Source organism: Pongo abelii, chromosome 13 (assembly GCF_028885655.2).
Source record: "Pongo abelii isolate AG06213 chromosome 13, NHGRI_mPonAbe1-v2.0_pri, whole genome shotgun sequence".
In the NCBI taxonomy this organism is placed as follows: domain Eukaryota; kingdom Metazoa; phylum Chordata; class Mammalia; order Primates; family Hominidae; genus Pongo; species Pongo abelii.
Genome location: NC_071998.2, coordinates 44,670,471 through 44,814,649, shown reverse-complemented (window position 1 = coordinate 44,814,649; position 144,179 = coordinate 44,670,471). Strand labels below are relative to the sequence as shown.

At 38.0% G+C, this 144,179-nt stretch overlaps 1 long non-coding RNA gene across 4 annotated transcripts; it reads left to right on the top strand.

The window, feature by feature from the left end:
* Positions 1-29,471: 29,471 nt before the first annotated feature.
* On the top strand, positions 29,472-76,530 carry LOC129047840 (uncharacterized). Of its 4 annotated transcripts, none has more exons than XR_008509635.1 (5): positions 29,472-29,587; positions 29,798-29,898; positions 31,907-32,055; positions 35,091-35,215; positions 76,229-76,530. It is a non-coding gene; the product is annotated as an uncharacterized LOC129047840 (long non-coding RNA). The 4 variants fall into 4 exon arrangements; XR_008509634.1 differs by having other exon boundaries at positions 29,484-29,615; XR_008509632.1 differs by lacking the exon at positions 31,907-32,055.
* The last annotated feature ends 67,649 nt before the right edge of the window (positions 76,531-144,179 follow it).

The following is a 144,179-nucleotide window of genomic DNA, read 5'->3' as shown; positions in this document are numbered from 1 at the left end:
ATATATTGCTTTAAATATAATTGTATGTAATAGCCTAATTTTCTAGGCAACTTTTTGAGCTCTTCTACATTTTAGGACTAGAAAAATAGTGCCAGCTTCTGATAAATATGAAAAAAACATGTTTACTATGGATTTTAACATATTTTGTTTCCTTTAAATAACATTTATCCTGAAAAGTATTTATTAGTGCCATGTATATTTTCCATAAGAAAAAAATAAAAATACCCCTATTCTGATTGCTAAGGTACAACCACTGATAACATTTTAGTTATTTCCTTCTAAGCATTTTTCTGCACATTTAGTTACATATCAATAATCCCATAATTAGAGAATACTGCACAATTTGCTTCATCCTTTTTCACTTATGTGATAATAGCTATTTCCCTATATCCTATTTGATGTTAAAATAATGAATCTCTTTGAGGAGAAAAGAAGTTAGTTTTTGAGAGGCACCATTAAGTAGTTGCCTCATTATTAATTCTTTTTAAATGAATGAGAATTATTTATACTTATAGTTTGTGCACTTTTTGTTCTGTATATTACACTTCAATAAAAAGCTTATTAAATACAAAATCTCAAATTAATTAAAACATGATTCACCATGACTGCGTAACATTCCATCATACATCTTAACTATGATTAATTAGGCCATTCTCCCATCCTTAGACATTTAGTTTGTTTTCAGTGTCTAATACAAATAACACTGCTTTAAATACATTGGTATTAAATATTCCTCTGTATCACATTCACTTAGGGTAGAGTTCTAGCATTTTTTGCCTCTTTCTTGAGAAGAAATGCATTATAATGAGGGAGAACGATTAATGTAATACATTTTCTGCAATGTATTTATTGATAGGGTACACTGGTAGAACTCTTAAATTCCTGTAGTTATAGTCCGAAAGAGAAGGTGGGACTGCAAAATCCTGAGCTGGGCCCCACACGTGAACCAAGTTTCACCTATATGTGAAACTTGTACACGTAGGGGAGATATTCTTCATCCCAGTAAAATGAACAATTGTCTGTTAAATTCAATTGAGTAAACCATTTTTGAGCACCAAGTACATGGCAGGACTCTCCTAGACACTAGATACAGAGATGCAAAAGGTACAGCTCTGTACTTGTTTAGGAATAAGAGTTGACCCCTGAGGAAAAGTCTCAAACTACTGTGGACATGAATGTTCCTCCTCATTTCACAATCCTTTTATCTGTACATTGGGATAATAATACTTAACCTCAGTGGCTTGTGGTGAGAATTAAGTCAAACAGTGTTTACAGAGCACTAGCCAAGGGTGCTATTCAAAATATTTAACAATCCATATAAACTGGCACCAATCAATCAGAAGAAATGCTGGTTTGGACAAAATGGAGGCAGTCGGTAAATAACTGTTCTCCGACCTGATGCCTTCTGGCCAAGTACTTTGTGCCCTTGTGTAATATAGGTACTGACGATCATTAGTTTTTCTTTCTTTATTCCTTTTGATTTCCTCAGGTAAAATAAAATATCCTCCAACTCATATTTGCTTTTGAATGAAATTATTTTGCATTCACAATATTTGGAGAAAGCAACCTCAGAGATATCGTTTGTGATCAAACACTCTTCCTTTCATTTTTACCCAATAGGAGTCATTGGGCCTCTTCAACTGTTCTTCCATTTATTTCCTTTGTGTCCAACTCCTATTTTTTTTCTCCTGCCAACAGTCACGGCAGCTTGTTAGGAGAAAAATTACATCATATATTTACTCCTAAAAATTGGCAGTGAATATAGGAACCATGTGGGAGGTGGGGATGGGACACGGGCCTAGTCATATAAATATAGTAAATGAAAAATAAAAAAACCCAAAACCCTATTTTCTGGTAGCAAGCTTTAGGTTTTTGATTACCATTTAAACTGTTAAATTTTACCTAATTTACTAAAGTAAAAATAAATAAAAAGGATTATTACAGAAGTTGAATAACAACTACAAGTATAAAAAACACTCATCGATTACTGTAGATTTTTTTTAGGTGATTATGGTTAAGTAACTACAGTTCAATAACAACAACTTGGAAATTTGTTAACATTTGCTCTTCAAATTGAGAAGATAAATACTTTACACTACAGGAATGAACCATCTGAGCTGCTCAAATCTCATATCGCCTTTGAGTTCCAGTAAGAGTCCTGCATCTTGCTGCCATCTGAAAAATTTCTTTTTGGAAACATAGGAAATGTGGAGTCAGGAATGGGAATATTAGCTGGTGCAATAAGGAATGAGAGTTTTCTGTAAGTTCATGTCAAAGAATGCCATTCAAATGCCCACTGCATAATATGGCTTTTATTGTACTCAACAGGCTGCTTTGCCTCTGGTAAGTGCTTAATACACATTGAGGGAATGAGCAGGGACAGAATGAATGCTTCATAGACACCAGAGGTAAAGTGATATCTTTGGAAAGAATATTTACTCTGGAACCTGAATGTCCATCAAAGGTGCACTTGTTGGCTAATGTTGAGGATACCAGTGTCAGCATCTACTGGGCATGATGAAACCAAGTCTCAGAGAAGCTAAGCAATATGCACAAGCTTATAGTCCTTACTAGATAAATGTAGGGCAGGACCCTTTGCCTTGCTGCCTTCTGTTCTCATAAGCCAACATTTTTAACAAAATGATTCTCTTGGGTTTGGTTTTTAAAAAAATTTTACTAGATTTTCATCATTAGAGTCAGTCATGAGTTCCTGGTTGCTGAGCTAGAAGATAATCAGAATGACAGGTATGTGGTGTCTATGAAGCATTCATTCAATACAGGTTGAAGGTCTCCAATTCCATCAGTTACTATCTAAGTGAATATGGGAAAATAATTTAAACTTTGATCCTCAGAATCCTTATATGTAGCATGAAAAAAATAACATATTTGTAGAATTGGTATAAAGTTTAGAGACAGTGTGTATGTAGTGACTGGTCAGAGTCATAAGTAATAATAACTATCATATTTATTTGCTGTTTATAAATAATATAAAAGTCTAGGAACTACGAAATTGTGGGACTTTAAAAACAGCAACAACAACAACAACAAACAAACCTCTCCTTATGGTATCCTCAACATAAATGTAAATGAGCACATTCAACAGTTGTGACATGAGAGGTAAAATTAGGAAAATATCTCCAAATAAACATTTTTTAAATGAAGGCTTTACTTCTCTTTGAAGTTTTTGTCGAGCAATGTTGATTTCCACAGTATTTCAATTTTTAGTATAAATAGCAATGCTTTGATCTTGGTAGGAGGCGTCCTCTGTGAGTTCTTGTACAATATGCAGGTAAATACCAGTCTAAATATTTCACATTTCATCTACCTTCTCATGAAGCTTTACTGGATCAAACACTGTAGGAAAGCTCCTTTTTAAAAAACTCTGATCCAGCCAAATTAAAAACTCTGATCCAGCCAAATTCTCTGGAGGCAAAAGAATGCTTTAGTTTGTCAATATAACATCTAAGGTGGAAGTAAGGTGGAGTAGAAAAATAATTACCTTCTTTCAGGAGGGCTTTAGTTATAGCCTCCTTTTTTTCTGCCACTATTAGATAAACTCTATGCAAGAATGTTCTCCAAGGTTTCTCTCTGTTCTTACCCTTCAGCTTCCAGGGCCAGAGGTCTTGCATTGGCTCTGCTTTGCTCTCTGTTCTCCTGGCCGTCCTCAGACCCAGAGCCACAGGTAAAGTAGGCTGCTTCTCAGCCTTTGTCTTTTCTCCAGCAGACTCGGGGCCCAAATTGGGACCTTTGTGAGAGAAAATAAAAACCACCTTCAGAAAGGTGGGGAATCAGCAGGATTGGGAGAAATGGAATAAAAGAAGAAAAGTTACATGACCATTGCAGTCTACGCACTGAGGTGGGTGCACCGAGGAAACATGCGTGTGTTTGCTGCCATACCCTTCTCCCCCAACACCAATCAAATGCAGCTCCAGATGTCTTTAATTTCTGTAATTATTTCTGTAATTGTTTATTGTGGTCAGGTCAAATTGTTTATAGCATACTTTCTTTGGCCACCAGCATCAGTTAAATAATATTACTAATAGTCAATTTGTTCACTATGTGCCTGAATATATGCTAAATACATTAATCACTGAAGTTACTCCTCTCACTGACTCTTCAAAGTGGGTATTATCAACATCTTACAGAAAAGAGGAGCGTATGCCCAGATTTCAATCCAGATAGTTTGACAAGAGAGCCATAGCTCTAAGTCATTCTACTGTATTCCTCCTTAGTTATGTCCCAGCCAGTCTGTATTAAAAAGAATGAGGTGCCAGGTGTGGTGGCTCATGCCTTAATCCCAGCACTTTGGGAGGCCGAGGTGGGTGGATCATGAAGTCAGGAGTTCGAGACCAACCTGGCCAGCATGGTGAAACCCCATCTCTACTAAAAATACAAAAATTAGCCGGGCATGGTGGTGCAGACCTGTAGTCCCAGCTACTTGAGAGGCTGAGGCAGGAGAATTGCTTGAACCTGGGAGGCGGAGGTTGCAGTGAGCCAAGATCGTACCACTGCACTCCAGCTTAGGCGATGGAGTGAGACTCTCCATCTCGAAAAAAAAAAAAAGAAAAAAGGAATGAGGTATAGTGACTAATGAGATGCACGCATCATACATGGTAAGTCTGAGCTGTACTTGGTGCCTGCCCTCAGCAAAATTTCCTTTGCACAAAAATTGGGACACAGGAAAACAATCAGACCTTCCTGGCTGATCTTCTTGCTTCTATTCTCAATACTCATTCTAGCTCATTCTGAATATGGCTACTGATTGATCGTGTTACATCTTGTTTTAAAAACTCCTTGGAAAAAAATGCAAAACAAATCAAAATCAAAAACCTCCTACATCATTAAATTCTTCTGTAAGGTCCCTTTGTATTGGAATTGTTTTGATTGTCTTGAGCGAATCTAAGGTCTACATTGTAAATGTGTGCTTGTCAACTTAAAGTCAGGGAGGCCAATGACATGTTTCCTCACATACATTGAGTGCAGAAAGAGCACTGTGCTCCATATAGTATAGTTCCCAATTCTGGGAAGTTAAAGATAAAACTGAATATTTTATTTTATATAAAAATCAGAAAATTCAATTACCAGTGTGTTGAATTTCCTTGTTTATTTCAGCTGATTAACAGAGCTGACAGTATCACTCAGATTCAATTTATTGAATATTGGCTTCTGTAAATCTACAGTCTACATGCAATATTAACTGCATCTGAGCATCTTTTACAATTGTTTCAAATGTGTACACGTTATTTCCCCCAAGACAATATTACAGACAGTGAATTTGTATAAACTGGCATGGAAACATTATATTTTTGCACCATGTTTTAAGTGTTTATGGCACAATATATGTGTATTATTAATACTTTATGAAGTAAGCCATAGGTAAATTTACTAAGTTCTTGATGCCTGATGTTGCAGCATTTGAGAGAGGACCTTTTCTTCATTCCTAATAAACTAAAAACAGTACATATTTTTGGTCTAATTGGCATAGATCAAGGTAAATTACATGGCATATATTACCAATTGAGTATATACTGTAAGCATAGTTATTAAAAAATAAACTTTTTAAAGCAATCACTAAAATACTTTTTCTTCTTCAACTTTTCCCTTCTCCTGCAAACCTGTACCAGTTTAGCATCAAAGTTTAATACTGCCATTTAGGATTATTGGTAATCAGTTTCTATCTATCCTGCCAGTCCCTTTCTCTGGCACTCCCATCTATAAATCCTGCCCTCCAACCAAACTGGATACTTCATTTTTCTCCAGGATGGTCATTGTATTTCCTTCTCTGTATGTATCTGTTGATGTTTTGCCTTTTTCTCTCACCCAGATGGATCCTTTCTTTTCTTCAAGATTCCATTCAAATCCCATTTTCTCCCCTGAACTGATCAAGACTTTATTCCCTTCCATTTAATATAGACAAAATCAAATACATCCACAGTGTAGCTTAGACTTATTGTTTATATAATTTATCAAATACTTAAATTTATATTGTCTCACAGAAGACAATGAGGAATAAGCCAAAAAGTCGAATACCTGAAAGGGAGGTCTTCCTTACCCCTCCATAGTCCCTGAAGACATTAATAACCAACTTCTCCCATACTCTTTGCTCAGCCAAGACACCATGCAGACTTCTCAATGTGGCCTTCCACTACCAATCAGAGTGGGTGCAGATGATGGAGTGGTCAAATCAGAATCTGGAAGCATCTGTTCTGCTTCTGGCTGCATCTCTTAAGAGCTGTGTGAATGGAAGCTTCTATTTCTTTATTTGAAATGGGATAATGCATATGAAAGCATATGAAACATTTTTTGAACTTAGATATTATAAATAGGCCATGTAATATGGTCTTAAACTATTATTTCAGTCTTCTATTGAGATAGAGCCAGTGGTGTGCCCATTTAACAACCAGGTCCCCACGAAAAAATAGCTCTGATTATAGCATTTGCTGACTTCCTTGGTGCAAATACCACATGGCAGATTTTAAACTACCAATGAGACATCATTGAATACAGACTTAGAATTCACAGCAATACACTGTTATACAGTGTTTTCTTTGTGCAGATACAGTATAGATGTCAATCTTCTCAAGAGCAGAGGTAATAGTAGAAGGTAGTAAAATAATTCAGAAGTGATGATGTTTGAGTATTGCCTTTTGTTTTAGATCTACTTTTAATTTAATATTTAGTATTTAACAATGGCTATTTTTAGCAAGTGGCCTGAAAATTTCTGACAATTTAACAATTGGCTTTCATTAGTGGGCGTGACTCAGCTCTGGCACACTTCTGGTAGCATCCACATTTTCTTCTCCAAATGTACTAGAGCAAGGCCGGGCATGGTGGCTCATGCCTGTAATCCCAGCACTTTGGCAGGGCAAGGCGGGCGGATCACCTGGGTCAGGAGTTTGAGACCAGCCTGGTCAACATGGTGAAACCCCATTTCTACTAAAAAGACAGAAAAAAAAAGTTAGCTGGGTGTGGTGGTGGGCCCCTGTAATCCTAGGTACTCGGGAGGCTGAGGCAGGAGAATCACTTGAACCTGGGAGGCAGAGGTTGCCGTGAGCTGAGATTGCGTCATTGCACTCCAGTCTGGGCAACAAGAGCAAAACTCCGTCTCAAAAAAAAAAAAAAAAATGTGTTAGTGCAAGAGCAGTGTTTGACTGAGTAGTATACTCCAGTGTTTGCACATAATAAGAACTTAATTTCTATTTTTTAAATGAATTGTGGTGTACTTAAAAAAAAGACTGATTCCTCAACATATTTAACATATGTATTTATTCAAAAATTTCGTTGAGTGCACATAATTTGCCACCTACTCTGTTAAGCTAAGATAGGAGGAAAAACATCATATGAGTTAATATTTAATCACCAAATCTTCAAAAGCAACTGCTCAAAAAAGTCTGATCAATTATTTGTGAGTTCCTTATAGGTCCTCTGCCCATCCTTGCAACTAATAAAGGCAGTAGCCAGGAAACTCTGTTTTACCTTCACTCTTTCATTTTGTTCAACTTCACCAAAGGTGACAAAACAGCAAGTACTGGTTTACAGTTACATTCCCATTTTCTTCAACTCCTTACTTTTTCTGATGTCCTCCATTTTCTGATTCCCTCACACCATTGCTCAGCACAGGGGACCTTAACCCCAGCAGCCCCCTCCATGGCAAACTTTCAGATATACCAATAGGCCTGGAGTGGGAACGGCCACTGCTACTGAAACTGTCCATGGCTGGGAGATCTGCTCATCTACCATGCCAATGCCCACAAACTCCCTCAGAAGCAGGTCCTGCTATTATTCATGCTCTGTGAGTAATGAAACTGAGGTTCCAAGAGATTACTTATCTTGCTCAGAATCATTTCACTAGTATGGATTACAGCTGGCAAAACTCTTATTTTTCCCCATCATAAGACTGATTTTTCCTCCTTCATATAACAGAACAATGTCTTGCTCCAATTTTTGAAGTATGGCAGTCAGGAGAACCTTTCAAAAGTGAAAGAGAAGAGGTAGATGATATATTGAAATCTGACTTTCAAATAAAATTGCCTTAACAGTTTGTATTTGACTTTCTCCTCATTTAAACATAATAGAAGGCTGAATAGTGATGTTTTGATGTTTGAAGGCAAGTAGCCACAGGATTTGAATTTCTCTTAAAGAGGTGGGTTACAACCTGCAGTTGAGCATGTAAACTATGAACCAAGTGGAAAGTCAACTCTAACGAGATTTTCTCCTCCTTCTCCTTCTTCTTTTCCTTTTAATTTTATGTAAACATTTATATTACTGAGGTAAACCATAATTATTGTTTACTTCATGGTGCAGGAATAGCACACATGCAGCACGAAGTATAAGAAAAATGTTACTCCTGGGATTTCAAGCTCAGGTTAAAAAATAAGACAACAGTCTCATTATTATAGGGGGGAAGGGACAGATGCTGCTGAAAGTTATGACTCCAGAAAGCCAGATTCATTTTTCAAGAGCCTTCTAAAGCTAAACACAAGATATTTAAGAACAAAAGATGCAGTAAAAGAAGACTTTTTAGGAGTCTATCATTTGGAAATACGGGGCTGGTGGAACCATAGCCACTGTGATATGAACTCAATTGAAATAAAGCACAGGAAAATTAAATAAACAAAGCAATCAAACCCAAATAATATCATGTTGGCTCAGATTTGCATTCTGATAACACTAGGAGAATTTTCTACTTCCTGAGGGATATATCCCCAAAAAATCTGTAAGAGAACAAAAATAATGTGACAAGTAAATTTTCAGAAAAAAGAGAGAACAGAAACTGCAGCTAAAATACCAGTTGGGATATGATTCTCTGACCAGAGATTTCTATGAGAAGGAGGGCAGAAACCAATAGAAATGGCTAAGTTCACCCTTTACTAGATTTTTATGTAAAGTGGCTATTTACACGGTAGGCCAATACACAGGTGCCAAGAGAATGTAGACCAAGAAAGTAACAATGGAGTAGAGAGCTAGGTCCCAACACATCCATGCCAAAAGCCTACTGAAGGTCTTCTGCTTTCTGGGTAAGACATTCTGCTGCTAGGCACAGGCCGTAGTCAGAGAAGACACCAAGCCTCCATTTAAGGGAGCAACTATGGCTCTGTTTTGCCCACTCTGTATTCTAAGGAGAATGAGGCTTTGTGTTATGGAGCCAAGAAAAGGAAAAGTCCAAATGACTAAAAACACAGAAGCAATTTTAAGTTTCAAATAGAATTCAATGCTGGAGAAAAAAGTCAAGCATCATCAGAGATGTCTAATTAATAACAGGTCAATTCCCTTTCTCTATACGTTTTTCCCTTCTGTGGAACAAAAATGATATGTTAATTTTATTCCAGAACAGAGAGAACCCCTGTGAATTTCGTAGACATTTCTACGCATTTAAAAGGGTAAAGTAAATAATTTCCTGTGATTTTTCGTTCCGGATAAATGTATAGTTGTTTAGTTAGGCCAATCTAGGTAATAATAAGAATAAAATATAGGGATGTACAAAGTGTTCTAGCATTTAATTCTCATCACTACCCTACACAATGGTGGAGAAAATATTGCTATTATAATTTACAATAAGGAAACGGAGGCTCCCAGAGATCAATTTACTTGCTCAGAGTCACATGGTAGTAAGTAGTGACTGTGGTTAGGATCCAGACCTTTTGTGTCCATGTCCAGCTAGATCACATTGTCTTTCTTAGACCGGTGAGAAAACTCATTGAAATGATACAGGAAGGTTCATTCTTGGCCTTTTGGTGTTTTGTTAATACATTTTGGTACCATGGGATGAATTAATTTAACAGAGTTGTCTATTTTTTCAAACATTATTAAAAAATGGATCTGAAGGATGATTATGAAAACCTTTTCCTTACAGGGCCTGAATCACAAATGTTACATTTGAGAGATTATAGAATTATCTCCTTACGATAATAAATAATTTGCATATTGAAAATTATAATGTGCATAATCCTCATTTGTGGTAAATTGAACCTGAAGAAAAATTATACAGTAAGGATTGAGAATCATTTGAAAGTCAAAGGGGATGGTTCAATGAGGAGAAAAAAATGCGATATGTAGTCACTACTAAAAGCTTGTATCCAAAGAATGTTTATACCATTAAAGTGCCAAAAATATAATGCTAATGGGAAAAAACTACATATACAGCATGATCCCAATTTTGTTTAAATAAATACCTCATAGCTCTGTGTATGCATGTTTGTGCATATGTAAGTTGTGTGTGTGTGTGTGAATATACAATTGGAAGGAAATATTGGAACCCACAATATCTTAATAGTGTGTGCTTTTGCTCTATGATTGGAGATAGTTGATTTATTAATGATTTGGGGAACTATGCTGGCATAGTAGTTATGCTGTGGAGTGAACGACTGACTTTGACTCTGAAGTCCATCACTTATTGAGTTCCCTTACATACACTTTGCCTTCATTGTTTCATGTGAAATGGGACTAATATTAGGATCTACCTCCTGGACTGCTGCCAAAATTAAAGAGGATAAATATTAAAATATATCAAACAGTATGGTCATTGCACATAGTAATTCTTCAAATATGGCAGCTGTTAATTGAATTTTCTTCTTTTATACTTTTCTGAACTGTTCAAATTTTCTAAAAAATATTGTTAATATTTTGTAATCAGAAAATAGAAATAAATCCACAAAAGTATTTAAAAGCGAGAGAATTAATTTAGCTAAATTTTTAAGCAGTGAGTTGGTAAGAGGAAGTGTGGTAAGGCAAACTTTTTAGTTTGCCACATTTTAGTCTTTTTAATTTAGCTTAATTTAATTTTTATTTATTTATTTAATTTTTTGAGACAGGGTCTCACTCTGTCAATCATACTGCAGTGCAGTGGTGCACTCTTGGCTCACTACAGCCTCAACCTCCTGGGCTCAAGCTATCCTCCCACCTCAGCCTCCTAAGTAGCCAACATGCCTGGCTGATTTTTGTATTTTTTGTGGAGGAGAGGTTTTAACCACGTTGCCCAGACTAGTCTGGAACCCCTGAGCACAAAGGACCCTCTTGCCCCGGCCTCCCAAAATGTTGGGATTACAGGCATGAGCCACCATGCCAAGCCTTAGTCTATTTTAATTCTAACAATAATTTGGTAAGATAAGGTATGTTCCCTGTCTGCTTTTATAAATGAGGCTTCGATCCTGGACCAGGCTCTCACTGGTAGTTAAGGGTTAAGAAATGAAATTCCAATTGGGTCTTGCTGTTTCCAAATCTAAACATGTATCAATGGTCTCCACTTTTCTTACCTACCCCTCCTCGAAGGCATGATCCCTATTCCCTGTGTCCCTACCTTTCCAAGTAGTTGAGTGAGAAAAATAAACCTCTGAAATCACTAGCAAAAGAAGCAGCAAAAAGGCATGATAGGAATTCAGAAAAATGGTCCGAGTATCCCGGGGTAGTCAGAACAGGGAGGAAGCAGAAATTGTGTTGGGCCCTGAGGGATCAATATTAATAACACAGGTTAAAGGGATAAGTCCGTAAAGGCATGCGACTAAAAGGCCAATAAAGTGGCAACAGTTCCTGCTCTTCATCTAGGGTTTTCTTTTTTTCTAATGCGTGGGGAAAAAAATGAAATGTTCTTTAGGTTTGCCACTACACTTTCTTTCTTGTGCTGCCACACTTCCAGTGACGTTTATTATGGCATTAAAATATTTCCCAGGCATTATTGCCACTTCCATCCACTGACAGAATTTTAAAGGAGGTATATAGTGGAGTAATGCAAATAGAGAACTAAGGAATCTATGCATAGAGAACTAAGGAATATCTGAGTTCTAGGAATTCCTACCCCCAGAAAGATGCATAGCCTCTCACAGTATACAAAGACTTGCACAGAAATCCCAACAGGATTCTTTTCACAAAGTAAATAATTTCCAGTCCTATCACTGCATAAAATCCCATGTTGGAGTGCACAGTTCAGAGTTACTGTCATCACATTTGTAGCTCTTTGCAGCTGAGAGATTGTTTTAATTATAAAAAGGAGTTCAATTCAGGCGAACCAAGAGAAATGAGGATGCCATTGGATAATAGGCCTAGATTTTAATAGGCACTCATTGATTTTGAGGTCTTGATTTTCTGCTCACTGATCTTAAGAACGAACATGTGAACCTACTGGAGACATTTTTGAAGTAAAAGTGGTTTGGAGTAACTTCTAGAAGATGTCTAACATCCCTGTGATACTAAGATTTTACAGTAATTACTACCATTTTCCAAATACCTATTATGCACTGGATTTCCATGTATTCATTTAACAGATAATTATTAGGTATCTACTCTTTGCCAGGCATTGAGGATACAATGCTGAACAGAACAGACACGCTTTGCCCTTAGGTGTCTCATAGTCTAGCAGAGAAATGGTCAATCAAATAAATGGTCAATCAAATAAAATTAAATCTAAGTGCCACAGTGCAGGAGAAGTGTATGGTGGTGATAAGGGAGCGGGGCAAGGAAGTGCTGGGTAGAGAAGGGCGGGTCCCTGGGTAGGGCTCCACCCCGGTGCCTGTGCCCACCAACATAAGTGAGGACTGGCATTTCTGTTTTCCTGCTCAAATGTTGCGTTTCCCAAGATCTCCGTGGCCTGTCACGCCCCCATCCTGTGCCTATAAAAACCTGCAGACCCTAGAGGGCATGCACGCAAGCGACCGGACCTTGAGAGGAACACATCGGTTGAAGAAGACTCGAGCAGCTGGACTTTGAGAGGAATGCACCGGCATGTAAGAGCACACCGACAGAAGTCCGCAGGCTGACAGGCCAACGACCCGCAGAACAACATAGAGTTTGGCCGGGGCGGTCGAAGGACAGTCTGGCTGCTGAGCAGCCCAATTCCAGGGGAAAACCAACTTCCCACTCCATCTCCCTTTTGGCTCCCCCATCTGCTGAGAGCTACTTCCACTAAATAAAACCTTGCACTCACTCTCCAAGCCCACTTGTGATCCGACGCTTCCGGTACAACAAGGCAAGAACCCCGGGATACAGAAAGCACTCTGTCCTTGTGATAAGGCAGGAGTCTAACTGAGCTGATAAACACAAGCCACCTGTGGGCAGCTGAACTAAAAGAGGACAAGGTAATACACTCCCAATGGGGCCTCAGGAGCTGTAAACATTCACTCCTAGACACTGCCGTGGGGTCAGAGCCCCACAACCTGCCCGTGTTTCTGCTTCCATTAGGGGTTTTGAGCAGTGGGGCGCTGAAGAAGTGAACCACACCCCCATCACATGCCCTGAGATGGGGACAAGGGAACTTTTTCTGTTTCAGTAGTTGAAGAGCACACAGAAGGGATCTACTTAGCAAGATCAAGGAAGGTTTCCACAAGGAAGTACGGACCGAGCTAAGATATGATGAAGGAACAGGAATTAAATACATAACAGAGTGTGAGGGAAGGAGGCAAGCATAAAGGTCAGGCTTCCAAAAAGGTCAGTCTGATTACAGCAGACAGAGCAAGAATCAGGGTTAAAGCAGAAGAGACTTCAAGGAAGGAAGGAGCCAGATCATGCAGATCTTTTACAAAAATCCGTGGTCACAAATTTTCACCCAGCTCTGTGAGTTAGACAATATTCTCACTTTGTAGAATAGCAAGATGAAGCTCAAAAGTGAGAAACTGGCCTATGGTCACAGAGCCGGTAGGTGCTGGAGGTGGGGTTGGAATAAGATCTATCTACACACTTTAGGGCCTGGATTTTGAAACAATTGAATCTTCCAGTGTTTCACAATCTGACATTGATGCATTGTCCAATAGATGTTCCCTGTGTGTGACCCATTAGGGACAACTTTATTCCCTGGGCTAACTCTTTGCTCCCCTGTAAACAGTGTACCAAAGGGAGGATACCCTGCTGTGCTCTGCCAGATAAAAATTATGTCTGCTTCGCCTATCAAAGTTGAATCCTTCCTTCCTTCCTTTCTTTTTTTTTTTAAATTTTTAAAAAAATTTTATTATTATTATACTTTAAGTTTTAGGTGCAGGTTTGTTACATATGTATACATGTGCCATGTTGGTGTGCTGCACCCATTACCTCGTTATTTAGCATTTCCTTCCTTCCTTCCTTCCTTCCTTCCTTCCTTCCTTCCTTCCTTCCTTCCTTTCTCTTTCTTTCTTTCTTTCTTTCTTTCTTTCTTTCTTTCTTTCTTTCTTTCTTTCTTTCTTTCTTTCTTTCTTTCTTTTCTTTTCTTTTCTTTTCTTTTCTTTCTTTTTTCTTCTTTTTTTTTTAAGACAGAATCTCATTCTGTCACCCAGGCTGGAGTGCAGTGGTACCATCTTGGGACTGCAACCTCTGCCTCCCAGGTTCAAGGCTGTTGTGCCTCAGCCTCCTGAGTAGCTAGGACTGCAGGTGTGCACCACCTTGCCTGGATTTTCTTTTTGTATTTTTAGTAGAGATGGGGTTTTGCCATGTTGGCCAGGCTGGTTGTGAACTCCTGGCCTCAAGTGATCTGCCCACCTCGACCTCCCAAACTTCTGGGATTACAGGCACGAGCCACTGCACCCAGTCTTGAATCCATATTTCAAACATTGTCTACTTTTCAGTTTTCTGATCAAAGTCATCAGTATTCAGAGCTTCGCTGGATTACTGTGGTGCATATTTTTCCCCAGGAAATAAACTAATCAGTTACATTGTTCCATTCCCAGAAGACCTTCTCTTGTTTATTGAGCAGGAATAGCAACGTTGAAGGTTTATTATGTACCAGGCATTCTGCTAAGGCATGTTATATATATATATTATCTCAAGACACCCTCAACCACCCAATGAGGTAGAGTTGTCCCATTATTCCCTTTTTACAAATGAGGAAATTGAGCATCACTGAGTTTAAGTGGTTTGCCTTAGTCACTCAGTTTATAAATGGCAGAGGTAAGGTTTGAATCCAGAAGACCTGACTCCAAAGCTAAAGTTTTAACTTAATGTTTGAAAAATTCAACTTTGAAAAGAGAATTCGTATTTTAAAAGAATTCGTGAAATAAGAACATTCCTAAAAATGTTGCATGCCAGGATATACTGTAATTCAACAATAATTACATTGTTAAACAAGGAAGAACTCATCACAAAAAGATTCTCTGTGGCTATGACACCAATTATGGATGCTTTAAGAAATCAGTAATTTCCTAAATTAAGATACAAAGTTTAAGATGCAGGGATAGTTCTTTAAACAAAAATGGTTCACTTCTCAAAGAGGAAGGATACATATATTTTGAGGCAGTGTATGGGGGGCTGGGGTGAGGAGACAGAAAGGGAAAGAGAGGAGTGAAATATTCTATCTAGGTAATCTTTAACAAAATTGCAAGTTTGTTTTCAAAGTTTATATGGTAAGAGGGTATGGTGGAAGAAAGACCTCATCGTTAAGGCGGAGAACATCCATAGAGCAAGATCTTGTCTCTGTAGGGCTATATTTCTTCCTTTCTAAAAAAAAGAAAGGTTTTCCTTCACAGTGCATTTACGTCAAAATTCTAAAACCTCTCACATGAGCCTGTCATATCAACCTTGTCAAGTCTCACTTGTTGAAATGAGTGGGATTTGAAAACTTCTGAGTGTGCTATTACATTTTCCATTTATGTTCAGGGAATATGGCTGTGTGAAAAGGAGGCCAAGAGTTGTGGGGATGGCGGATTTAAGGGACAGACAACTCTAAATGAGTGAAACCAAGTAGATTGATTGTTTCAGGTGGTGGAGGGTAGTCTCCATGAAGGACTGGGCAAGGACTTTGAGAAGAAAATGCGTTTTACTTTTTACATTTTTAACATTTATTGCCCTCACTAAACTACATGTTACATCAAATATCAGAGTTTAAATAAAAGAATCCAATGTTTCTTTGCTTCAAAACTGTAAACAATTTACAACTGATCTATTTATTCTCGATGAAATAACAATAGATACTTCTTTTTATTTTCTTCTTATCTTTTTTAGAGCTCAAGAGACAAGGAAGCATCGTGTAGAAATTTGATATTTCCATTAAGATTTCTCAGCTTCTGGAAAACAAATTTGATATTTGTGTCAGGTTGGAGAAAATGCAACCCTAAACCTAACCTTAATTACATTTTAACCCTAACCCAAATTCTGTGTAATAGAGGGTACTAGGCAAGGGAATGACCAGATGTTTTTTAGTGAGGGCAGAAGTTGTTTACTGATGTTAGAAAATTCATGTAACGGGCAGGAGAGGTGGCTCACGCCTGTAATCCCAGCACTTTGGGAGGCTGAGGCTGGCGGATCACCTGAAGCCAAGAGTTCGAGAAAATTCATGTAACTATCCACTTCTAAAATTCTTAGCATTTTTATTGCTATCATTATAAGTGAACATCTTTCAGGTTTACCAAAAAGCTTAGCCATTTTTTAATCAAAATTTAATTTGGCAAAGATGTTTTTTAAATAAGTAAACAAATTTCTGATTGATAGAGATCAAATGTTCTCCCCTAGTAGCCAGTAGAGGGAGCTGTTGGCATTTGATTTGGCATTATAACTCGACCTGGAAGTTCCCTTAATTAATTCAATGTTTGAAATCAAACCACAGTTTAAATGTAATGATATTAATATGCAAGAATAGATGTGTAAACGTGGATATTTTCCATTCCCATTAATCTTTCTACACAACCACAGATTTCTGGTTCTTCAGTGGGCCCCTTTTAGAGAGCTTATGTTATAGAAATGTTGGCTGCTGTAAATTAAAGCTGCTCAGAATTGAGTTCATGTACCTAGGCAATGATTCAACATTTCTAAGACTGATTGCAAGTCAAGAAGGAAAGCAGCTTCTTCCTCCAGCTCATAAAAAAAGAAAGCAAAAAAAGATGTTTGACCTAGAATTATACTTGAAGTTTTCAAAAGAAAAATTGTATGTATTAGGTTGATAATAAATTTGAGTATCTCTAATCCAGGAGGAAGAATCCTCTGTAGTTAATGTTCTGGGTATATTTGATGCCATCCTTGTGGTGAAATATAGCATATTGATTTTTCTTATATTCCCTTCACCCCAAGTTCATTTCCACAGCTGTAGTTTAAAAATCAGTTATTCACAGCCTAGTGTTTAAAATATACTTCTCCTTATTGTAATAGATTTAAGCTAAAATGTATTATAAGTAATAATTTCCAAGCACTTCACCAAGTATTATCTTTATCTCAATAAACCTTAATATATAATGTACACATAAACTGCAGTTGTAACTATCTGCAGATAACCTAGCAGAGAGCTGGGGAAAGGATTACTCTGATAGTAGTACTTCTCAACCGGCCTCGGAATTCAGTTGTAAACCCCCTAGGTAAGAGAAAGTTCGAAGAGAGAGTTGGAAATAATCATTCTTATTCACTTAAATTTTTCCCCTCCCTAATGTAAACATAAAAATAAACTATTGCATATTTAAATATATGATATTAAAGACATGAAATCTTACCAAACTTGAAATAGAAAATTACTCGAAAAGATAAAGAAAGCAGTGTTCTGTTTTGATACGGATTAACAGATGAACATTAAGCACTCTACCCGATCGTTACCAATAGATTTAAGAAGATTACTCCTTAAGGCTACACTGAAAGCATACTAGAAATAATAGGGTTAATTGTGTTCTGAGTACATAAACAAGTGCCACTTTCTGGGGACAGTATGCCACATTGCAATTTGCAAACTAAATGCTAAACCAAAATCACTTCCCCTGTTCACAAAACATGTGGAGCTTCTTGGAAAGAAAAAAAAGGTGTTTTTTAACTGAGTGGGGACAGTGTTCTGTGCTATTTCCAGGAAGTGTGTATTTTCTCAACTCACTGATGCTTTTTAATGTGTTGGACCTGGTCTATGTTTTGTGTTGATTTCCGGGCCCTCCAATCAAAATTAATTTTGCTATTCTTTCTGAGAGAACTTTTTAGAATGAAAAATGAACCTCTCATACAGTTGAAAGACAAGGACCAAAAGTGCTGTATTATACTTCTTGGATGGTTGAAATCTAGTTGAAACAAAAACCCCCAGCACTATTAAAAACATAATTTTAGGTGAAATTTCATTCCATGTGAAGCATTAATTTTAATAGAGACTTATATATAAGCTCTCATTTGAATAATAATGTAAAATTAAATTTAAATTGTAAATAACGTCCAGATACTAGTTGTTTCCTGGCTCAAATTCTTTAGCACATATGGTGCTAGCATAAGCTTGTGCCTGTCTGCCTACTCTGGGTAATTTTGCATGCAAATAGTTTTAGTGCCTATGTTGAGGTGCTAAAACGTGTTTAGTACACTTGAAAATATTTGCATTGCAAAAGGAGAGCGAATCTCCTGAGGAAAATCAAATTGATATTTTGTATTAAGAGACCACTTTGGACACTGCGTGGTATTCTTCTATGGAGAATTCTGTTTACAGTGCAACTAGCATTTTTAATTGACCTTTAGAAAAGAAGGTCTGGCTTCAGCTTTGCCAGGTTTATAAACCGTTGGACCATCTTCTGGCAGCATTCACCACATTAATCAGTCGAGAGAGAAAGAGAAGGAAAGAATCTCCTTGCCTTGGTTGGACTGTAGTGTTTCATGCCTCAATTTGGTGGACTGGTAGAATAAATATGTTAATTATAATTAAAAGTTTCAGCTGGAATGTGCCTAACTAATTAGCTAACTAACTAACCAACTAACTAAGGAAAGGCTTTAGTACAGTGGAGCGGTGGTGGGTGCTGGGTGTGAGGCCCCACACACTCTTCCATTTGCCTCACTCCCATCTGCTGCATTTATGGGAACCAGTTCGTTAAGAGTCTGAACTGAATCCAAATAAAATGCATTTCTGATGCAAGCCCGATGACTGGTGCCATTCTCCGCTGCATTATGTCAAATTAGAGTTTGTTTGGAAAAGAGGTTACAGGGATCCTACGTAAATGTCGCTTGCATAGAACATCGATCAAATAAGAGTTATGCACAAATTTGCCATCTAATTCCTATAAACAAATCAAGCACCCCCCTCCTTGATTTTGCTCCTATTCACCATGAGTGATTAAAAAATTAGCACTCCTAATAATAAATAAAATTCAAGAGGCAAGCTAGTAAGAGGTTTGTGGAACTTTTCTTATAACAGTTATTTCAATGTTTTTAGATAATTTTATTACAAGAACCAGTTCAGGCGTAGTATATCCCTATAAAATGAAAGTAAGTTCAAGGTCCATAAGAGAAACAGATGATACTAGGTCTACAAGAGGAATTCAAATGTGAGACCCCTCTGTCAGCGACTCCCTGCTCTGTCGAGAAATGATGCCAGATGGAATCCTGATAACTCCCATTGTTAAAGCAGCTCTATCGCTTTCAGCCCAAGCACCATGCAAGAGTTACTACTATAGATGCTTCTATTGGCTAAAACCTGCTGCAGGATCCAGATTTTTCTGCATATTTTACTCCTTCGTGCTTAGTATTTTATTCTTTCATCCCTGCCACTTCTCACATGTGCAAGGTGCAGTATTTTGTGTCAATGAATAGCCAGAGACAGGTAGCAGGCAAGAGCCAAAAGGAACTCATTATGAGTACAAACCAGTAAGGAGGAGCTGACTTACTGTGTTACTGAAACTTTGCTTGCAATCTAGTTCCTTTAAAACAATCTTAAAAAAAAAAAAAACCTCCGTTGTCTGTGGGATCCTAGCACATCAATCAATCCATTAAGTAAGTAAATAAGGCAATAACTAAACAATAAATCATTTTGAATTTCACGCATGCACAAATCTTTTGATACATAAATGACAAGGTTTAGTTAGGTTCAGAGGCTACCACCTCTGTTCCAGTAGTTATCATACAAGATAAAGAGTTGTTTTTAAACTGTGGTGCATTTCTCATTCTGGTCCCCACATGATGGGGCGTCTTTCACCCCTGGGTGGTGGTATGTGTATGATACAAGGCCTGGGAGTTGTCTGTGTGTGTGTGTGGTGTGTAGGGGGGGCCATGCTGTTAGGGGGAAGCCTACCACACATTTCTGCTATCGCAGACGGTGGGCAAACAGCTGTCTCCACAGCTGAGACCACTGGAGCTGCTTGCGCTGCTCCAGTAACTCGAGAGCACACGGCTGGTCCCTGGATGGCACAGAGCACTGTGCCTGCAGCAAAGTGCCTGAGCTTTCCTGGGGCTGAGCGGGCGGGGTCTTTGCCACCAGACACAATAAGCATGTGAAATGGGGTTCATGAATTATGCATCCTTGGTGTCCTATGAAACAAAGAAATGATATGTTTGCTGGTAGATAACTGTGTTGTGGCATTTGTAAATCTTTCTGAATTTGGAGTTGATCATGTTTCTTGTGTTGGTGGGGAAATGTGTGTGTGTGTGTGTGTGTCTGCATGCGTGTGTGTTTTTTCCCTAAAACAAAAATTTGGGAGTTCAACACAATAATCTTACAGCAAAGGTCTTCCATGAAATATTGAATGGATTATACTATTTTGGCTCATGATTTACAAATTTTAAAAATCTCATTCAGTGAAAAGGGATGTTAAAATGGTTTCACTGCAATAAACTACAGCGGGATACCAGGTTCTCAAGGAGATTATTTCTTTCCTTAGTAGGCATCCAGACCACTTTCGCTAATGCAAGTTTCATTACTGTGGACTAGAGAACAGTGGTGCCTTCAGCATGACACTACAGCATCGGGAGGAATGATTCTTCACTTTCACTAAAGTATTAGTAAAAATGATACTTTGGCGAATTGAGCCCTAAATTGTTTTAGTGACAGTTAAATACCCACTAATTTAACACCAGTTAAACTGGCAATAAAATGACCCCCAACTGAGTTAAGCCACCATCCTATTCCTGCACAATAGCTCCAGCCCTAATGCCAGTGATCTATAAAGCCACTGGGTAGAGTTTATGCATTTGCATAACAAATATTTCTGGGGTGTTGTATAAAGTAGCTAGCTACTCAAACTTATCATAATTGTTATTTGTAATTAGCATCTGCATTTTCCTTTCATTTATTCTTTAATATCTCAAAGAAAAGAAAATGATTTAATAGTTCTTCATTATCTTTGAAACACAACCTGGTGAAACAAATCATGGTAATGTTCACTGTCATCTCTTCAATAATTATCTCAGGTCTGTCTTCCAGTAGTCACTCATGCTTTCTCCATCCCACTTTTTTTTTTGCAGTATCTCCTCACAGTCTCCCTACCTTTCAGGTTGCCCGTGAAGTATTGTGTATCCATAAACCTCCCACAATCTGATATGTTTGGCAGAGAAAATCAGGGAAAAGGCACGTTGATTGTGCTGAAAGAAAAAAAACAAGCAAAAACAAAATATGGATCTGCCAATTATATGCTGGAGTGAAAATACAATTCTTTCTTGCTTTCAGGTGAGGGAGTTGGCAGTTGGGGTGTGAATTGGTAGGTAGTAGGACTTTCAGTAAAAAGAAGTGTAGCAAATACTGTATGATGGGTGTTTTTTGGATTTTTTGTTGTTATTTGTTTCCTTAAGCCCCAATAATGTACCAGATAGTAAACTCAAGATACACACACACACACACACACACGTAATGATTACCTTTGTTTACCTTGGACATGTAGGATTAATTAAGATTACAAATAAAATTATAAGAGGACATAAATTGCTTCTTACCTTTTGGAAAGAAAATAGATATCCAGTGGAGATAAATGGTAACAATGTCCTGGAACCAATGAGATAATCATTAGGCATAGAGGTGACAACCTTAAGAGGAACAAAACAGAGACAGAGCCCTAAAGGACTTAGGCAGAGGTTAATGGAAATTTTCCTGATTTCTCATTCACTGCTTGCATCACCTCTACTTCCTCCTTGTGTACTTTGTTTTAGTGTGAGACAGCAGAAGTTGCTAATAATATTTCCTCCCCTCAGCCAGGATGCTTTTTCAGCTTCAGTTGGTCATTGAAAGAGCCCATATTGTTATGATTTTCGGGAATATTATCACTTGGTCTTCCAACATTTTGTTTTTAGTATATAGAAAAAAATCCTTTATGGGAATAACAGGCAAATTCATGTTTCTAATTACGTATATTATTCCATTTATATATCTGAGAACTAGGGCTGGGCACGGTGGCTCACGCCTGCAATCTCAGCACTTTGGGAGGCTGAGGTGGGTGGATCACTTGGGTCAGGAGTTCGAGACCAGCCTGGGCAATATGGTGAAACCCCGTCTCTACTAAAAATACAAAAATCAGCTGGGTGTGATGGCGGGTGCCTGTAATCCCAGCTACTTGGGAGGCTGAGGCATGAGAATCACTTGAACCCAGGAGGCAGAGGTTACAGTGAGCTGAGATCACGGCACTGCACTCCAGCCTGGGAGACAGAGTGAGACTCCATCTCAAAATAAATAAATAAATAAGTAAAATAAAATAAAATAAATATGTGAGAACTATAAGGACATTTAAGTAAAAGGTATTTAAGGATATATGCTATAATAGCAATCAAAGAGAAGAATCAGCAGGAAATTAATCAACAATTTATAAAATTGATAGTCTATGTAAAGTTAAGAAAACCCAGGATCTTTGGATCACAGACACTTGGATTTGAATGCTGTCTGTGCTACATTTGTGCTACAATGACATTTAACCTTCCTAAATATATGTCCTTATCTGTACAATGGGGACAGAAATACATAGAATATTTGTTAAAAATCAGAACTAGTGATCTAATATTTGTGAAGCATGCATGGTAATCTGTAACCCTCTAAAGACATTAAAGTCACCTGGAGAGCTTTGAAAATCTGTTGGTGCCCTGTTACCATCTCCGACCAATTACATTCAAGTCTCTGGGGAATGGACCTGGCATATAGTTTTTAAAACGTCCCCAGGTGATTCTAGTGTGCAACCAAGGATTTCAACAACTGGTGGAAAAGTCAAAAACTGAATGAACACTCAGTAAATATTTTCCAGCTTTCCTTGTCTATGTGGTATGAACATTAGCCTAATTAGGATGCAGATTTTTATTACTCAAAAAAATTCTCAAGGTCAATTCAAATCTTCATGCTTTGAAGGTAAAGAAGATGAAACCAGGAGGTTAGTGGACTCTGGTCATATTGTTAATGGTGGCAATAAGACTGGGATCCCAGTATTCCTTTTAGAATTTCAGAGTTGTCCTTCCTGACACACCTTTTAACAGGGAAAGAGTTCTCAGATGAGGCTAAGCTGATCTTTCCTTTTCAGCAGTATTTTATGGCAATGAGGATAAAACTAATGTCAGAAGCGAAGGATTAAATCTTTATCATCTTCATCTTGGCCTAGTAGCAGTCATTCATAGAAATTTTTGAGCAGAAAAAACAAATCTCAGCCCTGCTTCCACATGGAGGGCAATGCATATGTAGTGTGGCTTCTGAAATTTGATGTCTTAAGGCTTCTCCATCTCACTGAGCATTTCCTGTGCGATTGATATGGAAAATCTGAGTGATTTACCACAACACAGTTATGAGCCATCATACAGGTGCATTTAATTTTTAATTACTCTTAAAAATGTTTTTAATAATTAGTAGCAATAACCACTAATTGGCATATAAGCCATTCTTGCACCAGCAGGCAAACTGTAGGTTTACTTCAGCACACCCACACCCAATCAACTGAAAATTGCTTGAATGCTTATCTTATAATTACTGTGCTTAATGCTGTTTGCATTGTTTGGAAGCTTTTGTGATTAATTGATTTTTTTTTTTTTTTTTTTTTTTACCTCTGAACCTGTAAATGAATGGCAAAGATTAGTCTTTCGCTCAGTGACATCTTATTTACATTGAGTTGTTAGACACATTAAAGGGGAAAAATAATGAATTTTGTTTTTACATGCCAAGTGTATTTCCTCTGTTTGTGCTATGGTTATATAGACCCCATATAGAAGTTGAAACTGCTCTTACTACCTGCATGTGTTGTGCCAACACTATGCAGAATGGCACAATTACATTTTTAGGCCAACTATTAACCTCTACGCACCTTTATACCTTCCACTTATTTTTCTGGGTAAAGGGCAATAATTTGAGAATGCCTCTATTTAAATAGAGGCCAACATAATTAAAGTTGTTTAGTTTATTCCTTGAGCATCAATAATTGATATATATGCATGCTAGTAATTGTGCTTTTGATCTGAGAGTGGCAGTCACAATTAAGCTCAGAAACAATCATAAAATAAACGAGATTATTGGTATGCTAAGGCAATGTTAGAAATAGATGATAGATCTGCCAATGTTTTCATAGTACTAAATGGCAAATAAAATTTTATGACAGAGGCAAAGGATAAAAATGTGAGTTTATAATTGTAGGCCATTTTATATTGGTGATGAACTAATGAAGACATGGACGTGGATATTTCTTACTCTGTTTATTCACTCACTGTAAAGTTATTGGGAATATGACGTGCCAAGGAATGTGCTAGACAATGAGGATATGAAAAAAATAAGTCATTGTGGGAAAATATGGTCTTGGGAATTAGAAAAACTCAGTCAGAAAATCTTGGTCCCATAACTAGTAACTGTGTCTAAGACATTAAGAAAATTAACTGATGTCTCAGAATATAATTTTTGTCATCTGAAAAGGGAGAGTATTACCTACCTTGAAAGCTCATTGTGAAAATTAAATGAAATACTGTACATGAAGTATTTTGTACTTGGTTGGTGTGCAGTATTTAATGCATGCCTGCTATAATTTTAATTAGACCAAAGAATCACAGTTCAGTGAGAGAATGCGATACACCTATCACTTGCAGGGTTCTTTGATTGTAGGCAGCAGAAACTCAGAGGATCAACTAGAACACTGGAGAATCAGGCTTGAAAACAGAGGAAGAACTAGGCATATATCTAAGGATTTGGGTACCAGGAAACTTCTCAACAGTTTTGGAGGGCACTGCTGGTGTACAAATGCATTCAAAATTCCTTCCTCGTTTTTGTATTTTTGTTCTCAAGATTGAAAGTCAGAGAGTGAGGAGAGGAGAAAGAGAGACAGAGAAAGGGGGAACTATGGATGCCACTATAAGATAAGGGGTGATGAGTGATAAATAACCCAAAGTCCACACAAAATATTATGTAACACAGAAACTGATTACAGTGCCACGAGTAGGGTTGCCTCCATGGACATGTCATTTTGCAATTACAAAGGGCCCTATGCCTAGCAGGCCCCTCACTTTGTTTAATGTTCTGTGTCACCATTTTGAAATTCTTAATAATTTATGAACAAGGGGCTCCTCATTTTCATTTTGCTTTGGCTTCACAAATTTCATAGCTGGTCCTGGTCCCATGTTCTAGAGTGGGGGTCTAGCGCTGTAGAAGCACAGAGAAGGGAGAACATCCAGGTAGGGATTCATACAAAGACGAAGGAAGGGTTCAAGGAATGAGAGATAAAGTTTCAGGCAGAGGTGGCCACATGGAGAAATGGGAGAGGGCATTTAGATGATGAAAACCTAGAAACAGAAGCCATCAGCAGTTCTTATTATGAAAGATATTAAGCACAGTTCTGGCATAATTTTCACTGAGTCATTCTCTTTAAGAGCCGTAAAGCAACTAAATTATGATTATAGATTGGAGAAAACTCCCTCTGTCTAGAAGTCTGCAAAACAACAGAGGAGGCCTGCAAGAACTATAGGCAGAATCCCACCAGAGCTAAAAATAAAAACTGGTGTGTTTTTAGGCCAATAGAAACTTATGACTTAACTGTCATCTAGGTCTTCCTTCTACCCAGCCTCCTCCTGAAGTCATTGGAGTATGAGCTGTCCCCACTATAGAATCCTGTCTTCTTGGCACCGAGCTCATGTATTTATGGTAGTGCTTTCGAGTGGGACTGTGGGGTGAAGAAGCAGAGCAGTTTAGTTGCTTTCCATGTATTACTTTAGAATTTATGCAACTCTGCTTCTCAGTGTTCCCATAGACCATGACTTCTCCCATTCTTTTATCAAACGTTTTTATAGAATCTCAGGATTCTAGCTCAGCTCTTTTTCAAGGCATGCAAATCCTTAATGTGCTCCTCCAGTTCATTTCAGTCTTGCTTTTTTTTTTTTTTTTTTTTTTTTTGACGGAGTCTTGCTCTGTCACCAAGGCTGGGTGAAGTGGCACAATCTCGGCTCACTGCAGCCTCCACCTCCTGGGCTCAAGCGATTCTCCTCCCTCAGCCTCCCACGTAGCCGGGACCACGGGTGCGTGCCATCACGTCTGGGTAATTTTTGTATTTTCAGTAGAGACGGAGTTTTGCCATGTTGGCCAGGCTGGTCTCGAACTCCTGACCTCAAGTGATCCACCTGTCTCGATCTCCCAAAGTGCTGAGATTACAGGCGTAAGCCACTGTGCCAGGCCTGGGTAGGTTTAATTGTTAAAAAGTTCTTTCTATTGAGCTGAATTTGCCCTCTCTGTAACATTCACTAAGACGTGTTTCGGAGCCACCCAGATTAAGCCTGACTCCTCTTCCTTATGTAAATTCAAAACATCTTCTCTAATTACAGTGAAAATGTTATTTACCCTGCCCCATTCCAGTGAGAAAACATGTATAAGATTTCCTTTAAAGAAAGCTTCTTAGAGTAGTTTGAGAATCTCCTATTAGCTGAATAGGATATGGTATGGTATATTTCCAGGATAGCACAGACCTGGAAGTTTCCCCTACAGATTCACTTTGTCTTCTAAACTTCATACTCTCTATGGGAAACAACTTCTCCATTCCCTCGGTCATATGTAATGCACCAGGCACATATCCAGCTGAAGCCATTGCATGAGAGACAGAGCCAGTCACAAACACACTTGTGTCAGGAAGGAGAGCCCAGACATTTGCCATCTGCGTCTCAGCTTTCTCCTGCTCTCTTCTTAGGTTGCTTGTCTAGGGACACACCCACACACTATTTCCCACCCACCCTGACAACGGGAAAATTGGCACATTGCACAGTTTTTGAGAGAGGCCTATTGTACAAGATTTCCCCTGAATTTTAGTGAGTTTTTTCAAGGATATGCTGGATTATCATGCATTCAGATGGGTGAGTTGAAGTTAATCTACTCAATAATAAAAACAAAATCATCTTCAGGATGACTTTTGTTTGTTTGTTTTGTAGGGAAATCAAGTCAATGCTTACAGGCTTTTTTCATGAGCATAAACATTTGTTGCTTAAAAGGGAATTAGAATTGTACACATTTGTATATTTTCCAGAGAGTCATATTCAACAAGGTCTCTTCTACAACCAAGAACTGAATACCATGTCTCCTTTTCTTGAGTTGCATGGCAATATGCTGCCTCTTAATGCTGAAACCAAAACCATGGCATTGTGCTCCCCTAGCCCTTGAATATCAGTTTCAGGAATACAATAAGAGATCGCCCAATTTTCTTCCCTTGATCATCTCTTTCTCACTTCTTATGCTCTAATTTTCTTTGTACATTTTTTTTGCACTTGATTATTTGATCCCTAGCCAAGGAAGAACTGTTTAATCAGGAAGGACTTAACTGGAATTGAGATGATATCAGCAACAGATACAGAAATTCAGAGAATGTAAGGTAGAACCAATTATTAAAATAGAAGCTAGACTATTTATAGAGCACCTACCCTGAGCCATGCTCTCTGATGGGAATGAAGCATACATTTTCTTTAATCCTGCCTTGCAACTTGCAGGCAGAAATTATACATTTTAAATATAAGTAAAAAGTAAACTGAGGCCCCAAACATTTACATAATTATCCTCAATTCAGCTTGCTTTTAAATGGTGGAGGTAGGATTCAAAGACATTTGACCTAACTTCTAAAGTTAATGTTTCAAGTGAAGAAATGAATAAAAAATTCTGGTCTTGAAATACTTGGACTTGGCTGCATGTGATTTATACTATCTTATGATGCTACAAGATGCAGTGTGCATGCATATATCACATTATTTCTGGTGTAATCTGGAATTCCTTTGGCTAAATATTGAACTTCTAAGATTTTATAATGGTGATCAAGATTTTGGTAACAAATGTCTTGCTTTAAACCATTCCAGATTGGATGATAAGGACATTTATATGTGGAGCTATAGTTGATTTTGCAACAGAGAACCATAATTTTTGTTAATTCTGCTTAATGCTGTTGGCATTGTCATTTTCTTGTAGTGAAGATTAAAAAAATTAAAATATATATTAAAATATATTTTGGATGTACACATTTATATCTGTTTATTTTTGTTGAAGAAAATATAGAGCTGTATTCAGAGGTAATCTTTAGCTTCAACTCCATTTACTATTTCAAAAGTCATTCACAGTGTCAAATCACGATGTGCTTCCCTTTTCTTTTTTTGGCCTAAGCATTCTGTGTTTCCCTGTTCTTTTTTGCCTGTCTTAAAATAGAATGTCAGTCCTCTAAGGCTGGTAATGCAGAGAGAATTAAAATATAGGTAGGATGGCCAGACTGGGCAACTATAACGTAGGTCCAGCAGGGCTGTCCCCTCTGTGAAGGAATTACTCATTTCTTGGCCACATTCGAGGGGGCTAGATTTGCTTTTATTAATTGAACTAGCAGGTAACAGCAGTAGAGTAATACAGACTTATCTAATACAACGCAAATAGAGGCTCAGAGATCCATCCCAGGGGGAGATTCTCTGTTACCAAATTTGGAGGATCCGGGCTTAGTATTCTTAGAGGAGCCAGTGGATTTTCTTGCTAGTATTACAGCTGGCTAGTATGTAAGTATTAGAAGGTTAGTTTCCTTAGAAATGATCTAAAATAGGAATTATAGGCAAGAGAAGGAAAGGCTAACAAGGCTAACATGCACTTTTTAAAAACCCAGGTTTTTCCTATTTCCCAAGGTCATTGGGAAATTCAAATCAGAACAAGATGTGAAATCACAATTCAGATAGTAAAGGATTAAACTAGCTGGTGACAAATAGATGTATATTATAGTCTGATTTAATAGTCATAAATCCTAATATCTCGTTGGGAAGCTTTTTTAGCTTTGCTTGTAAAATGTGTTGTTTGTGTTTATTGCTGGAGTTAGGTCATGGTGTGGCTGCTAGGGCTCTGGGTTCTCAAGTTAGAGGAAGCTTACGTTCTTCACAAGCTTCCTAACAATGTGACCTTAAATGCTTTATCATGTTTGCTATCTGATATGTGATAAAAATGCCCATATAGGGTTTGGTAAAGAGCACATGAATTAATATACGGAAAGCACTTAGAAAGTAGCTTGGCTCAGGCTAAGTGCTCAGAATTGTTCTGTGTTATTTATCATTAAGCAGATAGAATATTAAATATTTTCAACACTCATCCATAAAAGTCTTTGGTGCTAAAGAACCTTTGTAGTGCCTGGGTATTTTACTTCCACAAAGACTTCAGCTGAGAAGCACTTTGTTCTGAATGGTGTTGATATTGAGGACAGCAGGCTGGGGAAAGGCATAACTTCAGCTCCCAAGAGAAAACTCCATGCACTTCTGTGCCTTGGTTAAAAAAAAAAATGATTAATTTAATTCTATGGAAGGGATTAAAATACTCTGGAGAGCCAAGAAGGTTGATTGTCCACAGAAAGGAAGCCATATATCCCTGAACACACATCTGTGGTCTGTCACAAACCAGGGTTGGAACTGCAGAACTCTTAGTCACCGTTGTTCTGAGAGAGCGATGAATTGTAACTAGGGATTGTGAACACAGCCTTAGAACATAGTTACACTCAGCTGTATGGTGGTCCCAGTATTTCATGCTGTGGCACCTTGACTGGACATAGTGGCATTACATGTAGGAGGCAAATTCTTTCCAACATGAGGTGTTGAAACAACTTTCACGCTTCTCAGTTCTTCTGCCCTGGTCTTCAGTTCCTCTGTGTCGCTTTTTTCTCTGTAGTATCAATAGACATCTTCAGGGAAGTTTTGAATTACTTTTAAAGATTTATGTTATAATAGATAACCAGACTTGTAAATGATCTCTCAACTTTCCCTAATTTTATAGGTAAAGAAAGCAGGAAACTGACTAAATGAAGATCACAGAGCCAGTTGATCAGTGGGGAAGCTGCATCTGAAATCCAGGACTTCTAGATCCTGGGTCAACTGGTAAGCAGAAAGATCTACTAGTAACATACTGGATTTATTAGATAATAATATGATGTTGATTAATATGGCAGTAAATATTTTTGAGTACTTATCATATACCAGCCATTGTTTTAAGTGCTTTTTATTTGCTAATTCATATAGTTCTTTTCATAAGACTGTGAGGGAGGTATTATCATTATTCCCATTTTACAGATGGATAATCTGACATATGGTGAGACTGAGTAACTTGCCCAAGCTCACACAGCTATTAAGTGGCATAACTAGGATTTGATTTCATATAATCCAACTACTGAGTCCATCCTTTTAAGTACAGATATGTTACATGTTATTTAATTCTGCCCACACATAGAATAACTTATTCCTATTAATCTGCTTTACTTTTAAAAAAGTCTACATCTTTGGATCATTGATTAGAAACCAAAAATTCATCAAAAACCACACATGCCCATTTTATACCTTTTATATAGTTAGCTATGTACACAGGAAACTTTTTAAAAAAATTAATCCGTTTCTGTGTATACTTTAAGGTCTACCACATAGAGGGCATTTCTCTGGGAAGGAGTGAGCGATACTCAGATTGTTAACATATTCTGGCCAATTAAGTTAACAAAACAGTCATGCATAGAGTATCCACTTTTGAAAAAATATTGAAAGTTGAAATAAACTTGACACTCAACTGTACTCATCATAATTCAACTTAATTTTAATTCTGATTTTGAGGGCATGGCGAGTTTTGTAACGTCCTCCAGTCTTCCCTATAATGTAATTTTACATTCCTAAGAAGGATGGATACAGAAGGGGTTGGCAATTAAACTGTCTCTAAACGATACTTCAGGAACTTGTGTATAAGTTATTTCATATGACTATATCCTGGGGGTCCACTTTTTCTATCTGTCACTTCCTCACATTAAAAATGCAAAAGGTGAAACAAATTTCAGTTATTTAAGCCTAGTGATCTGTTGGCGACCCTGAAATGAGAATTTACCTACACCTTTATTCTATACATACGCCACAGTGGGATTCACAAAAAGGGGAGAATAGTAGGAGATATTGTCTCAGTGATAAAAACATCAAACTTCATAAATCATAGGATTTGCACATGAGAACTAAAAATTCTGAATAACAGCCAATATCTATCATCCACAAATTAGCAAGATAATATTTATGCTCCATATCCCAATACAAAATATTTTATATGTGGAAATTTGATTTTCCTTCCCCAGACAGTATCCAGAGGTTATTATTTCTTTATTATTGTTGTAATTGTAATATTTTTACTCCCATTCCAAATACAAAACTCTCATTCAGCTCATCGTAATAAAAAAAAGTCTATGCAAAAATCCCAGCTAAAGAGTTCTTTAGAAATTTGAATAAGATGCATACTCTAATTTTGCTATAGAATTGGTTTTTTAAAAAATGAAATACTGAACATGATCAAAAATAATTATTTTCTTTGCAGGAGTAGTAATGCTAAAAAATTGCTGTATTCTTGCAGATCTCAAACTTCGACTCTATTCTTTATTTGGAATTTACCCTATAGCAAACTAAAAAATAACAATAGGGAACACACACACGGCACACATACACAAAGAGACAACTTGCATTGAGGATCCAGTCATCCATTCCCTGAAGAGATGTAATCTATGTGTAACAATACTTAAATCAGCACGACATTTACAACACATATTAAGTGGTTTGTTATTTATTTCGAGACTTTAATTGGCACAATATATTAACAGCATTGTTGTAAGGGTTCCACTTAAGGCTTTATTTTTTTTTTCCTAAAAAGAGAAAGAACAGGGAGAAAAGCAATCAACCAGTATTACACTGTTACCGCTGTTTTGTTATTCCTTTAGCCTGAATGAACTGTTAAAGTTGAAGGAAAAAAAAAAAAACTAGCTTCAGAAACCATATTTTAGATTCAATTCAATTTTATTAAACCCAGACCGGTGTTTTTTTCTGCCATTCTAATAGAACCTATTATGAGATTTTTTTTTTTTTTTCCCAGGGACAGAAACAACACCAACTTTCCCTCCCTAAGAGCTTCTTATTGTTCATTTTCGTTGCTATTTGGAGAAAAAGCTCATTAAAATATTATGAAGCGCATAGCATAATTACGTGCCAGCCTTTGCCAATGAGGAACATCTGTAGCACAGTGTATGTATATTTATATTACAGTAAACTTGAGTGCAGACTCTCTCTTTCACCCCCTTCTTTACTTTGCCTCTGTTCTACAATTCTTTGTCCTGACTACAGAACCCGGCAAATGTGTGAAGCGCACAGGCTACAGTGAGCGCATTGTCAGCCTCTCGGGGCTCCAGCGCCAAATGTTATTATTCTATCATTAGCCTGTAGCTCACGCCAGGGTAAACTGTGCTCTGCTAAATGCCTCCAAACCTTTTTTGCTCTTTTTATTTCCCCAGTTATTTTTAAAATGTATCTTTTCCTTCGTTCGCTCTCTGGCACAGAAAGCTTTGCAAAGTGCATCCAACACACACCCAGTTCCCAAATTCGTGCTTCTCTTCCTTCTTTACATTATTCCACTTGCTTTAAAACCAAAGAACCTTGGGCATAATAAAAACATTGAGAGCTTGCCTATACCACAAATATTTGTGGAAAGCACATGGTGCCATTTTGCCAGACTACTCTTATTTGTTAAACTGAGTTAAGTGTAACGTGATTCCAAAAACTGCCTTTAGAATGAAAGAAAAGGCTTCTAAAGCCAGGGAGATAATTACCGCAATCTGGGTTACAGAAAATGCAAAACAAAGGAGCACAATCCCATTTTGTGTGTGTGTTGTGTGTGCGTCTTTTTGTTTTGTTTTGTTTTGTTTTTTTCTTTGTTGATGTACCCAAACATGTAAATATTCCATGGCGTGTGTTGTACGAAGATGGAAATCAACCCGAATCCTTCACAGACATAACAAAACATACTCTGTAGTGGACAGTGGCATGTTTGTGGTGGGAATATCTTTTCAGGAGGGAGGGCTTTCTGTCTGTCTTTTTCTCTCCCAATCTAGCAAACACACACCCAAGAGTTGCAGTTATCACTAGTTGCCAAGACTCTGACACCCACGTACCCTTCACTTGAAAATGTCAATCTATTTTTGCACACATAAATAAACGTCGAATTGCAAAGAATTAGGGTTCTAAAATATTTCATATGAATCCATAAACATGCTAAAGAATCTTCTAATTCCCCTCCCCCACTTTATTTTTAGGGCGATTATTATGCTATCAGTCTCCCTATTGTTGGGAAGGTTGTCCTCTGGGATAGTTTTGTAGACCGGACCGTTCTCAGTTTTCCTTTCTTTGTCTGCCAATTGTTTCTAGATTGAAACCACTTTCTGAGAGACAATTATTACCATACGTGTATGTGTATGTAAATATTAATAATCATTGCATGTGTGTATATTTATGTATACAAAAATAAACACTATCCCCAAACATATTTCTCATTTTTTAAGTACTAGTTCTTACTTCCATAAAACGATTTGTGTTCCCCAGTTTCTACTTTATAAAGTGTACTTTATTAAAGAGAAAGAAAGCAAATCTTGTACATTTCCTTGTTTGATGTTTAGAGTAAGTGAACCTTGCAGGTCTGAGCTAAGCTTTTTGGTATGTTTTAGCTGAATCCAGATTATGGGCTGTAGGTTTTGAAACTAACATCATCCAGTTTTCTCAAAAACCGTCGCGGCAGTTCTCTCTTTAAATTTCATCTGGACTGTCTCTAAAAGCCCCAGCTGACCCCATCATGTCCTTCTTTTATTACCAAACATGCTTCTTTCCACATGTACAACGATGTGATATTTTTCAGGGCAAAAGGCAAAAATATATTAGGGGTTTCTTTCCTTCCAGATGTAGACATTTTGTCACCCGAAGAGCAACCAGAGGACGTAGAAAATGAACCTGATCTCAGATGAGACAAAATAGAGCATGTCACTAAGGTGCATGTAAGGATAAATCTATGCAGCTCTAGAAGCAGGATTTGGCAATAGAACTGTCCCATTGAGCCAAAAAGCCAGCCAGGGCATGGAAGCTTGTTATTATGGCTTGCTCTGCGAGTAAGACCCGCAGGGAGGATGTGAAGGCTGCTTAGTGGGAAGCCTGTTTAGAATATGGGGAAGTATAAAATGAGATGGGTATTGAAGGATTCCGAGTCTAATCAGGCTGCGGATGTTCCTAACCTTCTTAAAATCTAAAAAAAAAAAAAAAAAAAAAAAAAAAGATAAAATAGCAATTATTTTTAATCCCCAAAGAATATCATAGATCCCATCTTGAAATTCTGTTACATTAAAGACAGGTAGTTCTAAACACAGAAATTTTTAAACTACCCATCAGAAACTGGGTGAGAAGCAGTGCATTGGAGTGAAAGTACAGTCAAGTGCTCATGATTAGAAATTAGCACCAGGCAGGACATGAGGGATCTCAGGTGAACCACAGTCACAGTTTTGGTTAAGAAAGCCTAAAATGCTAACTATCACTATCTGAATGATGTTTAGCATTGTTGGCTCTTTTCTTCTGTATCTTTCATTTTTGTTTCTAAACATAATCGAATTCTTTTTCTCTTCACTTAATATTAGATTGAACTGTGTGACATTTACAGTTTGACATTTTTGACTTACAAAAATATAATTTATATAGTTTGGCCTAACAATTCTGATAATCTAATTTCTTGTGATTGTTACAGTCCGGTATTATTTTTGTTTGTTTTGTTTCTTTTCCTCTGCTTTCACATTTAGTCATCCTTCATATTTTAATGCCTGTTGACATTTTGGAAAAGTGAGTATTTGGTTAAATGAAAAGAAACCATTTAAAACCTGTGTTTAATGTGGGCTCTAAATGAGATCGTTTTCCCTTCAATTCTGTTCAGAGGGCCTCTGTATAGAGCTCAGTTTTCCAGATCATTTGGCTACTGCACATATTAGGGCCAGGATATCATTTTGATGGCCTCAAGGCCTCTACTTCTCTTCAAGTTTTGAAAAAAGAGCAACTTGATTTTAAAAATAATCCATGTAAAAGAATTAGGGTCAGAGAGACAAATGTGTTCATAAGCTTTATTACAGAAAGTGATCCTTTCATAAACTCAATTCTCCCGAGGGTGGGGAAGGGAGTTTCCATGAAGTATTGTCCATATGCTTCCTAACGTGTGGGAAAGGGAAAGAATGGCTCTTTCCTCCCCTGTTCTCTAGGAGGGGTCATGCATTCTGGAAAAAGATGCAGAGTGGTACAGGCTGAAAGCGGAGCGGAGAGGACACTGTTTCAAGATTCCTGCACCAGCTCCTTCGTTGTTATAGAAGTTGGACTAAATAAAAGGGTAAGGACTATCTGAATGAGAATCTAAAATAGCCAATGCTATGAGAGTTTATTCTAGTGAGAGATTTTCTGCGTGTTCTCCAGATTTTAGGGGAAGAAGACATGAATGGAGAAATTAAAGACCAGATGTATTTTAACTCCTCTGTTGCAATTGGACAGTAGAAAAAGCGGAGCCCAACACACATCATCAGTTTAGGAATAGCAATCAAAAGGAGTTTAAAAATTTTTATATAACATGGCACAAGTAATGTGTTCATAAAAATCCCAGTTCTATTTTACTTCCCTGGCATATAACAGCTTTAATTTATATTAGTTTAAAAAGTCATGTTGGCATAACTCCTGAATATGAGTTTTGCTTAAAAAATTTCCATAGCATCACTAGGAACTAAAAATATTAATGTTCATATATCTCAAAATAATAATAATGCATCTTTATACTATTCTTTGTAATTACTAAAACTAGAAAAAAATATTTATTTTGAAACCAATAGGTGGTGCTATAAATTTCCATATTTTAATTCAAAGCAATATGTTCATTTTACTTTCCATTCCTCAGTGGCATTAGAAATATTCCTAATTATCACAGTATGATTTTTTATGGCAAAAAAAAAAATCCTGCAGTTAGCCACTGTGATCTTTTTTCCAACAGAAAACTGACTATAACTCAGAGTGAAAGATAAAGGGAATCTATATAATTTTTGACAGAAAATTGTATTTATGGAAACAGATCCATATATCATTCTTTGTGGTCTCTGTTTTTTCCCATAGTTCTTCAGCTAATAGGAATGCTATGGAAGAATATAATTTAAATGTTCAATTTAATATTTCATTGTATGAACTCTCCCTAGGTGCTAGATTTATATAAAAAGCCATAACCACAGTAGTGATAGATCACGATTCTGTATTATGGACTCCCAGAATCATGGAACACAGCTTAGAGAACCTTAGAGATCAGGCAGCTGCAGATGAGACAACTGACAAAATAAAAGCCGAAAGTGCTAGAAATAGGCACTTGATATTTGTCATCATGGGAACCAACATGTTTCTGGTATAAGAGAAGTTCTGAACATTTGAAGACACTGACAGATGAAAATCCAAATTCTATTGCATCTTTCAAGTGTAAATAGCATTTTCACACTGACATGTTTCCTTAATGTATATACCCTGAAGATACACATCTAAATCCTTTCCTTCTGTTAGAAAAGCTATGGAAATCTTTCACAACTTCTCTCTCTCTTTCTCTGTGTGTGTGTGTGTGTGTGCATGTGTGTGCACACATGTTATAAAACTGGTATGTTGAAGAAACATAAGAAGTTCAATGAGATCTTGTAAAATTGCCAAAAAGGGCTATGGCAGCTGCAACTAGCTGCAATATCAACCCTATCATTCCTCAAACATCTGGGTGATTTCCACCTCTCTTCTTCCAGATGTTTTGGTATCTTGTGGAGATAGCCTTAAACACTTGTCAGTATTGAATGAGCAGCCTCGTTTCTTATTGGAAGATATGTTTGTAGAAGACATCATAATTTGCAAACGATTACACTGTGTGCAGCAGTTTCCTCCTTCCCACCGGGAGACCTTTCTGCGCTGGCTAGTTATTTCCTGCTTCCCCAAGGCTTGCTTTTCTCTGCCCTTCAGGGATCAGCTGCCTCCTCCTGGCTTAGCTGGTAGAGATTGGACTGAAGCAACTGTTAAATAGTCATTTTTATATTCAAAAAATATTTTATAATATTTAAGATATAAAAAAGAGGAAAGCATGACTTAAGAGTAGAAGTAAGAGTCTCTTAGGAGACATTCGTAGAAATGTGGGAAAAGGAGTTGAGATCTTGTTCTATGCTATGCTGCACAAAATTCAACTGGAGCATTATGTTCAAGACTGAGCACCGCATTTCAAAATGGGTTTTGACAAATTAGGGCACAACTGAATGGAAGTAGCACGAATGATGAAGAGACATGATAAGCCATACGAAAAATGGTTTAAGGAACTGCAGACTTTTAGTTTGAATAAGAGAATATTGGTGAGGTATAGTAGGGTTGGATATGATAACAGTCTCCCAGTAATTGACAAGCTGTCATATGGAAAAGGCACTAAAGATATTTGATGTAATTTTAGCATACTTATCAAGGATTGATAGAAAGAAGTTGGCATTTGGCATCTGATTTCACTGTCAAGATATTAGCATGAGATGTAAATAGCTTTCTTTCACTATTCTAAAGTGAAATACAACACAAAATGAATCCAGCTATAAATTGAAGTGAAATAGACTTAAATAAGCATGGTGTGTTTGGGCACAATAGCAAAAATAAACTTCTTAAAAATTGATCTATTCAGTAAATATTTATTGTACACCTATTATGTACCAGGTATTTTTCTAGGCAGAGGAAATAAAGCAATGGACAAAATAAAGTTTTTGCTCTTACAGAGCTTTCGCTTGTAGCTGAGGGGTATGGAGTCAATAAGTAGAGGAACAAAAGTATGCAATATGTCAGGAGGTGCTAAGTGCTATAAAGAGAAAAGGATAAAGTGGTGGAGTGCTATTTTGGATAGAGAAATTGATCAACACTACCTGTACATTTGAGGCAGAGGCTAATGAGAGCAGATCACAGAAAATGTTCCAGTAGAGACTGGTTAATCAATTTGGGAGGGATAAAGTATTGGCACATATTTCTTTCTGTGCTTTTCTACCCCACTAGCTTATACATTTATTTTGAGCATGGGTAAAATGGGATGAGTAATACATATTTCTTCACGTCTAACACTTACTACCTGCTACACTGGGGTGGAGTGAAAAGTCTACAGGGAATTAGGCGTTGGATATATTGCATGACCTTGAAAGTCCCCAATCAATGACATATAATTAATTTCCTTTGTAAGCATTGACTCTCTTCCTTCTCTTTTCTCAATTCTACATCTTCCCTTTCTTCTCTAAGCCCTGGACAAGTGAGTATTAATTTGATTTTTTACTATTGCAAATATGTAAGACCTTCAGTGGTACGATTGATAAAAAGAAGTGTAAGGAAGATAAGATTGCACAGAAAATCATCTAATCCCTCTAGTCTCAGTTACTTTCAATGCAGGACTCCCTGACACTTCTTATAAAAATTGGAATGGTGATTCAGCTTTTTTGCAGGGGAACACAACTTGTTTAATTAGGATTAGATTCAGCTGCATAGAAATAAAATCTAAATAACTGTGGCTTAAAAACTAAAGGTTTCATTCTCTTGTAAAAATATCAGAAGTTGGAGATACAGTACAGATGAGGCAGTAGTATAAAATCTTCAGAGATCCAGCATCCTTTGAGGATTTCATCACACCTAGAGTGAGGCTGTCTTGTCTATATGGTCCTAGGAGTTGCTGGAGGGCCAGTCAACCATATGAATTTGAACTTACAAAAATGAACACTAATATCTGAATTACTTTCATCTGCTTTTATCTAAGCATTTCTATTTAGTAAATGAATTTGGATGTTAAAAAATATGGTGAATACTAACCTCTTTAACAGACAAGAATTATGAGACCCAGAGAAGTTAAGTACCTTGCTTGAGACCCCAGAGCTAGCTATTGCTGGGAAGAAAGGAAAACTTAAAGCTCCTGATCACATCTGTCCCATTTTCACTGTTAGGAGAGTCAGTATCTTATCCAAATCACATATAACAGTGAACATAGAAGAGCCGAGAAATACCACACCATTGAATCTACCCATCAGACTACGCATACCTTCAGTGTTCAGTAAATATTATCATCTACTTTAATGGTGAGGAATATTAGAAAATAATGATAGACTCCATCTGTAGCAACATCACACTGTTTTGAAACAACTTGACACCAGGACAATAGGAGAAAGTATAGGAGATGCTGTTTCTGGGAGCATAAGAATAACACTAATGTACCTTTAAGAAAGTGCCATTCAGTTACTGCACCAATTTGTTCTGAAACATCCTTCTTTTGCCCTTCTTTTATTTCCTTGTTTCAAAGAATTTTCAAAGATGTTTGGAAATGTGGCCCATTAGCTATAGCAGCCATGAAGATGTAGGACAATTGATTTGGTAAGATCATACAGCAATTGCTTCTTTAATATCAAAGCTATTAGAGAAAATCAGGGCTTTGCCTTTATATAATATCTAAGTAATGCAAGCCATTAAAATACAGCCTCCATGAAAACTGGGCAAAATGGTTTCAAATAGGGGTTGAATATGTTTGAAACAGAGAAATTTGACAGAATCTGTTCCTGTTTTGTGTATAGTTGAACTGATTGAATTACTATTTCTGCCTAGAACCACAGAAGCTCAAGAGACTCCAGGGCCTAAACCACAAACAATGGCTCTTTTGTCTAAGGGGAACCCATGGTGGGGCTATTACACACAAACATGTGTGATTTCAACCTAGAGCAGAATAATTAAGAATTCAGCTTCAGTCCAGAGCAGCTTATGCATCTGCCTACAGGCACTCAGCCCAAACCTTGATATGAGAATAGAACATACTACCACTCATGAAAGTAGGGAAAACGTTTTTCCTTTTCTCAATTATTTAAAAGTGACAATTAATTGTGCCTGTGATTTGCTCCGTCTCAGTTTTGAGACATATAAAGGAACAATTTCTCACATTTATGGGAGAATGGTGTGAAAGTCATTGAAATTGGCATGATACAGAGCATTGCCACATTGAGATCTACTGGGGAAACCAGACAGTGGAAGGTGATACCCAGATGACACTGTTGGAGCGATTCCTTCCATGAGGCTGCACATCTGGATTGTGCTGCTGCCAGGGAGAAAGCAGGCACTTCCATTAGCTGTAGTTCAGAATTAAAATGTGGAGAAGCAGGATGTGTTCTGCAACATGCCAATGATGTAAAAATGTTCAGGGTGAGATGTTGACTTTTGTGTGCTGTGTGTGTTATGTGTGTGTATGTCAGAATAGTTTGCAATATTATGTGTTCATGCTTCTGAACAATAGCATGTGCTCTTTTAAGCACAAGTTACACCATGGGCCCAGTAGGTTTAGGCACACTTCATGGGAAAAGCCCACTTTATGTGTATCAAGAGAATAAGAAAATGGCAGTTTGTCCGTAAAGTCTTTGTCTGTAATTAAGACAGACACATAGCTGGTTGATTAAATGATATTGAATGATATTTTCTATATCCCTGAATCCATCGGGGCTGGGCATTTGTAGAAGGTGAAGAAATAGGCATTTAATATTTATTCACTTAGTATATACAGACCATATATACACATTTAAATATATAATTATTGCACTGCTCAAGAATAGTATTGTTTACTTTCCTGTTAACATCCATCTAGAAGAAGAAATATTTATGTCATATAGTAGAGCCTATCATCCATCAGGATTAGCAACCAATGAGGCCGATGAATCTGACTCATTTTACTCATTATTATTGCTGTTTATAGTTTTATTCAAATTCAAAGACCAGGTTCCTAATGAGTGGTTAAAGCCTAGGATGGTGCAGTGATGTGGTTGGTTTTGGGGATTATATAACAACAGCCTGGATAGCTAGAGTGACCCAAACTAAGCAAAGAACCTTTTCATGTGTTGCTGCATTTCATTATATGACATGATTCTACCACAATATTTTATAGATACATTGACATGATGCAGTAATAGAAACAGAATAGTTATTCTGCAAGATGTATCTTGTCTTGTTGGCTGGACATGTAAACTGAAGATCCTATAAGTATTCTTAGAGCCATGGACCTACCATAATATTAAGGAGTAAAGAAAAATGAGGTAGAACACACGTTTTCTATTCTCTTACTTTTGATTCTCATATAAGTCAGTGTTGGTGCACTGAAATGGTGGCAGCAGAATCATAAGTTTATTTAAATTGTAATTATGGAATCTGAAAGCTGGAAGAAAACTTGGAGGTTTCTGGTCAACTTTCCTTATTATAGATGAGAAACTCAGGACCTGGAAAATTTACCCTTTGTTATCTCCAGAAACTAGAGTCTGAAATCCAAACCACAATTCCTATGGCTTTTGTCTCCTTTATCTGCCCCGCTGACTCATTAAGGCCAAATATATGTTATTAAGTAAAAACAAAGTTTATGCATGTTCTTGCTATGTAGATAATTTATTAAACCTCCAAATTTAACTTCCATCTATTTCCAAACTCTCCAGTGCCACCCAATACTCTCTGGTTACCAGAAATTTTAATTATTGTCCATGGCTGAAAATTCTTCCTTCTACAAACATTATTGCAGTCTTATTTTTTCTGGAAATTACCTAAGAATATAGAGGAACCCCAAATAAAGGGGCATTTCTAAAGTTATTCTTAAATTTTTGATTGGCTCCATGAAGATTCTGTGGTGTGTAGACAAAAGCCACTTCTGAATTTTATCCCCTTTTATTCACTTGACTGCTTCTCCAGAATCCGTTATGTTAGAGGAGACTCACCCACACCAAAGAGTCCTGGCCACACTGAGGTAGAGAAGAAGGCTATGAGGCCCTCTGGACCAGACGCACACTGCTGTGGAATTGGATGTAAGCAACGAGGGCTCTGCAATGCAGTGCAACAATGGGACTCATGATGTGTTACAGTGGGTAGTGACGGAGTATTACCCTATGGCTTCTAAATGTGCAATGAGAAGCCACCAGCTATTTATGTATCTAATGAGCAAATCACACACACACACACACACACACACTTTAATTTTTATTTATTGTAAACTGGTTATGTTCTTCAAGCACACAGAAAAAATCGAGTCTTAGAAGTATTCAATTTGCAATTTGCTTCTTATTTATTGCCAAAGTGAGCACAAAACCAACAATAATGAAATGGTAGAGCTCTACTATCCTGCTCTGAGAGTTGCTTTTTTGCACAAGAAGCATTTTCCAGAGTTGTTTTGTATAGGTCCTTAGACACCAGTTCAGTGTTAATGGTTCTGAGATGTGGGGGTTTACACTGAAGTAGGCTAAATGTCCATGCATTTTGCTTAATACTGAAAAAGATCTTGTGTATGTTTAACTAGAGGGTTGCATTAGTGTTCAGAATGCATATTTTTATCTTCGTCACATCTCAACGGATTCTAATGCTTGTTGGGGGGCACCCCTTAGTCCCTGTGTCACCAAGGAGGGGCTGCCTGGTGAGATTTTCACATGGCATAATTTTGGCAGTACCTCTGAGGATTCCACCATCCGACCCAAGCCTGGTCTCAGAGTTTTCAAAATGTCTCCAATTTTATAAATGCACTTTCAATTAAAGATAGTCATTCCCCAGTAGTTAATTAAGGAAGTTTGTATTTTGTCATTCCCCGCTTGGAACAAGTGAACAGCTCAGTTTCAGTGTGGGAACAGGAGGAAAAAAAGGAATGCAATAAGGGCTTGTGAGGGCACATCTGCAACTAGAACTGAAGATTGGACAGTTCCCACATAGGCAAATTCTGTTAAGGCAAGTCTGTGATCACATGAAATCAAGCAATACTGTTATATTAAAGAATACAAATAAAGAGACTTCTGCAGAGAATATTTTGTTGGGAAATGTAAATAGACAGGGAAAAATAAGTATAAGTCGTGCAAAATTTTAGGTTTGATTTTCTGGGAATTTGCCACATGATAAAGCCTAACAGAGAATTCTAGATATTATTCTAAAAATATACCGAGTTTACACAGTTTTATTTGCTTTCTTTACTTAAAGGGGGTAATAATACTTATTTATAAAATTCTGAAAGTGAGACATGCTTTCAAGAATTGACAGAGATTTCAGAAGATAATTGCAAAGGCTATTTTTAAAAGTCCAAGTTTGGCTGAAAGGTCATTGGTTGAGAATTGCGTCTTTATGCTGCATCTTTATAGCATTTATAACTATATAGTATATTGTTTCTATATCTATATATTATATATAGATATCTTCAAATATGCATCGTATAAGTATATTTTTGCTTAAAAATGCTTAGTAAAGAACTCTAATTTCAAACCCTGAGTATACAAAATGATGCACAATTTCACCAGAATTTCAGAATAAAAAAGGCTCAGATGTTTTTGGAATTAGAATAATCTTTGAAGGAAATTCCTGTTTATCATAACCAGTAGGAATAAAAACTGCCCTAGGTAGAGGGAGATTCAACTCTCTGGTAGATTAGCTAGTGGGCTAAATCGCTAGTAAATTAATTTTATATTCCCTAATAATTAGCTTTGTTAATCTTGTGCCATAAGAGACTTTCTATTCATGGAATCACAAACAGCATTTGTTGTTGAAAAATACTAACACTAGTGAAACCTAACCCAGAAATAGACCCTATTAAAATATGGCTAATTGAGTTTCATGTCAAGGCTAAGTAAAAAATACGGTAAAATAAAATAAAGCCAAATTTGTCTAAGGTGGTGGAATGTGTGGGAGGGCATGGCAGGGTATGAAATGTTTAATTTTCTGGAATAGCATCCTGTATCTCTTCCACCTCCTAAATGGCCACTGTGGAAAGCAATGTCATAGACCCACCATTAACACACCGTCTTGCTGTGTCTCACATCTGATTTGGTCCCCAAATCACCCAGAGAAATCAGCACAGGTGGCAGCTGTTTTTGTTTGTTTGTTTGTTTTGAGACAGAGTCTCACCTTGTTGCCTAGGCTGGAGTGCAATGGTACCATCTCAGCTCACTGCAACCTCTGCCTTCCGGGTTCAAAGGATTCTCCCCTCTCATCCTCCTGAGTAGCTGGGATTATGCCACCACGCCCATCTAATTTTTGTATTTTTAGTAGAGACAGGGTTTCACCATGTTGGCAAGGCTGGTCTTGAACTCCTGACCTCGTGATCCACCCGCCTCAGCCTCCCAAAGTGCTGGGATTATAGGCGTGAGCCACCGTGCCCGGCCTGGCAGCTGGTTTTCATTGAGAACTATGGCGTTAAAAGCAATAGTAGCAGCTGGCCGCTGCTGATAGTGAACTATCTTTTCCTGTAGAATAGAGAGCTAATTATTTGTCTTGAGATTTCTTCCTCTCTTCAAAGGAAATCACTTTGATTCCTCCAAAGTTGTCAAGCATAAAAGAGCCCTGCCCCCAAATTGGGATTGCCTTTTTTCATTTTCCTCATGTTTTCCGAGATTTTCACTGTTGTTACTCTGGTCTGCATATCCCGTTTTTCTGCTTCTACTCAGACATGCCAATTAAAGAAAGATATGGTTTATTTAAAAAATATGGTCCTAGTATTGACTGTAAAGAGAGCTCTTAAACAGGCCTGAACTCTTCATTGGCATTAGCTGAATGTAGTAAGTAAATCCCATGTTGAATGGTGACCTTGTAAAGTCTCCAACAAGCAGGGCTGTATTGAACTTTGCAGCATCTTAAGTGAAACAAACCTGCTTCTTCCCTGGGGCATAGTCCTGGGGCAGGCTATGTAATGGGCAAGATACCCACTGCAAGAGGCTGCAAGAATGGTCTAATGTGTTCATTTCCAAAATGTGGTCCCTAGACCAGCAGCTTCAGTGTCATTTGTTGCACATTCTGAAGCCCCTGACAAATCTGGGTGCTCAGCACAGGTTCAGCAAGTGCTCCAGGTGTTTCTGATGCATGCTAGCATTGGAGAACCACTAATCTAGTGCGTAACAGGCTTTCTGTTGACACCTGTCGATATAAGCGTAGTTTAACTTCACTTTAAGGGAAAGACAGCATCCTGAATTGTAAGAAAAGTTGGATGGGCAGATAAGTCAATGGGGAAAAAGCACCCTTATATCTTGACTATATAAGGACAGCCTGATACTTAGATATTTCTCCTTCTCTTTCTTTTTCTTCCCTACCACACATCCTTCACACACACACACACACACACACACACACACCAGTTTATAGATACTGTACCATTCTTTCCATGATTAGTTGTTACTATACATTAGACACCATTGCAGAAATTCAGAATACTGTAATGAACAAAATACACTAAGCCCCTGATATCATTCTGCTTATAATCTCATAGGGGAGAACTTCGAGCCCATAAGCAAGTGAATACATGCAGTGCTAATAATGGGGCAGGGAGTGTAGGGAGTGACAGGGTAGGGATGGGGTGCTATTTTGGATAAAGTGGGTATGGAAGTATAGATAACTCTTGAGCTCCACCTCATATCTTCTCAGCTCTTACTTATTTCATACTTCCCTGTATCAGTCAGATTCACATAGGCATCAACTAACAACACTTCAATTTAGTGTTACCTTCCATCTCCAGTCTAACACCTCCTCAGTTTAATTGTACTTTGCATCTCTAGTATGCACAGGGGATTCTCTGCCCTACTGAGAATTATCCCTCATAGCCATGTTGGTACATGCATGTGCTCACTTGTTCAAGGAGGGTAACATGGCACGGGGCAACCCTTGACCAATTGGAGATGAGGGGCTGGTGGATAAATGCTCCCCTTTTTCTCATCTGGGAAGATTATTCTGGGGAGCATTCTACATTATTCTTGAAGGGAGCCATCTGAACTCTGGTTACCTACAGCATTGGTCAGATATCATAATGTACCTTGATTTAGATTTTTCTACTTCATCCCTGACTTCTTTCCCTGGGATCAAGTCCCTCCCAAACCACTTGAATTCAGGCCTTTTCTTTGGCTGTGCTTTTGGGAGAACCTGGACCAAGACAGTAGCCATCTCTGAAGAGGTGGTATTTTGGTTGAGATGTCAGAGACATGGGGAAGTCATGCACATAGCTTGAGGAAGAGTGTTCCAGACAAGAACAAATGTTGTGAGACAGGAATATGCTTGGCATATTGAAGGATGAGTGTGAAGGCTGGTGTAGCTTGTGTGGAGTAAGCATGGGGGAAGAATGAACGTGGTAGGGGATATGGTGCAAGAGGAAGCAGGATGCCCGCTCATGCGGGGCCTCAAAGGCCATCAAAGAGATTCTGGCTTTTCCTCTGAGTGAAATGGAAAGACAATGGGGGATTTTGAGCACAGGAGGGGCATTAATCTGAAAGATGGTTTTAAAGGATCACCTTGGCTCCTCTAGGAGAGCAAGGGTAAAATCAGCAAAACTACTGAGGAGGTTTTTGTAGCAACTCCGGCAACTTGGACTGTGCTGGTAGCAGTGAAGGTGATGAGCTGAGAGAACTAACCCTTGAATTGGATATGGGGTGAAAGAGAGGAATTAAGGATGTATCCAAAACTTTTTTCCATTAATTTGAATAATTGAAATGAATGGGGTTGCCAGTGAAAGTATTGATGACAGAATTCCTGAGCAAAATAGAGGAAACCCTGATTTTAAGAAAAGAAAACCAAAACGTGTTGATTTGTATTCTGGTTTATCAGTAACAGTCTAACAGTTATGACCACTGGAGAGCCAGGCATTATTCTTAGCCTATAAACTAAACAGGGACATTGTCCAGAATAGTGGAAATTAAACAGGCCATCATCTTTTCTGAAGACATAGCAGACGTCAACATAGTAGAAGCAAGTTTTAAAATAGTATAGTATATGGTTTCAATAATATTTATAATAACCATTTATTACATCAACCACTCTTCTTGAATTATTATAGTTAATCCTTAAAACAATCTGAAAGTTAGGTATATTTATTCTAATTTTATAGATTATAAAATTGGCAAATAGTGTAGCTAAGTAACTTCTCTAAGGTCTCACTGCCTTAAAAAGAACAGATCTGTGATTCAAGCCCACATCTTCCTGACTCAACTAATTTTTACTATTGACCACCAGATCTCCTTGTCTTCTTCCCATCTGTATCATAATGGCCTTCCAAACCTTAACTCCTCAACTTCTGCCAGCTTAGGTGAGGCTGACAGTTTCTTTCTCTCATGGTTTTAACATAGAAATTTATTTCTCTCTCCTGTAATAGTGAAATGCAAGAATTCCATAGATTCACAGTAATGAAATCTTGACTCTTTCTGTCTTGTTGCTGTGGTAGTGTTTTTTTTTTTTTTTTTTTTTTCGAGGCAGGGTCTTACTCAGTTGCCCAGGCTGGAGTGCAGCGATGTGATCCCAGTTCACTGCAGCCTCAAGTGATCCTCAAGCGATCCTCCCATCTCACCTTCCCAAGTAGCTGGGACCACAGGTGCCTGCAACCATGCCTGGCTAATTTTTGCATTTTTGGTAGAAAGGGGTTTCTCCATGTTGCCCACTCTGGTCTTGAACTCCTGAGCTCCAGCGATCCACCTGCGTTGGCCTCACAAAATGCTAGAATTAGAGGCGTGAGCCACCGTGTCTGGCCAGTAGTTTCTTTTTAACCACTTTTTTTCCCCGCCTTCTCTGCAATAGGACTTTGACCAGGCTTAGTAGATAGATTCAGCATCAGGTGCAAAACTGTTCTACCCTAAATATGCCACTATAAGTAATTATACCAAATTGGTTTTCTTTCACCATTTCACTCATCCCTTCATCACCTACCTCTATATTCTTCTAAGATTATTTTCTCTTTCTTCATTTCAATGCATCTTTCTCTCAAAGACCTGAATACTAATGGTAAAATCATTTTTTGGGACAAATGCAAATGGCTCTAAAATGGAGCAAAATATACCAGCTGACATGGTGTAGAGACTGTTTTTGACTCAACTTCCTCCTTTCTTTCCTAGTATTTGCAATGTGGGTCAATTTCCCACATTGGGAAATTGAGTTGAGTCACATGGTGACTCAACTAGTGGGTCAAGGTAACCCCCTGCATTTGCATCCCATTCAGAAGGCTGGGGGTGAGTCCAGCAAGACCTCTAACCAAAGAAGTTCTGAGGGCAGGCTGGATACTAAGAGGTGCCCACTTATAGGGCACCATGATTTTAGAGGGAAAATTCAAGTTATAGTCAAGAAGAAGAACCCAAACTAGTCAGAAAGCAGGACCAAGTTCAGGCCTGAAGAACGTAGTGAGCTTGTAAATAGAAGAATGTGTAATAAGGCTATGAGCCAGAATGATCAGAAACATGTGAAGTGTAGTGTGTAGGGTAGGTTAGGACAAGTGGTTCAGACTAAGATTGTGTCTGATCAGAGGGTAATGGAAATCTGTTTTTATGAGATGCCAGCTGCTTGGTACAAGCATAGATTTAATGGATTAAAAGCCTGGAAACCAGAGTTTGTTCTTAAGTAGGAGACTTTAGGAACTATAGGATAATAGCTTAATTGTTCATCATCCAGTTAGCCAAGGTCAGCTCTGACAGCTACTTCTGTGTAAATATCTTCACCCTGTTGATCATTCATTCTTGCACTGCCATCAGCATTTTCAAACATGCATCCAGCCTGTTTTGTGTCAAGTACTCTACTGGGGAGCAGAACTGGAATGAGAAAGATGAACTGGCATCATCCATGTTCCCACGTTTTTAGTTTTGTTTGGAAATAGATTTAAAGCAACTAGTGAATAGAAATAATATTACCTCATAATGCATTGATGAGAGCAGGTATGAGACTCAGTGGAAACACAGAGATAGTACCATGCTCCTAAATCAGAGATGGTTTCACAGAGAAGGTTGTGCTTGAGTTGATTTTGAAGCATTAGTTGAAATTTGTTGAGCAGACAGCGGGGAGAGGAGGAGTGATGTAGGAGCAGGTTTCTAAGCAGAGAGAACACCTGCAACTGAGAAATGGTCAAGCATGGCATGCTCAGGAGACTTCAAAGAAGTTCAAGTCTCTACAGTCAAGTATCCCTGGTGGGTGGGGGATTAGTCAAAGATGAGGCTGCATAAGTTAGGAAAAGGCTTGACCTTAGGAATTGAGACTCTGTTAGGTACATGAAAGTGTGTCATTTGGTAATTGTCACATGAATTGAATGTTTGAGAAGTCTTCTAGGGGCAGTCATGGACTTTTTTTTTTTTTTTTTAAGACAGAGCCTCACTCTGTTGCCCAAGCTGGAGTGCAGTGACATGATCTGGGCTCACTGCAACCTCTGCCTACTGGGTTCAAGCAATTCTCATGTCTCAGCCTCCCAGGTAGCTGGGACTACCGGCGTGTGCCACAATGCCTGGCTAATTTTTGTATTATTATTATTACTATTATTTTGAGATTAAGTCTCACTCTGTCACCCAGACTGGAGTGCAGTGGCGCAATCTTGGCTCACTGCAACCTCCGCCTCCTGGGTTCAAGCGATTCTCCTGCCACCATTCCTGGCTGATTTTTGTGTTTTTAGTAGAGGTGGGGTTTTGCCATGTTGACCAGGCTGGTCGCGAACCCCTGACCTCAGGTGATCCACCCGCCTTGGCCTCCCAAAGTGCTGGGATTACAGGTGTGAGCCACCATGCCTGGCTTAATTTTTGAATTTTTAGTAGAGACAGGGTTTCGCCATCTTGGCCAGGCTGGTCTCAAACTTCTGGCCTAAAGCTATCCACCCACCTTGGCCTCCCAAAGTGCTAGGATTACAGGCATGAGCCACTGTGCCTGGCCAGTCATGGACATTTGAGCTGTCCTTTTTAATATGTAAAAAGCCATTACTAGGTGGAGCTGCAGGGACAAGAGAATCTTGAAGAGGCATTATAAATACTCACAAGCAAAAGCAGGATTCCCCCTTCCTCCCAGGAGTTTAGAATATTCTAGGACAAACAATTCTAAACCACTTGACCAACAGTGTTTCTTCTCTTACGGTCTGTTTGAGCCTATATTGTTCAAAAACACCATTATTAATATATTTTTCTTTAAATAAATTATTTTCTGATAATTTAAATAATTCATTTCTTTTTTGCAAGGCCCTAGCATTTTGGTTGGAAAGATCTGTCTTAAAGAAAACCCATGTATTTTTTCAGTGCTAATTTTTGACAAGTCAGAAAAATTACTTCTCTCTCTAAAGAGAGCTTTTTCTCTGGATGTGGATCAAAAAGTCTCTTGCCTGAAGTACCCAGGATATACTGTAATTTCTGGTTGTATTAGTTAAGTATTTTTTTTTTTAATGCTGAAAGTGTTAGGTGTGTTTACCTTCATTTTCCTTGGAGGAGTGTAAATATCACTCCCAATTCTTTCAAGGTTGGCCTTAATTGAAGAAGAAAGTAAAGCAACATTCACTGGGGAGTGGTTGAGTGACTATATTCCTATAAATAATATGTGCTTAAGAGTATGGTCCTTTGAATTCTCTAAGGGAAAGTACTGCCTGTAGCACTGATGCCTGAGATGAAAGATCATTTAGGCAGAGACAGCATCTGTATGCCCTTCTGTTGCCAATGCCTCGCACTGCTCCTTATTCCTGTCAGGATCACAGTGTTGGCCACTCCTGAGTGTGATGGAAAATTGCAGGAGATGGAGAATGACTCTGTGATGGTTAACCCAGTGCTTACCAAACTTGCTTGATCAAAACAGTCACCTGGGTCTTTAATGATCCAGATTCTGAGTCCCATCCCAGACCCCTAGATAAGTTAGAATCTCCAGGGCAAAGAGCCTGAGAATCTGTATAAAAAGCAAGTATCTCAATGACTCTTAGAGTCAGGCAAGTTTGAGGGAAACAGGCTTATTTTGTCTTCACTCTATATAAGGTATAAAGTCCTAGAGGTGAGTGGGGAAAGATACATCAAGGTTCAAATACGGAAACATTTGTAGTTGAAAATTCACTGTAGTTCCCCCTTGCAACTCAGAGTGTGGTCCAAGGACCAGCAGCATCTGCCTCACCTAGGAGCTTGCTAGAAATGCAGAGGTCCACCTCGCACCTACTGAATCATAATCTTAATTTTAACCAATCCCCAGTGATTTCTGCACATGCAAATTTGAGAAGCATTGATCTACAGCAAGAGTCAGCAAGGCATGGCCAAAAGGCCAAATCTGACCTGTCTTGTAAACAAGGTTTTATTGGAATACGGTCTCATCCATTTATTCATACATTGCCTATGGCTGCTTTTATGCCACAAGAGAAGAACTGAGTCAATACGGCCTATGGAGCCTCGAATATTTACTATCTCACTCTTTATAGAATAAGTTTTCAACCTCTTATCTAGAGTATATGGAATGCCAAAGAGTTTACAGATAATACTGTATAATAATAATTACAGTACTATTTATATCAAACATAACTTTTTATTCAATCTTACAAATTCCATTTTTCACCCTGTTCATTGTCCTTAAGTATGAGGTGTGAATGCTCACTGAGATGAGATATTGTTGCTTTACCATGTATGACTATGTGACATGTATCTCAAACACTTTAATCAATCCCCACCAGCCAGTGAAATCTAATTCAAAACATGGCATTTAGACCTTTCCTGCATCTGGACTCAACTTCCAACCTCTTCTCCCATAAATCTCTCTGGCACGTCATTCCTCTTGTCAAACAGTATTTTTGGTCTTTCTAGAAGGTAAATAGTTGCCTCTATCTAAACATTACCATCTTCTTGCTGTTCAAAATCCAGTCAAATAATTATTTATCCATAAAGGGATCCCATTTCTCCCCCAAAATATTTGATGCTAGTGTTGGACTCTCTTGTGCAATGGCTATTTTGTGCCTACCTTATCTCCTCCAGTAAAGTAGACATGTTTTAAAAGGTGAGATTTTATTTGGAAAGTTTCGTAATTTCAAATGAGCCAAATCTCTCTCTTTATATAGACATATAGAGAGATTCTGGGCCATAAAAGCTCCAGGTGACTGTTATGATGGAGCAAGTTTGGTAAGTACTTTCCCTCCTTGATTCTCACATCCCACTCACATGAGGCTGGATGAGATCTGGCCTCGTGTGAGTGGGATGTGACAGCCAAGGGAAGAAAGTCCCAGGAGCTAGGTTAAATAGATAGGAGTAGGCTGGGTGTCGTGGCTCACGCCTGTAATCCCAGCAATTTGGGAGGCTAAGGTAGGTAGATTACCTGAGGTCAGGAGTTCGAGACCAGCCTGGCCAACATGGGGAAACCCCGTCTCTACAAAAACACAAAAATTAGCCGGGTGTGATGGCACATGCCTGTAATCCCAGCTTCTCGGGAGGCTGAGGCAGGCAGGAGAATTGCTTGGGCCTGGGAGACAGAGGTTGCAGTGAGCCGACATCATGCCACTGCACTCCAGCCTGGCAGACAGAATGAGACTCTGTCTCAAAAAAAAATAAATAAATAAATAAATAATAATAATAATAATAATAGACAGGAGTAGTCCTTAAGGCAACTAGAGCAGACATTGCTGGTGTTTCCCCTTATCCTTGCAGACAACTCCAGGTAATCCTAAAGATACATGGGACAGGAGATGGCGAATAAATATTCCAGCTTTCTTAACTCCTTGGTGCTTGGTGGGACAATTCTTTTTTTTTTTTTTTTTTTTTTTTTTAGACAGAGTCTTGCTCTATCGCTAGGCTGGAGTGCAGTGGCGCGATCTCAGCTCACTGCAACCTCTGCCTCCTGGTTCAAGCGATTTCCCTACCTCAGCCTCCCAAGTAGCTGGGATTACAGGTAAGCGCTACCACGCCTGGCTAATTTTTTGTATTTTAGTAGAGACAGGGTTTCACCATGTTGGCCAAGATGGTCTCAATCTTCTGACCTCGTGATCCACCTGCCTTGGCCTCCCGAAGTACTGGGATTACAGGCATGAGCCACCACGCCTGGCCGGTAGGACAATTCTGAGCAGTGTTTCACGCAGTCTCTCACAGGGACCCCAGCAGGATGGAACCCAGTGGCCCAGAGCTGTAATCCACTCATTAAAGACCACGTGTTGGTTGCCCTCCATTTCCTGTCTTGCTCCCAGCTTCCTCACAGTACTTCTTGGGATCAGTTTTCCAATAAACTGCTTTCACCTAAATCCTTGTCTTAAGATCTGCTTTTAGGATAACACTAACTGTGGGAGGCAACCTCTAAGACGGCCTTCAGTAATCCCCATTTCCTGGTATGCATGTTCTAGTATAATCCCTTCCCCTTGAATATAAACATGACTTGGTGATTTGTGTCCAGTGAACAGAATATGGCAGAAGTAAAGATGTGTCGCTTCTAAACTTAGGTTATAAAAAGACAGTGGCTTCAGTCCCTCTCATGATCTTCGGAATTGTTCACCCTGAGGGAAGGCAGCTGCTATGCTGTGAGGTAGCTCTGTGGAGAAGCTCAGATAAGTGAACTTAGAAGCCAACCTCATGAGGCTGCATAGAAGTGGATCCTTTCCCACTCGAGCCTTGAGATGACCACACCTCAGCCAACACCTTGATTGCAGCCTCATGAGAGACCCTGAGCCAGAATCACTCAGATAAGCTACTCCTGGATTCCTGACCCACAATAACCATGAAAAAAAAAAAAATCCACTGTTTTCAGATCCTAAGCTATTGTTTATGGCACTAGATAACGAGTATACAAACTAAGACAATTGCATGAATCTGCATTATTGGGGTTTCCCTTGGAAGACTATTTCCCTAACTCTTTTGACCAGATTAGTCCTCATGCTTTGTGTGTCCAGAGCACCCCGTATGTTTTCCTTAACACTTAGTACTCTTGTGATCTCTTGTTTGAAATTTACCTTCCTAACTAGACTATGAGAACTGCTTCCATCCTTTTCACTGTTTATTCCCAGTGCCTCTAAGAATTATCTATTTGACAAGTAAAGGCATTAGTCAAGTTGATTTTGTATGTAGTTAGTAAAAATTCAACCATTTGTTTAACTAATAAAAAGTCTGAAAATGGATCTTCAGGTCCACTTGAATCTTAAAGCAGAAATGATTTATTGGAATTCTGTCATTCTCTCCCTCTATCATTCTTTGTCTTTTTCTCTGTGTTACTTCGCTTTTCTCTTCCTCCTTCTTTTCGCCTTCCATCCTGTAGATATGATCTGCTATATCAGTGTCATTTCCAAGCAGGCCCTTTTAAGATAAATGATTGCCGGCATATCAAACTGAAATCCTCACAGGTGAACAAATCTGGCAGAAATAAAGCATCCTAGAAATTTAGAAAATGTCCTGGGATTAAATCTTTCTGGATTAACCTGGGCCGTAAGGCTACCTGTGGGCCAATCACTATGGCCAGGGTAATGTAATACACAAACTGTCCAGGCCTAGGTCCAAGATCTAGCTCTGGAGTATGAAGAATGGGCTGCCTACCCAACCCATACAGATTGAATAGGTAACTTCCTAAAAGAAAATCAATGTGATGTTACCAGAATAAGGAGAAGAGTAATGGATGCTAGGCAGAAAACAAAACAACTGTAGAAAACAAACAAAAAAATGAAACAAATAAGAACAACAAGTTAGCTCCATACAGTGGGGATCAGAGATATAATTGAGAAGATCCAAGACTATAGTTAGAAGAAAGACAATAGTATTAGTCAAATATGGAGGGCAAGATGCTAACAAACCAATTGGAGCAATTGTAGAGATGAGAAGAGAGTTGTAAAGAGTGTGATCATGATTTAAGATTATGTACGGAAAGAATGTGTCAGGATTCCTTCCCTATCTCACACCCCTACCCGTCTCTTGCCCTACACATGCATTCTTGAGCTTAATGCACACCACAGGAGGAATATTAAAGGAACTAATCAGGAATAGTGAAAAAGGACTATTTAGATGTAAGTTTTCTCTGTGTGTGTGTGTGGGTATAAAGTGCCTTTCCCCACAACCTACCCATTCACAATACTCTCATGGATAGTCACTGCTGTTATCTCTGAAAATTGGCAATGCAATAATTTATTTTCAATTTCTCTCTAAAGCAACTAATTTAAACCATAAGTGTCATGGAATCATACCAATCTGGACACACCCTAACACTAGATGGAAAACAAAATTTGCAGAATAGACATTTGGGAGTCTATATGTTAGCAACTCTTCCAGGGCCTACGAAAAGGCATTAACTTGAAGAGTTATTCAATTTGGAATTAGCAGATGTTGAGCATCTGCATGCTATTCACAACTATGTTATCCGGGACATAACTAACTTGTGTTACTTCATCTGAGAATCATCACCCTGACAAGGCAGTTGCAGAGTAAAGATGGTGGACACCACTGGCAAGACAGTATGATGGCCTTTTTAATATGCCCCAAAACACTGGAAATAATGCTATCCAATTTGTACTTCTTGTATTTCTGCATAATACTTTTAGAATGCAATTCAACTCTCTCTCCTTGCAGAAATCCTGGTTCTCATCCTTTTCTCAATGATGTTTTCTTCCATCTCTTCCTTGATCCAATCTAATATGGATTTGCCAATCACACACTACTGACATTTTGGACTGGGATTTTTGTTCTAGTGCCTGTCCAATAGGACATCTCTAACCCATTGTTCCTCTCATATTCATAACTGAAGACATATAAAATAAAATTTCTTCTTTTCCCGAATCTCTTCCTCTTCCTTTTTTTCTTTTGCTTCAGTTATTGGTGACACTCCCACTTCATTCTTCCAAACTAGAAATCTTTGGGTTATCTTTTAATCCTCCTGATAATACACTTTCAGGGACAGATTCAGCTTTTGTGGAATCTAAAACTTATACAATTTGACAGAGCTTCTTTAAAAAGATTACAAGTTTATAAATTCGGTACAGGGACTTGGAAGGGGGTCGTGCAGATGAATGAACTTAAAGCCTAAGGTTTATTAGTTTCATGGTCAATCCTCCTTCCTCTGTGTTTATTAAGACATTACTTACTTAGGTAAAGCATTTTTATTAATTGAAAAGATCAATAGCCTTCCATCAAAATAGGGGAAATTTTTATCTAGTAAAAAACAACTTTTACACAATATCTACCTTTTGTCAGGACCATTATGCATTTTTTTCTCATTTAATTTTCCTTAACACTTATGAGGAAGGAATTAATATACTTTTGTGAACAGCATGACCTCAGAGGCTAAACAGCCTCAATCTGATTTATGGTTCTAGCATTTACCATGTGATTACACAAATCACTTAGCCAGTTGGAGTGTCGGTTTCCTCATCTATGAAATGAAAATAAATTAGAGAACCTACTTCATTGGGTTGCTGTATGGATTAAATTAGTTACTATGTACTATGTACAAAGCAGTTAGAACAGTGCCCGGAAAGTAAGGACTACATTATGTTAGCTATTATTATTTTGCTGTTAAGAAAACCAAGGCTCTGAAATTAAATAAATAACCCATGTCATATACTTAAGACTGGGGGAAAAATAGGAAATGAAACATAAAATCTCAGGCTTTTCTCTCCACACCAGATCTGAAGAGGAGCCTTCCTGGGTTTTGGCAAGGAAAAAATATGTTACTACTAGTTCAATTGCTTTGCAAATTCCTATGCTAACATGAAGAGATTAGACTGTGAGGGGGAACAAAAAACTAAAAACTAAATATTAGTAGGTTTGTTTTTAATAAAAATAGTTTGGATTTAGGTATAAATATAACAGGAGAAGCACAAAACTTATACTTAGAAAACCATAAAACCTTCTTCCTAAAAACATTTAAGAAGACCTAAATAAATGAAAAGACTTTCTATGTTCATTAATTGGAATACTTAAATTGTTAAGATGACAATACTCCCCACATCGGGCTACAGATTCAACAAAATCTCTATCAAAATGCTTGGTGTCTTCTTTACAGAAATTGGCAAACTGATTCTAAACTTCATATAGATATGGAAGAAATCCCAAATAGTAAAAACAATCTTGAAAGAGAACAAAGTCAAAAGACTCACATTTGTCAATTTCAAAACTTACTACAAATCTACATTAATCTTGACTGTTTAGTACTGGCATAAGGAAAAACATACAAATCAATGGGATAGAATTGGAAGTCCATGAATAAACACTCACAGAAAAATTCCCTGTCCAGTCCTGCTCTAACATATGGTTCCAAAGCTCAGTAGCCTATCCAGAGATGTCTCATGTAGTCAGGATACCAGCTGTGTCCCTATGTGGAACAGGGCCATCTTGTATATACTTTTCATGCTTCTCTGCCTCACTCTCTTTTCCCTCACTTTGGCTGCCCTGATCCAGATATTTTAATTCTCAATAAAATATTAGCACTTAAGCTTTGCTTTAGTTTCTATTTCCTAGAAAAACTGAGCTAAGACAAGGAGTATCAGTGCTTATCCAGCAGTTAATAAGAAAGTATTTTAGCTGCAATTTTCTTGTTGTTTGTAGGTGAGGTTTTTTGAGAGATGGGGATGATAGGGTTTAGAAACCAAACCTCATCCGGACCCTCTCACTTATCATGTATGCTTCCTCCTTCTTCTGGTGATTGAAACATCTCACAGGGATTTCTGCTTCACTGTTTATTTCAAAATGACAATTCTGAATTCTGTGATCTTTTGCATGTATTTTTACTGGAAGGAGTAGCGTTAGTTATTTTATGGAGTTAAGAAAATCACCGTACTTAATTCAGCAAACATTTTATGCAACCTATATTGCAACCAGCCATTACGATTAGATAAAATATGGTTTCTGTCTTCTTGGAAAGCTCAGTAAAGAGGTGAAAATGGACAGATATACTTAAATCCAAATTGAAGCATTTCCTACTAGATGAACAGGTACAAAGGAAAGGGAATCTGGAAGAGAGATTAATCCCAATTGGCAGAAAAAAAAAAGCAATGATTTGTAGAGTAATTGGTAATTGATCAGGCTTTGCAGTGTATGTACAAATGCAAAAGATAAGAGTGGTAGAGATGGGCGATATAGGCATAGAATAAATAGAGGTAAGCAGAGAAGAAACTGCAGAGTGAATTTAAGGAAAGGAACATAGAGTTTATGTGTGAGTGTGTTGTGAGGGGTTCAGGTTAGATACAGTGAGTGACGATTAGAAATAGCCAACATCTATCATTGTTGGACATTTGGATTGGTTCCAAGTCTTTGCTATTGTGAATAGTGCCGCAATGAACATACGTGTGCATGTGTCTTTATAGTAGCATGATTTATAGTCCTTTGGGTATATACCCAGTAATGGGATGACTGGGTCAAATGGTATTTCTAGTCCTAGATCCCTGAGGAATCACCACCCTGACCTCCACAATGGTTAGGAAAATGTGGCACATATACACCATGGAATACTATGCAGCCATAAAAAATGATGAGTTCATGTCTTTTGTAGGGACATGGATGAAATTGGAAATCATCATTCTCAGTAAACTATTGCAAGAACAAAAAACCAAACACCACATATTCTCACTCATAGGTGGGAATCGAGCAATGAGAACACATGGACACAGGAAGGAGAACATCACACTCTGGGAACTGTTGTGGGCGGGGGGCGGGGAGAGGGATAGCATTAGGAGATATACCTAATGCTAAATGACGAGTTAATGGGTGCAGCACACCAGCATGGCACATGTATACATATGTAACTAACCTGCACATTGTGCACATGTACCCTAAAACTTAAAGTATAATAATAATAAAATAAAAAAAAAAGAAATAGCCAACATCTAGATCATAGAGATTTGTGAATATGTTGAATGGTTCTATGCAAACCTAACCCAAAAAGCCCAAGGAAGCTGAGAGGCCAAAGAAAGAGGCTGACAAATTCAATTTCTCAGAAAGAAACATTGAATAGGAACTTAGCAACAGAAGTCATGTCTGTGTCTCTGGCAGTGGCAAGACAAGATAGAAGATCCCCATGCCATTACCATCCAGACCTAGGGCTTATATACCATAGGGAAGGAATGTGTAGGACAATCATAGGGAAAGGGAAGAATGCTGTGTGAGTCTGCCTAAAGGGAGGATTTGTAGTCAAGTGTATTTTGACCCACGGGCAGAATTTACAGTAAATACATGCCCTTACACAAGGAATCAAGGAACAGTAGACAGAATAGAAATCTTAGAGGCATTTTCTGAACTGGGGTTCATCAGAAGCCAACATGGCAGATTAGCATCCAACGTGGAGATGCTTTAGTCTCCACAGACTGCCAGGCTGGGGATTTTAGAATTAATGTAGATGAATTTGGAAGATATTGAGATGTTTAAATGGAAAGGTGATACAATAATGTCTGTGCTTTATAAAGATGACTTTGCATGCGTGAAGAATTGGTGAGGGAACAGTCTGCAGGTGAGAATAATGAAGATCCTAACACAGCAATTCAGATGATGCTGATTTACTGCAGTGACAGCAGAAGTGCCGAAGTGTAAATTTACACAAAGGAGAAAATAAGAAAATTTAAAAATTTATTTTGTGAATTTGGGCAGGAGAGATGGAACCTTGGTTAGCAAAAATGTTTAGCTGAATTATTTAGATAGCAGTCTTAACACAACCCCATTGTGAAGAAGTTAAAATGCAGTTGGTGCTAGTGGCTATTGGATTAAACTAATTTATAATATTTGATATTTTTGCATGTGTCCTTCTTATCAAAATTGGTCATTATGCTATAGTGAGGGAATTCGTCCAAATGCAGGTCTTAAGGATCTTTAAAAAAGCTTTTGAGCTGTTTTTTTCTCCTCATGGCTATGAATACGTTGTTTTCTTGAAGACTTTCCTTTTTACACATGTTCTTTACAGTCCTTTCTACAAAGAAACCTCCATTTCTAGAAATAATTTGCCTTATTTTTAATTTTTATCATGAAATTTTTTAAAACTTGCACAAACATAAGCAGAATTGTATAATAATTCCTCAGGTGATTATCCGGCTTTTAATATTACCTACTCATAGCCAATCTGTGTCTTTTGTTCTTCCACTCATTTACCCCTACTTCTGCATTATTTTGAAGAAAATCCTAGACATCTCATTTGATCTGTGAAAAATTTCTATATGTAGCTCCAAAAGATAAGAGCTTTAAAGAAAAAACATAATGGCAGCATCTTAACACCTAAAAATTAGCAATGATTCTTTCAAATGATCAAATATTCAGTGAGTGTTCCAATTATTTATATATTACTGATTTTATAGTCTGTTTCAATGAAGATCCAAACAAGGTTCACATATGGTGATTAGTTCATATATCTCTCAAATCACTTTTAATTTATGGGTTTCCCTTTCATATCTGTTTTCTTTTCTCCTTGCAAGCAACTAGAAAAATTGTTTATCCATTAGAAATTCCTCACTGTGTGGAAATTGTTGATTGCAACCCCATGCTGTCATTTAGCATGAGACTTAGGTATTTCTTGTAACTTGGATTTGAATCCAGAGCAGTGAGCTTTAACATGGGGTGATTTTACTCCTCCCTTCCCTACCCATCCTCCCATGGGAAATTTAGCAATGACTGGAGACATTTTCATTTTCACAACAGAGGGATGAAACTAGCATCTAGCAGGTAGAAGCTAGAGATGCTGCTAGACATTTGAGAATACATGAGAATGCTGTGGGAATACCTTGCACAACAAAGAATTATGTGGCCCCAAATGTGGATAGTGTTGGGGTTAATCTAGAGGCTTGATCGGATTAAGGTTCACATTTTGGAGTAAGACTACTATAGTGGTGTTGAGTGGTTACTTCAAATTATTAGTGATATAAGGAGCTATTGATTAGGAGTTGTAAAAATTTGCACTCTTTTTAACTTAAAAAAATCTTTATTTTAGATTCAGGTGTATATGTGCAGTTTTGTTATATAGGTAAATTGTGTGTCGTGGGGATTTGGTGTACAGATTATTTTGTCACCAAGGTAATTAAAATAGTACCTGATAGGTAGTTTTTTAAGTCACCTCGCTGTCCTCCCACCCTCCACTCTTAAGTAGGCCCTGGTGTCAGTTGTTCCCTTCTTTGTGTCCATGTGTACTTACTGTTTACCTCCGACTTATAAATGAGAACATGCAGTATTTGGTTTTATATTCCTACATTAGTTCACTTAGGATAATGGCCTCCAGCTCCATCCATGTTCCTGCCAATCACATAATCTCATTTCTTTTTATGGCTGCATAGTAATCCATGTTATATGTGTACCACATTTTCTTTATCCAGTCTACCATTGAAGGGCATTTAGGTTGATTCCATGTCTTTGCTATTGTGAATAGTGCTACAATGAACATATATGTCCATATATGTTTATGGTAGAATGATTTATCTTCCTTTGGGTATATATCAATAATGGGATTGCTGGGTTGAATGGTAGTTCTGTTTTAAGTTCTTCAAGAAATTGCCAAACTGCTTTCCACAATGGCTGAACTAATTTACATTCCCATCAGCAGTGTGTAAGTGCTCCCTTTTCTCTGCAACCTTGCCAGCATCTGTTATTTTGTGACTTTTAATAATAGCCAACCTGACTAGGTGTGAGATGGTATCTCATTGTGGTTTTGATTTGCATTTCTCTAATGATTAATGATGTTAAGCATTTGTTCATATGTTTATTGGCTCTGTGTCTATCTTCTCTTGAAAACTGTTATTTCCTTTTACCACTTTTTAATGGGGTTGTTTCTTGCTTGTTAATTTAAGTAACTTACAGATTCTAGATATTAGACTTTTATCAGATGCATAGTTTGCAAATATTTTCTCCCATTCTGTAGGCTGTCTGTTTACTCTATGGATAGTTTCTTTTGCTCTGCAGAAGCTCTTTAGTTTAATTAGGTCCCTTTTGTCAATTTTTGTTTTTGTTGCAATTGCTTTTGGTGCCTTCATCATGAAATCTTTGCCAGGGTGTGTGTCCAGAATGATATTTCCTAGGTTATCTTCCAGGGTTTTTTATAGTTTTGGGTCTTTTATTTAAGTCTTTAATCTATCTTGAGTAGATTTTTGTATATGGTGGAAGGAAGGGGTCCAGTTTCAATTTTCTGCATAAGGCTAGCCAGTTATCCCAGTATTATTTATTGAATAGGGAGTCCTGTCCCCATGAATTGTTTTTGTTGACTTTGTTCAATATCAGATGGTTATAAGGGTGTGGTATTATTTCTGTGCTCTCTATTCTGTTCTATTGTCCTGTGTATCTGGTTTTGTACCACTACCAGGCTGTTTTAGTTACTGTCGTTTTGTAGTATAGTTTGAAGTCAGGTAGTGCAGTGCCTCCAGCTTTGTTCTTTTTGCTTAGGAATGCCTTGGCTATTCAGGCTCTTTTTTGGTTCAATACGAATTTTAAAACAGTTTTTCTAATTCTTTGAAGAGTGCAATTGGCAGTTTGATAGGAATAGCATTGCTTTGGGGAGTATGGCCATTTTAACAATATTGATTCTTTTTTACCCATGGGCAAAAAATGTTTTTCCATTTATTTGTGTCATCTCTGATTTCTTTGAGCAGTGTTCTATAATTCTTGTTGTAGAGCTCTTTCACCTCCCTGGTTAGCTGTTTTTGCAGGTATTGTATTCTTTTTGTGGCTATTGTAAATGAGATTGCATTCTTGATTTGGCTCTGAGTGTGGACATTGTTGGTGTACAGAAATGTGACTGATTTTTATACATTAATTTTTGTATCCTGACATTTTGCTGAAGTTGTTTATCAGATCTAGGAGCTTTTGGGCAGAGATGGTAGGATTTTCTAGGTATATAATTATATAATTCGTGAAGAGAGATAGTTTGACTTTATCCTTCCTGTTTGGATGTCTTTTATTTCTTTCTCTTGTCTGATTGGTCTGGCTAGGACTTCCAGTATTATGTTGAACAGAAGTAGTGAGAGCTTCCTTGCCCTATTCTTGTTCTCAGGGAGAATGTTTCCAGTTATTGCCTGATCAATATGATGTTGGCTCTGGGTTTGTCATAGATGGCTCTTACTATTTTGATGTATGTTTCTAGTTTGTTGAAGGGTTTTACCATGAAGGGATGTTGAGTTTTATCAAAACACCTTTCTACATCTATTGAGACAATCATGTGGCTTTTGTCTTTAGTTTTGTTTATGTGATGAAATAAGTTATTGATTTGTGTATGTTGAATCAAACTTGCATAAGAGATAAAGCCTGCTTGGTTGCAGTAGATTAGCTTTTTGACATGCTGCTGGATTCAGTTTGCTAGTATTTTGTTGAGGATCTTTGCATCTATACTCATCAAGGATATTGACCTGAAGTTTTCTATTTTTATTATGCCTCTGTCAGGCTTTGGTATCAGAATGATGCTGGCCTCACAGAATGAGTCAGGGGGAGTCCCTTCTGCTCAGTTTTTTGGAATAGTTTCTGTAGGAATGGTCCCAGCTCTTCTTTGTACATCTGGTAGAATTTGGCTGTGAATCCATCTGGTCCTGGGCTTTTTCTGGTTGAAAGACTCTATTACTGGTTCAATTGTGGAACTTGTTTTTGATCTATTCTGGGATTCAATTTCTTCTTGGTTCAATTTTGGGAGGTTGTATGTTTCCAAAAATTTATCAATTTCTTCTAGGTTTTCCAATTTGTATGCAGAAGTGTTCGTTGTAGTTTCTGATGATTTTTTGTATTTCTGTAGGGCAGGTAGTAATGTCTTCTTTGTCATTTCTGATTGTACTTATTTGGATCTTCTTTCTTTCTTTATTAGTCTAGCAAGTTGTCTGTCAATCTTTTTTATTGTTTCAAGTAACAAACTTCTGGATTCATTGATATTTTGTATGATTTTCCACACCTCACTTTCATTCAATTCTGCTTTGATTTGGGTTATTTCTTGTCTTCTACTAGCTTTGGGGTGGATTTGCTCTTTTTTCTCTGGTTCCTCTAGGTGTGAGGCTAGGTTGCTAATTTGAGATCTTTCTAAGTTTTTGATGTGGGTGTTTAGTGCTATAAACTTCCGTCTTAACACTACTTTAGCTGTGTCCCAGAGACTCTGGTATATTGCATCTTTGTTTTCATTAGTTTCAAATAATTTCTAAATTTCTGCCTTAATTTCATTGTTTACCCCAAAATTATTCAGGATCACATTATTTAATTTCCATGTAATTATATGGTTTTGAGCAATTTTCTTAGTATTAATTTCTGTTTTTATTGTGCGCTGGTCTGAGAGCATGGTTGATATGATTTTGGTTTCCCTGAATTTGCTGAAGATTGTTTTGTGGCCAAATAGGTAGCCTATTTTAGAGTATGTGCCATGTATAGATAATAACAATGTAAATTCTGTGGTTTTGGGGTGGAGAGTTCTTTTGGGGTGTAGAGTTCATCTGTCTCTTAGATTCATTTGGTCAAGTGTTTAGCTCAGGTCCTGAATATCGTCGTTAGTTTTCTGCCTTGATAATCTGTCTTAATACTGTCAGTAGATTGTTGAAGTCTCCCGCTATTATTATTGTGTGGTTATCTAAGTCTCTTTGTAGATCTCTAAGAACTTGCCTTATAAATTTGGGTGCTCCAGTGTTGGATGCAAATCTATTTAGGATAGTTAAGTCTTTCTGTTGAATCAAACTCTTTACCATTATGTTATGTACTTATTTTCTTTTTTGATCATTGTTAGTTTGAAGTCTGTTTTGTTTGAAATTGGAATAGCAACTCTTGCTTTTTTCTGCTTTCTGTTTGCTTGGTAGATTTTTCTCTATCCCTTTACTTTGAGTCTATTTGTGTCATTGCATGTGATATGGGTCTCTTGAAGACAGCATACAGTTGAGTCTTGCTCCTTTATACAAACTTGCCCTTCTGTGCCTTTTAATTGGGGCATTTAGCCCATTTACATTGAAGGTTAATACTGATATGTGTGAATTTGATTCTATCATCATGTTGCTAGCTGGCTATTATGCAGATTTGATTGTGTAATTGCTTTATAGTGTCAGTGGTCTATGTGCTTAAGTGTGCTTTTGTGGTGGCTGTTAATGGATTTTACTTTCCATGTTTAGCACTTCCTCAAGGACCTCTTGTAAGGCAGGTCTTGTGGTAATGGATTCCCTTAGCATTTGCTTGTCTGAAAAGAATCTTATTTCTCCTTTGCTATTGAAGTTTAGTTTGGCTGGATATAAAATTCTTGGTTGTAATTTCTTTTCTTTCAGAATGCTGAATATGGGCCCCAAATCTCTTCTGATTTGTGGGGTTTCTGCTGAAAGTTCTGTTTTTAGCCTGTTTGGGTTCCCTTTGTAAGTGATCTGCCCATTCTCTCTAGCTGCCTTTAATATTTTTTCTTTTATCTTAACCTTGGAGAATCTGACGACTGTGTGTCTTGGGGATAGTCATCTTGTATAGTTTCTCACAGGGGTCCTCTGCATTTCTTGAATTTGAATGTTGGCCTCTCTAGTGAGGTTGGGGAACTTTTCATAGAAGATACACTCAAATATGTTTTCCAATTTGCTTGCTTTTTCTCCCTCTCTTTTAGAGATGCCAATGAGTCATATATTTGATTTCTTTATATAATCCCATATTTCTTGGAGTCTTTGTTCATTCTTCTTTATTTGTTTTTCTTTATTTTTGTGTGACTGAGTTATTTTGGAAAATCAGTCTTTGAGCTATGAGATTTTCCTCAGGTTGGTTGATTCTGCTGTTAATACTTGCAATTGTATTCTGCAATTCTTGAAGTGAGTTTTTCAGCTCTATCGAATCAGTTTGGTTCTTTCTTAAAATGGCCATGTCATCTTTCATCTCCTGTATCCTTTTATTGTATTCCTTAGATTCCTTGGATTGGGTTTTGACTTTTTTTTCTGAATCTCAACGATCTTCATTCCTGTCAGTATTCTGAATTCTATTGCTGACATTTCATCCATTTCAGACTCGTTAAGAATCATTGCTGGGAAACTAGTGTGGTCCTTTGGAGGTAAGAAAACACTCTGGATTTTTGAGTTGCCAGAATTCTTGCACTGGTTCTTTCTCAAGTATGTGGGCTGATATTCCTTCAATCTTTGAAGTTGCTTTATTTTGGATGGTTTTTGTTGTTGTTGTTTTGCTTTTTTTTTTTTTTTTTTTTGATGGAGTCTTGCTCTGTTGCCCAGGCTGGAGTGCAGTGGTGCAATCTCGCTTCACTGCAAGCTCCACCTCCCAGGTTCATGCCATTCTCCTGCCTCAGCCTCTCTAGTAGCTGGGACTACAGGTGCCTGCCACCAAGCCCAGCTAGTTTTTTGTATTTTTAGTAGAGATGAGGTTTCACCATGTTAGCCAGGATGCTCTAGATCTCCTGACCTCAGGATCCGCCCACCTCAGCCTCCCAAAGTGCTGGGATTACAGGCGTGAGCCACCACACCTGGCCTGTTGTTTTGCTTTTATCTTCGTTAATGCCCTTGGGTGTTTGATTGTGGCATAAAGTGAATTCAGTTGAATGGCTTTGTTTCTGAAAGACTTTGGAGGGCCAAGCCTCAGCTTAGCACTCCCGGACTGCCTGCTCTATCTCTGGTGGGGGGCTGGTACCATCCTCTGGCTTTGTTCTCTGGTCCCTTGAGGTTAGGAACCTGCTGCATTGGAGGGAGTGAGATGTTCCCAGTCTGCTGAACACAATACTGTAATGGATGGTGCCAGCCAAAACTCTTCATTAGGGTGGTGTCAGCAGGATCTATGCTCTCTTGAATGTACCAGCAGCCATGCCAGTGTGGCAGGGTGCATACACGCTGGCCGGTGTGGCGTATTAGTGGTAGTAGGGCTGCAGTGTTCCTGCACACACTTGCCCATATGTGCATTCTGGCAAAGCAGTGAGGGGGTAGCCATGGGTGAGTGCATGCCAGCAAAGCAACCTGGGGGAGGCTGTGGTGAGTGGAGCATGCAAGTGGCCTGGTATACGTTGGTGGGGGCCACTCTGCTGGAGATCTCTGATGGTCAGGCATGGTCTGCTGGCAAAGCAGCTGTGATGAAGGTCCCAAGGAGCATCCTGGTGGGCATCCAAGGATGTGCTGCAAGTGAGTGGAGCCAGGCTGGGGCCCTGGGAGAGGTCAGCAGATAGTGAGGTGCTCAGATTAGCCTGGCCCCATCCCATGGACAAGCATGCCCTGTGCTGTCTATGTCTGAGAGTCACCCCAAATCTAAAGTCTCCTAGAGGAACATGGCAAGCCTTATGAGATGGGAGTTCCTGACAGTGCTCCACTGCAGACATTCTTGCACCAAACCCTCTGGGCTCCACACAGGTTGGAGTCCTGCCCCTACACCTCTCTAGGCAGCTTTCCTGCTAGCTCAGGGTCTGTGGGGTTTGTGGTGTCTCCTGCTGCCAGGATTCCAGAGGTCCATGGTGAGAGTGGGCCATTCCTTGCCTGTTCAACTCACCCTTTCCCCAGGAGTTGGTGGGGGCCAGGAATGAGTCCTGGTGCTTAGCCCCATGCAGGGTTCTCATCTTCCTCCTACTTCAGCCCAGCATCTGTGTCATCCCTCTGTCCACTCTCAATGCGTTCCCTCTGAAGATCTGCTCAAAGTGCACCAGTCTTTCCGACATCCTGGTCTCTACGTGGCAGATTTTCCTCTTGGCTGTGTCTGGTCAGCCATCTTGGCTAAAACTCCAAAAGGTAATATACTAATTGTATCATTCCTTTTTTCATTTGTTAGCTGGAAAACATCTGTAAAGAGAAATTTCCTCTCATCTGCTTTTTGGTTACCCAGAAAGATGACTTAGTTTAAAGCATTAAAGTCTGTTGAGTATCTGACAAATGAATAGGATTCAGCCAGCATGCCTGCATATGTTTTCTTTTCAAAGCACTTAGACTCAGGTCCAAAATAAGTGGAATGATGTAGACGATGTCAAGATTAACTGGTTTAGAATACACAAACCTTTCCTTTTTAGTCTTACTAGACAATCTATTAGAGTATTTCTACTGAGAGTTTTTCCCCTCAATAACTTTAGCTGTATTTAAAGTTAATGAGCTTTTTCAATTAAAGCCACAGATATTTAGCCTTTGGATAGCATTTAGATGAATCAGGGTGTATCTAATTACACTGGGTAAATTCTTAAGAAGCTGAGAAGATTCTTTATTCAGAACAAGCACATTTTAAGTCATTCCAACCTGTATGTATACATCATTCCAACCTGTATGCAAATCATCTTTGTGAAAGGAGCCTCTAGATGTAGCTGAGAGTTTGAGAAATGCATGTAGTAGAAAGCATAGAAAGTATTCTTTTTGATAGAGATTTGTCAATTCTAGTGCTAGAAGGCAAATCAGACATATTCTATTACATGATTGTTCATAGAGCAATTGTAGTTCATTCGTCAGGAGGCCTGTAGTTCACTGACTTATTGGCCCAAATTCAGGGATAGTTAGAATCAGATGTCCAAATAAAGTTAGGAATGTGTTACAAAATGAGTTTTTCAATGGTCTGGCTAGAATAAGTGAATACTGTGATTGACCAGCCTTGGGATTTGTGGCCACTTCTAGAGCCATGGGATAGCTTCAGGTCCTCCAGAACTATTTGGATTGACCTAGAAAGAGGATGGTTTCCAAGCTGAGATGCTTCAGGCAGTCAGATAAAATAGATGTCCACTAGGCTTTGGTTTTGTGGTTTTTCAACTTTTACTGTCTACCACTTCTTTCCTACCACGGATCTTACTGCCGTTTTGTCTTTCTGGATAAGACACTTTCTGCATAAGTGTCTCCCTATGCGGAAAACTAGAATAAAGGTTCTCAATGTGGTTATTAGTTGTTTCCTGAAGATTTTAGTATTTCATTTTGCAGCTTGCCAATTGTTTCCTACACAAAATTTTAGTAAATTAGCCTTAGTTAGGCAGTGACAGTTGTTGAAATTACAATTGTGCAATTTTTTTCTGAACATTGAAGTTAATGATTAGATCTCTCTTTCAAGAAGGTTGATTTATTTCAATAATTACAGCATATCATTCAGGACACTAGGGAAAAGTCTTTGTGTTTGTGTGTGTTTGTGTGCACATGTGTTTCATTAAATATTGGAGGAGAAATTTAAACTTTCTCTCTACCTAGTGTCAACTACAGTAAATACTTGAATTTTGTACTTTACGGATGTTATTTTAATAATTTTCATTAGTAGAGATAATAAGGAAGATATTTCTAGCAGCAAAATGGAAATAGAAAAAAAAGTTTGAAGCATTTACTAAAGAAAGAAAAAGAAAAATTTAAGATTATTAAGTATTTTACATAACACCAGTAGGCATTAACCACATAGTTATTGAAGGTGAAAATAAGATTTCATGTAATAACATTTTTCATGAAGATATATTTTTCTAAAATTACAGGTTAATTAGTGATAAGTAATCATCTACAATACTAATTTTGAGATCCTGTCATAATCATATTATTATCCCTTGTTTTACAAAAGGTCTAGCAGAATGTGAGAATGATATTTCAGGCAGAGATCTTGGGACTTGAGTCCTTTATGCCATTTCTCAAGCCGTGTACGCACAGGTGTATAACTCTCAAATACTGCAGGATATAACCAAGTGATCACACAATTAGCTGAGAATGGTTATTAATTTGTTGTGCATTCAAAACTTTTCATTTTTAATTAATTGTGTTACGTGCCCTTATAACCCCTGGAGGAAGTATTATAACACATATCCTAGAATCTATGGGAATTAAATTGATTTACATGTACTAAATGCAGAAGGGTGTATAAAGTGATATATTTAAATGCATAGGGTAATACATTACTCAGTTTATGAGAAGGTACTCAATAGATGGCAGCTACTATAATTGTCATATTAAAAACACTAAAATAAGAATATACCTTAGTTTTAAATACCTCCAAAAAGGAATATCCCATAATTTACTAAGTAATAAACTACTAGGTTGTTCAATTTTCACTATTAGTAACTTTTCCACTGGTTGAAATTCCTAATTCTTTAGTTTCTATTGTTTCCTTAGGGTAATATGAACAACTGGTTATGAATTTTAATGGTGGAAACTTCATACCTATGTTGACCTTAACTGATCATCTCTTAAGTGTTTGGGAATAAACATTCTTTATGCATATTTTTGAATCTTGTTTTCACACGTCTCTCACTTTATATGCCTCTTAGACTCCTCTTAGACTGAAATGTCACAGTTATGTCCAGGAAGATTTACCTGTTACTCAGTGTAGTAGGAGGATTTTTTTTCAATGTTCCTCACTATATTGTCATCTCTCTGTCTCCTGACTGGAAGAGAACACCAGTGATTTAGGTCACTCATGACATTTTTGTAGAAAAGCAAGTAAGAGATGCATGCTATAGTAGATGTTATTGTGTAGTACCCAGATTTACCCAATGTGCATGGAGCCACTCTTTCCCTCAGCTGCTGGGAGTGATGACTGCTAATAGCTCCCAGCTGAGCAATCCCCTAAGCATGGCTGTCTACTGAAAGGGGCATTTAAAAGTTACACTCCCTGTCTCAGTGTAGCACACATCCAATGACTTGTTGTGCAGGGCTATAATTGCCTCATTTTGCGACATCTCTGAAAGACCATCACCACTTTGGCATTCCTGTGGGATCAACTCCAGTCTCTGTTGGACCTGCATCATGATTCAACTTGTCCCTATGCCCAGTCCTGCTTTCCTTACTTCCTTACATGTGTTGTTACCAAGAGCAATCCTTAGTAAACATCTTGCATGCAAATGTCTGTCTTAGAGTCTGTTTCCCAGGACTCTCAATGGCCAACAGTTGGTGCCAGGAGTGATCCTTAGAAGTGGATGAAAATGAAATTTTGGAGCTGGATCTGTCTGTCTGGTTGGCAGTGAGGCTCCCATTACTGGTGATAGGCACAATATTGATAGCCCCTGGAATATGGTAGCAATAGAACTTTAAAAACTTTCACCAGTGGTGAACTGGGAAGAGATACTATGAAAGAAAATACACTAGCTGCTGCAACATCACTGGTATTTGACAAATTAGGTGTGTGTGGGGACAAGGAGAAGTAGTTGTTGTAAGAGCTAAGCATTGGATAGCTGTTGCTCTGGCAATCAATGCATTGGAAAAATATATGGTAAATGCCTGTGGGTGAGTAATCACCAATTTAAAGCTAAATACAAAAACCAGAGTGCTTCTTTGGCAGCGTGTAAAGAGATTCATCTTCTGCAGCTGGAGGACAGAAAAGCTGAAGATCAGGCTCAGTTACTTCACTGTTCTTTTTCTTATATGGTTCCCCAGGAAAAGAGACCAACCACAACCATGGAAGAGCTAATCCCAAATGGAACAAATTTATTACATGAAATGAATGACTGAAGTGATGCAAGGGGTGCAGTGAAAGCTGTGCTGCTACATGTCCTCTTTAGGGATTAAGACCTTCATTCTCCAGCAACTGGGAGTGTTTCTGCTGGTGGTTCACAACTGAAGCCTTTCTCAAGCATTGCCCTAAATTAACAGGAACTGCTTCATGCAAATTTACCTCATCCCAGGAGGCAGTTTAATTCAATAACCAATCCATGCAGGTGTAGAAAGACAAGTTATGTGGCTGCCATACAAGTAAACAAACAAGAAAATTAAAACAAAACAAAAAACTCACCCATGGGTTCAGTATTGAAGGGTATTAACTGTAAGGGCCACTATTCTTTTAATGGGTTACATTATACTATTCTGTTCTGTTTCAGATGCCAAAACTTAATAAAGGCATAGACAAATAATGCCTAATAAATAAACACACATAATCCAGACCATAGGTTTTCTTAAAACTATTTTAAAGTAATGGAACTCTCTTTTGTCCAGATTAAAAAAAATTATTTCAGATTACCCACATATAACAAGGCTGAGAATGGAGTTGCTCTAGTTGAAGAATTTCCCTGTTTCCTTCTTTGACGTAGTTCATAATTTGTGTAGCAGGAGCCCTCCTTCACCTTTTCTTCCTTTTCCTTCTCCTTTTCCTCCTCTTTTGCTTCCTTTAGTGGACTTCTGGAGAATGTTGGAGGAGCACCTACGTCTCCTCAGAACAATATTTGCAAATCACTGCTCAAAATAACTGCACGATAAGGATGCTACAGTGGTGACTTAAACACTGAGTGGGGTGTGGAAGTTGATTTCTTAGTTTCTCTAGCCTTTAATTCTGTAATATTCATTATATCTTCTTGGTCTTTTATTCTCTGTATACCAAATCCTTATTTAGCATCTCTTTGGCAATCACTTTCTTTTTCAGCATCTTGGAATAACTAAATTTTTGTTTTTGATTACATCTCCATTTCAACTAATCGAATGGTCTACTAACCAAATTTGCAACCTGTTCCTCTGTTTACTCTGAAGCATAAACTGATATCACTCATATCTAGAGCAGTCACTGGTGAAAATGTGACACCAATTTCTGTTAGAGATCATCTCATTTTTTATGAATGATGAGTTTGGGCACAGAGAGGTTAAATGACTTGTCTGTCACGTAATTAAACAACAGAGCTGGGCTGGAATATAGATTTTTATTCTCTCAGTCAAAAGTTTCCTATGTACCATTTTGAGCACAACAACAGATGAATTCAAATCTATTTCACCAAGGATTGTTTCTCAATGGCATTACACAAATTTTAAAAAATTTAAAAAAAGAAATGAAGAAAAACAAGATCTATCCCAAAGTTCTAACACATCTACCGTCTTCCTTTCTCTATATTCTCTTTCATACACATAGTAGTTTTACAGTTATTATCATAATTTTAGCATCCAGGTCCTTTTTCTCCTCCTCATTCTTCCATTTTCTTCTTTTTCTCTTCATCCTCCTTTTCTTTCTCCCTTTTCTCCTTTTACTCCCCCTACTCCCTTTGCCATCTTTTCCCTTTCCTTCCTCCTCCTCTTTTCCATGTACTTTTCCTCCTCCTCCTCAGGGATATCTTGTAGCAAACCTTCCAGGTTCCTCTTTTCATTGAACAAAAGGAGTAAGAGGATCTTTTTATTTAATCAAAACAAGCCCTTTCTCTTGGATGACGATTCTGGGAAATGGTTGGACAAACCTGTATGTGATGTTCAGAGATTTGAGGAGACAGGAGAAACAGATAAATTAACTCATTTTTTTCTGAGATTTAAATGGAGGTTGTGGGTTAGGTTAGCTGCAACCAAGGCCTAATGACTGTAAATGCCTAAAATCTTATTTCTACGTGGGTAAGGACAGAAAGAAGTATAACAGAGTAGAAACCATATGACTATGCCTGGCCTGAGTAAAGGTGAGGAGAAAAGGGGGAACATTGGTTATATATCAGGAAAGAACTAGTTCTGGTCTTGTCTTGTAGCCTACAATGGGATTGTGAATATGGTTAAACAAAGAGTTAGATGCACAAGGAATTAGTATATTTGGGGTCTCAGGCTACTAATGAATGGGTTCTCTGAAGTGAGCATGACATCAGGGAATAGTCTTCAATTGAAGAACTTGCTACTACAAAAAGGGCTCCAATCTGGCCTTCATCAGAACAGGGGGAATATAGCTATATTCTAAGAACAATATTTACCTCCCTGCCACCAAGATATCCCATCAGAGTCCCTTCGGTGTTTGGCAATTTCCAATCAGCTCTGCTCCAGAAGCAGTACTAGTTCCCACAGCCTTCTTTTTCTCCTGGAGAAAATTTGGCTACATGATTTCCAATGAGCTTTCCCCCAAGAGAGCCACAATTCCACTTTGGCCCCTTTCTCCACCAATGTTGGCTCATAAAGCAACCAAAACTGGAAATGTTCACAGTTTCACTACTCTGGAGCATCTTCATATGCTGTGGGATAGCTGGTAAGGTAATGAAAAGCATTTGGAAACCAAGGGCTCTCTCTGTTTTGCTAGAGTTCCCTTTGCCAGGTGTCACTGGTGAGCAAACATCACTTTGGTCCCTCTACAAGTTACTGGAGCTGACTTTCCTTCAGCCACTTTTCTTTGGGCATAGCCGGAAAAGACCATATTATATTCTGCAGCTAGCAACTTCCAGCAACAGGCAGCACATGGAGAAATGACTCAAGTAGACCAGATTCCTCCCATCTCTTAGCCCCCAGAGAGCATATGGAAATCTCTGGTAATATTTGGGAGGCGGTTGAGGACTTGGTGGATTAGCCTAAACTTTATGACATACCTGGCTACAGTGACCTGACAAGGGTACGTAAGTTGCATCCTAAACCATAAAATGGCGAACCTTAGCTAGGCTTGCATTCTACTTCTTCACTTACTCATACAATATGGACATTTCCCATGTTGCTACTTGGTTTTCTGTATTTGTTTATTGAATGATCTTTATAATTGTAATTTGATTGCAGCATAATGATTCCCTTAAGAGGGTGTGCAATAATTTGTTAGGCATTCATTGATTGCTGGATATTTCGGTTTTGTCCAATGTTTCATGATTATAAATAATGTTGCAAAGATATGCCCATCGCTTCTTTTCTTATTTTAAATCATTTCCTTAGTGTGCATTCCCAAGAGTGGGATTACTGAGTCAAGTGTAAACGTTTCAGTGAAATAAATTCAAGGGGAAGAACACATTCTATATACTTGAAAAGTAAACTATGAATCTGGAAAATGCCAGTTGACTGGGGCTGAATCTGCACCATTTGCATTAATTTAAAATGAAGTTAACCTTCCTCTTCTGTAACTAAGTCCTGTGAAATAGCATCAACCACATAGGCCCTACCAACACGCTGACCAAACAGACTTAACTGCAGGCCTGTGATACAGCACAACAGAAATTATCTCACCCTTGGGTTCAGCACAACATCCAATTGCATTATCATTTTCCCAGTAAATAGCTCTTGCCATCTCTAACTACAGCTGTGTGAAACCAACAGCGTCCACTTGGCGGGGAATCACATTCCAAAGTGTTACTCAATTATTGTCCAGAAATAAAACTTAAATCATCTCTCCTGGCTGACTGAGTGTAAGGTACTTTTTATTTACCAAAGGGTAAAATCATGCCTTTTAAGCAAACTTTGGCTTTAAGTGTCAGTTTTCTGACAGGGGAGGGTATTTTTATGGCCTCAGAATGTAAGGTGAACTCACAAAACTCTTCCTTCTTCCCCTTCCCATGGTTTTTGGCATTCAGAATGTATTCCTGGAGCTCTACCTAAAGGCAAATTCCACAGTTGTCTTACCATCTCCCAAGGGAAACATATTTCACAATAGTTACACTAAGGTAATATTTGTTTCACATCAACAAAAATTTATTGAGTGTGTATGCAGCAAGGCATATAGGAAGAATATGGGCTTGAGTATCATACATACTTGCTGTGTATCCAAAGACATTTATGAAATTTTCCTAAATTCCAATGGCCTCATCTATTAAATGAAATGAACAATGCCACCTTCACGCAGTAATTGTGAGTTACAAATAATATAAATGAGAAAAGTGCTCAGTATACAATAAGCAATCAATACATGTGAATTCTTTTTCCTGGGTCCTAAATGGAATACTGAAATGAAAGACACAGTTTCTGTTCTCAAAGCCTACAGAATGGCAGATGAGCACAAACATAGCTATGATACCAAACAGCCTGTGACAAGTATCATAAAACAAAAACAAAGTTTGGAGAGAAAGAACAAGGAGAGAGAGAGATGTCTACAGAGTGGTCTAGAGTCAGTACTAGATATGTTTTAGATAGCATACTGAAAATAAGCATGGATCTGGACTCAGCAGTCATGGGTTTCACCAAGTAACCTAACTTCTTTGAGACTAAGTTTCTTCATCTGGAAATGAAAGAACTTAGATTCCCACTTTACAGAGATTGAAAAGCATGATTATCTTTTGTAACTATAACATTATTTGTATTTTGTTAGTTATTTTCATAATGATAACTCCAAATTTAAGTATCTGGATGCTGGGTGCGGTGGCTCACACCTGTAATCCCAGAACTTTGGGAAGCCAAGGTGGGCGGATCATCTGAGGTTAGGAGTTCGATATGTTGGCCACTATGCCTGGCCAACATAGTGAAACCCAAACTCTATTAAAAATACAAAAATTAGCTTGGTAGTGGCCCATGCCTCTAATCCCAGCTACTCAGGAGGCTGAGGCACAAGAATCTCTTGAACCCAGGAGGCAGAGGTTTCAGTGAGCTGAGATCCTGCCTGGGCAACAGAGTGAGACTCTGTCTCAAAAAAAAAAAAAAAGTATCTGGGAATGCTTTAAGAAGGTGGTGGAATATGAAATAAATTCTATAAAATGGGTTGGGTGTTGACCACATATTAGAACAATCAGCTGAAGGAGCAGCTTAAGTAAAAGATCTTGGGTAAGAAAATGTACCATCGGATGAGTGAATGATTTAGATGGAAAAATACTGTAAAGTGACTTGAATCCATATGGGATATACTTTGTATGGATGGTTACCTGAGCATGCATTTGTGTGTTATTTGACATCAGGGGAAGCTCTTGACATTTTTTAAATGAGAAGTAAAACCACTTTCATCTCAAATTTTAGAAAATAATTCTCACAGTAGTAAAGAGACAGCACAATCCCTATCCTTTGTTGAAAAGCCATGTATATTACACATCAAGGAATCAGCAATTCAATTAAAGAGGTTAGTTTTAAACATCTTGTGGCCTGAATTATGGTCTCCAAAGATGTTTATATTCTGAGGCCCAGAAGACATCAATATGTTATCTCACAAGAACAAAAATAAATAAATAAAAGGAGGAAGGGGAGATTTTGCTGGTGTGATTAAGGATCTTCTGATGGAAATACTATTTTTGGATTATCCAGGTAATCACAAGCATACAGATAACAGGCAGGCAGGAATGTGAAAATCAGAGAGAAGAGAGATGTGCACCAGACGTTGGAGCAATGTGCTTTGAAGATGGAGGAAGGGACCATAAATGAAGGAATGAAGACAGCCTGTAGAAGCTGGGAAAGGCAAGGATGTGGATTCACTCAAGAGTGTCTAGAAGAAATGCAACCCCACCAACACCTTGATTTGAGGACTTCTGACCTTCAGAATGAGAAAATGATACATTTGTGTTGTAAGCCACCCAGTTTGTGAAATATGTATCAACAATTGAAAACTAGTACATAGTCAGATACTCTATCTCTGTTTTTTTAGCTTATTATTTTCAATCTCTGTCTCCAACCCACAAGCCACATGCATCATAAATGAATTAAAATACCAAAACTTTTCTTCTAGAATTTTTTTGGGAATACAAATTCATATCATTGAACTAAATATTTTAGAACCCATAAAAAAGGTCAGATTTAATCTTTAAAAAAATCCAAGATCTGTTTGCAAGTGATGCTTTTGCCTACTTGGTTTTGTCTCATCAACTAGACACTATTTGGAGTCAGGGAGACACTGAATTATCCATTGCAATGTAGTCTCAGCGTAGGACTGGAAGGGCTCCACAGAAACAAAGTTAAATTCCTGATGCTGCTTCTCCAAACAGCAGTACCCTTCAAGATGTATGCCCATTCGTAAGACTTTTTTTTTTTTTTTTTTTTTTCCTATTCAACGTTCAATTTGGCCCTTGTACAGCCTGGAATTTAGAGGAAGAGAAACTCACTAACTTCTAAGCACAGTTAAAGTTACAAGAACCTGGAAAGGGGGAAAATGTATCGCAAACTAAGATGCTTTAAGAACTTACCAGGATTCCTTCGTGGCCATTCTTTTGTTTTCTTATCCCCTATGACTTCAGCCAGAAAACATTAAAATGAGTTCCTTATACTGTGCATGGTTTGCAGGTGAAGGTTGTCTGAGCTTTAATTTGCTGTTTGATTCGCCCCAGGAATTTCAGGTGTTGCACGAGGGCCTAAAGTACAGAGCGTACCTAAGTTCTTGGTTGTTAGCCATTGGACCATGGCCATAGTATTATTAAACCATCCAAGCACGCTGGGTCTCAACCACAAAATTTAATTTTCTCTACTGCAGGGACTAATCAACTACCATAGACTTAAAGAGACTGTTTTTATCTACAAAAAATTTCCCCCTTCAGACTGATGTGGAGCTAATTTTAGTTTTGTCTATCCTCAGGGTTACAAACATTGATATAAATTCAGCTTGATGAGAAACAGATAAGAGGTGGAATTTATATGAATACAATCTGTAATATAAATTAAAGAAAGATGAAAGCTCCAAGGTTTTTGGAGATTGGTGACACCTTAGTAAATAATGCTTAAGAATTCCATTATAAGCAAATTTTACCACACTTGTTAACAATGTATTTTTACATACTCCAATCACCAGGGAATGCCTGTTGCTTCCTGCTGTGCTCATACAGATTTCCCTCTTCTTTGACTCCTTTCCTTTTTGTTAGCACATCCTCAGCCTCCATTCTTGTCACATCCCACCTCTAATCATGTGTCAGGGTTCAGAATTGGTGTTATTGAAGCAGAAGCAGGGAAAAGAAAACTATTACATGCATTGAATGCCTGTGATACTAATCCTGGGCTATCTTCAGGCCTGTTTTATGATAGAGAAAAATAACCCCCTAATACGTCGGGACCACTGGTTTTCAGGTGCGTATTACTGGTAACCAAATGCTTCTAAATGATTCTCATATCATCACATTAAACAATCAAGATTTTAAAATGATCCCCTTTTTTAAAAAAAAGAAACTTGTAAATATCCTTCAACCTTTCAGTTGTTATTTTTGAAACAATTTAAATAAGACAGACACAAAAGAAATAAATACAATTCATGTTTTTGATCACCTAATGGCTGCTATGGAAGCAAGGGATGCCACATGGCATTGATTGTTCCTCAACTGATGCAATCAACATGGAATATTAAAATTGGATGGGCTGCCTCTCGAGGTGGAAAAAGTTTTGATTATGTGGATTACACGATCAGAAGCAGCAAATCCACATGGCTCTGTGCCAAGTGACAATTGAGGAAGGGCACTGCCTTGCTTTCAAATATTTAAGGATGAGCTCATTGAGACATCAAAGAAACAATTTTCTATTATAGCAAAGGATTGATTTGATTGCTTTAGGACACAAATTGTTTGGCATAACACCAGAGATTGGGGGTAAATTCCAAGCACTTATACAGGTGACCCAAGACTTACAGCTGCTTAACTTGTGACTATTGTTCAGGAAGCAATTAAGAAGTAAGTACAGAGGTACAGTTCAGCAGTACACTCCAGGGTCCTCCTGGGAGGTACAGAGTTTGGGAGGCTGGCTAGAAAACCAACTATAATTTTTGATAATTTCTATTGAAACATATAAAGTTCTGTACAACCAACATAAAAACTCGCTTTTAAAGCAATTTGTATTTTATAATGCCAGGCTTGTCCAGAGAAAACAAACTAGTGCCTTCTTCATTGCAAAAATTATATATATATATACTTTTTCCAATGGAGCAGAAAGTTGATTCTGACTGCGGATTGACCTACCTGATAATTAAACTACCTTCTGTGGTGTTTTCAATCTGATTAAAATTCTATGTATTTACCTGGAAGGGCAATAAGCTTCCTGGTAAGAATCAAAATGGCTAACTGGAAGGAGACAAAAGGACTAATAAGGAAGTACTTTATTTCTTTTTTACCTTAGTAGGAAAAACACTAGTGTGTGTCTGTTTGTCATTATTACACCTTTCTTCTTTATTTGAGGAAACTCCAGTTTTGTTACTTGGCAACTTGCTCAGTCCCAGGAGGTGATTCCTGATTGTCATAAGTAAATCACAGGTAACCTGTTTTCCCCTACTAGTTATCGGTATGGGTGTGGATAGAAGAGCCAGTTCTGGTCAGTGGGGTATGAGCAGAAGTACGAAGAAAGCCTTTTTTTCTGCCATTACTTCCCACCTCCCCTCCAATTGGGAATGTGGCTTCATGAAGCTTTGATGATTAGTACTTTGGCAGTGATTTTGAGACCATCAGGGGAGATCTCAACACCCCACTGGAGACATGCAGAGGAGAAGCTTGGAAAGAGACGGGCCGTTATTGATATCGAGTCCCAGGAACAACCCAGCAATCACCTCCTCTGGCCTTCTTGTTCTGAAAATAATAAATGTTTTAGATTTTATGCAACTTGGTTGAATATTTTGATGCATGTAGCAAAAAGCAATCCTAAAGATAAGCTGAATAAATGCATCCTTCCAGGGAATGACATAGTGCTTTATCATGGAACTCAGAGACTTAAAGAATATTATTAGGAAGATTTGAGGTCCTTTGGACCGAAGAACCACAATGATTACCCAAAGGTTTTTTTTGTTTTGTTTTGTTTTGTTTTCTTGCAGGAAATTGTAGGAAGAATTTTAAACAGCGCAATCTTCCTCTTGTAAAAATTAACCCAACTCAGAAATAAAAGAACAAGCGAGTTCAAGAACTTCATGTCAGTCTGATATTTTGAGGATCAAAATTCCGGCAAAAGTGTAGGATGTGCTGAATAACATTTGATTTGGTTATCTAAAATGTTTTCATTTGCTATGTTTAAAACCTCTTTGGAAAGTTTCACACCTGTGTTCCAGGAAGTTGGGACATCTTAATTTTGCTTATTAAAAGAGGCATGGTCTCAATTACCTTCCAAAGGGAGAAAAATCTTAAGAAGATCACTATGCAACTCCCAGCTATAAAATATATTAACATTACCTCTAACCATAAGAAGTATTTTTTAGACAATTCCTGAGAAAAAGAGAGGATAAGAGGTAGAAATAAAGGGCAGAGAAGTGGAGTGTCAGAAGTGGAATTGAATGAAATAATGAGCCCTTTAAATTCACTAGTCTGGCAATAAAGGTTGTACTATACACATGTTAAACGTATCAAGAGGAGGCAAGACAGCCCACATGACTATGAGAGAAAGTGATTTTGAAGAGTTCTTTCAAAATGATTGCTTTACAGGAAACATTAGCTCTAAACAATATTGGGAATAGAAGAAAGTTTTTACTAAAGAAAACAATTGTAAGTATTCTTAATTGCCTGGAAATAATTTGTCATGCAAAATTGGACCATGCATGATACATTTATAAAATGTTTTATAAAATGGTTTAGAGGTACTGATGTTGTAATGCTGCATATTTTCTTTGCACATAGTGTTCTGATAATACATTCAAGACAAGGGATCTGATTTTCACTTTTATCTCTCCTCCTCTCCCTTCTCTACAACCTCTACTTGCTTTTTGGGGCTAAGGAGGGACAGAAGGGAGGAAGAGCAGGCATAAAATAACTGCAAGAGCCAATGCTGCTACTCAATGTATTTTATTATTTCAGGAATTCATTCAAAGCTGGGCTGCAATTACATTTAAAACAGGAGAATAATGGGCTATTGACATGTATATGGTTTTAGAAATATAAGGCCTCATTTTCTCAGCTGGAATTTCCCTTACAATGTGCATTTGCATTACATTAGAGATGCTCTTTTGGAAAAAGAGGATCACATGCATTCAGACATTTTGACATTATCTGGGTCAGAGGGAACATTTAAAAGCAATAGCCCTACAAGTACCAAAGCTCTCTTACAGGCAAGCATCACAATGCATTAGGGAAGAAGGAGGCCATCCCTGAGCATCTCCCTGCATTGGCCATGTTTTATGACATACCTGCCTAACCCAGACATTAATCTACTGAAGATGGATTGGCCTGGTCATGGTCCTCTGCTAACCTTCAACGGTGTGTACATTACCTAAATTGAAATCTGCACTTTTTCATGCCACGTGTGGTTTGATGTGACGGTCCAAGGAATGTAGGGTGCATTAGAATTGGTTTTTATGTGAAGAGAATCTCCCTTCCTATTTACCTTTCAGCAGGGCAGCTGCAGGCTTTCCTTCTTGCTTGACAATGAAGGCATTCTTTTCCACTGCTTAACCCAAGAGTAGCTACCCTGGCTGGCTCAGAATCGCATGGCACTGGTCAGGTATGTAAGCAACTCAGTGCCTTTCCTATTCCCAGAAGTGCCAAAGACATAATGAAAAAGGAATGCAGAAGTTTTCACCTGTGGTAATTATCTAAAAAACCCTGTAAAATGAAATCTTTGTCATCTTCCAAGAAGAGGTCACTTGTAAGTGTCAGTGATTACATGAGCTCTTTATGTGAACTGAAGGACCTGTATAATTGGTGTGATACAGCAAGAAAATCTCATCGATGTTGCATAAGGTGTCTATAATTTTCTAATCTCCCACATCCTAGTTCCCCAGACATGACACTCTTTATTTACCCTGCACTTACGTTTCTTTCCTGAATAGGCAGGAGAACTAGACTTGTACTGGCCCCTCTGTAATTAGTGGAATAAGAGGCGGTGTTGTGCGGAGCTAGGATACAGTGAGTCTTTGTGAAACTGCCATCTCTGAATTTTCCTGTTATTCTACAGATTAAAATTGAAAGAGTAAATGAACACCATAGGGGTCAAGGGCACAGGCTTTATGAATGGACAATCTGAGTTCAAATCCCACTTCTCCATATATTAGAAATGTGTGACCTTTGAACTTAGTTTCCTTATCAGCTCATCAGTGACACTATGAGAATTAAATGAAATGCTGTAATTATTCATTCATTCATTCAACAAGTACTTAGAAAACACTTCCAAATATGAAGCACTCTATGTGCTTCCAGCATTGGGGATACTACGCTATGTTCTGCTTTCATGAAGCCTACAGTTGTTAATCCAGGAAAGCATTTAGGATACAGTGTTTGGCACATACTAAACACACCATAAATTTGCTATTATCATAATTACTGTAATAAAAGTATGCAGAGTCACATTTCTACACTTCCTTTTGAAGACATTCCATGCTGTCATCTGGAAGAGCAACAGAAGGGTTACTTTAAACAATGGTATTGACACCCTCCAGAAAAGCATGTGTTAGTAGAACTTTGACTGGTCATGTACTCAGTGCAGATACTTTTGTAAAACCATTAGGTCTCTGTTTTGGCAATTAAAGATGATGGTGCACTGGTGTACTCTGAGCATTTTCACTTCAAGCTTATTGAGAACCAACTAATGTGCCAGACATTCTTATGTGGGGTTAGTCTGGAAAGACTTTTTTCCAATTATTAAAATCATTTTTGCTGCCCGTGTTCGTGGAACAAATTCAAAGACATTGTCTTGCTCCTGGGTATAAACACTGTCAATGTTTTGATACATGAAGGACCTATTCAACATTGGTGATAAGAAGTGCCAATGCTGACATTCAAGCAGCTGGACTTTTCCTTGATCCATTAACCCTCCTGCTGTAGAACTGAGTTCACTTATTTACTGAAAGCACTTAAAGTGAGAATGACATTGCCTAGTAGGGCTCCCTGGAACTGTGTTGCTAATGGTTGTGGCATAAATAAGGAATCTCTGGGAAACGAGTGGCAAAGAACTAAAGGGAAATAGGTTGATGTAGCCAGGCAGGAAAGCTGTACACCTGCTGGAGTTACACCTGGCATGAGCCAATTCCATTTGTTCTCTCTTTCTTAGGCGATAAATTTCCTTGGTGCGTAATGGTGCACACCTACCAATTTAGAAAATTAGAGAGATAGTTTCTGTTCCAGGGAATTGGCTCCAAAGGGTGTGTGGAGAGCTGGAGACTCTTTGAATAATCCAAACTCTCCAGAGAGCATTCCTTAGAATTTGTCTCACTGGCATTGGGAACGATTTGCAGAAAGTACAGAACATTACACATGCCTTTGATGACTAGAGGAGGAAGGGCTGTGCCAAGAACATGGTGAAATACTGTACACCTCTACCGAAAAATGTCCTGAAAAGGTCATTGGACAGTTTTGTTGAACATTATTTATTTCCTAGACTTTGAGAATAATGGCTATTAAGCAAGACCTCGGATTTGATCAATCTTATGACTAAATCACAGAATGATTTTAGAAGTACTAATTAAAACAAATACTGGTAAAAGCAAGCCCAATTTACACTGAATTTTGTTGAAATGCATCTCTCTGGGGTTTTTTTCCTTTAAAATTGTGAAGGCCTTAGCTTGTTTTCCTTTTCCACTGCTTTGTTATTTTCAGGAATTTTGTGGGTATAAAGTACCTCTATAAGGATATTCTGTTATAGAGAGCGTCTTTACAGAAGTGAAACCAGCAACTGTGTGTTTTTTGCCTCTCATGGAGATCCAAATGGAACCTTGTCTCAACATCACCAGAGCTTTTGGTTCCCAATTCCTTAATTGGCACCTGGAAGCACTAACAAAAAAACAAAAGTTTCTGCCAACTTCATTTGCCTAGATAGCTTTTGTGCTCACATTTTCTCCCAGCACCAAGGCATCAGGGAACAGAAGACACAGAGAGGAAATAAATAATTTTCTAATTAAGCTAGTGTGCAGAGGCAGCACTGTATTTCTCTTATTGTGTAAACTTAAATATATGAGTCAAGATAGACCAAAAGATGCACGATAACAAAAATTCAAAAATTCCATTGGCTTAAAATATTAAGCTTATTTTGTAGTTTCTACTACACTGTCAACTTGGCTTGGTAGGGGCTCTCTGCCCAACTAGATCACTGGAGGATACTTGGGCATTTTTACACATGCTTCCAACATTTCCTCAGCAGGGGAGGAAGAAGAACAAGGATATGTGAACACTGACTTTTAATGCTAAATGCAAACACATATCATGTTTGTTCCCATTTCTTTGGCCAAATAAGACATATATTTAAGCCTAAGTCAGGGGGCCAGAGAGGTCAATTCTTTCATGTACCAGAATGTCTATACCCATCATAAGCTACAGCAGGATTTTCTTGGTAATTTCATCTTTTTGTGTATGGAATGATAGCCCAGGTGAACATAGAAAAGCTATGAAAGCATAAAAGTCAGGTTCAAACTAAAATACAAATTAAATTCTCCCTTCCTTCACCAAGATTTTTTTTAAGTAATTTCAACTGTTATTTTAGATGCAGGGGTTACACACGCAGGTTTGTTACATGGGTATATTGCTTGATGCTGAGGTTAGGGGTATGATTTCTCCTGTCACCCAGGTAGTGAGCATAGTACCCAACAGTTAGTTTTTCAACCCTTGCTCCTCTCTCTCCCTACCCCCCTTTAGGAGTGTCCAGTATCTATTGTTGCCATCTTTATGTCCATGAGTATCGAATATCCAGCTCACACTTATGAGTGACTACCATTTTACCTAGCAATTCTGTTAATGGGTATATATCCAAAAGAAAATAAATCATTCTGCCAAAAAGACACATGCATTCATATGTTCATTGCAGCACTATTCAGAAGAGCAAAGACATGAAATCAACCCAGATGCCCAACAATGGTGGATTGGATAAAGAAAATGTAGTACATACACACTACGGAATACTATGCAGTCATAAAAAAGAACAAAATCATGTCCTTCAGCACCATATAGATGCAGCTGGAGGCCGTTATCCTAAGCAAATTAATGCTGGAACAGAAAATCAAATACAGTAGGATTTGTAGGAGTCTATCATTCCACATACACTATAATTTGTTCATTATATTGAGCAGTGGTTCTCAACCAGGAGCAAGTTTGCCCCCTAGAAAACATTTGGCAAGGACTGGAGATATTTTTGGTTGTCAGGAGGGTGGGAGATACTGTCATCTAGTGATTAGGGGACAGGGATGCTGCTAAACATCCTAGAATGTACAGGACAGCCCCCGCTATAAATTATCTGGTCCAAAATGTCAACAATAATTAGACTACTGGGTTTCTTAGAAGCTAGTGTAAATAAGAAAACTCATGCTCACGCAGAAATAAAGACATCTTTTAAAGCTCTAGTAACTGAAACTGTGTGGTATTGGTAAGGGAACAGACAAGACAAATAGATTAATGGAGCAGAAAAGAAAGTCTTACCATTGACATTTTAAAACAATGGGGAATGACATAAGGGTAATTGTCTATCCACGTGGGAAAAAGATAAAGCTGTATCTTTACATCATAGCATCTGCAAAAATAAATTCTAGGTAGATTAGAAAATGTAAAAGTAAAAGCAAGATTATGTTTATTAGAAGAAAACATGAACATGTTTCTACGATCAAAGGAGTAAAAATGTAAAAAAGAAACAAAAAAATTTAAGAAAAATATGCATAATTTTGATAATAGCAAAACTACATGACAAGCCAAGAAACTGAGAGAACACTTGCAAATATCTATACAATACTCAAAAAATTAGCTAAAATATATAAAATTTCATCAAATATAAAAGCAAAAAAAGGAAAACACAAATTGAGCTCAGGGCATCTGGTAGTATCTCAAAGTAAGGAAATGCTCAAAAAACAAACAAACAAACAAACAAAAACAATGATGGCATGTCTAAGGGACAGAGAAACCAACCCGAAAGAACTTAACAATGGCCATAGCTGAAATAATTTGAGCAATCAAACAAATAACATAGTACAGGATTATAGCTTAAAGTATAAAATAAATATACACAAGCCCATACTGATATAGAGAAATGATTTAACAAATAAATAGGAGAGTAGAAACAAGTCTTTTTGCAGAAGAATTTCAAATACTTTAGTAGACAGTATCCACCTAGAAGGTGGAGCTTGGCCACTGCCAGTTCCACTCCCAACTTCCTCCCCTCGCCTTGAGTGACTTGCTTCAAAAGAAAATAATATGGAAAAAGGAGAAAGTAACTTTACCGTGGAAAAACCTGGCAAATACTACCTTGGTAGGTGATCAAGTTTAACATGAACAGTCTTAAGTCGTGTTGATATCATGACCCCTCCGATATGATGTGAAAAGGGGGCATGTTACCTCTGTGAAACACATAACACCAATCCAATCATGAGAGAAAATAGAGCCATTCACAAAATTCCTAACCAATAGTTCTCAAACAGCCAAGGGCATAAAAAGTGGGAAAAGACTGAGAAACTGTCATGGACCAGAGAAGACTAAGGAGACATGGTGACCAAATCCAATGTGGTATTCTGATGGGGTCCTGGAATAAATAAACTATGCTAGTGAAAAACTGGTGAATTCCACCTAACACCTGGAGTTTAAAGTAATGTGCCAGTGTTGATTCCTTAGTTTTGACACATGTACCATGGTGATGTAAAATGTTAACAGTGGGGGAAACTGACTAAGGGGGACACAGAAATTGTCTGTACTAACACTGCAACTTTTTTGTAAATATAAAATTATTCCATTAAAAAATGTGTATTTAAAAGGTGGAAAGGGGTAGAAACAAAAGACAAATAGCCCAAAATAAAAATGGGTAAAGGTAATAAATGGAAAATTCACAAAGGAGGAAACATAAATTGCAATGAATTTATAAAAAGATACTCAACTTTGTAATAAATAAGGGAAATGCAAACTAAAATGAAAATGAAATATTTTTCAAGTTTGATAATGTAAATTGGGGAAAGTGAGTATTTTTTTTTTTTTGTATTTTTAGTAGAGACAGGGTTTCACCCTGTTAGCCAGGATGGTCTCGATCTCCTGACCTCATGATCCACCTGCCTCAGCCTCCCAAAGTGCTGGGATTGCAGGCGTGAGCCACTGTGCCCAGCCCTGAAAGTGAGTATTTTAATAAATTACTGGGAAGTATAAATTAGTACACTTACTTCACAAAGCAATTTGGCAGTATGCATTAACATTTAAGGCAGTGGCTCACACCTATAGTCTCAGTACTTTGGGAGGCCAAGGTGGATGGATCACTTGAGCCCAGGAGTTCTAGACCAGCCTGGGCAACATAGTGAAACCCCATCTCTACAGAAAATACAAAAATTAGCCAGGCGTGGTAGCAAGTGCCTGTGTCCCAGCTACTTGGGAGGCTGAAGTGGGAGGATCCCTTAAGCCTGGGAGGTGGAGGTTGCAGTGAGCCAAGATGGTGCCACTGCACTCAAGCCTGGGTGACAGAGTGAGACCCTATCTCAAAAAAACAAACCAAATCAAACAAAAACAAAACAAAGACAAAAAAACCCACCACCACAACCACCAACAGCAAACATTTAAAACACGCAACAGCCCAGCAGCCCAGCAATTCCATTACTTATTAACTACCTAGAGAAATGCTTTATATGATAATATGGTTTGGCTCTGTGGCCCCACCCAAATCTCACCTCAAATTGAAATCCTCATTTCCCCATGCGTCAAGGGTGGGACCAGGTGGAGGTAATTGGATCATGGGGGTGGTTTCCCCCATGCTGTTCTTGTGCTAGTGAGTGAGTTCTCATGAGATCTGATGGTTTTATAAGCATCTGGCATTTCCCTTGCTTGTACTGACTTCATCCTGCTGCCTGGTGAAGAAGGTACCTGCTTCTCCTTTGCCTTCCACCATGATTGTAAGTTTCCTGAGGCCCCCCCTCCACAGCAATGCAGAATTGTGAGTCAATTAAACCTCTTTCTTTTATAAATTATCTAGTCTCAGGGATTTCTTCATAGCAGCTTGAGAACAGAGTAATACATATGTGCATAATGAGTCCTACATGTGAGTATTCATTGCAACATTGTTAAAAATAGCAAACAATTGAAAATAATGTGTCAATCAGTAGGGGATTATTAAAAATGTTCATTCATAATCTGGAATACTGTTTCATTAAGAAGCTAGACTTATGAATAATGTATAGTATGTATATTGCATAATGTATATATACATATAATGTTTATGTAATGTGTAATATATAATGATAGATATAATGTACTGTGTAATGGAAAGATCCATGAAATATGTTATTGAGTGATAATAATTCATTTACAGAAAGCCACTTTCTCATTGAGGTAACACACAGAAACACATGTATATCTCTGAAGTATGCATACTGTATGCAAATCTAAGAAAAAGATCTGCAAGGATCCATGTTGAAGTAAAAATAGTGTTTACCTTGGATAGCAGACTAGGTAGAAAATGCAATATATGGTTATCTGAAGAGGAGGGCAGTGATACTTTGAAAATAATATATTTTTATTTGTTATATAATTAAGAAGCAAGTTAAAATAAATAACCTCCTTGGGACTTGTTAAAGATGTTCAGTTTTCTAGACATTAGAAATTCAGTAGGTCGTTGGTGGGGCCTAGAAATCTGAATTTTTAACAAATGCTTTGGATGATTCTAAGGCAGTGGACATATGAGACACTGCATTCAAGAATCTGGAAGGTAGCAAGTATGTTTTTAAGTTGCGTTCCATATATTACTGACCTTACTGAGCCAGGCAGGATTAATTTTATATTTCCCACAACCAGTCTTAAAATTTGAAAGGGCCCAAGCTGTGACCCAAATGAGAAACAAGACAAAAGATTAAGGCAGATGGAAGATAAAAATATCATCTTAATTATCTATAAAGCTGATATTGGAGGATGATTCTGTCTATGGACAGATCTTCATAATATTAAATTGCAGAATTAAACAAACTTACCTACTCAGTCATGCAGGCCGGTCTCCACTTTTATTTATGACCAAGAACATGTGTTGTCTTCAGTCAGATTCACCTCCATGAGTAAGAGAAGTGCTACCCAATATGTTCTTTCTTGAACTTTTCATTCCTTTTCTCCTGAGGAGCAGTGAGTAAGGGACTGCTCACTGGATCATCCTTGTCAAGGTCTTCTCACATGGAAAGAAACAGCTTAGAATAGGGAAGGACGGAACCCCTAACAAAGCAGGACTATACGAGAAAAAACCATGGCATTGTTCAAAGAAGCCACACTCTTAGGAGAGAAGTCTATCATTTAAATCATAAACTCTTTGAACTAATGGTTCAATCTTTCAATTCCGTGTTTCTCCATATTTTATTAAAATTGAATTCACCTTTTTATATGTGCTAGATTAGTAAAATAATAGTTCTCAATTTTTTACTTCTTTCTGTATCCATGACCTTTTGGGGTCCCCACTTAACACTCACTCTGGGCTTAACCATAATTTTTTTGGCCAATGGAACTTGAAAATGAGACTTAATGTCTGTTTGCATACTGGGTCTTGGAACATTTGCCAGTGCCACCATATGAATAGGCCTGGGCTAGTTATTGGAAGATCAGAATCAGATAGCCAAGATACTCCCATTGCCCCAGCTGAATATTGCACACAGCCTCCAGACCGGTGAATGAGGTCATCTGACACCAGCCAGCACCAGATGACCCGCCAAATGACTGCAGACATGTGAGTGAACCCAGATGAGATCAGAAGCCTGGCCTGAACCAGAGAAAGACCCACCCAGCAGTACTGTCAACTAACAAAGTGGCTAAGTGGCTAAGTTTTGGGGTGGCTCTGCAGCAAAAGCTAAATGATTCTCTATATTGCAGGAACTATATAGCTACATAATATCCTATATTTTCTTTCTATACTTTATAATGTGGAAATTGTGAAACTCCTAATGCTAAAAATGTAAGTACTATTTTATGATCTGATCTTTATGAAATAAAACTAGACAAAATTTAACACAACCATTTTACATCTGTAGGGTTTGTTTTTTAGTTTGCTCTCTTGACACTCATACCCAAACTCTAAGTGAACATTCTATAGTTAAATATAAATTTGACAGTCTCACTTCTAAGGAACTACAGTAATGGTTGTGGAGTCAACTTGCATAATAACTATATTTAAATATAAGCATCTTGATTAGTTTAGGGCATTGTTCTCAGGACCATGCCCTTGGACAATACTGAGAAATACTCTGAGTCTTAGTACGTTCCTAGGAAGAAATTGAGTATATACTTCTTTCCCGAGTGATGGTTTAAGGAGTGCATTAGTAAGCTTGAGAACTGCAAACATGCCACCCTTTCCAGTCGTGTTTTTATCAGGGGCTAGTTTGAACTGTGTATTGGTGGGGAACTGTTTGATTATTCAAACATAATGAGTTTCATCATTTACGTGTTTGCCTTTACATAGTTATACATGGTTTATTTCATCTGAGGAATTGGTACAACTTTGCCTATAAATAATAGGATGTTACTTAACTTTCCAGAATTCTCCATGAAAGGGGCCATCAAAATGGAATAGTCATCTCAGCAGATCTGAAAGGAGTGACTTCAGATGCTGCCTGCCAGGAATATTCAACTACTGCTTTCCAATTCATAAACAGTCCAGGACTCAAATCCCTCCCCTATTCTATCTCAGTCCAACCTCAGTGACTCCTCTAACACGGTGCTCCAGCACCCAGAACCACCACCAACAGTTCTATCGTCCTCTGATTTGTTGTTCTACTCCCCAGATTATCCAAGCTACTTTGGAGATCTTTGGTGAATGCCATCAAGTTTGACAAATGCATACTGTTGGTTGCAATCAAAGCTATTTTAACACAATTGGCTATAGTGGAGAAAGGTCCAGAGGAATAAGGTTGAATTATTTAAAATTTCTCACTTAGTTTTAAGTTGCAACTCACCTCATAGAAACACCAAAAGCTAAAGAGAAATTTCTTTGCCAAAATCAGTCTTATGAAATAATGCACTTTGGTACATGCTGAGAGATTACCAGTACGAACTACAGCAAACCCCATTAAACATCTGCACCTACTTAAAGCCACAAGTTTTTGCACTGGCATGAATGTCATGCATTCTAAAGTGATTCTTATTGTTTAAATTAAGGGCTGTGGCATCCATTTTGTTTACTTGTAGCAGTGTGATTGCCATTAAAAGAATACATTTGATTGTTTTACATTTTCAATCCTAAGAGCAAAGCAAACTCAAAGCAGGAGCTGCTTATTGTGCACAAGTGTAAGCATATATGCTCACCACAGGAAAAGAGAGCGGAGTTTTTGGTAACCATTGCAAAATGCTAATTATGACTGTAATACCACCTTAGGTAAAATAATGGCTTTAGGGGTGATAGAAGTTTACCATGCATTCTTTTTGGAAGGAAGTGGTTCTGAATATTAGTGCCTTATCCTCTCTGCCTCCTTCTAGCTGATTCAATGAGAGAGGTAAATCATTTATTTTGTTCCTAGAAAAATGAGACATCTTACCCAACTCTATTTATTGTTGTATTAAGCCGAGGCAAGAAATTTAAAATAAGAATGCAGTGGTTACCTCTGCAAAATTGAGGGTGGATGGAAGGACAGGCAACTGCAAAAATATACAAAAGAGCTTTTTGTAGTGAAGAGAATTTTTTGGTATCTTAATTGGGTTGGTTACATGGGTATGCGCATTTGTTAAAACCCATCAAACTGTACACTTAAAATATGTACCTTGTATTTTTAAATGAGAATAAAATAAGAATGAGGAGGCCAAGTCAAATAGGGTTTTATAGACTGTGGTAAAAGATCTGGGTTTTGCTGTGTGTGAGATGCAAATTCACTGGAGGTTTTTCAGTGAAGGAGTGATACAGTCTCATTTGTGTTTTGGGGCAAACTCTGTCCGTGGCAAAGCCTGAAGGCAGGAGACTGTCCAGGGGGCTGCTATTGCAACCATCCAGGAAAGACCGGATGTTGGCCAGGCAGAGGTGATTGTGGTGGAGGTGGTGAGAAGTGGTGATACTTCTGCTGTGGACTTTGTGCTGTGCTGTGCTGTCCAGATCCGCCTAGACATGTGTGAAGAATTTAAGCCCCAGCTGCTGGGAAGGTTTCGTTGCCAGCACTCAGAACTGTCTCTTCTGAAGACAGCCACTTGCTCGTTTCCTGGAGCAGCCCAAACACAATGATAGGTTGATGCAGGGCTATAAAGGCCTGCTCTGTGGCCAATCCTGAAGGGCCATCCCAGCCTTCAAGTTCCCTGCAGGGCTGATTGAGGCCTTGTGACGGCAGCTCAGCCCACTCCTCTCTGCCATCCTGCTTCTCTCCCTTTCCCCATGCAGGTGTCAATTCTACAAACACTCTCTGATAAATGCTCACCTCTGTCTCAGAAGCTGATTCCTGAGGAACCGAATCTGTGATGATTTCTAATAGAAGGCGATTCCATTTCTTATCGGTCTATAAATGAAAGATAGGAATCTCATCCCCTTATCTAGTCACGTATGATGGGTTGTGATGATCTAGATATATTACTCAATGATGAGCCTCTCCCACCCTTTGCGCCTAACTGGCTATGGGGCACCGACAGCCATTTAACTTCTTTGCTCCTCAGTTTCATCTTCTGTAAAGTAAGGAACAATTTAATCAAATGAGATATTCCAGATTTTTTTCAAATTTTATGATGAAATTCATTAGAAATATTAAAAGTAACTAAAAACCAGCTTATTATTTTGTTGAAGGGACTCTTGATCTTGTCTTTTCTTGATTCATTCCCTGCTTATTTGCTGTTTTTCAATGGTCATGTGTATCTCTAAAAGGTACATAGGAGACATGAAAGATTAGACTAAGCCTACCACTCCTGTAAACTATTTGCAAAACTGAGTTGGAGAAGATTGTTGTGAAGAACTCTAAGCTTGATTTCTTGTTTTTTTGTTTGTTTGCTTGTTTTCTTTTTTGCATATTCGGTCTCTGCCCTAATGATTCTAAGTGGCTCCAAGTCACTGCCTGACTTGATACAGCTCTCCTGGGTCTTGATCGTCTCTCATGCCATTTGATTAAGGCAAACTTGTTTCACTCTTTACACACGTTCCCACTGCCTGAAACACTCATAACTCTTAGCACATTTAACTCCTACTCATCTTTTAGCTCTCAGCTGAAAAGTTACACCTTCAAGGAATTTTTTTCTTGACTACCATTCTTGCCTGGTGATTACCACCTGCTTGGAACATTCCTATAGGCTTACTTCATGTTGTGGGGAGATTTCTAGGAAACTACATGTAACTCAACATGTGAGTGACAGTGACAGTGAACCCAACTCCAATATAAAAAATAAGCGAATTGTTTAAAAAAACTTCTTTAGTTACTAATAGCAACACATTACTGGTAATACATTCCAAAACAAATTATTGGTAATTTGTTACACAGCACTGGTTGGTCACTATACCAAACAAAATTTGGAATCTTTGCTTTATTTTATGCAATATAAGTAAGGAAAGAAAGTAAACAAATGCATCCTGATTTTGTAAATTTAACTTTTCTTTGAAGGTTTTTACCTCTTTGTGGCATGGGCAATAAGGATGGGGAAGTAATGATTACATGTTCAGCCACCTTTGATGTGTTGGCAAGGAAAGAAATATTTACATGCATTTCTGCAACACTGTGTGATAGAGTTAAGATTTCAGGGTGCAAATTCATTGACAGTCTTCTCCTTAAGAAGTGGGGTCTATGTCTCCACTTGATTCTGGGCAGGTATTATGACTGCTTTTATAAATAGAATAAGAAATGACATTGTACCAGGTTCTAGTCTCAGACCTTAAGGAACAAGTAGCTTTGATTTTCTGTTTCTGGGAGCCGCAAGGCTATATTTAGATGCTCCAGATGACAAGACTAGCTAAATTCAGGCTCCTAGCCCCTTCCTCCAAGAAGCCAGATATGAGAATGAAGCCATTTTGGACTCACTACACCAGCTCACCCACCAGCTGATACCTCCAAGTAGCCTACATTTATACCATGTGGAACAAAAGAATCATCTAGCTGAGCCCAAGCCGCATTTTTCACCCACACAAATGTGAGATGCAATCAGATGATTGTGCTTTTAAGTCACTAACTTGGGGGTAATTTATTACACAGCAATTGATAACCAGAGCACCCTAATTGACATACTTTTTCTTCTGTGGTTTTGTTTTTCATTACTCACGTTGTCAATATATCTAGCTGTAATGTGTCTACACCACTAAAGAAAACAAATTGTCTTTTCTTTATTTCCAAAGTCCTTTTGTATTCAGAGTCGAAAGAGAAGTTTAATGAACAATGGAGCCATCCATTATTTGTTGGTGAATTAGTCTGTTTTCATGCTGCTAATAAAAACATACCTGAGACTGTGTAATTTATAAAGAAAAAGAGGTTTAATGGACTCGCATTTTCTTGTGGCTGGGGAGGTCTCATGATCATGGCGGAAGGTGAAAGGCATGTCTTACGTGGTGGCAGGCAAAGAGAGAGAATGAGAATCAAGCGAAAGGGGAAACCCCTTATCAAACCATTAGGTCTTGTGAGACTTATTCACTACCACAAGAATAGTATGGAGGAAAGTGCCCCCATGGTTCAATTATCTGCCAGCAAGTCCCTCCCATGACACATGGGAATTATGGGAGTTACAATTCAAGATGAGATTTGGGTGAGGACACAACCAAACCATATCAGTTGGTAAAGCATAAACTATTTAAAAAAAAAAGGCCAAGGAGGAAGGAGGATTGCTTGAGGAAAGGAGTTTGAGACCAAACTGGGAAATGTAGCAAGATCCCATCTCTGCAAAACTAAAAAATTAATTAGCTGGTGTAGTGGTCCATGTGGTCCTGCTACTTGGGAGGCTGAGGCAGGAGGATCACTTAAGCTCAGGAGTTCAAGGCTGCAGTGAGCTATGATTGTGCCACAGTACTCCAGCCTGGACAATAAAGCGAGACTGTCTCTAAAAATAAAGAATATAAAAATAAAAAAAGGAGAAAAACCCAAACAACTTATTTCTGAAGAAAGATGAGCCAGGCATGGTGGGTCACTTTGGGAGGTCAAGGTGAACCGATTGCTTGAGCCCAGGAGTTTGAGACTAGCCTGGGCAACGCGGCAAAACCCTGTCTCTACAAAAAAAAAAAAAAAAAAAAAAAGGAAGAAAGATGAGCTTTATTGTACCCTGTACCCTGTCTCAGAGGAGTACCCATTTTGAACGTAACTCCTCCCACCTTGCCTTTTTTTGCTTGCTAATACTGAATTCAATTTAACCTTTTTAAAAAGAAGCACAATGTTCATTACATACAGTGATGGTGGTTTTCAGTGCCATATATTTGCAATAGTTGACATATAGCATGGGGTGTAATGCTTAGCCAGCCCCTCTCTGTGCTCACAGAACTTCCTCCCTCTCCATCTATTCTTCTTTGCCCTCACATTTTGCTAGGATAATCAAAAGCTTCTCCAAGTCTGGCTCACATTCTATTTGCATAAAAATCAAACACTTCATGAATTAGAATCCCAGGAGTGCAGCACGGGAATTTACTTTTTTTTTTTTTGAGTCAGAGTTTTGCTCTTGTCACACAGGCTGGAGTGCAACGGTGCCATCTCAGCTCACTGCAACCTCCGCCTCCCAGGTTCAAGTGATTCTCCTGTCTCCGCCTCCCGAGTAGCTGGGATTACAGGCATATGCCACCACGCCCGGCTAATTTTTGTATTTTTAGTAGAGACGGGGTTTCTCCTTGTTGGTCAGGCTGGTCTTGAACTCTCGACCCCAGGTGATCCACCGGCCTTGGCCTCCCAAAGTGCTGGGATTACAGGCATGAGCCACCCCGCCCAGCGGAATTTACATTTTAAACAAGCTCCCAGGTGATCTTATGCTCAAATTACTGTCTTTAGGGACATTTAACTGTCCTTGCTTTTAGCCCCTTCCTATTATGGCATTTCAGTGTGAGTCTTTTAATACCATTTAACAGCTTTAATCTGCTGTGGCTTCTAAGTTATCTGCTTTCCCTTCATCTCCCGGGTTATTTCTGTATTCTGTCATTTTAGGTCTACTTTGTTTCTTAATTACTAAACTGACTAATAATCCAAGGGCTCTAAATATAATATTTAAATCTATTGGTCTCTTTTTTGCTGATCTAATTGTTTTTGTTTCTGTTAGAGGTTTAGAGTTTTTTTCTCTCAAAGACATTATAATGGCAGAAACATTGTCATTATACTTAGATTATCACATTTTTTTCTGATTTTAATTTTCAGTTAGCTGGAAAAAGAGCTGCTTGACACAGTTTTGACCTTCCTCTGAATATTTTGATATCTGTATTATCTGCTTTTCATAACGCACCCATGTGTTTTTCACACAATCGGGTGAATATTACGATATTTAAGCATTTCAGTGGCACCAAAGCATATCTGAACCCTGAACTAGCCAATCAAGACTCACAAGGAGGCTGAGCGCAGTGACTCATGCCTGTAATCCTAGCACTTTGGGAGGCCAAGGGGCAGATGGATTGCCTGAGCTCAGGAGTTCAAGACCAGCCTGGGCAACACGGTGAAACCCCGTCTCTACTAAAATACAAAAAATTAGCCTGCTGTGTCGGCGTGCACCTATAGTCCCAGCTACTCGGGAGGCTGAGGCAGGAGAATTGCTTGAACCAGGGAGGCAGAGGTTGCAGTGAGCCAAGATCGTGCCACTGCACTCCAGCCTAGGTGACAGAGTGAGACTCCGTCTCAAAAAAAAAAAAAAAAAGACTCATAAGGAGTGGATTTCAGGAAGCCAAAATGATATGTTCTTAGCACCTGAAAAAATATGCAGAAACTCAGGTTACATATGGAATTCATTAGGTGTTTTCTTTGTCCATTCCTGATCAGTTTTCTTACCACCCACCCCATGAAAAGTAGGTGATCTGGGTGAGTTCATTCACATGCCTTGGTTCAACTTCTCAAGAACACGTATTGATCACTGCCATAGTTCAAAGGAGGGCCTTGAGTAGGGAGGTGGGAGTGGGAGTCTTTGAAAGCAGTAGGGAATGAAGGGAGGAGCCCACTTGGAGCTGGGATTCTTGAACTCCCAGTCAATGCAGAGAATGCAGTGATTTATGAACTGTACTGTACTAAGCTACGGTAAAATTGGTTGGTACAATTTAGGGCATACTATATTTCTCCAAACACAGTGATTTCATTTCAACCTGAACAGTTACTCTGCAGTCTATAAAATATTTACATTGTCTTTCTAAACATATACATTATTTACTGTACAGTGCATAAAATATTTATGTGATTTTCTCTAAAGATACTGTATATAGTGCATTATTTGTATCCACTTTTCCCCCTCCTAGAAGCAGGCATGCCATGAACTGGAAAATGTTTTTGAGATCAAGGAAAAGCAGCAAAAAGGAAGGCGTTACTACAGAACTGAGAGAGGAGATAAAAATCTTTGTTCTTGATGGTCTTGATCCCACCTGCCTGGGTGCTGCAGCCCTGTGCTGCCTGAGAAAGCAAGTGACCAAGAGGAGCAGAAGACTACCAGGTATCAGGTGCTTTGGGTTGACTATGAAGAGCTAGAAAAGAAACTCAATATTCACCCATCCAAATTTTCAAGGAAAAAAGGAAGAAAAACATGCATATGCACAACACCTAAGACATAACAAAACATGAATCACTCATCTGTCACGATTGCCTACGGTGTAGTATAAACTCCATACTCACCATCTTGACCAAATAATTGCTATCCTCTTACTTCACTTGGTTTAGCTTCAGAGACATTTTCTCTGAGGTGCAGCAGAAAATGTGAATGGGAGAACCGAAGCATTCATTGAGAAACTTTGAGCTGGTAACATGCAATTGTGATTCCCTAAATCCTTAGTAAAATTTACACAGCACTGCAAGTAAATAAGATTTCTAATTTCTCCAATATCTCTTAAACTTTTCACATCATTTGGAATAAATACTTTGACATGAAGCCTCCCTATATCTGTGGGTTCCCAAATAGCTGGCTGAGAAGTTAAAAAAAAAACAACCACCATGAGAATGTTTTGTTCTGTCTTCATGATAGTAATTTGGTTTGAAGTTATCCAGTTAGGGTCCAGACTTCGTTCATATTCATTGGAATGCAAAGTACCATTAGTTCTCCAGATTATTTTTTTAAAAATGGGCTTCATTTGCAGAAACTCAGGATAGAGGGGGATGGTATAGAGTTCATTAAAAACCATTTAACACTAAGCTGAATGTCAGTATACTTTGAAAGAGGCCTATTAGTTAATGTACACAAGAAGCTATCAGCACTTGTGATAAGTCAAAGAAACCAAACAGTGAAACCCATTAGATGGTACTTGTAAGGCAGTTGGGTTTTATGAAATGTTTTAGATAAGTTGGATTGGGATTGACAGAAAAAATGGCATTAACAAGGAAGGATTTTTATTTAGATCCCTTCCTTGGAGCCAAAATTCCTCAGTTTTGACTGACCTTAAATGATTAACTTGGCCACAGTGAGTTGGTGACCTCATAGGAGATACAGAGGACATAATTACACCACAACTAGAAGTGTATTTGTTTGTTTGTCTTTTTGTGGTCTTTTCACGGATATAATGGATATAATAGACAAGATTCTCACCAATACAAAAATAGTGTTACTGCTTCCAAAGACCATAATTAAAAACCTCCCTTTCTTAGTGTAGTCTGCTGGCATTAGAGTGAAAAAGCAATTCTGGAACATAATTCTGATAATCTGGCTAGACCTAAGAATAATATTTAGAACTTTTAGATGAATATTATTTCTTTCAAGTGTACTTGAACAAAATGCAAGGTTGTAATCTCTGACAAGAATATTCTATGGCGACAGTTGGGAGGAGATGCTTATGATTTTACAGATAGCTGGGGAGGGGCGTAGAGGAGGTAAACTAATGAGCCTAATCTGAAAACAACCAAAGTGGATGCTCACTCTACTTCAAAGGAAGATTTAGAGGAAGACCCAACATTTTCATGAAGGGGTAGAAACTGAAAGGATAGTTATGTGCCATACTAAGTTATTATGATACATTTTAGATATTAAAAACTCAAAATAAGCATTATTACTAGCTACTTCCAAAGAAAAATAAATTAATGATACATATGCCCATGTCAAATTTTAATCAGTGTAAGTATTTGTGAGGCCTCTATGCTTAGCTGATTAAAAACCATGCTTTTGGGTAATTGAATGATTTGACTCCATATAAAATGTTTTGAATAAAAGCCAGTTACATGTCAAAGAATATCATTAAAGCTGATAATTTTGGTTTTAGTATAGTTGATCTTAAGCTATTTTTTCTACTAATGAGTAGATAGCAGACCCAGTTGTGTCTAGTAAGGTTACTTCTACTGCATAGCAACAGAAACATGTGATTGACATAAGGAGGAAACTTAATCACTTTGCTTCTCAATAGTCAGGAGCTATTTGCTTAGCTCATCCGAAAATCAAATATTATTAGAATGAGAGTTAAGAGAAGGGAAACCAAATTAAAAGTGTTACATTTGTATCTCTTTTTCCTTGTTTCAATTTGTAGAGGACTTTCAACTAAGTTCTAGCAGCACAATAATAGCTGAACATTTCATGAATTCCTACTATTTGCCAAACGTTGTTCTACATTATCTATGGTATTATTTAATTTTCATAATAATCCCATGAGGCAGGTATCACTATGATACCCATTTTATAGATAATGGAAACTGAGGCAGTGATGGTTTATAACTTGTCCAAGGACAAGTGTATCAAATAAACGAGAGAGCCAAGATTTGAATGTGGGGACACTAGACTGCATCTTGGTTTAGCCCAAGTTCTCTGAGGAAGTAGCCCTCAGATAGTCCAATATCCAAAATCTGTCATTTACCAAAAATAGATATTTATTCAGAAAATGTTGATTCATTTTGATATGAATAGATCATAAAGTAAAATTATTACAACATGATACAGATGTTGAAACATTTAGAAGAGAACGTGAAATCAAAAACCAGTGTGTGTGTATGGTAGGGATGAGGGAAACTGTTCGAATGAAGGTAAGACAGATATACTGCCCCCCACCGACGCCAAAAAAAAAAAAATGCTCGCTTTTTCTAGTCAGGATTATGTACAAAGCATATCATCTTTAGAAAATAGCCCTGAGAAAAGAGAAAAGGTCACAAGTTAAGGGGCAGGGTGAATTATGGCCTGTTTGGTCTAAGTCTTGACCACTGGCAGGAAGCCTTTTCTCTCCAGGTTAGAAGCCCAGTGAAATATCTGCAATGACATTGCTTTAGCCTCCTAGCATTTAATATTGGATACCTGTCTGTTAGAATAGTTTGTGAGCAGCTATTACAGATACCACATTACAAAGTAGATAAGACAACATCTTTGGACCAAGTTTGCCCTGGTCCAAAATAAAGATTGTTTTGTTGACTGTTGGAGACATAATTAGATTTATCATAAGGATTGCTGGGTTTAAATGTTGGCCTTTTCACTGAATGTGTATTTGATTTTCCAAAAGATCTCTAAACATTTCTCCAGCTTTCTTTCTGGAGTATGTTTCACAATTGTAATGAATAGTTTTCATTATTGCTGCACAGTTTTAGTGTGAGCATGGCAAATTGATCAAGTCATCATTTGCCTCTATTTATCTTTTGTTAAAAACATGCATCATCTTTTTTTTCCTCTGCTCAGGAATACTGTAATCATACATATATAATGACTGCACAATTTAAGTTTATAAACATCTATTACTACATTATCTGCCTTACTGACATGTTTGGAGGATGTCAAAAAGAAGAAAAAATAAACATCGTACAACAAAGCTATAGTTCATTAAACACTTCATATTGCTTCAAATCTAATACATTAAGTCTACAGTATGTTTAGACAAGATGTATATATTTAACAACAAAAGTTAAAAAATTGCTCTGCTGAAAGGACAGTGGATTTTAGTTCTGTGGCTGTAATAATTTGAGGGCCAGTCGCCTATTATTGGTACTTTAAATTTAGCATAATTCGCTTCAAAACATTTCTTCAAGGAATAGAAACATTTAGCTCTGTTAAAAGAGAAAGCCTTTTCACCAAGGGAAACGGGTAACTTATGGTGTAGCAAGCTTCCAAACACATGAATTAAAGTAGAGTTAGTTCTGTTAACTACAGCTAGATAGATGTTAGAAATAGAATCAGTTCTGGGTCTCCCAAGGGTCACAAAATATCTTCACAATATGTCTCAGGGTTTGCATGCTTTATTTCAGCTCTAGTTATCTGTGACTGTCTGCCCACTCTTTCACCAGACTGGCTTCTATTGCCTACACATGGTCCCACATGGTGACCCGCAGTGTGTTTCATCTTATAGGCCCAATACTCTCATTTGCCAACTGCAGCCCTGATTCTCAACTGAGCTAGCGTGTCTACTCCAGATGGAGTGTGCATATCTCAATCTTTAATTATGGAGAGGAGGGGGATGAGCAGTATGAACATCCATCTTTCATATTTTAATATAACTTTATATTTGGAAAAGTTAAAATATAGCCATTATTTCATTATGCAAATTCTGAAAATGAAAGCTCCACAAAATCTTCTTGGGGAATGAGGGAAAATATTAAAACATAGTGACATGTTTGACTGATTCTCTCTGTCTGTGTCGTTTAGTTTAAATTCAAGACACAGTGAGAGTTGGCCTGAGGGATTCTAGCCAGCTGCTGAATTGACTGGCCTTGGGGCAGGTTTTTCACCTCTAGTCTAGTCCCTTGTACTGGAGAGAAGGATCATGTGGAAGGAACTTGCCCTATCTCTTCAGCAGGGAGGGTGGTGATGTCCTTCCCAGAGAGAGCACTGTGGGTGGTTAAGTTCCCCTCCCCACCCAAACATGTTAACTAGGTAGCAGAAGTGATCAATTCTATTACATCTTGGGTTCAAATTTTAAAAAAGGGATATAATTTAAATGTCAAGAATTGAGAAAAGATCATGCAGGATATGAGATATTTCAAAAGTAAAAGTGTATCTAAAATGAAGTTCATGCACTATGGTTTGAGGAGGATAGATAAAGACCATCTCTTGAGATAGGGTCCAAGCAGTTTTGCCACTGAAATCATAGATGCAGTTGCACTCAGACGCTCTGCTTCTGGTGAACATTTCTGATGGGAAAGAATTCTTGGCTGAAAGCTGCCAAGTTTGCCTAACGTACTTAGCATTAGGAAGGAGCAGGTAGAGCTCACTAGAAGAGAAGATGCAGGCCAGGCACAGTGGCTCATGCCTGTAATTCCAGCATTTTGGGAGGCCGAGGTGGGTGGATCACCTGAGGTCAGGAATTTGGGACCAGCCTGGCCAATATGGCAAAACACCATTTCTATTAAAAATACAAGAATTAGCCAGGCATGGTGGTGTGTGCCTGTAATCTCAGCTACTAGGGAGGCTGAGGCACGAGAATCGCTTGAACCCGGGAGGTGGAGGTTGCAGTGAGCTGAGATCGCACTCCAGCCTGGGTGACAGAGTGAGACTCCCTCTCAAGAAAAAAAAAAAAAAGAAAGAAAAGAAGAAGAAGAAGATACTGATGCTCTCAGCAGGTTTCCTTCCACACATGGCTTTCCAGCTTTGAATGGAGAGCAGATTTGCACCTATCACTAAAAGACTGGGAATTCAGGTTTTAATGTTTCAAAAAATGTGCTTGGATTGGCCTTTCCTTCCTTTCTTTCTTCCAAGGAAGTAACTTTTCCTTGGAGTCAAGTAATGGAGCCAAAAAGAGGAGAGTGTTCTTGTGTTTGGATCGGGGAAGAACAGGGTATGGAGGAAGGAAGAAGGCTATGGAGGGCAGTAAAAACTAGCTTTTCTTTATAAGTTTACTTCTCAGGGCCATTCCATGTGACCTCTTTCTAACTTATTTTGGATGCAGAGAGAGGAAAGATGAGATCAGGGGCCCCCAGAGTCGACAGAGACAGAGAGGAAGTTATTAATTCAGTAAAGCTGTATGCTTCAGAAAACCCTCCCTATTGCAGAAGAAGAAAATGTTCTGTGGAATTTTTTTTTGAAGGTCGGCATTCTCATATGATATTTACATGATATACTATAATAAGTGACCCAGATAGGATTATGCGCAGCATTTTTATGGCTCTCATTCATTTCTCCTGTTAAACTGTACAGTCTTTATCCCACATGGATTTGCGAGGAGGCTGGGCTTTTCTCAGTCTAGGCCTGCCGAGACAGCTCCTGGTATGCCTCTTTTGACTTCTCTCTCTGTCCCATCTTCCCGGCTGTTGTCAGTTTATTTCGCCTTCAGGCGGAACAGGGCCTCTCCCTTCCTGTTAGTGCTTTGTCACTGCTCAGTCAGCGTGTTACCAACTCTCCCCTCTCTGCACGGTTTCTCCTCTTCCCACCTCGCTTTCAAGAACACACCTAGAGGTGTCCAGGAGCATCCCATCTGCCCTCTGGACTCATCTGGTTTTTATTTGGTGACCTTGAGGAAGAGGGCTTTAACTTTGCTTTAGCTTGTGGGGAACCAGGCTTTCAGAGGCCTCTCGGAGGGAGGAGAGCCTATTCCCAGGGCTCACACAGGCCTGAAGTTATTAGCTTCGTGAAAGCTGTTTCTCTGTTTTGAAAACCTGCGTGAGTCTGTTATTGTTGGGTACCCCAGAGGCTAAGCACTCAGAGGGAGTCTGATCCTGTGCTGTCTGAGTGAGAGCACTGCGAGGCCTTTGTCTCCTTGCTGCCTGCCTGCCTCCGAATGCAGCGGCGCACCTCCTGAGGCCCTTCTGGCATTCCTCAGTCACCCTCTCTGAGGCAGAGCAAACCATTCACACCAGGAGCTCACAGAGGTGGGAGCGGCAGAGGATGTGCAATTCTGAAGTAAATTTATCAGGTTGTCTCAAAACACAATGTTAAGTGTTTACCTCAATTTGTTTTATACCTCTCTATATTCGTGAAAGTCTTGCTGTATGTGGTTTTTAGAACATTTTTCATTTTTCTATTGTGAAATGCAACATGCATTTAGAAAAAATACACAAAACATATTGGTTCATGTTAAGAAAATATTATAAAGCAAACAGCTATGTAATTACCACTTTATTATTTAAATGCTACTTTTTTAATGCAGGGGAAAAGGTCCTTTAAAACATGGTCTCTTTTGACTTATGGAAAATAAGTAGGAGTTTAGAAGTGAAAATATTGATTTGGATTTCATTTTAATATTTTCTGAGATGGAATTTCTCCGTCACCCAGGCTGGAGTGCAGTGGCACGGTCTTGGCTCACTGCAGCTTCCACCTCCCAGGTTCAAACGATTCTCCTGCCTCAGCCTCCCGAGTAGCTGGGATTACAGGCACCTGCTACCATGCCCAGCTAACTTTTATATTTTTAGTAGAGATGGGGTTTCACCATGTTAGCCAGGCTGGTCTCAAACTCCTAACCTCAATGATCCACTAGCCTTGGCCTCCCAAAGTGCTGGGATTACACACGTGAGCCACCACACTTGGCTTTGATTTGGATTTTAATATCTTAATGGTGTAATTGTTGTTTTATGTTCATATATTTGCTGAGCAATTGACTCTTAATTATTTGCCTGTACATCAATCATTTTATGGTTGAGGTGAAATTTTTACTCCAGGTTACCTTCCCTCATGAAACTGCTATATATTAGGGCTATCTCCTACTTCTTCAAGGCTTAACTAAAAAACTAAATTAATCTGTATATTAAGGTACACAAAACAGAATTCTCTGTACTGATAAAGTAAGACTACTGCAAAATGACCAAGTGAATCTAGATATCATACATTAATTACTTTTGGAGCATTCTAATTTTAAGATCACTTTCCCCATTCCTGTGAATAACTCCACAGGGATGACTAAGTGAAATCTTTTCACCTCAATAAATGTTTAATATATGCCTAGCCTGTGCTGGGCATTGTTCTTTATCCTTGAGCCATATGAGAAATAAAAAAAAATCCTCGTTCTTAAGGAGCTTACGTTCTGGGAGCAAAGAAAAGGGCCACAATAATAAGCATAATGCATAAATAAATTATACAGTGTGACACAAGTTGATGAGTACTGTTGAAAAGAAGAAAACACATAGCCAAATCACAGAATTGAGAGTGCAGTGTGGAGGTGATGGACAGCTTACTGTATTAAATAGGGTTGTCAGGATAAGCCTTCTTGAAAAAGTGAGATGTTATCAAAAGATTGAAGAAAGTGGAAGAATTAGCCATACTAGGGAAAGAACATTCCAGAAGCAGAAGAAGGAACAGTTTGAGCAAAGCCTGGAAGACAGAAAAGTGCCAAAGGTATTTAAATAAGAATAAGAATGCCCGAGAAGAGTAGCTGGAGCAGAAAGAATAAGGAATAGAGGAGTTTTACACAAGGTCAGAGATCTGCAACCAGATCATATAAAGCCCGATAGGTCACTGTAAGGACTTTGACCTTTACTATAGTAAAATGGTGAGGTCTTGCAGGGTTTTAAGCAAAGGGATGCATTATCTGATTAACTTTTCAAACAGATGTGCCAGTTATTAAACTGTTGTCTCTTTTTTTATTGTATCCTTTTTCCTACTCTTTTAATTATTGTAGATGGTGTTCTCATCTCTTAACTCCAAACTCATCCTTCTGACACTTGACTTTGTGATGCTGAGGATGGGACTCTTCAGACCACATTTCTTTTTTACAAGTTGCTCCTGATAGGCTCGTCCACAGGAGACAGTAGAGGGGGACAGCAAGAATGAAGGCGAGAGAAGGGACTTGTTCCTTCCTATTTGCTTCTTGTGGGCTTCCTATGTGTGTCATGTTTCCAGCAATAATTCTTCAACCTAGTAGTAGGAGTCCCTTCTCTTAGCAGCAGTTTTCAGTGTTTCTAACAGTCCAGAACTAACCTCATCACACTCTCTCAGAAACCTCAGTGCCTCTCGTTAGAGGACTGAGCTAGTTAAGTTTTAATATTTCCAATCTCTTTTCTCTATAGAAAAGAGATTGGAAATATTTATAGAAGATGCTTTCTGCTGTTTTTACCTCTCTTATACCCCTTTTTGTCTGTTTGCTTACTCAGTTAATAACTTTATTCCAGTTAGCAGTTATTTATATTACTCTCTCTATTAATCTAACTAGTGTGATTCCTGTCTCCTAAGTGGGCCCTGACTGATGTAATGAATCACGGTGGCTGCTGTGTTGAGAGTAGACTAACGTGAAGCAAGAGTAGAATTAGGGAGAGATAGATGTTAGAAGCCTAATGTTTAGGCCAAGCAAGAAATGCTCAGAACAGGGAGGTAGCAATAGAGGAGATAAAAAATGAGTAAATTCTGGATAGCTTATGAAGAAAAAAGTAGATTGAATTCCTGAAAGTTTGGATTTGAGTGGCGAGAAAGAGAGGGTCAGGGATGATTCCAAGGACTTTTTAGCCTGGGCAAGTAGAAGACTAGATTTGCCATCAACCAAGATGGGGAAAGCTATAGGTAGAGTAGATTAGGGGCAAAGAATGAAAAATTCAGTTTTAGACTCATTATTTAGACATTAACAGAGATGTCATATAGGCAGTTGGATATAATCAAAGGACTAATTTTCATTCTTTTCTACATGGCCCTGGGCCATGATCACACTTTTTGCTACACTAGAAGAATTTATTGAAAGATTTATGCTCTTGAAGTTAAATTATTTGCAGGAATTTAAATCATTGAGTTAAGAACACAGATGCTGGAATGAGACAGAACTAGGTTTGAATCCTGGTTCCTTGGTTCATCTGTCACATTGAATAAGATAGGTATCCTTTCTAAGCTTAAATTTCATCAGCTTAAATAAAAAACATTAAAAAGAATTTAAAAATGGTGAAAATAACACGAAACTTGCACAGTAATTGAAAAATAAAATTGAAGGATAGACAGTAGTGAGCACATTGTAACCTTTGCAAGTAAAATGTCCTCCTCAGTTTCCTTATTTATAAAATGGGGATAATAATATCTATTTTATAGGGTTTTTTTGAGTATTACATCAGAACAACACACGCAAATCACCTAACAGAGGACCCTCTGTATAACAGACACTCAGTGAATCTAAGCTTTTCTCTTTATGTGCTATTTCATTGTATGCTGAAAACATCTCACTCATTTACAAATTTAACAGCATTTTTCAAAATCTGTTCCACAAAGCATTAATTCCAGAGGATGTTAATAGGGGTTAATACAATAAAATTAAGTCTGGTCCCAAAGAGGTGGCAGGTGTCTGTACACCATGATTGGTCAGTATCTCTGCCTTCTATGGCCCTTCTCTCTTCTTACTCAGTGTTCTCTCATCCCAGTTGATATGGTTTGGCTTTGTGTCCCCACCCAAATCTCATCTTGAATTGTAATCCCATAATCCCCACGAGTCCTGGGAGAGACCTAGTGGGAGGCAGTTGAATCATGAGGGCCGTTTCCCCTATGCTATTCTCATGATAGTGAGTGACTTCTCATGAGATCTGGTGGTTTTTTTTATTTTTTAACTTTTTTAATTTAATTTTTTTTTTTTTTTTTGCTTTTCTATATCTATTGAGATGATTATGTGACTTTGGTTCTTTATTTTATGGTAATACATTGACTTTTAAAATAAATCCCAATGAATCATGGTATAATACAGTTTATATGTTGATACATTCAATTTGCTAATATTTTGTTCAACATTATTACACTTATGTTTGTAAGGCTGCTCTACAGTTTTCTATAATACTTTGGCTTTGTTATTAGGGTAATACCGGCCTAGTAGGATGGATTGGAAACTGTTTCTCTGTTTTCTGAAAGAGTTTGCAAATGATTGGTATTATTTCATCTTTAAATATTTGACAGAATATTCATGTGAATTATGTATGTGCAGGAAAATTTTTAATTACTGATTTATTTGTTATTGGATAATTCAGATTTTCTATTTCTTCTTGAGTCTGTTTTGGTACTTTGTGTCTTTGTAGAAGTTGGTCTGTTTCATCTACATCGTCTGATTGGCATATCATAATAGTCTCAGAATCCTTTTAATTTCTGTAGAGTCTGTAGTTACATCTCCTCTTTCATTTCCTGATTTTGGTATTCTTTAGACTTCTCTCTTTTGGTGTTCTTTTTTTATTATTATTACTATTATACTTTAAGTTTTAGGGTACATGTGCACAATGTGCAGGTTAGTTACATAGGTATACATGTGCCATGCTGGTGTGCTGCACCCATTAACTCATCATTTAGCATTAGATATATCTCCTAATGCTATCCCTCCCCCCTTCCCCCACCCCACAACAGTCCCCAGAGTGTGATGTTCCCCTTCCTGTGTCCATGTGTTCTCATTGTTCAATTCCCACCTATGAGTGAGAATATGCGGTGTTTGGTTTTTTGTTCTTGCGATAGTTGACTGAGAATGATGATTTCCAATTTCATCCATGTCCCTACAAAGGACATGAACTCATCATTTCTTATGGCTGCATAGTATTCCATGGTGTATATGTGCCACATTTTCTTAATCCAGTCTATCATTGTTGGACATTTGGGTTGGTTCCAAGTCTCTGCTGTTGTGAATAGTGCTGCAATAAACATACGTGTGCATGTGTCTTTATAGCAGCATGATTTATAATCCTTTGGGTATATACCCAGTAATGGGATGGCTGGGTCAAATGGTATTTCTAGTTCTAGATCCCTGAGGAATCACCACACTGACTTCCACAATGGTTGAACTAGTTTACAGTCCCACCAACAGTGTAAAAGTGTTCCTATTTCTCCACATCCTCTCCAGCACCTGTTGTTTCCTGACTTTTTAATGATCGCCATTCTAACTGGTGTGAGATGGTATCTCATTGTGGTTTTGATTTGCATTTCTCTGATGGCCAGTGATGATGAGCATTTTTTCATGTGTTTTTTGGCTGCAAAAATGTCTTCTTTTGAAAAGTGTCTGCTCATGTCCTTTGCCCACTTTTTGATGGGGTTGTTTGTTTTTTTCTTGTAAATTTGTTTGAGTTCATAGTAGATTCTGGATATTAGCCGTTTGACAGATGAGTAGGTTGTGATCTGGTGGTTTTATAAGGGGCTTTCCCCCTCCTTCACTCGACACTTCTCTCCTGCTGCCATCTGAAGAAGGTCATGTTTGCTTCCCCTTCCACCATGATTGTAAGTTTCCTGAGGCCTCCCTAGCCATGCAGAACTGTAGGTAACTTAAACCTCTTTTCTTTATAAATTACCCAGTCTCGGGCAGTTCTTTATAGCAGTGTGAGAAAAAGACTAAGACACTGGTTGGCCCTCCCAAGCTCTTTTTGGATCAACTGTAGTTACCCAGAAAATGACAGTATATTTTCCAAGAGACTACTCTGCCTTCCACAGTCAAAGGAAAAAATGTATTAAGTGTCTGTGATTAAATCCATCTAAGTACCTCCTCTTTACCGGGCTCTACACACCTGGAACCCAAATATGATGGTTCCTTGCTAACAAGGAACCATCATATTTGGTATCAGGGAAGGAGTAAGTTGCTTCTGGGTATAGATGTTTCTGAAGGAGTATGGCAATTTGACTAAGGATATAGACTCTGTACCCAAATCCTAGCTCTACTATTTGCTAGCTGTGATTTTGTACTCAGTAAATACATTGTTCTCTCTCAGTCTATTTTTCATTCCTAAAGTGGAGGAACGAATAGAATTGTGTCAGGATGAAGGAATATGACACTTGTGAAACACTCTAATGAGAGGCCAGTCCATTACAGGCACTTGGTGTTACCTGGTAATAGTAAAAAATTCACAATTTGATTGGAAGAAAAAAGTCATTTTTTTTTTTTTTTTTTTGAGATGGAGTCTCACTCTGTTGCCCAGGTTGGAGTGCAATGGCATGATCTCAGCTCACTGCAACCTCCGCCTCCCAGGTTCAAATGATTCTCCTGCCTCAGCCTTCCCAGTAACTGGGATTACAGGCATCAGACACCAGGCCTGGCTAATTTTTGTATTTTCGGTAGAAATGGGTTTTCAGCATGTTGGCCAGGCTGGTCTCGAACTCCTGGCCTCAAGAAATCTGCCCACCTTGGCCTCCCAAAGTGCTGGGATTACAGGAGTAATTTAAGTTAGTGCTAAGCTGCATGTTACTGCTAAAATGTGAAATAAGAGTTGAAAAAAATAAGAGTACGGGTCACAGAAGTGAGGAGTAATATTACAAAAAGGAAGAATGAATCTGAGCCTTAGATAATAGGGAATTTGTGTTACTTCTGCTTTTATTTTGTTGTTTTTGGAATGAGGACAAGGATAGTCAGAGATTACGGCAGTATAGGAAGAAGCTATATTGAGCAAGAATGTCAAATTTCAGTTTCTTTTCTGGAGGTCTGTGTTATTACCTTCTGATTAGAAAACTGGTGTTAGTCTATTGCTTGGTGGATGGGGTGTTATTGTACTGTTATACTGCTTCAACTACAGATCTTTTGTTCACGATTCCAAGTTAAATTTTTAAATATTTTACAAAGAAGGCAGGTGTGAGTCCCCTTTCTTTAGTTGGCACATATCTCACTAGCATTATTATATAATGTAGCTTTTGAAATAATTTCAACTGGGATGAAGTACATATTTTCTTTTAGCTATCAGTTTCCAAAACATGACTACAGTACCAATTGGCATATAATTTTAAAGGCTGACATAAAATGCAAAAGAAAGGATTTAGATATTTAATATTTAATATCTCCAAAAGATTACTGTAATTATTTATTTTTTAAAAAAGAGATGACTAGGAACATGGTTGAGACTTTTTTTTTCAGTGCAAGTGATCAATGAGAGAAACAAAAATCATTCTTTGCAGAGGAACATTGCTTATCACTCATACTTTGAGAAATGCGGGGAAGCTTTCCAGTTCTGCGGATTTACTTCTTGTCTAATTCACTGTGCTTTTAAAATGAGCAGCTTGGCAATATAGAAATTTAGACTCACGTTTCTATCTATAAATCATCAGTTTGTCCCTTATGTTGACAGTTGCTGTACAAAATCAGAGAATTTCAGAGTGTTCCAGCAACAAAATGTAAGAAATTTCAGAACACATAAATTTTAAGTGTTTTCTACCTACATCAGCAACATCATTTTAGCAAAATATGGAGAGGATATTCAAGTGCCAAGATGGGAAATAAATTAAATAGGAAAACAGAATTCAAAATAGGGGGCATGCTTGGATAACCAAACTAATTATTGAGAGATGCCATTGTGACTTACTAAGCTGCTTGTTAGTTACCTAAGTGAAGACAAGTTGGAAAGTAAAGAAATATGTGCCAAGTCCAAAACTGAGGATCAGACCGAAAAAGCACTATTTCGAGCAAATGCTATATCTTTCATCATTCAACTATTGAGCAGTTACAATAATGTAGGCCAAACACTGTGAATCATTAGGGATAAAAACAAGATGAATATGACTTAGTTGACCTCCTCAAGGGACTTATAACTTGGTAGTGGTTTTGTGACTAGTAGCATTAACACAACTTTTAAAAACTGCCAGATTCAATTGAAGATGTGGATGAGGGAATAGGAAACAACCTTATAGATGATATACAATAGATTATGCAATAGGACCACCAACCTAACCATTTCCAGCGTTTAAGAAGAAATATTCTTGCCCACATTTTCGTCACAAATTTAACAGGAGTATCAGTTAAGCCCTTTGTGACCCTTAAAAGGAGCAAGCCAACATTTTCATGATAGCCTATTCATATGCCAGGACCTGGACCTCTATATTGACTTTTACCATTTCCAATTATTTTTCACAAGTGATACCACAGGGGTGAGGGAGTGAGAAAGAAAAAAAACTTCAAAAATTGACGCTTAAAAAATCACATAGTTTCACTTTTCTCTTTCATTTAGTTTAAGTGCCTTGGCTATTGCCTTTATATTATACTTATTTGTAACGATCAGTTAAATTGATGAATAGCAGAAATAGTAAATTTAATAGATTGTGCTTAATATTTTGCTCTTGAGCTAATGTTCTTCTAAATTAGTTAGGTTTAAATGATTATGTCTTCTTTTACAACTGCCTCAAATTCCGTAACTCCTTGTACCTAGATTAAGGACATTTAAAGGAAATGTAGCAGCAGGAAAGAGCTGAGTGTTAGAGAGAGTAATATCTTAAAGCATTGTTATTGCTTTATTGATCGGAATCGATTCTTTCCCTTGTTCATTTTCATAGGTGCTCCCATCATGACAGCAATTGTGAAAACTGCAAAATTTCTCCTACTTACAGCTTTCTGTATTCATTTTCCATAAATTTTAACAGAAACCTCAAATCTCGCTACAAAATGTTTTAGCGCAAGTATGAATTATTTTAGAGAGCTGGTTAATAATCCCTTTGGCTCAACTGCATTCCTCTTAGTTTACTGAATTTATATGCTATGGTTAAATATATATGTGTGTATTTTCTGTGGCTACATATATATAAAATCTTTGGCTTATGTGACAAGGGATTCCCTGTTAAGAATAATTTAACAAATATGTCCTTTAAAAGATGTAAAATAATAATAAAAGAAAAGAAAAGAAAGAAAAAAATAAATAAACTGCAAAAAAAAAGCAGAACACTCACTCCGTCAATATTATGAAAAGTAGAAATAAATGTATAATTTTATAAATGTAAAAGATCGCAATAATAATCATGGGCATTACACACACACACACACACACACACACACACACACACAGTGATCTTCAGAGTACAGGAAAGAGGGCATCTGATGCATAGAAGATCATTTCCAGGCATTATCCTCAGGTGAAAAGGGACTAGCAAGAGTAGGAAGGTAGCACTGTTTGGGTTGTAGGCAAAATTAACAATAGTATTTCCACAATCATTGTTCTCTTTTTGAATCCATGCTTTCTTATGACTTTCTGAAAAACACCAGGGCTTTATTCCTCTGTTGGCTCTGTATGTGATTTGCAGAGGTGTCATTGTTCTCAGCCACATCCTGTTTTCCTTTAGATGGCCTTTTAGGTTCAGTGGGAGTGACCAGAGGGTCAACTTTGTTGTCTCTTGTGATGGAGAAAAACAATGTGCAGTTCAAGAAAACTATAAGCCAATTTTAACATGCTCCTTTTAGCTTGCAGTTTTGAAAATGAACTTTATTTTCCATTAACAGTAATTGCTGTAAGAACTCATGGCTGCTAGATATTTCCTGGTGGATAGCATTTGTCAAATCTAGAGGAGACAGAATTATCTGTAGTCAGTACTAGTCAGTACTAGTCAGTTTTCTACTAAGTACAAATCAATTTTCACTTTTCCCTTCTTTATACATGGTCACCTATTCTAAAATATTTGAGGAAAAGGGAGAGTTTGCCTTATTCCTGCTAGGCTGTTAGCCTTTATCCCTGTGGCTCTGGACTCAGTTCATGAAGAATTGCTGCAAGCTACGGGGAGACCTTAAAAACTGTGTGAACATGGGGTGGGTCTCTACACTCTTACGGCTTCACCCCTGCCTTATGTCATCTGAGCATAAAACTATGTTTGAAGTTACAACATAAATGATGATATTTAAAACTATGCAACACGGGCTTATTCTCATATAGTTCCAGAACCAGAAGCCGCACAGTTAAAGTCTTTGCAATCTGTTGGCATCCTCTCCTGGGTGCATCTAAATCTTGCTGTGCTTCCCCAGGTCTCCGACTTCCTTCCCTTCCTAAGGAAGCCTCCACCCCAACACATAGTCTTAGTCTAGCCTTCATTCCGTCTTGGTCCTCCCATACCACATTTCTCCAAATCTGGATGAGCACCCAGTGGGCTTTGCTTCACTGATGTCCTATAGAACAGGCCAAAGTGGCTATTGCACCCCAACCGAAGACCAGGCCCCTTGAGTATCTATCAGTGGAAATTTTTAGGTAGGCACTTTTGGATCAAACTCACATTTCTTCTGAAGACTAACATTAATATTTGAATTTTTCAATCTTATTTATTAAAGACTCTATATATATGTTACTTACCCTATAATCTGGAAGTTATTGTAATACTATAACATTAATTTCTTTCTTTTCATTGATCCCTCCCATTCCTCAAATCTTCTGTGAACACCAAACATAAAACAAACTGAAGATTCCAAACACTTCTTAATGGTTCGTCTTTTGGCTATACAGAAACACAGCTGAAGCTTTGAATTTATTTCCCTAGTGTTTCTGATTGGGTGGGTGGGGTTATATATACATATATATATGTATATATGTACATATATACGTATATATGTACATATATGTATATAAGTATATATACATATATGTACATATATACATATATGTATATATGTACATATGTACGTGTATACATATATGGTACATATGTACATATATATGTATATATAGTACATATATACATATATATATAACTGTATATATACGTATATATATACAGTTACATTTAAAAGAAGGGTTGCCTGTGAGTTTGGACAGTTGACATCAGATTAATTCCTCTTTGTCTCATAGTATATGGACAGAGTGTCAAAGCTTGAAATGACGAGACCTGGATGAAGATTCCAGCTCAACTATTTACTTGCTATTTGACTTCATACAGTTTTCTTAAATCTGGCGATTTGGTTTCCTTTGATATAAATTGTGGCCAATAATAGTGTTCGCCCCATGGTTATATTATGGTTAAATGAGAATTTAAGTGAGAACATTTAGCCTAACTCCAAAGACCCGATAAGGGCTTGATAATGTAATGTAGTGAATCCATGTCTAGTTTTGCTGTATAATAATAGAAGGTTATTACCAGCCTCACAAACAGCCAACTTCAAATGAAATTACTAATGACTTGCAATATTGACTATATTTTCATTTTCTTCCTAATTTGGCAAAGTCATGTTACATGAGAGCTTTTAGTTTTACATGCATTTTTTAAAAAATAATTCACTAACAATACTAATTGATAAGTTGCTTGTCAATTATAATTCATAGGTAGATATTAGGCTCTGATCATTTCATTTGAATTTTTATGTAGGGACCATTCCAGAAACACTTATTTTCATTTGCTACTTATAATAACAGGAATAGTCCCCATTTATTGCATGAATAACTGTGGCTACATGGCTGAAAGTTTGGTAAGTGCCTAATACACATTATTTCATTTAATCTCCACATCAACTCCATGATGTTTAGAACATTAACATGATTTTACAGATTAAGATGGTCAGACAAACTAAATACCTTCCACAAAGTCTTCCAGTTAGAAAGTAGGAGGGCTCTATTTGAAGCCAGATCTGATACCAATGCCTGAACATTCAATAACTACGTATTTTATGCAACCTTATACTTTCTTCTAATAATATTTTCTTTATATCACAAATAATTCTTTCTTACTATACTACCTATCCCGCAGTTGACTCCCTGATGTCATCATGGCATTCTCAGATGGTAATCAGCTTTGCCTCTGTACTTTTCTGAAGGGGAATCTCCTAATGCTTCCACTCTTGGCAACTAAATTTAGATGACATTTGTCACACAAGACCATGTGGGATGAAATATTGCCATCAATAATCTTTTAGTAAATTCTTTGAATTAAAAGTACTGTAAAACAACAGAAAAAATATTGAGGTTGGGTGGATCCATGTGATGGTGTAAAGTTTCAGCTTAAGCAAAATTTTAACGAACCACACTAAAATGGCAGCACAACTACAGCCCACTAGAAGTTGGAAAAATCACAAGCCGAATGTAGTGGAAAATCATCTCTACAGTATCAGAAATCCCCTCTGTTTACAGAAGCCTGGGATATGTTGGTTATTTCCCCTGACCTTGTCTCCATGGAATGTGCTGTATTATCACATAGAAATACCTAAGCCTGTCTGTATTATAATTCCTTAGGCTATAATGTAATTTAAATTCAAAAGATCCAACTGGGCCGGGTGAGGTGGCTCATGCCTGTAATTTCAGCACTGTGGGAGGCTGAGGCAGGCAGATCACAAGGTCAGGAGTTCGAGACCAGCCTGGTCAATGTGCTATAACCCCGTCTGTACTAAAAAATACAAAAATTAGCCGGGCGTGGTGGTGGGCGCCAGTAGACCCAGTACTCAGGAGGCTGAGGCAGGAGAATTGCTTGAACCCAGGAGGCGGAGGTTGCAGTGAGCTGAGATCGCACCACTGCACTCCAGCCTGGGTGACAGAGTGAGACTCCATCTCAAAAAAAAAAAAGATCCAACTGAACATAACTGAACATAGATCCAATTGGGAATAGAAGAGGCTTGTATAAACATGCAGGCAAATTCATGAAAACATAATAGATTTGAATACATAAAAACTTAAGTTTTCTGTATAAGAGCAGTAACAACAAAATAATCATAAAATAATTAGGCAAATGAAAAACTGGCCACTTTGAATAGATAAGTTCTAACAAATTAAATGAGAAAAATACAAATGTGCTGTGAGAAAGTAAAAAAGTGTGAAGAGGGAATGAACCAGAAAAGAAACTTTTATAGATACTAGGTATATGAAAAATGTTTAACTCTACTAGAAACTAGAGAAATAAACATATTTCACTTATCAAAATAGAGGTAGGCAGAAATTTATATAGTCATATATATATGTCTGTGAGGACAGAGAGACATATGGGCACTTGCCCTGCTGGTGGGAATGACACTGTTACAACCTTGTTGGAAGTTGTACCATTTTGGAAATAGGTTTCTAAATTCCTAAGTATGTTTTTACTACTTGGTTCAGTAATTTGACTTTTAAAAATTAATTTTAAAATTAAAAATTAGAAACTAATTTACACAGTATAATTTAAACTGGGATCCATGCAAAGATGCATCAAGAAATTGTGAATTGAAGACTTGATTATAAGAGCAAAAGTTTGAAAATAATATGTGTTCAGATGAATAGAAAAGAGTTGTGAAAGAAGTTACAAAGATACCTACCTAAGAAGACAATCTGCAGCAATTAAAAAACCATGCTTTAAACAATACTTAATAATATAGATTAATGTTTATTTTGACTTGCTAAGTGAAAAAGGTGTTACAGAGTTGTGTACATAATGTGATGCTAACTGGAAGAAATTATATTTATAAATATTCACAGAAAAGAAAGATAAGAAATACTCCAAAATATTAATATCAACTAACCTTTAGTGGACATTGGGATTAGGAATGATTTCCATTTTTGTTTATACTGTTTTTCTTCATCAGTGGCCATGTATCACTTGGAAAAAGATACACTTTAAAAATAAAAACTTTAAAGACCATATATCCTACCAAAACGACTAAGATATAATGCAGTTTAGATGGAATGTTTTCTTTACTTGTTGTCCAGATATTTTCATTCACACTCCTAGCCATTAATCTATTCTTTTGTTTCCAAGATGTGTTCATGAAACTGTATTTCTCACTCAGAACGCAGAGAAAAGATGAAAGGCGGTTGTTACCTTTTCTTTTTACACAGGTAGTAAAATATATTTTTAATGGTTCTGTTTTAAATCCCTGTTGTTAGAAACATTTATTTAACCTCTAACTCTGTTCTACTGAGACATTTTTGTTTACATCAGGCTAGACCTTGACCTTCCCAACCTCACACTCAGGGGAAACTTGTTGTTGTTGTGGCTTTTAAAAAAGATTTGATTGAAATTGTTTTGGCTGATTCTTTGAGATTTGGAAATAGCCAAGAGCTATTCTACTTTGGACTATTTGGGAAGACTTTATTTTTCCCTCCTCTGGCTTAAAAAGATTTCATTATGAAAGTGAAATTATACAGACAGTAAATAAGACAGGAATATGTCAAAATTTTTATTCCCCCTGGAGCTTGAGTGGTAAAAATGATCTTTTGCCATTGCCATTGCAACTAAGAGAACTTCTTAGTTCTCTCCTGTTTTCTTGGAGGCATATTGGCATGCAGGCAGAGCTTCAGATACAGTCTTCAGGGTTCTTCAGATAATTTGAAAGGATGAGGGTTGGTGTCTAGTTTTAGGTAGCCGGCATCTGGCAGCCTTCCATAGAAACACCTCTAACTGCCTCTAAAGGAACTTGGAGTTAAGTTTACTCCACTTTGCAGAGAATACCAGGAGTCTGCTCATATGTCTGCTGCTTAGTCTATGGAAAGTGAGAATATTGTCACTATGGATGGAAAGTGAGAATATTGTCACTATGGAAAGAGTTTTTATATGTGCGCAGGGAATGGTGTAAGAAGAAAGAATGAGTCCAAATCATTTTTATCCACCTTTCTAATTCCTTTCAGCCTCCGGTCTCTGGGAAGATATTCTGAAGGTTACGATTACATCTATAGCTCTCCATGTATCACAGAACACTCCCAAGGATACATGGGAATGACATAGGCCACAGTAACTGCCACATGACCCCAACTCTGCTTACTATTGTGGTGTCTCCTGACCAATTATTACTGAGAATGTTTCATGTGTACTCAGGTGCAGTCCTACCAGTTAATTTTTTCTCTCTAGGAAATTACTATTACTTAAAGGATCCCTGTTTTTTTTTTTTTTCTTTATTTAAGTGGAGTATGACACTTAGAAGCTAAGATCTAGTGTTTAGTGTGCTCATTGTTACTGGGATGCCATTGCTTCTAGGTGTTCTCATTGGACAGAGCTAAGAAATATATGTGTATATATGCACATACAAATATTTACACACATATATATCTCCCACACACATACCTCTTCAGTGATTTCTATATCTTTCTGTGTGTATATTTGTCACAAAACAATATATGTATAGATGTATGCATTTATATATATATGTGTTCGTTTCTCCAATCCAACACCTCTGGCTTCTTTCTTTTCTTTCTCCTTTTCCTCAGGTGTTGCCAATCCAATTCCTCAGGCTTCTTTTCTTTCTCCTCTTCCTCAGGTGTTGCCAATCCAATTCCTCAGCCTTCTTTCTTTTCTTTCTCCTTTTCCTCAGGTGTTGCCAATCCAATTCCTCAGGCTTCTTTCTTTTCTTTCTCCTCTGCCTCAGGTGTTGCCAATCCAATTCCTCGGGCTTCTTTCTTTTCTTTGTCCTCTCCCTCAGGTGTTTCCAAGCCAACACCTCAGGCTTCTTTCTTTTCTTTCTGCTCTTCCTGTTAGTAAAATTTTCTCTAGCAGTATAAAATTTAGCTCCCATTATCCTCAATGTATTTAATTATTTACTTAATCAATTTGCTTTTTATTAAATGTAGTCGACCTTCCAACCACGATGGCCGTTGAAGAGCTGTCATCAAGCTGCGATCTCTGCCTCTCCCTGCTGCAGTCTGTATCTAGGACTGGCTTGCTGACCTGTACCCCAGAGAAAGGAAGGAAAGAGAAGGGAAAATAGAAACAGAAGGTACAGCAACTTTTTAATAACTTTTTTCCTTATTCCTTTTGCTCACAGTATTTCTCACACTCTGCCCCTGCCCCGAAGGTTTGACATCCCAATCCAAAGCACACTAGCATTCATAAATATGAATTTTCTTTAATACTTTGTAAAATTATGATCACTTCAGATATTTTTTTTAAAGTTATTTATTATTATTATTATACTTTTAAGTTTTAGGGTACATGTGCACAAAGTGCAGGTTACATATGTATACATGTGCCATGCTGGTGTGCTGCACCCATTAACTCGCCATTTAGCATTAGTTCTTTTTTTTAAAAAAGCATTAGTTCTTTTTAATGCCTATATATACCCACTCCATCCCCTGTAATATCCTTAACTTCTTGCCTTTTAAATCAAACATAACAGCTTTAACAACAGAACAAAACCTCATTTGACATTAAAATATACAAAATATAATATGGTGCTAGAAAAACTTGACCTCACATGCAATGATCTTTAACTGCCAGCAAAAGTTAAATGTATGAAGGTAACTGTAGGCTTTTCTCAAGTTCATATTTCTGGTAAAGTCTTTGTGTGTGTGTGTGTGTGTATGTGTATGTGATTGCTGTTTTTCTTCTTTGTGGATTTTCTACCCTCTACATGTTTTGAAAACATCAGTGCTGAAAAACTAAGCTGTCAAGAAAAAGCTGTACATTGCTTTTTTGAAACTAGAATATGCTGACCTCTTCCTTGAGAATGAAAAAGGCCTCTCTTTTATTGGGCAAATTCTTATGCAAAGTTTTGACCCATAAGACACTTTAAATCTGTAGAAATTGCTAACAACACATTTTCTTTGTTTTCTGGACACAAAACTTGACTGCATTTTCTAGCCTCCCTTGCCATTACACAAGGCTAAAGGAATGTGGCTGAAAGTGATGTACAGCAACTACCTCCGAGCAATGCTGTCTGTTCCCTGTCTTTGCTCATATGGTGGCCAGACGAGGAGCACTCAGTAGAGAACTCCAAAACTTAATGGTGGAGCCACTATCGTGAAAGAACCTGGTTCCTGCTTGCGGTAGAGTGCCCTTATTCCCTCCACTCCATTCCTACTAACCTGGACAGGACTGTGAGGTGTACAAGTAATAGACATGAATAATTGAGTTTTGTTTGATATTGTTTGTTACAATACTCAACTTACTATGATTAACAACATTTCCAAAACAAGATGCCATGTGGGTTTCTACTAGGAATAAATCACAATGTTTACTGATGGATAGATTTCCAGAGTGGCAGGGTATAGCAAAACTTGGCTGTCTGGGCAAAATGGTTGTGGGGTTTTTTTTTTTTTTTTTTTTTGTTTTTTTTGAGACGGAGTCTCGCCCTGTCGCCCAGGCTGGAGCGCAGTGGCTGAGTAGCTAGGACTACAGACACCTGCCACCACGCCCAGCTAATTTTTTGTATTTTTAGTAGAGATGGGGTTTCACCATGTTAGCCAGGATGGTCTCAATCTCCTGACCTCGTGATCTGTCTGCCTCGGCCTCCCAAACTGCTGGGATTACAGGCGTGAGCCACTGTGCCTGGCCGGCAAAATGTTTTTATTTTACTTCACTATGAAATTTCCTTCAGCTTCAGTGAGTAATGTAGTGATACTTTTTAAGGTTCTGAAGCTTTGCAACCAGAGTTTCAAGCAAGGTGCTCAGATATGCCCAACTTCGATGGCTTGTCTGGAGATAAATGACTCCAGGGAAAAACAGTGATGGTCCCTTCTGTGAGCCAGCATACTGATTCATGGAGCTATTTCATGTCTGGTCAAGTGTAAATACTAATGAATGTTACTATAACACCTCTCTGAGATGTATAAGGGTTAATATTCTTTCCAGCATGACCTAGTTTACTGCAAGAATGACTAAGTAATAGGGGGAACTAAACTCAATGTCACTATGGTATTTCCTTTCCTTGGAGTTTCTGGCCATGAAAGGTGAGCTCATTTGCGTTTTCACTTCTGTCCATGAAATAAGGAGAATGACCGAGACATCACCTCTCTGGGTACACAGGTCATCTGTGCTTCTCCGCCCATTTGGGATGCTCCTAGTTGCTTTTTAATCCCTAGTTCCTTTACCTCTTAGAGTAGACCCTGGGGCATTCTCCATGGAGGGCTCTTGACACTGGAAATTCCTTCTTTTGGTTGATCAAAGCTGATGCAGCCTGACCCCACCCCAGGAAGTGGTGGCAGACACATCTGCTCAACCTGGCTTCCAGCCAGCTGGGGATTTATTCTGGGTTGAGTGGGGAGAGGGACTTTCATGTCAGGAGGGGATTTATTGTTGGCTGATGGGGTGTGGCAAATGTGAAGGGTGGGAACCACTTCAGCTTCTTCTCTGGATTGTCTGACTTTTTGTGAGGGAGAGTTTAATCTTTGCATGTGGGTTCCAAGACTTTTGTGAAAAGTAAGGGCAAGTGCTGAATTGGTGTACTTTAATGATCAACTGAAATGCTTTTTTGGAAGTGAAGTATGGACTTGTAAAAAGCAAGATGACAAAAGTTGAAGGTTTGCTGACTACACAGAGTAAAATACTGTTTAGAACCAAACAACTGAAGATAACATTCTGACACTCCTCACCAGTTAGCCAATCTAGCTCCACAGACCTAGGGGAAGAATGGAAACTGAGGCTGGGTCACTTGGTATTCTGAAATTCTGCCTTCCTCTAAGGGAAGTCATTGAACATTAGACCTCTTTATAGCTCAGTGTCTTCATGGTAACAATGGTAATGACACTAAGATGATGCATCGAATTCTATAAAATATACCATATCTTGTGAAATTATTATATTTTGAGAAAGGCAGAAGATGACATTATATAGTGCTGGCCCAGGAATGTTGAATGACTAGAGTAGTAAGGTAGTCTGATAAATGATACCAGGATATGGTTCTGAGCTCCGTGCTGTATCAAGCATTCAGTATATGAACAGAAAAGAAATTCATGAGGTTTAATTGAGTTTGATTCTAGAGTTTGAGATAAAGCCAGCATTTCTGCACTTTAGAAAATCTTTTATTTTCTTGGCCTTTATATTACCTTTTAAGGCTGCCAAGGGCAGGAGTTTTACACAGGTCTGAATAATTGGCCCCCTCATAGATTTCATCTAGCAAACACTTGTAGTGTGGCTTTGATGCCAACTACTGGGCCATATGGTGAGGTATATACAAAATAAATACAAGCTATGGTCCCTGCTCTCCATATAGCAGGAGTTTCCATTTGCAGCATTCATCTAAGAATTCAGATAGGGCCAGTGCTCATTTGTAAATTAGAAAAGAGATGCTCTCTTAGGCAGACACAGCCATGGCTGCACAGTTTGGTGAATGGAGTGTGGGCCACATTTCAGCCTTCACTGGTTCCTTTATCCCTTACCCTGGTGCATCTTTGTGTGCTTTGAATTCCATCATATCTTGAGGACCTGTGGGATATGTCTGCCAGGAACCTTAGTTGTGTGAGAGAACAAAAAGACCTCCTAGCAAATAAATCGTCCTAAGGAAAGAAAAATTAGAAGCAGAGAACTTTAATTCAACCCCAACATATCACAGTGAAATAGACTGGGAAATTCCAATGGCAGCATGGTGTCTCTCTCTAGACCTTTTGTCACTCTGTGAGTAAAAAACTGAAAGAGCTGTTTCAGCAAAACATGTTCTGTGGAATAACATGGAGGGAACAAGGGAGCACTTCTTGGGATCTTCCATATTAGAATACAGGGCAGAGATAGGTGAAGGTGGGGAGAGTGTGTTGGCTTTAGCAGTGGGGCGGCCTCTGCAGGTTCAGTCCAGTGGCCCAAGAAGTCTCTGTACGGATCAGCAACAGAAGATGGAGGCTTTGAGATGGCTTTAGAGTGACTGAGTGATAACTTTTCCAGCACTGATCAGTGAGGGAGAGTGGAAAGCGTCAGCTCCCTAAATCATCATCTATGTATTGTTTGAAGAATTCCAGAAATACCTGGGAAAGGAGCAGGCTTAAGCACTAAAGTTCCTGAAACTGGGACTTAAGAGTCCTGTGAATATTATTTGTTGCTGTATTGTGGCATTATTTTTATGTCAGTGCAGAGGTAAATAGGGAAACCTATTTCTGCACATACACGTACAGAAAGTGTCATACCATTGTAGGATAACTTTTCCTTACCATAAGGTGTGGGATTAAAGATGGTAGAGGATCACAAAATGCAAGTTATCTGCATATATTCCATTTGGGTCAAATTTCACTCGTTGGAGATGACGGAGTGTATGAGATGGTAAGCAGCTTCACAGAATTAATAAGTGGGGCTTCCTGGACAATGCTCTTAAATCTCTATTTTAATAAATGACAGGGAGAAGAGAAGAGAAAGGAGGGGTGGAGAGGGGAAGTAAGGAGACCAGTTGGTCTATTATGAGTGGAAGGTATGTGAAGGGGAATGTACTCTAAATCGAAAACCATGATTCCCAGGTTCTCTGCCTAGTTCTGCTCCAGCTAGTAAAATGGGTGTGGGAAAATCAGTGACCTTCTCTAAGCTTTGGTTTTCTCATTTGTTAAATGAATGGATTGAACTGATGAACTTTTAGATTTCCTCCCTGAGTCCGATGTTCACTTCTTTGTCTTTTAATACAGTCATAGTTTGAAAAAGAGAGTTTGCCTACAAATCTTGTGAATGGTTTGTGGCTTATTCTAATAGGATAGGACTTCAACCAAATTACAGTGTATCCCCAGCAAAGAGTTTGCTTTCTCACTGGAGCTTTTTGACCTGTGGGTAGTTCAAGTCAAGGTTCTATAAGTACACATTGAAGCCTTGTTTCTGCACTGCTGAGTGTGTATGTTTTGCCACCTTTCCCACCCCTTCTTTCTTTCCTCTCTAGTTTCCTACATGTCAGTTCCTATTTCCCTTTTGGTCACTGTATAAACTTGTAGGACTTCTCCTAACCCTATCAGATGGGCCAGGCATGTAGTTTGTGTTTTTGCACATCCTGCCAAAATAAGCTCAGTAATTTACCTCTGTTTATTTTCCCTTTCCAGACATCAGGTATTGTCTGCATTCCAGCGCCCACACAAAAGTAATATCTCCCCAATTAAGGCTACAGTGTCTCTGATTGTTGCTAAGGTTGGTGGACTTGGAGTCAGACCAACCAGAGGCATTTATTAAACAGAAGCCAGTGACATTTGGTTTCTTCAAGAGTTTTCAAATTCTCTGCAACAGCAATTCAAGTGACATTTTCAATAAACAGTCTTAGAGGAGAGGACAAGAGGGGAGGGAAGATGAGAGCAGAAGAAAGGAGGGGAATGGAGAGGAGCTGGAGGAATGAGGGGAGCTAAACTGTAAGAGAAGAAACCCAGACAAAAACTGACACCTTCCCATATTTCTTTCCAGAAAAATTATTAGAATTTTGCCTTTATAGGATATTGATATTCTAGTTTTTGATCAAATTGCATTTTCAACATTTAAAAAATTAATTTTAGGTTGATTCTGCTATCTGATGTTTTGGCTGTAGTTCACAAAACATCAGTTCTCCCTGACCTAAGAACATTTAGGTTCTTTTTCAGGATCATCTTTTGGAAGCAACATCCCAGAAACTTATCTCCTTTCAGAATCTTCATTGACACCTTGACCTCCATATACCTTTGTAGTTTCAAGTCAAGCTGATTTTTTGGGTCTGTTTTCAATGCTTTTCCACAGAAGTAGCCCTTGCATACAGTGGCGTCACTATTTAAAAAACACTACTATTCCTATAGCTAGAATTTTACCTATTCCTTATTGAAAAGAGGTTAAATGCTGAGACCATACACATCTTTTTTCTCTTTTATTTCTTTTTCAACTTTTGTTTTCGGTTCAGGGGGTACATGTGCAGGTTGGTTACATGGGTAAGCTGTGTGTCACTGGGTTTTGGTATACAAATGATTTCATCACCCAGGTAGTGAACATAGTACCCAGTAGGTAATTTTTTGACTCTCACCCTCCTCCTACCCTCCATCCTCAAGTAGGCCCCACTGTCTATGGTTCCCCTTTAGCTCTCACTTATAAGTGAGAACATGCAGTATTTGGTTTTCTGTTCCTATATTGATTTGCTTAGGATATTGGCCTCCAGCTGCATCTGTGTTGCTGCAATGGACATGATTTTGTTCTCCTTTATGGCTGCATAGTAGTACACGGTGTATATGTACCACATTTTCTTTATTCAGTCCACTGTTGGACACCTAGGTTGATACCATATCTTTGCTATTGTGAATAGTGCTGCCATGAACGTACATATGCATGTGTCTTTATGGTAGAATGACTTATTTTCCTTTGGTAGATACCCAGTAATGAGATTACCGAGTCAAATGGTAGTTCTGTTTTAAGTTCTTTAAGAAATCTCCAAACTGCTTTCCACAGTGGCCAAAGTAATTTACATTCCCACCAGCGGTATATAAGCATTCCCTTTTCTCTGCAACCTCATCAACATGTTATTTTCTGATTTTTTAATAGTAGCCATTCTGACTGGTGTGAGATGGTATTTCATTGTGGTTTTGATTTACATTTCTCTAATGATTAGTGATTTTGAGCATTTTTTCATATGCTTGTTGGCGATATGCATGTTGAGAAGTGTCTGTTCATGTCCTTTGCCCATTTTTTAAAATGAGGTTGTTTGTTTTTTGCTTGTTGATTCATTTAAGTTCCTCATAGATTCTGAATATGAGACCTCTGTCAGGTGCATAGTTTGCAAATGTTTTCTCCCATCCCTAGGTTGTCTTTTTACTCTGTTGATAGTTTCTTTTACTGTACAGAAACTCCTTAATATAATTAGGTCCCACTTGTCCATTTTTGTTTTTGTTGCAATCTCTTTTGGGGACTTCATTATGGAATCTTTCCCGAAGCCTATGTCCAGAATGGTATATCCTAGGGTTTCTTCTACTGTTTTTATAGTTTTAGGTCCTATATTTATGTCTTTAATGCATCTTGAATTAGTTTTTGTATATGGCAAAATTAGGGGTCCAGTTTAAATCTTCTGCATATGGCTAGCCAGTTGTCTCAGTACCATTTATTGAATAAGGAGTCCTTTTCCTATTGCTTGTTATTGTCTACTTTGTTGAAGATCAGAGGGTTGTATATGTGCAGCTTTATTTCTGTGTTCTTTAACCTGTTTCATTGGTTTATGTGTCTGTTTTTGTGCAAGTACATGCTGTCAAGCAGCTTCCTTACCTTCCATATTCTGCATTCTGTGTCTGTCATTTTAGCCACTTCAGTCTGATTAAGAACACATGGACACAGGAAGGGGAACATCACACTCTGGGGACTGTTGTGGGGTGGGGGGAAGGGGGAGGGATAGCATTGGGAGATATACCTAATGCTAGATGACGAGTTAGTGGGTGCAGCGCACCAGCATGGCACATGTATACATATGTAACTAACCTGCACATTGCGCACATGTACCCTAAAACCTAAAGTATAATAATAATAAATTAATTAATTAATTTAAAAAAAAAAAGAATCATTGCTTGGGTGCTCAGGCAGTTGTTGGAGGTAAGAAGACACTCTGGCTTTTAGAGTTTCCAGAGTTTTTGCACTCGTTCTTTCTCATCTGTGTGGGCTCATGTTCCTTTAATCTTTTGAAATTGCTGTCTTTTGGATGAGTCTTTTTGCTTTTATGTTCTTTGATGCCCTTGAGGTTTTGGATGTGGTATAAATTAGGTTTAATTGATTGGCTTCATTTCTGGGTACTTTCAGGGGTCCAAGGCTCAGCTCAGCATTCCTGGGCTATGTGATCTAATCCTCAGGGGCTGGGACCTGTGGCTTTGTTCTCTGGCTCCTCAAGGTTAAGCACCTGCTGTGCTGGAGGGGCCGAGGTGTTCCCAGTCCACTGGCAGCAACATCCCCAACAAAGGCTGTCAGCAAAAGTGTTCCAGTGGGGCAGTGGTGGGACCCCACGTGCATGTACACCAGCACATGAGATCCTCAGGGAAGGCGGAGGTCCTCGTGCACATGGACACTGGTGGGGCAGTGGTGGGTCCTCCTGCATGTGCTTACTGGCAAGGTGGCAGAGTGAGGTTCGGGTGGGTGCATTGTTTGTGGGGGTCCAGCTGCAAAAGCACTCCCATGGTTAGATGGGCTCTGCTGGTAAAAGAGCAATGGTGGTGGCTGCTGTCAAGCTGAGGCTGCACTGTAAGGGGATGCAAACAGACAGGAACCCTGGGAGAAGGTAGCAGACAGGTGGGTGCTCAGATCAGACATGCCCTGTCCCGTGGTAAGATGGCCCTGCTTTGTCCATGTCTGACAGCCAACAAAGGCCAGGCCACTTAGAGGGGTATGGCACGCCTTAGGGTATAGGCTCCCATGGCTATGCTTCACTGCAGTCATTCTCAGGCCAAACCCTTTAGGTTCCATGCAGACTGGAGTTCTGTCTCTGCCAACTCTATGGGCAGTTCTGCCTGCCATCTCAGATGCCAGTGGGGGTCATGGGGTCTTCTGCAGCTAACATCCCAGAGGTCCGTGGCAAGAGTGGGCCACTCTGTGCCTATTTCACTCGCCCCTTCCCTGGGAGCTGCTCAGGGCCAGAAAGGAGTCCTGGTGCTTAGCAACCCTATGCAGGGTTTCCAGCCTCCTCACCTTTTAGCCTGGGGTCTGCATCTTCTCTTTGTCCACTCTCAGTCCCTTCGTTCCAAAGATCTTTCAGAGTATGCCAGTCTACTTGATGGCCTTGTCCCACTCAGTGGGACCACTTTTTCCTGGCTACTTCTGGTTGGCCATCTCGGCTCTCCCCTCTCTATATTCTTCTTAAATCAGATGTTTTTCAGTTGCCTGTAAACTAACTACCTCAAATATTGTGCAAATACTCTCATGTTCTCTGTTGGGAATGAGGTGAGCACTATCATTCTTATTTGAAAGTTGTTACAGAGAAAATGGAGAAGGATTATGTGGTTTGAAGATCGATTGACCAATATCTATACTGATGATGGAGAAAAAATGTGATTAAATGAAGGCAAAATAACTTTTTTCTTATGATATTGAAAATAGCAGGAGATAGTGAAATACTGTGTCTGGCTGAAAAGTGTTGCTGAATTTGGTTTCACATACATCTTCCATATAATGGTAATAAGAGATACATACAAAACTGTTTGGAATGATTTAATAAGGATTTAGATCTGGGTAAGCCTAGAGGGAGAAATTTAATCAAGTTGACTTTCTATTGTATATAAATAGAAGCAATATTGTCCAGAAGCAAGTGGACGCTGCTCATGGTTTTCTGTTTTTATGGAAAATTAGTAAAGAGAGAGGAACATAGGAAACAAAAATTTTAATTACCTACTGTGTGCCAGTCTTTTGTTTTCAATTCCCTCATTTATCCTTATACAAACCTCCCTAGAGGAGTTACCATTATCCTCATTTTACACATGAGGATACCAGCTGGGAGCCATAAAGTAACTGGTCCAAAATCACATAGCTAGAAAATAGCACAGCCAAAATTTTAACTGAGATCAGCCTGACTCCAGAACTGTCTTCTATCTACCTGATAGCCTGTCATGATTTTTGTATTTAATCATTCACTTTCTTCTTGTTTTGGAGAAATTATGCAGGATTTGATCACCAATACCTGTGCAATTGCATACAGTATGTTAATTACCATTCTAAAATCATTTTAGTATTGAACAACTCACCAAACTGAATACAATACAATTCACCAAATACTGAAATGCTTTCTCTGGAGAGCCAATGGGCCATTCTGTTCTGAATCCACAGTGTATTGTTAGCTACTGTTCAAGTTTGATTATTGCCAAATATGTCTTTGGGAGCATTCCCTAAATATGATACAGTCTTTACTAAGTTATTAACATCTGAGGAGTTGGGAAATTCTGCAAGCCTTATTAATGCTGAATCAATTGAAAATATAAAACAGGCAATACTGTCTCCTGCTTTGGGAGAGGGTAAGTGGTTACAGCAAACTCACAAAGATAGAGAAATAAACTTCAGAAGGATGGTTTTAATCACTGTCGAAAGCAGTGTACATCTATGTGAGATGCTATATGAAAATGTGGAGCAATGGCTTTCCTGGTAGGTGTGGAAAAGTTAAGGCAAGGCACCAATCAGTAGATCTCCAATTCCTTGGGTGCTCTTCAGGAAAGGTATTTCTTATTGCAGTCTCAAAATCAAAAGACAGAAACAGAAGAAACACTACAATTATTACCATCATAAAATTCTGTCAAGTATCCATTTAAAAAGATAAAACTTCTTGTTTCTGAGCCAAGGATGATCGAAGTTACATACTTTTTAAACACACGTGTAATTCTTTTACATCTTAGAGAATCTTTGGACAAAAAATTGGGAAATATATACATGAAATATTGATTCTAATCCCTGGTGAGTAATCAGGTTAACCCTATTCGTAGAATAGGGTTGAGATAATTAATAGGTGGATGTGCCAAAATGAGTAAATGAATCCATTATAATACATTATGTCACAATCCTATCTTTGCTACCATCACTTTAAAATAAAAATAACATTTAACAAGTTCTGTGCCATGAAGTTGAAAATAGAATGTTAAAGATTGTCATTATTTCTTCTTTGGGAAGGCTTGTGACTGATAAGATAACTATTGCCTAAACTATTTTAGTATGTGGAATTGGCACAGATAAATTCTCTGCTCTATGTACTAATTACTGTAATTTGATCATTATAATCATTATAATTTCATATTCACTTTATATGAGATACTCTTTTAACACTGCCTGTCACATCATAGTAAATGTGCTTGCAAGATTTTTTGGGGGGGGGAGAAACTATTATATCTTATCAACAATGCCTTTAGTAGCTTAATTATGATATGCCTTCAGGATTTTTGTAACACCTGTTATAAAGCCTGTTTCCTGAATTAGAATGTTATATTTCTAAGAGCTGTATCAAGATATTATTTTAAATGAATTGCTAGTTGCATTTCTAATATTTATATGAGAACAATGATTAAAAACAACATAAAATTTCATAAAGGAGATACTTATTAAATTAATAATGGCCTATCCATATGATAATAGAATACTACATATTTACAAAAAGAATGAGGAAAGTCTATATACTGAGTTAGTAAGGTTTCCATGGTATATTATGGGATCAAAAGAGCAAAGTTCAAAACAGTGTACATAAAATATATTTTGATACAAAATAGCAGATACATAAAAATTGACCTCTGTATTTTCTTTCTTTTTCATAAAAAATAACTCTGGTAGGATAAATAATAAAGTAGTAAGAATGGTTTCCTGAGAGTAAGGAGAAGGGTATACGTGGTAACTGAATGAATAGAAGATGGGGTTAAAGAGAATCTTTCACTGTACTCTTCTCCTTAGTCATTGTTGATGGCTCCTGGTGCCATGAGAAGTTTTTGATAGTCGTAATCACTGCATCAATCTTTCTTTTATTCCTTTTGGATTTCGAGTCATACATACAAAAGTCTTTACCTTTTGTCATTTCATCACTTGTATAATTTTTATAATTATTGTATTTTTTAGTTTATTGTGGTGCATATTATGAGAAATTGTGGTTATCCAGTTGTCCCAACACCAGTTATTTAATAGATTACCACTTACCTATTGATTGGAGACACTATGTTTGTCATATATTAAGTTATATGTATTTGAACTATTCCATTACATTGATTTGTCTGTGAATGAGCCCCTATTTTTTTCTTTCTTTTTTTGTTATTTCTGTGTGTGTTTGTTTTTGCGATGGGGTCTCACTCTCTTGCCCATGCTACAGTGCAGTGGCACAGGCACAGCTCACTGCAGCCTCAAACTCCTGAGCTCAAGCGATCCTCCTACAGCATCACAAAGTGCTGAGGTTATAACTGTGAGCCACCCTACCTGGCCTCATGTTTTAATTACTAAGACTTTATGCTTTAAAATTGATATGTCTATAGGTCTAATCCGCCCTCATTGTTATTCTCTTTCAGAAGTTTCCTGGCTTTTAAAATGTATTTTTATAACTGTCTAGTTTAAACATGTTGGTCTTTTAATTGAGACTGTCCTAAATTTATAAATTTACCCTTATGATGTTGAGTATTCCTGTCCCCAAACCTGATATGTCTTTCTACTTATTCAAGTCTTTCTTTGGCATTTCAGTCATGTAGTACAGTTTTCCTTATATGGGACTAGAACATTTCTTATTCATTTCTAGGTATGTTATTTATTTTTTTATTATACTTTAAGTTCTGGGGTACATGTGCAGAACGTGCAGGTTTGTTACATAGGTATATGCATGCCATGGTGATTTGCTGCACCCATCAACCTGTCATCTACATTAGGTATTTCTCCAAATGCTATCCCTCTGCCAGCCTCTGACCCACTGACAGTCCCTGATGTGTGATGCTCCTCCCTGTGTCCATGTGTTCTCATTATTCAACTTCGACTTTTGACCAAGAACATGCAGTATTTCGTTTTCTGTTCATGTGTTAGTTTGCTGAGAATGATGGTTTCCAGCTTCATCCATGTTCCTGCAAAGGACATGAACTCATCCTTTTTTATGGCTGCATAGTATTCCATGGTGTATTTGTGCCACATTTTCTTTATTCAGTCTATCATTGATGGGCATCTGGATTGGTTCCAAGTCTTTGCTATTGTGAATAGAGCCACAATAAACATACATGTGCATGTGTCTTTATAGTAGAATAGTTTATAATCCTTTGGGTATATATCTAGTAACGGGATTGCTAGGTCAAATGGTATTTCTAGTTCTAGATCCTCGAGGAATCACCACTCTGTCTTCCACAATAGTTGAATTAATTTACACTCCCACCCACAGTGTAAAAGTGTTCCTATTTCTCCCCATCCTCTCCAGCATCTGTTGTTTCCTGACTTTTTAATGATCACCATTCTAACTTGTGTGAGATGGTATCTCATTGTAGTTTTGATTTGCATTTCTTAAATAACCAGCGATTATGAGCTTTTTTCATATGTTTGTTGGCTGCATAAATGTCTTCTTTTGGGAAGTGTCTGTTCATAACCTTTGCCCACTTTTTGATGGGGTTTTTTTTTTTCTTGTAAATTTGCTTAAGTTCTTTGTAGATTCTGGATATTAGCCCTTTGTCAAATGGATAGATTGCAAAATTTTTCCCCATTCTGTAGGTTGCCTGTTCACTCTTTTGCTGTACAGAAGCTCTTTAACTAGATGCCATTTGTCAATTTTGGCTTTTGTTGCCATTGCTTTTGGTGTTTTAGTCATGAAGTATTTGCCCATGTCCATGTCCTGAATGGTATTGCCTAGGTTTTCTTCTGGGGTTTTTATGGTTTTTAGGTGTTATGTTTAAGTCTTTAATCCATCTTGAATTAATTTTTGTATAAGGTGTAAGGAAGTGGTCCAGTTTTAGCTTTCTGCTTATGGCTATCCAGTTTTCCCAACACCATTTATTAAATAGGAAATCCTTTCCCCATTGTTTTTTTTTTGTCAGGTTTGTCAAAGATCAGATGGTTGTAGAAGTGTGAGGTTATTTCTGAGGCCTCTGTTCTGTTCCTTTGGTCTATATATCTGTTTTGGTACCAGTACCATGCTATTTTGGTTACTGTAGCCTTATAGTATAGTTGAAGTCAGTCAGGTAGCATGATGCCTCCAGCTTTATTCTTTTTGCTTAGGATTGTCTTGGCTATGCGGGCTCTTTTTTGGTTCCATATTAACTTTAAAGCAGTTTTTTCCAATTCTGTGAAAAAAGTCAATAGTAGCTTGTTGGAGATAGCATTGAATCTATAAATTACTTTGGGCACTATGGCTATTTTCATGATATTGATTCTTCCTATCCGTGGGCATGTAATATTTTTCCATATGTTTGTGTCCTCTCTTATTTCCTTGAGCAGTGGTTTGTAGTTCTCCTTGAAGAGGTCCTTCCCATCCCTTGTAAGTTGGATTCCTAGGTATTTTATTCTCTTTGTAGCAATTGTGAATAGGAATTCACTCATGATTTGGCTTTCTGTTTGTTATTGGTGTATAGGAATGCTTGTGATTTTTGCACATTGATTTTGTATCCTGAGACTTTGCTGAAGTTGCTTATCAGCTTAAGGAGATTTTGAGCTGAGACAATGGGGTTTTCTAAATATACAATCATGTCATCTGCAAACAGAGACAATTTGACTTCCTCTTTTCCTAATTGAATACCCTTTATTTCTTTCTCTTGCCTGATTGCCGTGGCCAGAACTTCCAATACTTTGTTGAATAGGAGTGGTGAGAGAGGGCATCCTTGTCTTGAGCTGGTTTTCAAAGGGAATGCTTCCAGTTTTTGCCCATTCAGTATGATATTGCCGTGGGCATTTCTAGGTGTCTTAAACAATTTGCAGCTTTAAAAAATTAACTTATCAGTCAAACATGCAAACTGGTTGTTGTTTATGTATCTGAAAGCAATCATTTTTTGATTGTTTATTTTGTACTTCCCTACCTTTCTAGCTTTTCTTATTGTTTGTAATAGTTTTCTCATTGGGTCTCTTGGATTTTCAGTTATATTATCATATTACCTGAAAATTGTGATAATCCATTCCCACCTTTTCACTTTTCAGGTCTCTAGTTTCTTTTTCTTATCTAATTGCAATTGTTAGTTTAATAAGCTCCTTTAGAAGATTCTGCAAAGACTAGCCAGTGGAATGAAGTTACAGCAACAGGGTCTAGGTAAAATAACCCATTTTATGTGCACTATTTTAAATAACTGTTTTGGCTATATCAGCATGACCTGCTAGTCAGAGATTTTTCTGAGGCAGTGTTTCTAAGAAATGAAAATGTATTTCACCAGGTTTTGAAATCATCTTTGGTTCCACAGATGGAGCTTTCCTTGGAGGCCAGGTTACAAATGGCCATGATTCAACTGAAGTAATGTAAAGGAAGATACACAGACAAACTAGAGATTTTAGCAATTAACCAGTTAATTCCTCTTTTCCACAGACTACATTTACTGAATGTGGTTTTTGCAAAATCCCCATCCTCCACCGTTCACAGTTTTCAAATTCAGTTATTATAGTTGAACATATCCATGGTGAGTTTAAGAATGACTTTCCTCATCAATGGCAGCAAGATTGCCTGGTATATTGTGTGATGATATCTATATTTGTATCTATATTTAGCCAATTTGGGGCTGAGTTTGGTTCTAATATGAAGCAAAAAATATTTGATAACTAAATAAAATGAATGTCAACCAAGCTCACAGTTGCTAAGTTTAGGAATTCTTCATGCAAGAAGAAAAAGATTAGCAAATTCTTGTGAAAATCCACGGCTGGAATTACCAATTGCAAGACTGGTTTTCCACAGTTAAAATTTACAAATGTTCTTACTGGCACAATCTTCAGCATATTTGATCAATGAGGAAGTTTATTATGGAAAGAAAGGCATAGTAATGATAATAAAGGAAATGTCCCAGCACTACCAAAGTTAAACAGAGTACAGTGTCCTCTCAGGCCCTAGGGCCATGAAGGCCCTACTCTGGTTTGAGGAGCACTTAACTAGTAAAAGTGTTGATTTTCCTTAAACACCTTGAAACTCACATCTGGACAAAAATAAAGATCAGTAAACCTGCCAGGAAACAAGAAAGCAGGTTCAAAATAAAACTTCCCAGTTGTGAGTTCTTGCAATCTAGTTCAGTCAACTGTCTTTGTAGCTTGAGAAAAGAGAAGTTGCCAGCTTGGCAACCTGATGAAAGTTGCTCCTACTTTAAGCTCTCATATTTAGCCAAACTCTCACAACTTGCAAATCTACAGGAAACCAGCAGGACAGAACATCCATTCAATCATGAAAATCCACCATTGTAGCTTACTAGGGTGAGTGTTAGTTACTCAGATGTCTACCAACTTGGTAACACCAAGGTCATCTCTCAATTTCAGAGCATGTACATTTTGACCTACTGTTCAACTAGACTTCCAGTGATGAATGGAGGGTGATTTCTACCAGGTGAAAATCTTATTTGTCTATCCTAGACTGCTGGTAAAAAAAATCCTGAATGAGAGCCAAAAGATACATGAACTGAATTATATATACTCAGAAGAATTTGTAAATCAAGTGACTGCTGATTTGTAAGGAGGTTCTCTTGAGATATGTGTGTGTGTGTGTGTGTGTGTGTGTGTGTGTGTGTGTGTATACACATGTGTATGTATTTTTGTTTAATTTGTATCAATGCTGTGCAGTGCCAGGTTTTATAAATTATCAAATATATAGTCATTACCTATTGAAAAGACTAAATATTGGCTTGGAGGCATTGGCTAAATTTTACCATAGTTCTTTTCATAATTAGATTTTTTTAAACCTAGCCCCACATGCTGCTACTTTTAGCAAGATGCAGGAGGGTCTAGTTAAGTTATGCTATATGCGTTTCAATTAAACCATAACTTTCACATGTGCATTTTGTTGTGCTTACCAACATTAAATAAATGGATAACACCTGAATAAATTTAGTGTCCCAGAGTTCACTTATTCTGGGAACTAACTTACCAGTGAGAGGTTTTTCATGTTAGTTCAGTCGAGAGTTTTACTGAGTTGAAGTAAAGCAGTAGTTCCTTAAGCATAACCTCTAAAAACAGGTAATAGTAAAATACATACTAGTATTTATGACTGACCCATTTCTCAACCCATTTAAATCTGGAAAGATATGTAATAAATGTGAGTCTAGTTTATACACTTAGGCTATTCATATATACAGTAAAGCTCTTTCATAAAGCTTCTTATCAGGGGAAATGTCTTAGAAAGGAAATGGAAAATTATGGCCATAGGGTTAGTACATAAGATTTCCAGTCTTGCATTTTACATTTATATCTCTTTGTGCTAAAAGATATAGCTACTGACAATAACATTGCACATGTGTATAAAGTGGTCCAAGAGACATGTATTGCGAGCACTTCTTGGAACCTAAGAACCCTGTGGCCTCACTTTACTGTTGATGACATTTTTCTTGCTAAAGCTGATTGGCAATGACAATCAACTGAAGTTTCTCATTTTTGAAAGTTTTAACACCTGATTTCGGTTAGGTGTCTGTTGTGGGAACTTATGCACAGAGGTGTTTAGTGAATATTATTTAATAATGATCACTACCTGCTGAATAAAATTAAATATTGTGCACAATGTAGACACTGATAAATTTGATGAAGAAACTAAATATGTCTGTGAAAGGGCTAGATCTTGCAAACTAGTCTGGGAATGACTTGTCGTCTGGGGTGTTCATTAAAAATGAAAATTCCTAGTCTATACCTAAGACTCTGTGATTTATAACTATGAGCCTGGGAACCTTAATTTTAACAACTCCTTTGGCAAATACTTCTGCACTGAAATGTTCGATAACTATTAATCTTCAGCTCTTGGATTCTTAAAATAATATTTCAAATTACAGAGGTTCATTTTCATTTATACCACTGGAAAAAACCCACAAAAAAGATGATTTTCAATATTAGATTCTAAATTCTTTACTCAAGTGGTTGAAATGATTCCAACCTGGTACCTGAAGTATTAGACTGTGTCTGTAAGAATTCTTAAACATGTAACAGGAAACAGAAATATTCCCAATGGCAAATATCTGGCTTTTAAGGAAGATCTGGAGTTTTTGATTATTTGAAAAAAACTTATCAGTAGGTTTAGTGATAAGTGAGCATAAAAAGTTTTTGAGTCAATTCACTAACGCAGAGCTCCAGAAGAAAAAGACTACAGCATTAAGTGAAACATTTTTACTTCTCTACCATAAGCAGCAGGAGAATGCATGGGAAACATAGCTGAAGTGGTAGAATTAAGTGCGACATAAAATGACATCATAGTACTATTTCTCAAATATAAAAAGCAAAAGCAAGATCCCAATAAGAAGGTCTGGGATGGAAGAAAAACTCCTAGCATGAAGGAGGCCATTTGATGATACCTGCAATTTGGTTCACTTTTAGAAGGAACTGATGCATTGCATGACTCCAGGGGAGAAAGCAGGGCTTAGGAAAAACGGTGAAAATAAATCTGGATGTTTTGTCTGATAATGATGAATTTTGACCTAATTGTGGAAAAGACGAAGTAGGAGTGAGGGATGAGGACACAGGCAGGGGATGGGAGTGGTAATGTCAGATCTAAACTGATAGCTATGCTCAAATACTTAAAGGGTTATCACAGGAAGAGTGGTTAACTATGTGTGGTTTAAGAATAAAACATGAAGACGAAAATGTGGAAGTAATGGGGAAATTGAATATGAAGAAACTTTCTTAAATCAATAAAATTTATCCCACAAACAAAAAATAAGAAAAGAGTAAAAGAATAAACAACAACAACAGAAAGAAAGAAAAAAGTTCTCCCGCAAAGGAATAGGATGACTGTGAATTAGTGAGTTTCCTATCTTGGAAGTATTCAAGCATATCTGGGATGTTTATTAGACAGTGCTTCTTAAACTTTACCATGAGTATGGATCATGTGAGGCTCATGTTAAAATGCAGATTCTGGCTCAGGAGGTCTGAGGTGGGACCTGAGATTCTGCATTTCCAACAAAGCTCTCAGGTTTGGCTGAATCTCAAAGGAAATGAAATCTGCAATAACTCCATTATGCAAATAGTAGTAACATTGAAGGAACTTGGGAATAAATTTCTACAGACTTAGTTTTGAGTCCTGCCTCTACTTAGCCATGTAAATTAACAGTCTTCTCCCAAGCCTGACAGTCCCACAATGGAGGAGAACACGTGCTCCTTTTTACAGCTGACCTCTTTGACTCTGAACTGACAGCTTCAATTTTTTGTTCTGATAATACATGTATACATATGCCCTAGTGGTGACATCTTAAAATTTGATGCTTCCAATTTCTTTGGTTTGGGTACAACAGACTCAAGCACATAAGAATTATATGTAAAGTATGAGTAAATAGACTCTGAGTAAGTGTACAAAGATTCCTAATAGGTCACGAGGATAAATGTAATAACAACATTTTTGCTCTTCAAGGGTCTTTAAATGTACTTTCAAGGTTGTTTTGTTTGTTGTTGTTGCAGGGGGAGGGTGGAGCCTGTTGGAATTTCTAGAAATCTGATTTTTGATAAGTGGGGTATTTCTTTACCTGTCATCCTGATGATGATAATAATAGTAACTGTTTTCTATTGGGCTTGGTTCTCCTTCTTTTTTTCTTTTCTGTCTTCTAAAATTCATTAACCTGAATTAGTAATAGAATGGGGAGGTACTAGGCTGGGGATAGGCAAAATGAGTTGATACCAAAAAAAAAGCTAGATGTCAAAGTAAAATATTTAGATGTAATTCCATGTTTTAATTGAAGGTGTTGGAACTCTGAGGCCAAGAGGTACTATTACTTTAGAGGGCTAATTAAAAGTAAGACTCAGAAATAGGTCTCTAGAAATTCCTTCCACATTCCTTTAATGTTAGTACTATTTGTATAATGGCATCATTGCAGGTTACTTTTTCTTGGAATGGCAGTGCAATAAGAACTTGTAGTTTATTCTTATTACTTTACATCTTTAGGTCACACTCATAGTCTAATTTTTAGGTGTCAAAAGAAACTAAGACAAAATTATATGTCTTATAGAGCATAGAAAACATGAATATAGGCTGGGAGTGGTGGCTCACACCTGTAGTCCCAGCACTTTGGGGGGCCAAGGCAGGTGGATCACTTGAGGTCAGGAGTTCAAGACTAGCCTGACTAACATGGTAAAACCCTGTCTTTACTAAAAGTACAAAAATTAGCCAGGCGTGGTGGCAGGCACTTGTAATTCCAGCTACTTGGAAGGCTGAGGCAGAGGAATTGCTTGAACCTGGGAGGCAGAGGTTGCAGTGAGCAGAGATCATGCCACTGCACTCCAGCCTGGGAAATAAGAGTGGAACTCCATCTCAAAAACAAACAAACAAAAATAAAATAAAACATGAATATTTCATATGTTAGTTACAAAATATTTTCTGTTCACTTCTTTCAGCTTTTAAATATCAAATGATATTTGATCAAACTTTTTGTTTGCGGATAAGCTGTTGTAAACACATTTTATTAGCATTGCTATATTTTAGTAAATTTAAAACTAATTTTCTGACAATGATCCTGACTTCTCAAGATTGGATTAAATTACATTGATCACTGTGCATAAGAAGACAGGACATAAAAAAAAGCCAGAACACACATAGTGCTTGCTAGAAGGGTTTTTATTTAAAAACAACAAACACATACACACAAAAACAGCTTAAAGAGTAAGCACTTTTGTTTGAGGTGTCTGGAAAGATACATGCATATTCAATTTTTATTACAAAACGTTGGATAATGAGACATCACTACGTTGTGTCTCCTTGAAGTTCTTTGGTCATTATTAATCAAGATTTTTTTGGCACTTCTCTTGTATCTGTATATTTTCTCTTTATATCCAGTATGTGTTGGGCAGTGTGGGAACCTACAATGTAAAGCATAGGTCTAGACAGTTGTTAATTTAGGAATAGACAAGTCAGATTTAGAAGGACTGGTTTAAGAGCATGGGCTTTGGAGGATGTCAGATAAGGGTCACAAATCCATGCTTACTAAATATGTGATCTTAAGGAAGTTGTTTAATATCTCTGTTACTCAGAGTCCTCATCTATAAAATGGGTATCAAAATACCGACTTCCAGAAATGTTATAAGGCATAAATAAAATATGAATGCCAAGCACTTAAATTTAGAGACTGAAACATAGATGCTACATAAATATTTGCTGCTGAATGAATAAACTGGGTGATCTTGGGCAAGTTATTCATGAACTTCTGTTGCTTCATCTGTAAAATAGGAAAAAATATTGCTCAATCTCATAGAGTTGTTAAAAATAAATGAAACCATGTACGTATTACATATATGTACATAGGGCAAAATATACCTCTGGAATCTAGTAAAAACCTAATAAACTGTACTCTTTGGCAATATTATTTTTTAATATTTAGAAAACAAATGCCAAGGTTCATGGTACAATATGAGTTCAGAGAAAGGGCAGACCATTGTGGGTGGGAGTCAAAAAGGAAGGCTTCCTCTAGAAGGTGCAACTCTGAATTACAGTTATACAACTCTGCAGGGGCCACTTTACCTACCCTCATAACCCATTGTTACCAGATGCCTTGTAGCAAATGGAAACCAAGGTGCTAAGAAATAGTTTCTCACAAAATCCCAAGGAGTTACACGTACATGGGAAAGGGCTCATGTGAGCTCCACCAATGGCCTTTGCATTCCCTGGTGAAAGGCAGTGAAGCATAAAAGATTACTTTGCTTTTGTGAACACTACTCCTGCAAAGGCATTATTTTATTTCCTCAGCATTTATCTGCTTCAATTATATAGTTCACATTTGGTTTGTTGGTGGCAGTGGTGGTTTTATCTTGGATTTCTTCTTTTTTCAAATTGGAAATAGCTTTTTTTAAAATATATTTTCTTCTGATGATATAAGTGACACATGCTCATGATTATTAAATCAATCAATAGAAAAAATTGAAGGAGAAGGTAATGATATTGGAAATTTTCCCTACGAATCAGAATTTCTAAAAGAGAAGTAGAAGAGGCCCTAACTTCATGCAGAAATCAATGATAATTAACTTTGATCCCTATAGCAGCCAATAGAATCTTAGCTACAACTCTGGTCATGTCATTCTCATGTTTAAAAAAAGTTTTTTTTTTTTTCCCCCACCAGGACAGTCTTAGTCTTGAGCACAGCAAATGAAGCCCTATTGTGATCTGATTCTTGCCCAACTTGTCACTTCCCACCATTCTCCATTTACCATTAATTCTGTGTTCTGGCCACAGAGAACTATTTTAAATTCTCCAAGTGTTCCCTTCTTACCTTTAAAGCCTTTTTCACTTTTGAATTTTACACAGTGGAGAACTAAGCTAACAAGAGCTCCTCTTACTATAAACACATAGAAATGCTAGATAAAATACAGCTAAAAACAATTTTAATAAATGCTGGGCTTAAAAAAAAAATACCTGGTACCAGAACTTAAGAAGGATTTGAAGTCAGAATTGCAAACTTCCTAAAGACTTCATGGCTTAAGAGGATAGTGGACATAGATATACGTCCTAAAAATTATGAAGAGTAGTTATTCAAAAAGGAGCAGGAGGTGTGGTGTTGACTGCTAGTTAAGTCCAGGAGCTGGAATTTGATCCCCCTTTTCATAAAACAAGGGCACTGAAGGGACTATCCTTTCAGTAAAAGAATTCAAAAGAATCCACCCAGCAACCAAAGCAGGCCACAGGAAATTTTCTATGGTTTGAGAAAAAAAGGGTTTCCATAGGAAACTGAAATCCCAGGCCTCAGGCATGGGTGGGTATTGATTCTGAATTTGCATTATCCTTATTGTGGGGGAAACTCCAAGACTTAAATTTGTTCCTGACTGGAGAAATTAACCACTCATTAAGGACACTCCTATAACTCTAGAGGAATGAAATTACAGTAAAATAGAACAAAAATAATAGCAAGAAATTATTAATGAAGAGGCACTGACGAAGATTCCAAACCGTCTAAGATAATGATTCACTATAGTAGGAGTTAGCACACCAAAACACAAGATAATTTAAATTCCAAGAACCTGAGATTAAACAAACTAAAAGAAGCTATAAAAGTAAACAAGAAGAAATAGAAACCATCAGGAAGGAAGAGCATAAATTGTTTAAAAAAAAAAAAAAACACCATTTTTTCCCCAGGAAAAAACCCAAAAACCTTTGCAGATATAAAATATATAGTAATTGAAATTGGAAAAAAAAGCCAATAAACAAAAACCCGCACTCAAAGGAAGGAGTGACACATCAGTTTAGACCCATCCAAAGAGAGAAATTGACTCCTGGAAGAGCTGAGGAGTCACCCAGAGTAACTTGAAGGTAGAAGGATTTAAAATTATGAAAGAAATGTTAAATGGTTAAAAGACAGCAATAGAATGATTAGCTTTAATATATTTAAAATGATTTAAAGAGGGAATAGAAAGAATGGAAAAGAATAACATTCAAGCTGCTAAACATGAAGCTTTATGGAACAGATGAAAGACATGAATCCTTAGGTTCAAGGAGGACAAAATTCCCACATATTTTCAGTTCCAGCCATGAAGAAGTATTACCCTAACTTTTCTACCAAAAATATATAGAACAAAAGTCTGCAGGTATTGGTGAGCAACAAACAGAGGCGTGACATAAGAGTCTGTGATCCTTAAGAGAATGGACACATACCTCCAATTCCCCTCACAATCTTTGAAGGGCATTTATCAAACAAAGGCACAGAGAAAGAGTTTGAATCAAAATTGGCTGCATTCCTGGACTGAAAAGACAGAAGTCAGAATCTGAGGCAGGCAAAATTCTAGAGAGTAGGGAACCACAGAAACAAAGTTTAAACATTGACATTCAAATTCCCTTCAAGGAATTGGTCAACTTTTTAGCTGAACATGTACATGTTAAAAATCCAAGGAAAACATGGGAAGCTGCAAAGTTGAACAAAGATTTCAGCATCTATGTGTGTTAAGACAAGGATTAAAACTCAAATCCTGCCATGATGGTGGGGTTTTGGAAAATAGCCTTGGCTCTTCTTAGATGAGACCCAATCCAAGTGCAACAGCCTTAAAAGTAAGGCCATACTTTAGGATTAAGAGTTATATCCTAAGAATAAGATAAAAATGAAAAGAGGCCAATTCTAACAAATTCTTGATAAAATTAATATATTAAATAAGTACCCTATTTTCCTGTCATAAAAAAAGTTCTTTTTGGTGAAAGATGTCCTCAGAAAAACCCTCTACAATTTTCATTCACAATATTCAGCAACTAAACAAAAATGTAAACATATGCTAAGAACAGGATTAAGTGAATGAAGATGAAGAGGAAAAAATAAATTTAAAGGCAGAGCCAAAGGTGATATATTATTGACGCATATCAGACAGATTTTAAAATAATTGCAATTAGTATTTTTTAGAAAATAGGAAAGCTGAAAAATACGACAGAAAATTCTCGATATTTTTGTCTGTTTTGCTCAAATTGTTATTTGGAATATTTAGGAATGTAAAAGGACAGTCTAGAATTGAGAAATACAGTCTCTTACATTTAGAACTCATTGTGAAATGGGAAAGTTCCCTTATCCCCCTTGCAGGGTGTGACAGGGGGAGTGGCTCACTTTTTCAGTGCCCTGCTACTCAAACCTCTAGGGGTCATACAGATGGGCAGGTGATGGGATTCTGACCCCACGGCAGCATCTAGAGGTGAATGTTTACAGTTCCTGAAGCCCCAGTGGGCGTGTGCTCTTTTAGTTTTGCCATCTGTAGGCAGCTGGTGTTAACTAAATCAATTAGACTCCTGCCTTATCACAAGGACAGAGGGCTTTCTGTATCCCAGAGTTCTTGCCTTGGTCTACTGGAAGAATCAGATCACAGGTGGGCTTGGAGAATGAGCGCAAGGTTTTATTGAGTGGAAGTAGATTTTAGCAGATGGGGCAGCCAGAAGGGAGAAGGTTTTCCCCTGGAGTCGGGCTGCTTGGCAGCCTGGGCTCTCCTCTGACTGCTCCGGCCAAACTCCACCTCATTCCCCCATCAATGGTCTGCTAGCATGGTGGTGTCTGTCCTGTGCTCTTCTGCTGGTGTGCTCCCCTCGACCTCCTCTCGACGTCCATCAACTTGTGTGTCTGCCTGCTAGGGTCTTGTGTTAATAGGCACAGGATGGGGGTGTGGCAGGCCACGGTGGTCTTGGGAAATGCAACATTTGGGCAGTAAAACAAAAATACCTGTCCTCACCTAGGTCCATGAGCACAGGCCCAGGGGTGGAGCCCTAGCCAGGGACCATGCCCTTCTCTACCTGGCACTTGCCTTCTTCCCTATTTAAAGGGACCACACCCTTCCCTTCCCAGCACTTCCCGTCTGTGTCAATTAGATGGCTTTGACAGTTATTGGGCACAGCAGAAAATAAGATTAAAACAGGAAGGTAGTTCAGTTAAAAAACAGTCAAGCTAAAGAACACACACGTGAATGAAAAAGAACAGGGACTAAGAAACATGGTGAGCAGTAAAAAACATTTGAAAAAGAAATATTAAACAATGAGAAAGAGAAAGTGGAGCAAAAACAATGTATCAAGAAGTAATGACTAAAAGTTTTCCATACAGATAAAAGGCATCAACCAAGATTCAAAAATCTTTGGGAACCCCAGACAGAGAATACCACACTTGGGCACATCTTAGTCAAGTTGCTCAACTCAGTCAAAGAGAAATATCTTAAAGGCAGCCAGATAAAAAGGACATTTTATCCTCAAAGGAACAACAGTAAGACTGAGTTGACTTTCAATAGAAAGTAGGAAAACCAGAAATTTAATAAAAATTAATGTGCTAGTATCAATAAGAAATCTTCTTACCTGGAATTCTATATGCAGCAAAATATCTTTCAAAAATAAAAGATTA